General features: G+C 39.2%; 14 protein-coding genes across 16 annotated transcripts; 9 read left to right on the top strand and 5 right to left on the bottom strand.

Moving 5' to 3' along the window:
- Window positions 1-12380: 12380 nt before the first annotated feature.
- Window positions 12381-34727, bottom strand: LOC144657316 (brefeldin A-inhibited guanine nucleotide-exchange protein 3-like). Its single transcript, XM_078517652.1, has 22 exons — window positions 34479-34727; window positions 34342-34396; window positions 34150-34231; window positions 29977-30108; window positions 29411-29479; window positions 28726-28848; window positions 27921-27960; window positions 27334-27430; window positions 25363-25476; window positions 24573-24879; window positions 23962-24083; window positions 23331-23725; window positions 21485-22908; window positions 20593-20926; window positions 19565-19898; window positions 18589-19171; window positions 17972-18151; window positions 16686-17574; window positions 16211-16319; window positions 15833-16064; window positions 15162-15307; window positions 12381-15038 (listed from the first exon to the last, which is right to left on the bottom strand). The coding sequence occupies exons 1-22, from the start codon at window positions 34561-34563 to the stop codon at window positions 13952-13954; spliced, it is 6939 nt and encodes a 2312-aa protein (XP_078373778.1). The 5' UTR covers window positions 34564-34727; the 3' UTR covers window positions 12381-13951.
- Window positions 34728-35530: 803 nt separating this feature from the next.
- On the bottom strand, window positions 35531-40927 carry LOC144658920 (uncharacterized). Its single transcript, XM_078519421.1, has 5 exons — window positions 40662-40927; window positions 38881-38980; window positions 38384-38689; window positions 37962-38044; window positions 35531-37298 (listed from the first exon to the last, which is right to left on the bottom strand). Exons 3-5 carry the CDS (start codon window positions 38652-38654, stop codon window positions 37041-37043), a joined length of 612 nt encoding a protein of 203 aa, XP_078375547.1. The 5' UTR covers window positions 38655-38689; window positions 38881-38980; window positions 40662-40927; the 3' UTR covers window positions 35531-37040.
- A 1235-nt stretch (window positions 40928-42162) lies between these two features.
- LOC144657423 (2Fe-2S ferredoxin-like) lies at window positions 42163-46263 on the top strand. The gene is made up of 4 exons (XM_078517769.1): window positions 42163-42347; window positions 43282-43388; window positions 44767-44902; window positions 45300-46263. The coding sequence occupies exons 1-4, from the start codon at window positions 42184-42186 to the stop codon at window positions 45391-45393; spliced, it is 501 nt and encodes a 166-aa protein (XP_078373895.1). The 5' UTR covers window positions 42163-42183; the 3' UTR covers window positions 45394-46263.
- A 344-nt stretch (window positions 46264-46607) lies between these two features.
- Window positions 46608-48907, bottom strand: LOC144657311 (uncharacterized). Its single transcript, XM_078517645.1, has 4 exons — window positions 48654-48907; window positions 47907-48405; window positions 47367-47514; window positions 46608-46889 (listed from the first exon to the last, which is right to left on the bottom strand). Exons 1-4 carry the CDS (start codon window positions 48768-48770, stop codon window positions 46775-46777), a joined length of 879 nt encoding a protein of 292 aa, XP_078373771.1. The 5' UTR covers window positions 48771-48907; the 3' UTR covers window positions 46608-46774.
- Window positions 48908-52691: 3784 nt separating this feature from the next.
- On the top strand, window positions 52692-64810 carry LOC144657330 (protein C-mannosyl-transferase DPY19L3-like). 2 transcript variants are annotated; one of them, XM_078517669.1, is made up of 15 exons: window positions 52692-53260; window positions 54449-54539; window positions 54655-54776; window positions 56266-56411; window positions 56638-56761; window positions 57468-57602; window positions 57960-58091; window positions 58703-58807; window positions 59458-59531; window positions 59946-60104; window positions 60685-60910; window positions 61533-61589; window positions 61870-61952; window positions 62643-62775; window positions 64021-64810. In XM_078517669.1, the coding sequence occupies exons 1-15, from the start codon at window positions 53021-53023 to the stop codon at window positions 64324-64326; spliced, it is 2133 nt and encodes a 710-aa protein (XP_078373795.1). In that variant the 5' UTR covers window positions 52692-53020; the 3' UTR covers window positions 64327-64810. The 2 variants fall into 2 exon arrangements, with proteins under 2 accessions (XP_078373795.1, XP_078373794.1); XM_078517668.1 differs by having other exon boundaries at window positions 52695-53260; window positions 60682-60910.
- Window positions 64789-66055, bottom strand: LOC144657880 (G-protein coupled receptor 83-like). Its single transcript, XM_078518237.1, has 2 exons — window positions 65534-66055; window positions 64789-65502 (listed from the first exon to the last, which is right to left on the bottom strand). The coding sequence occupies exons 1-2, from the start codon at window positions 66053-66055 to the stop codon at window positions 65182-65184; spliced, it is 843 nt and encodes a 280-aa protein (XP_078374363.1). The 3' UTR covers window positions 64789-65181.
- Window positions 66056-68320: 2265 nt separating this feature from the next.
- On the bottom strand, window positions 68321-69940 carry LOC144657411 (histidine N-acetyltransferase-like). Its single transcript, XM_078517760.1, has one exon. It carries the CDS (start codon window positions 69926-69928, stop codon window positions 68852-68854), a length of 1077 nt encoding a protein of 358 aa, XP_078373886.1. The 5' UTR covers window positions 69929-69940; the 3' UTR covers window positions 68321-68851.
- Window positions 69941-76551: 6611 nt separating this feature from the next.
- On the top strand, window positions 76552-78868 carry LOC144658545 (histidine N-acetyltransferase-like). The gene has a single exon (XM_078518972.1). The coding sequence runs from the start codon at window positions 76715-76717 to the stop codon at window positions 77768-77770; it is 1056 nt and encodes a 351-aa protein (XP_078375098.1). The 5' UTR covers window positions 76552-76714; the 3' UTR covers window positions 77771-78868.
- A 9387-nt stretch (window positions 78869-88255) lies between these two features.
- LOC144657349 (coiled-coil domain-containing protein 174-like) lies at window positions 88256-97487 on the top strand. Of its 2 annotated transcripts, none has more exons than XM_078517692.1 (11): window positions 88256-88314; window positions 88402-88494; window positions 89052-89167; window positions 91050-91108; window positions 91573-91637; window positions 92819-92895; window positions 93922-94020; window positions 94711-94835; window positions 95339-95433; window positions 96039-96345; window positions 96744-97487. In XM_078517692.1, exons 1-11 carry the CDS (start codon window positions 88276-88278, stop codon window positions 97460-97462), a joined length of 1794 nt encoding a protein of 597 aa, XP_078373818.1. In that variant the 5' UTR covers window positions 88256-88275; the 3' UTR covers window positions 97463-97487. The 2 variants fall into 2 exon arrangements, with proteins under 2 accessions (XP_078373818.1, XP_078373817.1); XM_078517691.1 differs by having other exon boundaries at window positions 91570-91637.
- Window positions 97488-102656: 5169 nt separating this feature from the next.
- LOC144657388 (uncharacterized) lies at window positions 102657-105975 on the top strand. The gene is made up of 2 exons (XM_078517739.1): window positions 102657-102948; window positions 105286-105975. Exons 1-2 carry the CDS (start codon window positions 102710-102712, stop codon window positions 105605-105607), a joined length of 561 nt encoding a protein of 186 aa, XP_078373865.1. The 5' UTR covers window positions 102657-102709; the 3' UTR covers window positions 105608-105975.
- A 3739-nt stretch (window positions 105976-109714) lies between these two features.
- LOC144657763 (kappa-type opioid receptor-like) lies at window positions 109715-112352 on the top strand. The gene is made up of 2 exons (XM_078518113.1): window positions 109715-110634; window positions 111917-112352. Exons 1-2 carry the CDS (start codon window positions 109787-109789, stop codon window positions 112053-112055), a joined length of 987 nt encoding a protein of 328 aa, XP_078374239.1. The 5' UTR covers window positions 109715-109786; the 3' UTR covers window positions 112056-112352.
- A 17044-nt stretch (window positions 112353-129396) lies between these two features.
- LOC144658524 (adenosine receptor A2b-like) lies at window positions 129397-133119 on the top strand. The gene is made up of 2 exons (XM_078518950.1): window positions 129397-130342; window positions 132622-133119. The coding sequence occupies exons 1-2, from the start codon at window positions 129495-129497 to the stop codon at window positions 132737-132739; spliced, it is 966 nt and encodes a 321-aa protein (XP_078375076.1). The 5' UTR covers window positions 129397-129494; the 3' UTR covers window positions 132740-133119.
- A 2777-nt stretch (window positions 133120-135896) lies between these two features.
- On the top strand, window positions 135897-137012 carry LOC144657879 (QRFP-like peptide receptor). The gene has a single exon (XM_078518236.1). The coding sequence runs from the start codon at window positions 135897-135899 to the stop codon at window positions 137010-137012; it is 1116 nt and encodes a 371-aa protein (XP_078374362.1).
- Window positions 137013-139490: 2478 nt separating this feature from the next.
- On the top strand, window positions 139491-141079 carry LOC144657365 (QRFP-like peptide receptor). Its single transcript, XM_078517711.1, has one exon. The coding sequence runs from the start codon at window positions 139558-139560 to the stop codon at window positions 140632-140634; it is 1077 nt and encodes a 358-aa protein (XP_078373837.1). The 5' UTR covers window positions 139491-139557; the 3' UTR covers window positions 140635-141079.
- Window positions 141080-141700: the final 621 nt, after the last annotated feature.

Here is a 141700-nt window from a genome sequence, read left to right as displayed (position 1 = left end):
GCTTATCTTCACTCCAGATCCAGCAAAACCGTCCAGTTTGAGACTTGAAATGTACAATTTGGGTCTTTCTGATGATCCGCCATCACGTGGATTCATCGTAATTTTTACTCCAGGTCGAAAAGAATCAAATAAGAAAAGTGCTACATGAGTTATTGAAAATGACCATTTTGGGCCCTTGTGTTGAAAATACCACCAAATAGATTAAATGTTATATTCACTCCAGATCCAGCAAAACCGTCCAGTTTGAGACTTGAAATGTACAGTTTGGGTCTTTTTGAGAATCCGCCATCACGTGGATTCATGTTAATTTAGACTTCAGGTTCAAAGGAATCGAATAGAAAAGTGCTACATGAGTTGTTGAAAATGACGATTTTGGGCCATTGTGTTGAAATATCACCTCGCAGTTTAAAGCTTATGTTCACTCCATATCGAGGAAAACCGGCCAGTTTGAGACTTGAAATGTACATTTTGGGTCTTTTTGCGAATCTGCCATCACTTGGATTCATCTTATTTTTCATTCCAGGTTCAAAAGAATCGAATAGAAAAGTGCTATATGAGTTATTAGAAATGACGATTTTGGGCCCTTGTGTTGAAATACCACCACATAGATTAAATCTAATCTGCACTCTAGGTCCAGCAAAACCGGCAAGTTTGAGACTTGAAATGTACAGTTTGTAATGTAAAGTTTGGAGCTTTTTGAGAATCTGCCATCACGTGGATTCATCCTAATTTTCACTCCATGTCCAGAAGAGTCGAATAAGAAGGTGATGCATGAGCCTCTGAAAATGACAATTTTGGGCCCTTGTGTTGAAATACTACCACATAGATTAAATCTTATCTGCACTCCAGATCCAGCAAAACCGGCCAGGTTGAGACTTGAAATGTACAGTTTGGGGTTTTTTGAGAATCCGCAATCACGTGGATGCATCTTAATTTTCACTCCAGGTCCAAAAGAATCGAATTGTAAAGTGCTACGTGAGCCATTGAAAATGACGATTTTGGGCCCTTGTGTTGAAATACCACCTCCCAGTTTAAAGCTTATCTTCACTCCAGATACAGGAAAACCGGCCAGTTTGAGACTTGAAATGTACAGTTTGGGATTTTTGAGAATCCGCCATCACGTGGATTCATCGTAATGTTTACACCACGTCCAAAAGAATCGAATAGAAAAGTGCTACATGAGTTATTGAAAATGACGATTTTGGGCCCTTGTGTTGAAGATACCACCACATAGATTAAATTTTATCTTCACTCCAGATCCAGGAAAACCGGCATGTTTGAGACTTGAAATGTACAGTTTGGGTCTTTCTGATAATCCGCCATCACGTGGATTCATCGTAATTTTTAATTTACGTCCAAAAGAAGCGAATAAAAATTTCTACATGAGTTATTGAAAATGACGATTTTTGGCAATTGTGTTGAAGATACCACCACATAGATTAAATTTTATCTTCACTCCAGATCCAGGAAAACCGGCCAGTTTAAGACTTGAAATGTACAGTTTGTGTGTTATTTATAATCCGCCATCAAGTGGATTCATCGTAATTTTTACACCACGTCCAAAAGAATCGAATAGAAAAGTGCTACATGAGTTGTTGAAAATGACGATTTTGGGCTCTTGTGTTGAAACTACCACCCCATAGATTAAATTTTATATTCACTCCAGATCCAGCAAAACCGGCCAGTTAGAGACTTGAAATGTACAGTTTGGGTCTTTTTGAGAATCCGCCATTACGCGGATTCATCCTTATTTTTACTCCAGGTCCAAAAGAATGGAATTGGAAAGTGCTACATGAGCCATTGAAAATGACGATTTTGGAACCTTGTGTTGAAATACCACCATGGAGATTAAAGCTTATCTTCACTCCAGATACAGCAAAACCGTCCAGTTTGAGACTTGAAATGTACAATTTTTGTCTTTCTGATAATCCGCCAGCACGTGTATTCATCGTAATTTTTACTCCACGTCGAAAAGAATCAAATAGAAAAGTGCTACATGAGTTATTGAAAATGACGATTTTGGGCCCTTGTGTTGAAAATACCACCCCATAGATTAAATGTTATATTCACTCCAGATCCAGCAAAACCGTCCAGTTTGAGACTTGAAATGTACAGTTTGGGTCTTTGTGAGAATCCACCATCACGTGGATTCATCTTAATTTAGACTTCAGGTTCAACAGAATCGAATAGAAAAGTGCTACATGAGCCATTGAAAATGACAATTTTGGGCACTTGTGTTGAAATACCACCATGTAGATTAAAGCTTATCTTCACGCCATATCCAGCAAAACCGGCCAGGTTGAGACTTGAAATGTACAGTTTGGGTCTTTTTGAGAATCCGCCATCACGTTGATTTATCTTAATTTTAACTCCAGGTCCAAAAGAATCGAATTTGAAAGTGCTACATGAGCCATTGAAAATGACGGATTTGGGCCCTTGTGTTGAAATATCACCTCGCAGTTTAAAGCTTATCTTCACTCCAGATCCAGCAAAACCGTACAGTTCAAGTCTTGAAATGTACAATTTGGGTCTTTCTGATAATCCGCCGTCACGAGGATTCATCGTAATTGTTACTTCACGTCCAAAATAATCGAATAGAAAAGTGCTACATGAGTTATTGAAAATGACGATTTTGGGCCCTTGTGTTGAAAATACCACCCCATAGATTAAATTTTATCTTCACTCCAGATCCAGGAAAACCGGCCAGTTTGAGACTTGAAATGTATAGTTTGGGTGTTTTTATAATCCGCCATCACGTGGATTCATCGTAATTTTTACACCACGTCCAAAAGAATCGAATAGAAAAGTGCTACATGAGTTGTTAAAAATGACGATTTTAGGCCCTTGTGTTGAAACTATCACCCCATAGATTAAATGTTATATTCACTCCAGATCCAGCAAAACCGGCCAGTTTGAGACTTGAAATGTATAGTTTGGGGCTTTTTGACAATCCGCCATCGCATGGATTCATCCTAATTTTAACTCCATGTCCAGAAGAGCCAAATAAGAAGGTGATGCATGAGTCATTGAAAATGACGATTTTGAGCCCTTGTTTTGCAATACCACATCGCAGTTTAAAGCTTATATTCACTCCAGATACAGCAAACACGGCCAGTTTAAGACTTGAAATGTACAGTTTGGGGCTCTTTGCGAATCCGCCATCACATGTATTCATCTTAATTTTCACTCCATGTCCAGAAGAGTCGAATAAGAAGGTGATGCATGAGCCACTGAAAATGCCGATCTTAGGCCCTTGTGTTGAAATACCACCTCGCAGTTTAAAGCTTATCTTCACTCCAGATACAGCAAAACCGGCCAGTTTGAGACTTGAAATGTACAGTTTGGGGCTTTTTGAGAATCCGCCATCACGTGGATTCATCCTAATTTTCACTCCATCTCCTGAAGAGTCGAATAGGAAGGTGATGCATGAGCCACTGAAAATGACGATTTTGGGCCCTTGTGTTACAAAGGGCACCTCGCAGTTTAAAGCTTATCTTCACTCCAGATACAGCATAACCGGCCAGTTTGAGACTTGAAACGTATAGTTTAGGGCTTTTTGAGAATCCGCCATCACGTTGATTTATCTTAATTTTCATTCCAGGTCCAAAACAATCGAATTGGAAAGGGCTACATGAGGCATTGAAAATGACGATTTTGGGCCTTTGTGTTGAAATACCACCACGTAGATTAAAGCTTTTCTTCACTCCTTATCCAACAAAACCAGTCAGTTTGAGACTTGAAATGTACAGTTTGGGTCTTTTTGAGAATCTGCCATCACGTGAATTCATCTTAATTTTCACTCTACGTCCAAAAGAATCGAATAGAAAAGTGCTACATGAGTAATTGAAAATGACGATTTTGCGCCCTTGTGTTGAAATACCACCATGTAGATTAAAGCTTTTTTCACTCCTGATCCACCAAAACCGGCCAGGTTGATACTTGAAATGTACAGTTTGGGTCTTTGTGAGAATCCACCGTCACGTGGAGTCATCTTAATTTTCACTCCAGGTCCAAAAGAATCGAATAGAAAAGTGCTACATGAGTAACTAAAAATGACGATTTTGAGCCCTTGTGTTGAAATACAACCCCATACATTAAATTTTATCTTCACTCCAGATCCAGGAAAACCGGCCAGTTTGAGACTTGACATTTACAGTTTGGGTCGTTTTGAGAATCCACCATCACGAGGATTCATCCTAATTTTCACGCCACGTCCAAAACAATCGAATAGAAAAGTGCTACATGAGTTATTGAAAATGACGATTTTGGGCCCTTGTGTTGAAATACCACCACATAGATTAAATCTTATCTGCACTCCAGGTCCAGCAAAACCGGCAAGTTTGAGATTTGAAATGTACAGTTTGTAATGTAAAGTTTGGAGCTTTTTGAGAATCTGCCATTACGTGGATTCATCCTAATTTTCACTCCATTTCCAGAAGAGTCGAATAAGAAGGTGATGCATGAGCCACTGAAAATGACAATTTTCGGCATTTGTGTTGAAATACTACCACATAGATTAAATCTTATCTGCACTCCAGATCCAGCAAAACCGTCCAGGTTGAGACTTGAAATGTACCGTTTGGGGTTTTTTGAGAATCCGCCTTCACATGTATTCATCTTAATTTTCACTCCATGTCCAGAAGAGTCGAATAAGAAGGTGATGCATGAGCCACTGAAAATGACGATCTTGGGCCCTTGTGTTGAAATACCACCTCGCAGTTCAAAGCTTATCTTCACTCCAGATACAGCAAAACCGGCCAGTTTGAGACTTGAAATGTACAGTTTGGGGCTTTTTGAGAATATGCCATCACGTGGATTCATCCTAATTTTCACTCCATCTCCTGAAGAGTCGAATAGGAAGGTGATGCATGAGCCACTGAAAATGACGATTTTGGGCCCTTGTGTTACAAAGGGCACCTCGCAGTTTAAAGCTTATCTTCACTCCAGATACAGCATAACCGGCCAGTTTGAGACTTGAAACGTATAGTTTGGGGCTTTTTGAGAATCCACCATCACGTGGATTCATCTTAATTTTCATTCCAGGTCCAAAAGAATCGAATTGGAAAGGGCTACATGAGGCATTGAAAATGACGATTTTGGGCCTTTGTGTTGAAATACCACCATGTAGATTAAAGCTTATCTTCACTTCAGATCCAGCAAAACCGGCCAGTTTGAGACTTGAAATGTACAGTTTGGGTCTTTTAGAGAATCCGCCATCACGTGGATTCATCTTGATTTTATTTCCAGGTCCAAAAGAATCGAATAGAAAAGTGCTACTTGAGTCATTGAAAATGAGGATTTTGAGCGCTTGGTTTGAAATACCACCACTTAGAATAAAGCTTATCTTCACTCCAGATCCAGCAAAACCGGCCAGTGTGAGACTTGAAATGTACAGTTTGGGGCTTTTTGAGAATACGCCATCACGTGGATTCATCTTAATTTTCACTCCAGGTTCAAAAGAATAGAATAGAAAAGTGCTATATGAGTTATTGAAAATGACGATTTTGGGCCCTTGTGTTGAAATACCACCACATAGATTAAATCTTATCTGAACTCCAGGTCCAGCAAAACCGGCAAGTTTGAAACTTGAAATGTACAGTTTGGAGCTTTTTGAGAATCCGCCATCACGTGGATTCATCCTAAATTTCACTCCACGTCCAAAAGAATCGAATAGAAAACTGCTACGTGAGGTATTGAAAATGACGATTTTAGGCGCTCGTGTTGAAATACCACCTCGCAGTTTAAAGCTTATGTCCACTCCAGATCCAGCAAAACCGGCCAGTTTGAGAGTTGAAATGTACAGTTTGGGCCTTTTTGAGAATCCACCATCACGTGGAGTCATCTTAATTTTCACTTCAGGTCCAAAAGTATCGAATAGAAAAGTGCTACATGAGTAATTGAAAATGACGATTTTGGGCCCTTGTGTTGAAATACCACCACGTAGATTAAAGCTTTTCTTCACTCCTTATCCAGCAAAACCAGCCAGTTTGAGACTTGAAATGTACAGTTTGGGTCTTTTTGAGAATCCGCCATCACGTGAATTCATCTTAATTTTCACTCCAGGTCCAAAAGAATCGAATAGGAAAGTGCTACATGAGTCATTGAAAATGACGATTTTGGGCTCTTGTTTTGCAATACCACCTCGCAGTTTAAAGCTTATCTTCACTCCAGATACAGCAAAACCGGCCAGTTTGAGACTTGAAATGTACAGTTTGGGGCTTTTTGAAAATCCGCCTACGTGGATTCATCTTAATTTTCACTCTACGTCCAAAAGAATCGAATAGAAAAGTGCTACATGAGTAATTGAAAATGACGATTTTGGGCCTTTGTGTTGAAATACCACCATGTAGATTAAAGCTTTTTTCACTCCTGATCCACCAAAACCGGCCAGGTTGATACTTGAAATGTACAGTTTGGGTCTTTGAGAATCCACCGTCAAGTGGAGTCATCTTAATTTTCACTCCAGGTCCAAAAGAATCGAATAGAAAAGTGCTATATGAGTAACTAAAAATGACGATTTTGAGCCCTTGTGTTGAAATACAACCCCATAGATTAAATTTTATCTTTACTCCAGATCCAGGAAAACCGGCCAGTTTGAGACTTGACATTTACAGTTTGGGTCGTTTTGAGAATCCGCCCATCACGAGGATTCATCCTAATTTTCACGCCACGTCCAAAACAATCGAATAGAAAAGTGCTACATGAGTCATTGAAAATGACGATTTTGGGCCCTTGTGTTGAAATACCACCTCGCAGTTTAAAGCTTATCTTTACTCCAGATACAGCATAACCGGCCAGTTTGAGACTTGAAACGTATAGTTTGGGGCTTTTTGAGAATCCACCATCACGTGGATTCATCTTAATTTTCATTCCAGGTCCAAAAGAATCGAATTGGAAAGGGCTACATGAGGCATTGAAAATGACGATTTTGGGCCTTTGTGTTGAAATACCACCATGTAGATTAAAGCTTATCTTCACTTCAGATCCAGCAAAACCGGCCAGTTTGAGACTTGAAATGTACAGTTTGGGTCTTTTAGAGAATCCGCCATCACGTGGATTCATCTTGATTTTATTTCCAGGTCCAAAAGAATCGAATAGAAAAGTGCTACTTGAGTCATTGAAAATGAGGATTTTGAGCGCTTGTTTTGAAATACCACCACTTAGAATAAAGCTTATCTTCACTCCAGATCCAGCAAAACCGGCCAGTGTGAGACTTGAAATGTACAGTTTGGGGCTTTTTGAGAATACGCCATCACGTGGATTCATCTTCATTTTGACTCCAGGTTCAAAAGAATCGAATAGAAAAGTGCTATATGAGTAATTGAAAATGACGATTTTGGGCCCTTGTGTTGAAATACCACCACATAGATTAAATCTTATCTGAACTCCAGGTCCAGCAAAACCGGCAAGTTTGAAACTTGAAATGTACAGTTTGGAGCTTTTTGAGAATCCGCCATCACGTGGATTCATCCTAATTTTCACTCCACGTCCAAAAGAATCGAATAGAAAACTGCTACGTGAGGTATTGAAAATGACGATTTCAGGCGAACGTGTTGAAATACCACCTCGAAGGTTAAAGCTTATGTTCACTCCAGATCCAGCAAAACTGGCCAGTTTGAGACTTGAAATGTACAGTTTGGGTCTTTTTGAGAATCCACCATCACGTGGAGTCATCTTAATTTTTACTTCAGGTCCAAAAGTATCGAATAGAAAAGTGCTACATGAGTAATTGAAAATGACGATTTTGGGCCCTTGTGTTGAAATACCACCACGTAGATTAAAGCTTTTCTTCACTCCTTATCCAGCAAAACCAGCCAGTTTGAGACTTGAAATGTACAGTTTGGGTCTTTTTGAGAATCCGCCATCACGTGAATTAATCTTAATTTTCACTCCAGGTCCAAAAGAATCGAATAGGAAAGTGCTACATGAGTCATTGAAAATGACGATTTTGGGCTCTTGTTTTGCAATACCACCTCGCAGTTTAAATCTTATCTTCACGCCAGATACAGCAAAACCGGCCAGTTTGAGACTTGAAATGTACAGTTTGGGTGTTTTTGATAATCCGCCATCACGAGGATTTATCCTAATTTTCACGCCACGTCCAAAACAATCGAATAGAAAAGTGCGACATGAGTCATTGAAAATGACGATTTTGGGCCCTTGTGTTGAAACTACCACCCCATAGATTAAATTTTATATTCACTACAGATCCAGCAAAACCGGGAAGTTAGAGACTTGAAATGTACAGTTTGGGTCTTTTTGAGAATCCGCCATTACGCGGATTCATCCTTATTTTCACTCCAGGTCCAAAAGAAATGGAATTGGGAAGTGCTACATGAGCCATTGAAAATGACGATTTTGGGCCCTTGTGTTCAAATATCACCTCGCAGTTTTAAACTGATCTTCACTCCAGATCCAGCAAAACCGTACAGTTTGAGACTTGAAATGTACAGTTTGGGTCTTTTTGAGAATCCGCCATCACGTGGATTGATCTTAATTTTAACTCCAGGTCCAAAAGAAGCGAATAGAAATGTGCTACATGAGCCATTGAAAATGACGATTTTGGGCCATTGTGTTGAAATACCACCTCGCAGTTTAAAGCTTATGTTCACTCCATATCCAGGAAAACCGGCCAGTTTGAGACTTGAAATGTACAGTTTGGGTCTTTTTGAGCATCCGCCATCACGTGGATTCATCTTATTTTTCATTCCAGGTTCAAAAGAATCGAATAGAAAAGTGCTATTTGAGTTATTGAAAATGACGATTTTGGGCCCTTGTGTTGAAATACCACCACATAGGTTAAAGCTTATTTTCACTCCAGATCCAGTAGAACCGGGAAGTTAGAGACTTGAAATGTACAGTTTGGGGCGTTTTGAGAATCCGCCATTACGCGGATTCATCCTTATTTTCACTCCAGGTCCAAAAGAAATGGAATTGGGAAGTGCTACATGAGGCATTGAAAATGACGATTTTGGGCCCTTGTGTTCAAATATCACCTCGCAGTTTTAAACTGATCTTCACTCCAGATCCAGCAAAACCGTACAGTTTGAGACTTGAAATGTACAGTTTGGGTCTTTTTGAGAATCCGCCATCACGTGGATTGATCTTAATTTTAACTCCAGGTCCAAAAGAAGCGAATAGAAATGTGCTACATGAGCCATTGAAAATGACGATTTTGGGCCATTGTGTTGAAATACCACCTCGCAGTTTAAAGCTTATGTTCACTTCATATCCAGGAAAACCGGCCAGTTTAAGACTTGAAATGTACAGTTTGGGTCTTTTTGAGCATCCGCCATCACGTGGATTCATCTAATTTTTCATTCCAGGTTCAAAAGAATCGAATAGAAAAGTGCTATTTGAGTTATTGAAAATGACGATTTTGGGCCCTTGTGTTGAAATACCACCACATAGGTTAAAGGTTATTTTCACTCCAGATCCAGTAGAACCGGCCAGTTTGAGACTTGAAAGGTACAGTTTGGGGCGTTTTGAGAATCCGCCATGACGTGGATTCATCCTAATTTTCACTCCATGTCCAGAAGAGTCAAATGAAAAGGTGAAGCATGAGTCCCCCGGACCACCTCCCAGTTTAAAGCTTATCTTCACTCCAGATACAGGAAAACCGGCCAGTTTGAGACTTGAAATGTACAGTTTGTTTTTTAGAATCCGTATCACGTGGATTCATCTTAATTTTCACTCCATGTCCAAAAGAATCGAATAGAAAAGTGCTACTGGAGTCATTGAAAATGACGATTTTGGGCGCTTGAAATACCACCACGTAGAGGTTTAAAAGAAAGTGAAAGCTGAAAAATCCTTCTTCACACACCTCCCCCATGGTCCGTCCCTAACAAAAATCTAACTGATCCCCTGAAAATGAAGATTTTGGGTCCTGGTGTTGAAATACCTCAACGTAGGTTAAAGCTTATCTTCAGTCCAGATCCAGCAAAACCGGTCAGTTTGGGTCTATTTGAGAACCGGCCATCACGTGGATTCATCTTAATTTTTACTCGAGGTCCAAAAGAATCGAATAGAAATGTGCTACATGAGTCATTGAAAATAACGATTTGGGGCCCTTGTGTTGCAATACCACCACGTAGATTAAAGCGTATCTTCACTCCAGATCCAGCAAAAGCGGTCAGTTTAAGACTTGAAATGTAAAGTTTGGGTCTTTTTGCAAATCCGCTGTCACGTGGATTCATCTTAATTCAGGTCTAAAAGAATCGAATAAGAATGTGGTACATGAGCCATTGAAAATGACGATTTTTGGCCCTTGTGTTGAAATACTACTTTTTAGATTAAAGCTTATTTTTAATCTATATCCAGCAAAACGGGCAAGTTTGAGACTTGAAATGTACAGTTTGTTTTTTTTGAGAATCCACCATCACGTGGATTCATGCTTAATTTCATATAATGTCCACCAGAAACGAATAAGAAAGTGCTACATGAGCCACTGAAAATTTCGATTTTTGGCTCTTGTGTTGAAATAGCACCACGTAGATTTTTTTTTTTCCCAGAAAAACCGGCCAGTTTATGTACTGAAATGTATAGTTTGGGTCGTTTCGAGAACCGCCATCACGTGGATTCATTCTAATTTTAACTCCAAGAATCGAATTTTAAATAGGTCGTAGCTATTTTCATTTTTAGGGGAAATCATGACTGCGTATTCGTCTGTCCAAGTTGATGTACGTTGAGGTGAGTTTAGACAGTTTACTGTTTGCCGATAGTCAGTCAGACCCAGGGAGGACGGAACTCGCTCTCGAGAAGCGAATAACTTAAAGAAAGTCTACATTTCCTTGTATTAATTTCATGTTGTACGCATTTGCACTTACGCCCATACATTAGCGCTAGGACGTCAAATAGACCTTATTCGTATTCTCGGCATTGGACTGCGACTAGCTTGCAATGGAGGCTGATGCGGGGGAATATCATGAAAAACTGCTTCATGTCATTTGCATTTGAAAAGATTACCCACATTAGCCTCCATTTCAAGCTAGTTCCAGCCCAATACCGGGAATACGAATATTATCTATTAGAAGAAAAGGTTAACGTTGTTGCACTCCACCTTTATCTCGTAACTCGAACCCGTTTGTTGATTCGTCTGCAGAGCTATATCCTCAGTACAATACCATAGCAAGTACTTTACCGACTGAACGTAACTTGACTATGACTTCATTTGTCCTTTTCACAGTAGAGGCAGATGAATTAGTCGTTCAAAGTGAGCAAAGTGAGTGCTAGCCCTCTGACAAAGGGTTGATGCTCGAAACATTCGCCAGTGGGTCGGGTGGTGGGGGGGGGGGGGCAAATGCGCTACGGCGGTCTATTTACCTTCATCTCTAGTTGGTGAAGAGAACTACTGGGATCAAATAAGAATTAAAACATAAGGAAATACCTACTCTGGGACCCAACGTCGCCGTAACTTTGGGCGACTTAAGGCGATTTTAGGCGATTTTAGCTTATTTTGTCCAAAATTACGGGCGATTATGGGCAACTTTGGGCGATTTAAGGCGATTTTGGGCGACTTTAGGCGACTTTGGGCGATTTTGAGCGACTTTAGGCAATTTTAGGTGACCGACTCAAGTACAGTTTTAGTTTTACATAAAGGACTTTACAAGATACCTGGACGGCTGACCTCGAGGACGGCTGACCGAAAGTAATTTTTCGCGTGTTGCCTATATTGCGCATGCCCGCTCCACACACATTGCCGTCCAGCTCCGTCCAGCTGTTGTCGAGGACGTGAGAAGTAGAGTTTTGCCGTCCACCAGTGAACGGGAGTGCTTTTTGTACGGATTTCGTTTAAAAATCTTATTATTTTTTAATTCTGTTACTGTGTTAGGTGGTCCTTATTGGTAATCTTGGTTTGGTACTAATAAAAAATTAAGAAGTCAAGTTTCATTTGCGATTGCGAATATATTTGCTGTGCTTTGCATAAACGCTGATGGCGAAGCCACGTGCGTGAAATTATGAACTTTCTTGCCTGTGTTTCTCTTGGAATTTGTACCCTGTGAATGAAAATAGTGCTTTCTGGTCCCCGACTTTGGGCTAGAAGCGCCAAATGTTTTTCTTCGCATGTTTTGGGCTAAGGAATTATTGATCCACTAACGAAGCCGTCCTCCGTTCACACACGCCGGCTCTTAACGTTGGAAGTTCCCGCCAAGAACGTCGACATCGGCCCAGTCCTCCTCGCAAAATTCTACCTTCCTCGCACCGTCCTCGAGGTCAGCCGTCCAGGTATCTAAAAGTCCCTATAAACTATATACAACGGATTTAAAGCGACTTAGAGCGACTTTAGGCGATTTGGGGCGACTTTGGGCGATTTTGGGCCCCAGAATACTGTATGGCATTGAACGGATAAAGAGTCAAGAAGCTGACACGTTAAGGACCTAGAGCTAGATACTAAACTTTATTTTATGATAATCTTGTCGTTGACAACTGGTAAATCAAGTGCATCAAAAATACAAAACCACAGTTATAATGGCACTTTTTCTCTCTAGAACTCTTTCTACATTAAGCCCCGACAATTTGATTGCTTTACTCAATTCAGGAAGCAATTACAAGGTAAAACATGATAAAGTTTGCATTTACTAATAAACTCGGAAAAAATTCCGAGTTCCAGATGGGATTTGAACCCACGACCCTACGTAATCTAGTCGGATGCTCTAACAACTGAGCTACTGCAGAGTCCATGGCGAGCAAGGGTGAAATGTGTGTCTTGACTAAAACGGCATCACGCAGTCACATAGCCAAATCAGGACAGGCACATATGACTCATAACTGCATCGCGCAGTCACATTAAAGCATAACTGAGATGCAACCATCCAACCACCAAGTGGGTCTTTCTGAAGAAATATAGCATGATAAATTTTGCATTTGCTGAAAAACTCGGAAAAAAATTCCGAGTTCCAGATGGGATTTGAACGCACGACCCACATGGAACACGAAATTTTTTCCGAGTTTTTCAGTGACTGCAAAATTATCATGCTCTGTTTCTTATGAAAAACTCACTTGGTAATTATGGAGTTGTCGTCAATTTTATAATACTCTTTCTTTTTCAACCTAATTTATAATTATGATCAAATAATAAAAGGTATTTTTTTCATTGTATTCCCAAGTATCGCATCTTTCCAGCTTCCAGCTAGAAACGATATACAAAGTTTCTCAAAATTGTCCCACAGGACGCGTCAATAATCAATAACGATAATTTAAAATCCCTGAGAGGGCGCCAGTAGCTTTCATCGTCTTTCATCTCTCAGAATGATTCACGAGTATTTGCACTAGTTTCTAGTTTTATTTAGTGGTGGCACGTTGTATATTATTGCAAATCCGCGAATCTTACTGGTTCTCTGATCGCTGAATATTCGCTGATGATCTTACATGCGTTACCCTTGAAACTTAAATTGACGATTGATGGTTTAAAAATAGCCAAAACTCCTCGCCCTCGTTTTCTATGAGCGATACTCAACTCGATCGCGTCTCGTTGACTAGTCGTTCATAGAAACCGGAGGCGCTGCAGAGGTTCGTACATGTATCATGCATTTAGTTTTATGTACAAAAGTTTGCGTAAGCTTTTCTACAGCTAAAATAATTTGGTAGAATAATATATATTAGCACGCTCACAATTAAACTAGAAATCGCTTCCAGTTTTATTGCCATCTATGATAGCTTACAATTACAGCTAGAGCAAAGGAATATCATAAAAGGTTTCATGACATTTATAGTTGAGAACGATTCTCCCCCGGGGATTCTTCGCATGTAGCTACAAGTACAAGCTCGTTTTCAGTTCACCCTTGAAAAAAATAATCTGGCCAATTAATTCAATTAATTTTAAATTATCTACGTAAAATGCGTTTTAAGCGGATCATCTTGGGATCCATACTTGCACAGACCCAGATTTCCCCAGAAGGTTTCAACATCGCTAATGATACTTATTCTCAAATTCTAATTTGTCCACAGAGTGTTATAAGATACCATATATGGAGCCCACTCTTCGCACCACCTCGCACACCAATTGCTTCACCTTGGTGTCAGTGCCAGTAGATATCAGGCATGTCACAGCGGGGAAAACCGCTGGCAGGACAGCCTTGAATTGCAGTGTGGGCAAACTCAAAAGTAGTTCAAGCATGGTTATGACTAGATTTGTCCAAATGTTAACTTGAAGTAGCTCGTCTTCTTTTCGCTTCAAGAATTGTCTTTCGAGCTCTATCATGCGGATATCCTCCTCCAAGAGCTGTTGATAGTGTTTAGATTTTGGATCCCGCGGGAATTTCTCCGATTTCCGATTTCTTGCGAGCGGAGAATGCAAGGGTTCGTCTGGATAGCCGTTACTCCAGCTGGAAGCGTCTCGAGCTGGCGATGATGTTGACGACAAAGAGAAACTTCTTTCCAGCTCGACCTCGAAAGACATACTCCCTTGCGCTTCGCTTTTGTACTGATTATAAAGACGAACGTAAACGCTGCTTAGCTGATCACACGCCTCGTTAAGCCGCCGTACGATCCAGTCGACGTTGCGGTCGCCCTTCAGCAGGTCGTTGTGACTACGCGCGGGACTGTTGACCGCCTCCTCTTTGATGGCGTCGTCCTCTTTCTCTTGGCTGTTCGTTACACGGTCTCCGGTCAGAATGCGCTTGATGTGTGAGCTGGAGAAATGTTCGCCACTGTGTCTGCAAATCTGGAACAGGGTGTGAAGGTAGCAAGTGAACGCGGTCGTGGATTGCCGCAGGAGATTCGCGGGCGCATCCAGCTTTGCCAGCTTTTGTATCAAAGAGCGCAGACCGGGTCTAGCATTGAACTCGTACGCGACAGAGTGCGACTCCATCAGGCAATCAAACAGCACCGATAAGTTAGCCGGTGAGAGGTACGAAAGGAGACCTGGGAGATTCGCCTCAGACCCCTCATTGTTGAAACTCTCCACGGACGTAGCTGGGCTACCTGGGTTCGAGCTTTGCGCCATGACGCTGTCAGCGTTGTCTAGAAGAATGGAACCGAGTGTCTGTAGCAGGAGCTGATGGGATAGCAGACTTACCAACAAACCGCGAAGAGGAACCCTGGGAACGAATAATTAAGAAAGAGGCTATTACAAAATAAACGACAAAATACACAACATTTTACTATTATTTAAGATGATCAATCCTAATATCTTAGCAACACAAACTTGTTTATGAACTAACCGATCTGCATTCTCTGGCTTCTCTTTATTTTCCACCGAAGACAACACAAAAACGTAATACCGCTGGTCATCTTCCTCGTTTGCGGGCCCAGGCGTGTCTTGTGTGTGGCTGGAAGCCTTGTCAACTTGACTGTCCAGCAAGAACACCTAATAAAATGGAGAACAAAGAAGAAAAAGTAGTTTCAACTGCAATATGTTTTATAGTAATTTAAAGCGACAAAAGACGCCACAAAAGGCTTGAAACGCCAGCCGCTTCCACTTTCTGGTTTGGCAGGTTAAGTGGTGAAATTTTCGGGTAAATTTCAGGTAGGCAAATTGTCAGAGACTTTACGTTTCCACTGACGTGGATTGCATTGCGTAAACATATCAAACCAGTAGCTCATCAAAACGAATTTTAAAAGCGTTTAGTCCCCGAAGGTAAATAAACTATTCACCAAGAAGAGATTTCCTTTACAAATAATCAAATTTTCCCAACTAGTGCTGCAAAAAATATTCAAACTGACACTAAATAGTAACTGTTGCAGTTTTCATTTCAGTATATTTTAGGCAGATAATGCAAAACGACGGAATTTCTTCCGTGAGGTTTTTATTTTATTTCCGCGTCCCTGTTAAGTTCCAAGTTCACGTCCTTTTAGACAATAGCAAATTTTTTCATTTTTTCGATAAACCAACCTGTTCCGCCACTTGCTGTAGTCGTATCATATCAGCAGTTATGACGTCACGTCGTGCGACAACCCTAACCGTCATGCCTTCGTCGCCATTAACGCTGAATGATCCTGGCTGAAAGCACGCCACCATGTCCCTGAGGTTTGATAAAGTCGTGTGTACCGCCTCTCTGAGGCCCTCACTTACGATTAGCCATAGGTCCTCAGTGAAGACAGGCCCTCCTGACAGTAACAGGTGTCTGGAAAAATCACAAAAAGCAATAGCATTCAGGCAGTTGTTACGCCTTCGTAAATTTTGCAACAACTGAAAAGGAGCTTGTTTTCCAGTTGGAGAAGGAAAGGAACCTTTATACCATAGATTGACACAACGACAAAATATATTCACCTTAGACAAGAACATCCAAGCCTGGCTATTCCCTCCACAGGCTGAGAAACACACTCCAACAACAGGTCCAAGGTTTGTTTGATCATTCCAGGAACGCACTCTGCCGCGCCTGAAAAATTCAAGAAACAATTGAAGGGGCTTTTAATGGCTTTGGCTGCCTTGGTATCAATTTGCGCCAACATAAAACTGTAATTTCCGCATAATTGGTATCACTCAACTCGCACAACGTGCTAACAGAGCAAAGATATTGTTTTGTGAACAACCTCACTCCCAGGTCCTTTCCCTTTCCCATACCTCGCGCGCCACCGTTTTGCACTTACCACATTCTGACATTATCTTTGCATCTATAAATCTATAAGACTCAGGGCTAAATGGAATCGATTTATTAATGCAGAATCATTGCTAAGTCCATTCTTAGGATTGCTGCTGGCCATGGCATATCCTGAATAGTAAACAGTACTGAAACTCAACTGACCTTGAACACTTAAGAACTGACCCAGCTCTTCCACAACCAACTCAGTCACAAGTCCGCATGCGTGCTTGAAGTTGCCCGCTGTACTTTCCCAGTAACTGCCATCCCTGTTACCTCGCTCAACCCAGGACTCAAGCATTGGCAGCAGAAGATTGGTGACCACATAGATAGAGAAATGAGGGCCTGGGACGGTGGTTATTGAGCGCAGAATATCAAACAAGACCTCTAGAGTCTGGGGCTGAAATTTACAGGGGCATTGTGCGACCACCTTTGTGAGCCCCTCCAACAAAAGGAACCATACGCGCAATACTCCAGTGTCGTCGATTGACGCAATCGAAGCTGCTGACGTCATGGTCGGGCTTTGGGTTTTTGCTTTTCGATTGGTTAATTCACTTTGTTTGATGGGACTTGAAGTGGGACTCGGGGTGCCTGGAAATTCGGAGGAATGTTCCACCAAGCGAACAGCGTGCGATCCGTGAAAGACCAAACTCGAAGGCATGATGTATATGGAGGCCAACTTCTTTGACATGCTCAGCAGATACTCCAAAGCTGGAAGGCACATTTCGTTGACTGTTCCCACGTCGCTGTTGGTGTTGCTTTCGGAATCGCTTCGGCTGCCTTCGTAGTTTTCGTCGACTCCTGAGCCACGTACGAACATGAGAAGTGTTTGGATGCACTGCACAGCAGCGGATGCGAACACTGACGAGTTCTTGTTCGTGAGAAAAGCCGAGAGTATGTCGAGTATCTGATGAGGTCTGCGGTCGGGTTCCAACCCGTCCGTAATCTTGCAGGATATCACTGGCATGTTCCTCAAGGAAGAAAATATTGGCCGCCAACCAGACTTAATGCTACTTAAATGAGTCTCCACCAGTTGACAGAGAGTTGTTAAGATCTGTCGAGAAAATTTATTTATTAAATAACAAATGGGGCATGAATTGCTAAATTTAAACTGCGCTTCGTGAGATACGGTGGTCTAGGGATTAGCGCACTGAACTCTGAATCGATCGGTCTGGGGAGAAGTGTTGGCAGCGGTTATTTTGTTTTGTTATTAGGCAGGACTATACTCTCGCAGTGGCTTTCTCCATTCAGGAGCATAAATCGGTACTAGCGAACTTTTAGGGGAACTTGACGAAACAATGAGGAGATAAGGGATGAGGGGAGTGGAAGCAATACTCCTAGTGGCCTCATGCCACAAGATCTGAGTTTAGACTTGGCTCCGAAAAAGAACGACTTTACCGATACGTTTTTAACCGTAAAATTGCAGACTACTGGCGTTTCATATTATTTACCTGTTCTTGATCGTCTTCACTGCATGATGTTGATGACAAGATCCCGTCAAATGGTTTAAACAGCGCCTCGTGGAACCAAAAGTGAGGGAGCTCGCTGCGGTTGCTCAGCAGTTCCGTCGTGATGTCATGAAGGGACGTGATTGCTAACTTGGAGATGTGCCTGTCCTTGTGCGACGCAGCCTATGGAGGAAGAGATTAATGCTTCTTATTGCAAAGTAAACAAAAACGAAATTAAATTGCTCAAGCAGTTGGACGTGTATGATTTATTTTATGAAGTAAAAGTGATCTCCAACTCCTATTTTATTTACAGATCGACCTTTCTGGGCCCGGAGCCCTGGGGCCCAAACACATTTGGGACCCGTAATTTTAAAACTAGCAAAGCCGATAACTGAAATAGTTAAAATTAAAAATGTGGCAGCTACAACTAGTCATGATTAGGGTTAAAACAAGATCGAAAAAGTTATTGCTAGCTAAAATAAGTTGAAAACTAAGGTTTTTTCGGACTCCAAACTGCTTAAGTTTTTAATGTTCTTAGTTTGACTTGTGTCCAACCTTCAGTTTAAATTTTCTTTCACAAAAAAATACGTTACTCGTATTAATTCCTCTCTCAAACAAACCTCCACAAAATGCGGTGCTATCACTGCCCATGCTCTCATGAGATGCAACAGCGGTCTGCTAGTATTGCGGGCGCTCCTGAGTATGACATCTGCCAGTCGGTACAAATGAAGTGTTGTGCTGAAGGATGGAGTTTGGCCGTTTGAGTTGACAGGGACTCCTCCTCCAGGGGAATTTGAACTTTTGTCAACTATAGACCCAAACAGTTGTGTCTTGGAGGCGTACACCAAGGCTTCGAGGAAAGACAAAAGACCCTCGAGGTGAAGCGTGTTGGCGGCGTGCTCGAAAAGGCGATCTACAGCGGCGGAAAGAGCGTAAATTGCGCGGGAAGCATCGGCCGGGGTCAGCAGACCGCCACTGGATGGCGCGTGTTCCGAGCCATTCTCGGAATTTTGTCGGACGATGCCGGTTCCATTCGGGGAGAGTTCGCCAGAAAGGTAATCAGAGATGCTAGAAGATTCGGACATCGGCGAAGTTATGTCGGAGTTTATTCGGAGAGAGTTCGGGGGTGTTATGTGTGACGACAAGTCTCCGACACCGCTACTGAAATGCACACGCTCCAGCTGCGATATGTACGTACAGCATCTGCAGAAAGAAACCCTGTGATCAACATCCAAACTCATTTTACAAAACCGATAAAATGCTAAGCACAAAGGTAACAAGAATGTAGCGAATCATCGACGGGGAAATCGTCTTGTTGAACAACTGCATTCCCTGAATAAATCTAATGAGAATTAATTTTTTTAACTTGGGGTGGAAAGGGTTACAGTTATGAGAATAATAAACTTGAGAAAACTGCATTGATAGACTTCGTCGCTTAAATATTTATTTTCAAAACTACAATTTTAGGAACTGTTCGGAAATCATCGAGAAAAGTCAACAAATATGTATGGCAGGTTTATTTATCTTTTAAAGCTACTCGGTTTTTCGTCAGATAATTAATATCAGGCCGCTTGTTTATTAAAAGACTAGCTGTACCTGAACACGTGTTTCCAGCATTCGGGCGCGTGACTCCCCAACTCAACTCCGACGGCCAGCAGTCCGTCCATACTCAAGACATGCGCAGCGTGAAGCTTAATGAAGCTTGGTGATGAGTGCGACCTGGTTCTCTTCCCTTCCAGACCCTCTCCCCCACAGGAGGCATTTGCTAACTGGGCTAAAACCAGTTCACATCGGGTTTGAATTCCCAGCGTGCAGCACAGGCGGGCTGCGCGGCGCAGGCCATCCAAACTGAGGCAGATCGTGTCACGCTCGCGATTGTGATCTCTTTTGGATTCTCCGCCAAGCATTGCAGCAACACTGTTTGCAGTACCTGGATGTTAAGAAAATATAATTATTCTGAATTCATATTAGAGTTCTGTTAAGTCTGCGTTCGAGTCCAGTTTCCTATCAGGCCGGCGATCATCTTCAGTTTCCGTAGCAGTAAGGGACGGACCATTATTTTTTTGGAGGGGGGGGGGGATGAAAAATATTGAAAAAAATTGTTTGCAGGGCCTGGAAAGACAAAATAAATTGTTTGCAAAAGCGATATGTATAACAAAAAATAGTAAGAATTTTGAAAAAAATTGTTTGCAGAGGTGCATAAACTAAAAAAAAAAGTTTGCAGAGGAAACTTTTTCATCCTCCCCCCTCCAAGAAAATAATGGTCCGTCCCTAATCGCCAAGAAATGAATGAATGAATAAAATGAATGAATGAGTATTTCTACCCCCCTCCCCCCCCCCCAAAAAAAAAAAAAAAAAAAAAAAATCACGGATAGAATAAAACTTCATTTTAGGTTACCCCTACCCCTACCCCCTCAGCATCAATTTATGCACCTAGGTAGAGGCACTGTGATAGTGAAGTATCTTGCCCAAGAACCCAACACAGTAACCCCAGCCAGAGCTCGAACCCGGACTGCTCGATCCGGAGTCCAGTGCACTAACCCTTAGGCCACCGTGCCTCCACAAAAGTCGCCCGCTAGTAAAAACGGCAGCCCTTAGCTGTTCTACCTCATTAGCTAACCAACCTGAGGTTGAAGTCTCTAGAGGCGCTGACAGAATTTCCAGCACTGAATCCCAAGTCGCGAGCAACACTCTCCGTGCAAACTTCATTCCCTCTCTCTTGGCTGGCGGCAGTGTGCTGGGGTTCTTGTGGTAAAGAAAAGGACTATCTTCTTCCTCGGAGAGCATATTGTCGTTGAGTGTATTGATCAAGGCGCGGTTGGTTTCTATTGAATTAACATTGTACCCCGCCTTTCCTAAAATGTTGTAGGTAGTGACCAGTCGGTACAGCTCACCCAGCCAGACGGAGGATAAACCGATAGGCACGCCACTGTTCAGGATGTTGTTAATAAAGTCCTCCTTGAAAAAAAAGAGGAAATGGAAACGGAAAGGTCAGTTTCCTTATCATGCAGTTGCAATAGTTTGGGTTTTTTATCTTGCCATTTTAAAGCTAGTTAATTATTGTGAGGGCAAATATTTAAAGTCCATCCGACCAGTAATCACTAAAAAAATTTGTTTGAGGGTTTACAACTGCAAGATACGGTAATTCACAGAAACAGTTTCTCTTTTAACGTTTTTGAAAGTAAAGAAACAGTTTAGTTCATGTCGGCCACACCGGTGTTTTCAAAATTAGCATGTATTTGGATAAAAAATAGCGACTCAAGAGAAAAATTGGATTGGTTCATGTTGCACCTCTAATATAGGCACCTTTAAACCCCGTCATTTCCCTCCAAAATTTAAGTCCTACTTTCTCGCGCTCGGTGTTGCTTAGTTGGATTTTTAATTTTTACGCATAATGTTCACCGTTTCGTGTGTTCTCAGCGAGTGTTTCCCTTCATAACGCGGGACAACTAAGAGCATGCAACGCCACAATTTTACTTAAACAATAAAGCACGATAAGTTTGTTTTCTTTCATACCTGAGCTAGTGCCGGCGTTGCTGCTTTCTTCTGATAATACCCACTCTTCAGTAGCTTTAAATTGAACGTCATAGTAGCGTACACGGTCACATACACACCATCCGCATTGAGAATAGGGAAACTCGGATCCGAAGTCGCTCCTTCACCCGACTTTTCATCGACCAGATCCGACCGTCCCCGAAGTGTGCCGAAGTTTGGTACGTTCTTGCGTTTGAGTGCCATGCACGTGACAGCTTCGCAGACGTCCGAAGCGAACTGCTGCAGAGCCTCGTCGACGGCTACTGGATCAGAGAGACTCAACACTGATGGCAGAATGCCAAGTAAACAGCGAGCAAAGTTCCTAGCGCCTTCTTTCTCGTTTTCTTCGACGCTCTTTTTGACCTCTTTCACTTTCTTTTTGTCTGGCGATTTGGCTGGAGTGCTTTCTTTCCCTTTATTTACAAAAACACCGTTGATTTTCACTCCCTGCGACGAATTTTTCCTCGGCGCGGTTGGTGCACTTTTCGTATCAGGCTCGTCCAAACTCTGGCTTTTAAGCAAAATTCCTTTCGGTTTTTCGGCGTGGCCATTCTGTTGTTTACGATCGTATTCCGAAGCTGAACGAGTTCTCCGAAGAGTCCCTCGGGGGCCTTTAGTCGGCGATCGGTCTTTTTCTCTTTCCTCCCTTAACGCCTTTTCTCTAGCTTCGATTTTATTTGCTTTGGATTCGACGTATTTCCTGTGCGTTGGCGACGCTTGTTCCGCAGGTTTCCTGTTCGTAGGTTCGGCTATTTTCCCATCATTTGGCCACCGCTTTATGCCGGGTTTTGCATTGAACGACGAATCACTCGACGAATGTGCGCGAGGCCTGGGAATACCACCTCTTGTGCTGCGCTTCGGTTCACTACCTTTCTTCTTATTAGCAAAAGGAGCTTCCATGTTTTCAGAAATAAGCGAAGCCCAAGAATTTGATTTTCTTAAGGGAAAACGTTGCAGATTAGAAGCGGAACTCTTACTCGCTGAAATATCATTGTCAGAATAAGACCTTCGCAAACCAAACTTGTTCTCTGTCTTCGAGCTGCTTTGCGTTAGCGATGCTAAAAAGTTCGCTTTTCTTTCCGACAGTGCACTGCTATCTGAGCCCGCGCGTTCTCGCTGATGCGCATGCCCATTCATGGTACGTTTTTGTACAGTTGGTTTCTGTCGAGTTTTGCCATCAAGTGAAGAAGATCGTTTGACGGTCGTCCGTGCATTACCATGGGGACTGGTGCCAACTCTTCTCGGAAGGCTGCTCTTGCGCGGAATCCCGGACCGCGGTGCATTGTTGAGGCGGGAGTTTTTGATGTTCTCGTTTTCGTGTGCTTCAAACATGGCTATCTCGTCTTCTGAAGCGAAGTGTACGCTCTTCGGAATAAGAGGCTTGATTTCAGGTTCGTCATCTGAAACTTAAAGAAGAAAATGAAAAGAATTCCGTCAAGGTGTCACATTGGCTGACAATAACACACCTCGTTTAAGTAATGAGTTCCCTGAAAAATATGTCTTCAGTATATGGCTGAGAACACAATTGCGAATGCAAGTCATGTTATTTTTTTAGTGATGTAATTAAACATAATTTTCAAATAGCATACTAACAAATTGCCCAACACTGACCAACACTTGTCATTTAGTTCACTCGAGAATCTTCACCAATCATCGAGAAAAGTTCAACTGTTTTCACAGACGGGGATATCTTCGGTAAATTAGGGTTGTCTTCACAAATAATTGCATGAAAAACCTAATTTTTTGCAGAATCTATAGCTTGAGGATGTACAAAACGCATGAGAGCTAAGGAAAAAATCGTTCACTGACAACATGTAACATGGCTTACCATCATTCCTGATTTCTCCATCAGTAAGATCGTCCCAGGCTCCTCCATCCTTCTCAAATCGCTCGGTCAGAGATTCAATGTCCCCATCAGGAGATCCCTGGGAATTCAACTCCCACCGGTTACCCTTTCTATAGCTGCTTCCCTCTCCATTGACTCTTCCATTAACAGAGTTCCCCATTTCCCGAGCAGATGCGGCGTTGTCGTATTGTTCTTTCAGTGTCTCCCAGTTATCAGTTTCTTTCATTTTGCTCAGGAATTCAATATGCTCGTCGCTCAAGCCTCGTCCTTGACTCAGGTCTTCTAAGGATCCAAGCAACGCTACCACGCATGCTACACTACAGCTGGCCACTGTACTGTCGGCGCAGCGGGCAGATTCCACGACGCCGTCCATCAAGCTGCGTGTATAAAATAAGACAGGAGTAAGCGATTGTTTACAAAGAAGCTTAGACTGCTTGCAGCCTGTTTTCTCTCGAAATCAGTAAGGGAGTGCGAGTGTGCTGAAATTCTCGTTGAAGTACCAGCAAAATTTTGATTCTTATTGCCCCATGTATGGTATTTAGCACCATTCCTGTCAAAAAGTTCGCGTCTACTAACTACTCGGAGACGAAAATTTATATCACTCCATACTTACAGTCGCAGTAAATCCAGTTCAGATTTCTTCTGCTCGGTCGGGGAGTCTGGTGACGGAGGATTGTCCTTGTCGATAATCGTTGGACCTGCAGCATCCAGCAGTCGCTGAGGACTGGAGAGAAACTGGAGACGAATTGAAAATACGAATAACAACGTACAAAGGAGCCTTAAACAATGACTGCCTTAGGGACAATGTTGCATGGATGTTTTAGTGAGAACTAAACGACAAATTGAAACCGCTTTCTACTGATACAACCAAAGAGAAGGTGAAGCATTTGACATTTTCCAGGGTGATGGCGTACTAACAGCCTGGGTAACGACAAATTAAAAGAACCTAGTGTTATAGAAAAACAGCTGGCCTTTTGCATTTTTGCACATTTGCCTGTATAAAAACAATGATAAGAGAACTATTCCATCTGATCTCCCACTGGTGTTAAATGATTGTCGTTCAAATGTTAACAAAACATGACCTGTAACTGGAATATGTCAGTTGGTTTTCTTTCAGGGATCCTTGACCATTTTATAAATATATAAATTCTCTATACTATTTCGTTGCAAATCCATGAAGCAATGCAGGGATAATTTATGAGCTGATCAGCTAATCCACTGTACCTCTTTCAACGCTTTTAGTGCCTCTGCTCTCTGTTGCGCCGGAGGATACAAAATAATCCGATGAAACAGCGATTCCAACACGGGCCTCATAGCGGCCAAGGGGCCCACAAGGCGCAGTAGCTCCGTGGCTATGTTATAAATGGTCCTTGGTATGGGCCCTACAACCGACGATGACTTGGCAAAGCTCCCTGTTCCACGGCCCCCTCTGTTGATTTCCTCGGGAAATGGAGTCACGGATTTAGGCCTCTTGTTTAGGTCAGTCAGGGGGCTGCCAAGCAGCTGAATCAGTGCGGGACAAAGCAGTTGCCTGAAAGGGAAGGCAAGAGTTTTAAAACTCGTCCTGGATCGGTACTGTAGTATTTGTTTCCAGTTGTCGAGACTTGGGGGAAGTCACATGATGCATACATGAATTAGCTATTTGCTCTAGTCCTAAGGACTGGTATTCTAAGTCTCATTACTTGCTTTTTTCTCTAGGAATCTAGTGGTATAGTGATTCTCTTCATATCTGTCACGGTCTACTCAAGAAAGTGATACTGTACAAAGGGTTTTAATTGCGCATAACTTGCAAATGCCGGTTCGCTTTTTTTTAGTTTTGAAGTTTGGCTATCATTTTTTAAGGGATTTTAATCCATTTCCTCGCAATCGTCAGCCATTAATATTCTTACTTTCTAATGCATTCCTATCATATGCCAAGTCTGTTTAACAACATTCAAACCATCTGTTTCTTCAAACTGGAGGGGAAAATACTAATTGTTTAGCAGAGAAAACCTGGAAGTCTTCCTGAACTCACCAGATGACGTTTATAAACTCTTTTTCCTGTTGTAAGGCTGTCGACAGGCTGCTAAGCATTACCAAGATGGCTTCCAGGTACAATGGGATGGCCTGACCGCCTTGCACTGGCACACTAGAAACAATAATCAACAATAGTTATCCCTGTTCATGGAGGGAAACGTCAGGGAATATTTACCAAGCAGCAAAGCGGCGAAGTCAAGGTGTAGCATTTTAAAATTGAGTACAAAGGTAAAAATTGTGTTGAAGAATATTATCATTCAAGGTCTCGCGGAGATGACTTCGTTAAACCCGAAGACTTCCAAAAATCACCCAAAAACTTCGATCCGAAGGTTGCCGAGATCGCCCGAGGTTATTCTCTACTATAATTATTTCAAGGTTTCAAACGCTACTAAAAGTTATAGCCTGAGGAAATATTTCAATGATTTCTTAAGATTTTTCAAATGCTCCCAAAGATTCTATGAAGGTTTCTATCTAATTCTGTTTCTATATCATGAGTAAATTGAAAGAAATTGGCAGGTGTAATTTTTCTTTTTTGTAAAAAAGGCTTCATTCCAAATTTACAAGAAACAACGAAAGTTCGCGCGCTATTTGCTAACCGGTCAGTGAAGAGTTCAAGTTTCCAATTTATAACAGCCAACCAGAGCGTGCGAAAAACACAATAAAAAAGAATAGAAACGATAATTTTGTTTTGTTTTTCTTTACTTCGCATTGAACTTCTTGTCAGTTTCACTCAATAGGCATAGGAGGTATAACTACGAAGAAAATTAAAGTTATGCCTATTTTCCAAATGTTCATCTTCAGAAAGTCAGAAGCATATCTTTTCTCGTGCTGATGTTTAGAAAACAGAATTTCAAAGATGAATATTCAATATAATCCTTGAACATTGCGTGCTTGGGTATTGTTCTTGCCACTTTAATCTCATGCTGGGCGACATAAAGGTAAGTTATAACAGGAAGCCATGATACATGCACTGCTGATAATAACTATATCACACATCTTATCGCAATTGTTTAATTAAGAGTCACATAGGGCGACAAACTTTACACTCAAACATTGACTTGAAAATATTCAATATGAACTTTTTGTCATAATGTCACGCACGTATTTAGTTATTTTCTAAGTAAAAATTGATTATGACGAGATAAACCAGCCTTAATTTCAGAGTGACTAGAGGAAGACGTCTGAAATTCAAGCTAAGGATAAATGCCAAACATTACAAAAAATGACTTATTTTTGACCATTTTGTTGATTTATGATGCTATTATTATGTCGCTTCCCCTAAAACGGTATTTAAACGCAACTTTGGGTTCCTAATTTGTTTGTTTTCCGAAATTAAGTCATTTTTTGTGTCTTAGATAGGCATAAGTACTATTTACTCTCACGAAATAGCCGTGTATTCAATGAACAGGAAAATTCGTTATCTGAAGTACTCCAATTTAAATGTTCTCTACGGGGGAATTACATTGGTTCGTTGTAGGGTGCACGAGGAACCATGATTTCATTTGAAAATACAAAACACGCTGTACCATCTAAAGAAATAAACTGGGTATAGAAAATCGCAAAACGTAAAAATATTCAAATAATAATTTTGTCAGCTATAGATAACGAGGCCTACACAATGATTTCGCCACCCACCTTTTACAGGTTTTTTTTGGATTTTTTTAAAAAAACTTTAACGTAAAACGTCCATTATAGTTTGAAATAAAATTTGTTAAGTTAAACTTTCACTCCTAAAGACGCTAAAGCTCTAAATTGAAAAAAAAAATCACACAAAGTACTGCTCGGTAGCTTTGAAATCTGAATGGTCACACACTAGGGTTCGTGCATAACTCAAACGTTAGAGCCACATAATTGTCTTTGGAAGTGAAAAGGTTAAAAGCTCAATTATCACAAGACTATTTTTTTTAAATTTGTTTACTTCGGCCTTTTTTATCTATACGTCGAGTACTAAACAGGATAATATCCTTACCTTGGTCCTGCAGTGAGTCGGAAGCAGAAGTGCTTCAGTAATAACACCACGTCTTGACTTAACAACTTGGCATGGTCCGTAGAGAGCAGATTCGTGTCTGCATACACGAAGGGAAAATAGAAAATAAGTACGAAAGCAACGCGCATGGTAACATGCGCAAGTAAAGTCATCATGGGTTTGGCGGGAAATGGAGCGATTTGACAGTAAATAAAGCAATTTTTTAAGGCCGCCGTAAATTTACACTTTGAAAAGTACAGGGCCGATTATTACAGATGTAAATAGCTAATGCATGTTGTATGTGAAGATCTTCTTGAATCCGCGACAACTAAACTCTAAAAACGCAAAGCCGGAGCAAAGCTGAAGACTGAACTAAAATAACTCAGCTATTTATATGCTTGATTTCGTTGAAATGGCAAAAGAGTTTTTCTGTAGTTACCATTTGTTTCAAATGAAAGAAAAAACAGGTTGAATCGTTTCAATTTGTTTCTCCAGTCACACTTAAACGAGTTTAAAACCAGTTTAGGTCGAAACGATTGTCCAAATAGACCACAAGGCTTGGGAAAGGGAAACAAATTATCTCAACTTACGTTTAACGATCTTGGAGTCCGATGACGAGGTTTTTGAAGTCTGAAAAACATGTTGAATATGTTACTTCATAAGTGATACACTGATTACGGAAATAATCTTGTATGGGCTATCTACATCCACGCATCGAAGCAGTATCTTGTCCTTGATATAAATATTTATTTCGTATTGCCGGCTTTTTTTATGTGATTTCCTACTATTGAGAAGAATTAATTGATCTTTTATACCATTGTGAAGATTAGATTAATGTTAGTAGTCTATATGGGATATCATATGATGGACAAGCATCCCGCCCAGGGGTAGTAGCAATATTTCTAGTCACTTCATGTTTTAGAAATCTGGGCAAAGCGCTGACACTGTTGAACTATCTGTTTCCTTTAAAAATCGTTGGCACTGGAACGTGTTTGACCTCAGTTCTCCTTTTAGTAGTTTTTCTTGTTGAAATTCATGTACCGTTAGCTAAACGGAGGTCTCCCTTTGTGCACTCAATTCAATTCTTGGAAAAGAGACGTCTGAGCTTTGGGCCACAAAATTCCATAACTGACGACTTAGCTCTACATATGTCATTGTGGCGTCTGATTTGTTACTGCTCGCTTATGAATTTCCGTGCGTGAGTAACAACCAGTTAGAGACACTACACGGTTCTCTGCAGAGCTTCGTCATCAGCATAGAATTTTTTCTCTCGATCGAGCGGAGCCTGGGGAGAATTGATCACAGGAAGCGAGACCTCTAGCTGCACAGACTAGTTCGACCATCTGCTAAGAAAAGTTTCCCTTTTTCAGGTTATGGTGGTGGCGTTCGTCTTACCATGGGACTTGCCAGACTGTCCTGCAGGCGATGACACACTGAACTAAGCATCTGTGTTAAGGTGGCTCTGCATGCTGTCTTGGTAGCGACCTGATGAGCGCGCGTGTACGTCTCGATACATATCTGTAAACAAGAAAGGAAGTTATTGTTGATTGGCTGTGGGGAGCTAGGCTTTCCACGTCTTTCACAGGATTAGTTCAGGGCCATTAAATAAGATTCACTAATACAAATGATGGCTCGTAGCCTTTAGTTTTTATTCCCCTTGACCAGCCGTAGGGGACGCAAGCGACCCTGAAGAGTTCCTATTGGAGGTCCGAAAATATCCGACTTCCGATATTCGATGTACGAGACTAAAATGATGGCTCTTTGACAACTTTTGACATTAAGCCATTTTAAGGTTTATGAAAAGAAAATACCTCGTTCAATAAACAAGCATTCCTTTCATATTTTCTACTATTACTAAATGACACAGTCGCTACAAATAATCAAGTAAATATAAGTAAATTTCTTCAAGGAAAAGGAGATGCAAGAAAAGATCTCTCCATATAAGCAACGCGTATCCGCTCTTCTGATTGGCTGAATTCTTCGTTACCTGGGATTAAACTAAGGATGTACACATCGTCAAAAGATAAGATAGATGCAGTGGCTGTCTAGTTTCCAAACTATTTTGTTCTGTAACTCTTACCTCAGCAAGTTTAATGAGATATTCGCCGTGAACTTCACAAGACGCGGAACACGTAATGATGAGCAGGAGCTAGAGTGAAATAAAAACAAGAACTGGTGTTTTTTTATTTTTTATTTTTTTATTGATCACTTGCAAACACAAAAAAGAAACAAATAACGTATACAGTACAAACACTAAAGCACGTAAAAAATACAGCAAGAATAAAAATTAGGTAATCCTAATTACAATGGTTTAAATACATTAGAAAAATTACAATAAGTTAGTCAGTTAGGGGGCGGGGAGATAGTTTCTATATATATGTATACAAGAGCGTTTACAGCTTTGCTAAAAAGATAACAGTCCTTTAGTCAGGGGGGCAGGAGATAAACTCTTTATAAACATTCTGCAAAAGGAATCCATTTTTTTGTGTCACCCGCTTTTGTCTCTAATACATATCTTGATTTTACAAGACGTAGAAAAGGTGCGAAATTTGGTGTGGTTTCCTCTAACAAGAACTGGTGTTACGTCTAACGTACTTTGACAATAAACAGTATTGGACGGCGAATCTTACACTATGAGAATCTTACCTTCATAACTTCAACCTGTACTTCATCTGCCAGAGAGGGAGTGGACGCTACTGTGGCAAGAAACTGGACCGGAAGTTGACTTTCTGGGTCTTCTTCATTCTCCGAGCGAAATCGATCATCAGAAATTAACTTCTAAAATGACAAGTACATTAGAAAAGAAAACAGTTTAATCAGCAGTTTCGGGTTAAGTGACCACTTCTGCAGTTAAATTTTGCGTGTGGTTAAGAAAAAAGAAACACAAAAGATAAAGAGCTAGTCGAACTAATTAGCTTATTACCGAGAAAAAATTGAGCCTCCGACGACCCTAGAAGGAAGCGGGGAGGGGGGGGGAGGGGTGGGGATAAAGGGAGCTTTAAACTTCCCGGTTTTTGCTTCCTTCAATGGCCACTCCCGATTGGCACTCTCTTCTTTGCTAGTCCACCCTGTTTCAATTTTCCCAAGAAATGAAGATAAATTTTTTTAACAATGACACGAGCATAGGACAAAGAAAAATTCTGAGTCCCCGACTGGAATCAAACCCATGGCCTCCCAGATACCGGTTGGGCGCTCTAACCAACTGGGCCATTTACTAGGTTGATATGGACGCGTGTCACATATCAACCTAGTAAATGGCCCAGCTCACCACGAGTCTCTCGTAGCTCAGTTGGTTAGAGCTTAGGTTATCTGGGAGGCCATGGGTTCGATTCCCGTCGGAGACTCAGAATTGTTCTTTGTCCTATGCTCGCGTCATGAAAAATACATTTTTATTATAATAAAGATAAGATGTTCTACATGACACGAGCATGGGACAAAGAAAAATTCTGAGTCCCCAACGGGAATCGAACCCATGGCCTCCCAACCGGTGTCTGGGAGGCCATGGGCCGTCGGGGACTCAGAATTTTTCTTTGTCCCATGCTCGTGTCATGTAGAACATCTTATCTTTATTATTTATTACCGAGCTTAAAATTTACCATCTTTATAATTTACTACATTTTTATTAATTCCAAGCAAGTACCCACAATCCCGTGATTTGCGGTGCCGTAACGTCTGAAGCAATGTTTCAGTTTAAAAGACAGTTTAATAATTTTCGTTATCAGAAATTAAAGTTGATAATAAAGTGAGTGTTTCATTTGCCCTCCGTCACAGCATAACAGTTTCTTTTAGAAATTTGTCCTCTGCAATATTATGTTACCTTGGCAACCTTGTTGTTAAGTCGCATGTCCGAAATTTCTAGCCAACAAAATTCTCGTAGATAACGCTATTTGTTACCGAGGGTTACCTTCTAGCATTTTTATCAGGTTATCCCCGCATATTGGCTAGTAACCAACTATCTACCTCGACGGAGAAAAGACAACTGGAAAAATACTGATAGTCACTAGTAATTAATTTGCCTCATCACGTTTACGCTAAACAAAATCTCGTGTAAAAGGGTAAAGGTTCGAATTGTTTAACCAATGAGTATCTACATTCTCCTGCTTACTATTCACACGATATTTTCAGGTTTCCCAGGGAGAATATGTAGTTGATAAAACGTCAAAATATTGATTCATGCGGACCCCACGTAAATTTTAACAAACGCATCGCGTCTCTGCCATCAAACAAACTGACAACTCAAAACTGAAAACAACAGATCCATATGTAATATACCCCAAAATAGAACTCGTAGCAACCAACTTTGGCCTCATTTTCTCCGCTCCTGGCTCGAAAGAAGCCCTCGTCTCTTGCATGTGTTAATTAATATCTTTTAAACTTAATACCAGTACTATTTTATACCTTGAGAAGACTGTTTCCAATTTAACGTTATTTTAGATCACTTGGAGGTTATGTTTTTCTTTCTTTATGATAGCCTGAGTTAAAACTTAACTTTCTTCTCTTTGAATACTACTACCACAAAAAAGCGATAAAATCAGTACGAACAAGTGAAACTTAAGTTAGCCAAACTTGTGCTACATGGTGGAAATTTAAGTGATCATCGATCGGTCGGTACGCAAGCTTGGGTTAATGCTCAGGTTGCTTTTTACTTGCTTCAAGTATTTCAAAGATAAATCAGTTAAAGATTAGAGAAAGCCATACTCTAGGTGGATTTTCTCGGCTGTTTCATTTGGCGCAGTGAACCGCGGTTAGCGAATTTGGATACAAGGTTACTTATAACTGCGCATTATAACAGCGCTCGTGCCTTCTGTTGCAAGCTGCCATTTTTATATTTTTTCGCAAGTTTTCGGAATTTTTTCAAATAGCAAATAGGAAAACTCGACTTTCTCATTAAGACATAATACTCTGACTGGCTCCCGTCATGAATAAAATTACTAATGCGGCTTTAAGATAAGTGAATAAAGTTACATTTTAATTGTTTTCTTAACGACACATTTCGTTGGATACATTCATTCATCGCTATAGAAGTTTCACTTTCAATTATGTTTTACATCGTCATATTCAAAAAAATTGCTTTAGAGTTTTTTTTAATTAGATGTCTAAAAACGCTTAGCACGAGCAAAAACTACAGGTATTCACACTTAAACTACCGGTGTTAAAAGCCGTGTTATTCAAATCTCTCACAATTGACGAAATCCTTCTCGTTACCGTACTGATGTTCAGTCTTTTCATTTATGAATATTATTAGAGTATAACCTTGATTGAATTTTTCGAGACCAACGAAGATAGCAAGAGAACAGTTTTATACACACGAAAAAGGATTAGATAGCCTAGCGCCTATTTGAACAAAAGAAACCATCATCTTGTAAGTCGTCTACAAACAGCCCGAGCAGGTTACAAAACGGCGGGAAAGCTAGAAAGATTCTGGTTGAGTTCTGGTACTACACAAGCAGCACCCGCAGGGTTTACGTTAAGGATTTCAGTACGACCACATATTGTTTTCTTTTAGCTTCACTAAAACCACACGTAAAACAGTGAAAAAACTGGTATTTATCGAATTGAAGCCAAAAACCCCTTTGACAGTTCAAGCATTGTATTATCGCCGTTTTACAAGTGAATCTTCTCCATTCAACCTAATAAGCACTTGTCAAAATTTTTCTTTTCCGTCAATGTGAACCGACGTAAACTGTCAGTGGTTCAGAAACATTTGTCAACAGAGCGAACTGTTGATCAATTCCACGAGGATATAATAAATTATTTATTTTGGAGTCAAAGCGAGTGGATACTATATATTTTTTATAAATTTACTCAGAGAATGTGATGGTTGTTCGTCAGTGGTTTTAGAATATGTTTCGTCATTTTGCGTTAATTAAAGGAAATCTTCAAAACTTTGGCGCGAAACGGTTAATAGATAGTTTAAACAAAAGCCTTTTTGTGCCTTTATTTCACAAATAAATGATTTTCAGCTTTAAAAATCATTTTCCTCTGTTTAAAAGCTTTAAAGTAAACATGTCCTGAGCGGCGACAAAAACTAACAGCCGCTAACAAAAACTTATCTAAAAGTTTCATTTTAACTCATCCGTAAAAATGGTTTTTCCCTGAGCGATGACTTCGTTAATTTGCCTACCACATAGAAACGAAACTTTTTAAGGTGCGAACTGTTTTAAAGGGTGATTGTCAAAAACAATCATTTCTTTTCTTGCGAATTTGTAAGAAAAAACAAATTGCCCTCGAAATTAATGTACGTGTCTCAATATCTCTGAGATGAAAATAATTCTGTCCAACAGAACATATAAAGCATACGAAAAATTTACTGAAATTTAAATTTAAGCGATCAGCTGATTAAATAATCAAAAATCAGTGATTAACAATGATATTTGGTATACTGTCTGCTCTGAAGTTTGAAAAGTTCCATCTCAAATATCGATTAGTTTTTCATATTTCTGTATCCTATCTCCGTATCGAAGTGACGGCAATTTCGTTATGGCAATGTATTCTTTGCGATTAGAATGTTACTTAAGCAACCAAACATCGGGCATTCAAATTAAGGCGCAATTTTTAATACGTACGGTATCCCATTTTCATATTTCCATTTTGTGGGTGCAACGATTCGTTGTTATCGTAATTAATACACTATTTTTCGCTACACTGAGATTTGGTTTTAGGAAACTTTTGGCTTTATCATCCGTGGAATTGGTTTGATTTTCAACTCCTTTCATAAAATTCGCTCATTAATTAATCAGCTCTATCCATCCATTGACCGTGCAAAAAATAAATCTTTCTACAAAATCGGCAGCGAAAAAATACTGCACAGCCACTAACCTGTAATCCATTTACAGCATGAAGCGAGAGTTTGCTTGATCTAGACTCCAACGCCAGTTTAAGCGGCAGGAAGCACTTTTCCCTGTGAAAAGAACAGCCAATTATATTAACACGCAATTTGATCCTACATTGGTGTCCACTTTCCTACCCGTTGAAGCAGAGCCGAGCGGCAGAAGGACTTTTCGCGCTTACCTGAGCTCGTGGGGCTGGACTTTTCGCGTTCCATTTCGGCTAATAAACAATCCATCTAAAAAATGTCAAAACCAAATTCATGAGCAGTTTCTCCTAGCGAATCGCTCGCGGTTTTCTTCAAATTGTACGTAGCTTACCCGTGGCTGAAATACACGCGTCTCGCAGGGACTTCGCTTTACTTGACGTGGCATCGTGAGCTAGATTAGACAGCACTTCCTCCATAGCTCTCTAACCCATCAGACAAGCGGCGCACAAAAAATAATTCCAGAATTTCGGCGATTATTCCCTTTTCGACTGCGAGATCATCTTCTTAGAAGCTTTTTCAAGTCACAATATTTTGTTTTAGCAGGTCGTTAGCGCGTTCGAAGAACACAATTCAAACAATAGAGCAGAGAAGGGCATAAGCGATGCGCTGATCGCGTGCGCAGTGGTGTGTGCAGATGAATGGCTTCCTTCTTGGCACCTGTGCGATGTCCTATCAATCACATCCTTATAAGGGAGCCGCGCGAATACCTGCAACTAAACGAACATTGGCATGGCTGCGAAATTTTGGTCCGTAAAATTTAGATGGTTTAATCTTAAATAATCGTTTAGTTTGCCGCTTAACTGCGATGTTTTAAATTAGGGCTATCCTTGAATTAATTGATTTTCTACGCTTGTCCTCGTTCAACAGTCCAACAGCGCCAATACAGCAGTCAGCTGTTAAAACAAGCGAGCGCTTTGATTTTCAATTTTTCTCGCCATTTCGAATTTTCTTGAAAACGCAATTTTTTTCGCTAGCGCGGCGCCTCGATGTCGTATTACATTCACATGGCTACACGTGAAGCTTACGACCTTCATGTTTTGTTTCTGCAACAGCGGGGAGTGATTTCTCATGGCCATGATTGGCCAAGTGTGAAATGGGGCGGGACATTTATTTTGCTCTTCTGTGTTCTCAACTGTTCTGGCTTGGCCCCCTGTGTTCCATCCCACACAGTCCATCAGGGAATCCCCCACGGGGTTACGACCAGGGTAAAAAATTCAAAAGATAAATTTCAACCACAGGGAACATTGGTCCTAACATTGGATAAAATAGACCTCTTCATAGGCGGCTTCTGCCCCCTCCTGCCTCTCTCCCCCGGCTCCACGCGCCCGCCTTGGTCTATAGCTATAGTAAAAAAAGTAAAATAAAAATAAATAAAAAAATTCGTTTTCCAGGAATGCTATGCACGTTTATTTCAGAACAAGTGTTTACATCTTTATATACAAACGACAATAAAAGCCATTACTTATTTCCATTACAGACTTTGTGTAAAAGGCAACAGCGACTGGATAAACTACAGTGTATTCATGTCTTACACAAAACAATTAAAATTATTATGCTTGTCTAATTAAAAAAAAGAATAAAGAAATAATACAATGATAGGAAAATAGAATCCCATACGCACTACTTCACTATCTGTCGCTTTCATAAAATAGTAAGTTTAAAGTAAGCAGTCAATATCCAGCTTTGGCTGAATTAACATTGCTATGAAGTGCACCTTTTAAATAAAATACATTACAAATACTGTTCAACTTGTTGTTTGTCTGACACAGTAGGAAAAAAGATCAAATCACACACTTGGGGCACTTTTCGAAAAATCTTCAACGTTGTGTTCGCTAAGTAAAGCTGTATGATTGACGTGCAACATGCTTTAATGAATCAGACTAGAAGTATTTCCATATTCAGCCAATCACAAGCAAGACTCAAACCTACAGTGATTGGCTTACACCCGCTTTCAGTGCTACATGCATAGCGGCTCTCTATCGACATCAATCTTTCGACATGCTAAACAAACATGGATCGAAATCCGCCAATCACAGTCCACTAGCATGATCTTCTGACCTTGTGTGCTCATTTGCATGAAACCAACACCAGTATGTATCAGTTTTGATTGGCTCATTTCAAACAGCATGTCGAAAGATGATGTCGGAAGATGGATGTAGAAAGATACCTGTAGCTATGCAAGTAACACTAAAAGCCGGTGTAAGAAGATTTCCCACACTCACTACCGGTTGCAAATTTGTTTTCTTTGAATTCTGATTGGCTTACTGTTCTCTATCACTTTCAGACAAATGGTAGCCATGCAACTGTGTACCAAGAATGACTACAAATGGATTGCAATTGGTTCCTGAGTGAAAGGTTCAGAACCCATCCAAACACACTGGCCAACATACATACACCTGTAGCCAAAAGACACCATATCAAATACGTAGACATCAAGATGAACTAAGATAACCATCCACCCAAATGTCTGAATATATGGGTCAGATTTTATACATTAAAGCATCATACAATGGATCTGATTAGACCAGCATTTACAAGTAGCTTTGCTTCTGTAACACAAAATGACTGACCTCTAACACCCCACACCCTCCCCTCCCACACGCACTCACACAAACTGTGAGAGTAAAGTGTCTTTTCCAAGAACACAGCATAGTGACCCTGGCCAGATATTAATCTGGAACCCTTGATCCAGAATCAAAAGCACTAATCATCAATACATGTACATACAGTATACATACAGTAGATAACCAATCCCCAGTACAGCTACATACAGTACATCTACTTTGTACTCATGTCTTACTAAGTCAGACAAACAACTAGTGCAACTCATTATTAATTACAAAAAAGACAAACTCATCTAACTTTTAACAAGCAATTCTTGGATTAAGTATTTTCAAGCATCAATGACCAACTTCTGCTTCTCAATAGGAAGCTTCTGCTCCAGAGCTGGCGCTTCAAACTCGCCGTCATATTCAAACTTGTCCTCAAAGTCCTTCAGGTCAATCTTCTTGCCTGAGGCTGGCGGCTTGCAGCAGAACACCCACAAACAGCAGCTAAACGTGGCAATGCCGATCAGGGCCACGACGGCAAAAACTGCCATGCGAGCAGCAAATGGCAACTTGTAGAACTTTGAGCAGAATCCATGCTTGGACTACAAGAAAAACAAGCAGAACAGAAGGATGTGAGCTTTTTTCAGTCCTAAGTTCAAAAAAATATACCGGTACTGTAAAAACTCGTGTAAAAACTCCATGTTGTTTACCGATCACTGATCAAACGTGACGCGACCCAGACTTCTCTCTTAAAATGACTGTGTGGTTACTAAGCAATTGTTTTGCGTCGTTCTCAATTTGTTGTGCTTGTACTATTTCCATTCAAATTTCACCGTTTTCCACAATGGACTTAAGCAATAAAGCCAATACATGTATCTCATCAAAAGAACATCTTTTTTGAAAGATATTGGGGTTTCAATTGAAGAGAAGCTTGTAAAGGGTATTTTAGAGTTGATTAAATGCACTCCGCTTGTAGGAAATACACAGCATTAGCTTTCAATGGCCAAGCTTTAATATCTGTACCAACAAACAACTACTTCTTTACGTCAGTGCTTTTTTTAAAGTTTTTTCATTTTTCTCAAAATCAAGCTTCAAGGTTGGTGCAGCTTATATACGAGTGTGGCTCATACATGAGTCTTAACTGTATCTCAGATTAATAAAATGTTTTTTTTTTCTAGTGGTGGCCCTTCCTTGAACAAACAATAGATCTTCACAACTCGTACGATTTTGAAAACTTAATATTGAACAAAAGATTTTACAAATACCGTGTCAGCTTTGTAAGGATGGTCTGGCAGCTGTGCTGGCTTGCGTCCGGAATTGTCACTGTATGGTTTATCAGGCAGGTGACCTAAAAGCAAAAATTTTTATTTAGTAAACCACTGAATGATTCAAAAATCGCGAAATTTAAGTGACGCAAAATATGCCTGTTCCATTTTCGGGAAATTAAGTAACTCCTGCACTGGGGCAAATAACTGTGGCTAATTTGAAACCTTGTTTGTGTAAACACAGCACCGGGCTAAGAAAAAATTATTTTATCACTACAGTTGCATTGTATATGCTACAGACCTGTACACCTTTGGGGCACTCAATTTCTTGCAGTGGATCAAATTTTAAAAATAAACAACTACAGCTGTAGTACTTGAAAACGAACTTAAAACAATAAATAAGAAAAACAACTGCTTCCTACCATCTGGATATTTGTGAGTGTCTTTTTCATGGGGCATGTTGTGAATTTTGGAATCTTTCAGCTCAATGGCTGTAATTTCGCGCTTGGCAATCAGCTCGTTGTTGGCAGAATCCAGTTTCATCACCAATTGGGTCACTTTTATCTGCTTCACAACCTTGTGGTCCACCTCGATGATTTCCTCCTCTACGCGCAGCACTTTGAAAATTCCCTCATTTGTAGTCTGTTGCGACTCAGTCACCAACACCCTGATCACAATAGGGACCTTGGTCATGTGTTGCAGTACCTCTTTGTTCTTGCCAATTTCATCTGCAAAAGATACATTCAAATGATCAGGTTGAGGGGGAAGGTATATAAGGTACTATGCCTTAAAGTGGTTGGTGGGTTTGGGTGACTTGGTAGGGCTTTTCAAACATGTCCTACAGCCAGTGGTAGTTAATGATAACAACAAGAGAGTAAAGTTGGTTTCTAACTATTGTGACCAAAAAAGAGTGTCTCACCAATTTCTGCAAAGAAATGGAACGTTGTCACTGCCTGGTGTATGGCCTTGGAGTTGTTTACGTGCACCACACCATCAATAACACTGACTCTGATGTTTACCTGCAGGGAAAACAACCTTTTCAATTAGCATATCAGGTGTTTTTAAGTGAAGTTCTTTAAACATGGAGATTGAACACAAATCAGCAGAACATGCAGTTGATTTAAGTGAACAGAAAGTATTCAAAACTGACCAATGATCAAAATAATAGCAACATTTATATTTCTTTGCTGGAGTTGAAAATTGCAAGAAACTCCTTTGTTCAAGGATTGCTTTGAACAGAATTTGCAGGTGAAACCAATCTGAAGATCACTTGTTTTGCCGCCATGCAAATCCTTAACAGGTGTTTTCCATTTCTTCGTTATTACTTTCCTGTAGATTTTTCCTTTTCACAATGAACTCATTTTTTTTTTAGAAAAAAAAAAACTACTACCTGATCTGCTTGGTATACTACAGTACATGTACATAGAGAGTTATAATCCAGCTCTTTATAATTATACCAAGAACACTATGTTGTGTACAGTAGTTGCCATTTTGGACAAATTAAAAGAGCAATATACATGTACATGCAAGGCAAAGTTTAGTTTATACACAAAGGCTCTTTTATATTTGTTGGTTGTCCCCAAAACTGGAAAAGTGGGATTTTTTTCATCTTCAAATGCTGCCCTTAAAAAACTGAGATATTATTTCATGAATCATCACTGGTACACTGTAGATTCTAAGGAAGTTGTTCCTCACAACAGGAAGTGTCAGAGACGACACTTGGTATTAATTTAGTAACTATGATATACAAATAGTCCTGGAAGTAGAAAACAGTCTGTAAACCCCAATACATCATACACTACACGTACATGTACAAAAAAAAGCATTACATTGCATTAACGATTTGGTGTTAAAAAAAACAACACTTTGTAGTGAATTCTTGAGTAAATGCATTAAGCTACTCAAGGAGGAATCAAGCAAGTTAAAAAAGTATAGCAGCTGCTCCATAAAAGGACAAGCAAACTTGCGAGTCCCACGCAAGAAAGGATGCAGATAAAACATTGGAAAAAAATGTACATTTTGGTGAAAATGCGGGCAACAAGATTTTCGTAAGGCAAAACAGACTTAAATAAGGACAAACTGACTAAACATTTGGGGCAAACTACCTAGAGAATTCACCAGATGGTGGCAAGTGCCTTGAATGACACAAAACAATTTACTGTGAAAAACAAACTATAAAACTAGCGAGTACATGTATTTCCACAGCAATCCTTTGATCAAAATGGTCTTTCATTTGAATATAATATTTAAGGATTTTTAAATTTTGCTTTCTAACGTAGAATGAATGATCGGCATAAACAATATAGGCTTGAGTTCGAGACGTATGGCACGAAACACGGAACTCCAGTGCACTACTTTCGTAACATGAGCCTTTGTCGCCATCTTTGGTTACTCTAAAGCACAATCACGCGATTTCTGACGGTTTTACATTTTATATTATCTAGTGAAGGATACGATTGACTTTTGGGCAAAGTCCATTACTTGGTCAGAAGAATCTTAATTGCGAATGCTACGTCATGTTCAATATGCAGAAATGTGCGGAAATATCAAACTTTAAATTTTAAGCTTCAGCCACACGGGAACACTATAATTTAACCAATGTCTTCGTTATAGGCAATAGTGAACTCTTTCTTAAGCCAAAGATTTGTTTCAGCCACTGATTAATTGTGTGTAAAGTTAAATCGAGGAGTACATGCATACCTTTAGAATTCTAGCATCTTCAAAGCCGCCATTCTGATCACGGTCCACTTGAACGCGCTGTACGTCGATGGTAACCGTCTCTTTGTTCGCTCTCTCCGTTTCTGTTACATTTACTTGAGTACTTCCATCTTTAGTCGTGTCCTTAAGGCTTATTTAGGAGCCGTACACTACGGAAAGTAGAAGAAGACACAAGAAAATCGACTTCATGATCGAACGTTTCGAACTCTCTCGATGACACTATACCGACTGAAAACAACTCAACATTCCCGGATGTGTAGGCGTTCCACTGCTTGGTAGCCGCGCGAGCTAGCAGCTGGCCGGAAATAGAAACTGATACAAGAGGTTCAAGAGGATTGGAAAACGAAAGAGAAGAAGAGAAAAGAAAAGAAAGAAAAAAAGAAGATACCAAAATATACAGACCTTTAACCACACATTTGCAATGACAAGTTACACTCTGCCGTAGGGGCTAGGAATTAAAATGACGTGACGGTGTGCTCTTTCTCTTTTCTCGTAAATTCGTCCGGTTGAATCAATCAATCACGTCGAAGTATTATGTGATGTCATACATTTTAGGAATTCTGGTAGAAGTTTTGCACTATTTTAGATGCTCATCATACAACACTTAAAGGTAATTATTTTGAGGGTCCCACCTTCTCTTTGGCCTGAAGATAAAAAGATAAATGTTTGAGCACGGTGAATAAGCACTATTTATTATTCCTTTACTGGAAATGACTTATTCATTATTCCAAGCATTGAACCTTAAATATTCCTTATTCATTTTCTGTTTTAGCCCGTTATTCATTATTCATAATTCCCCTTCCACCCCTGCCTGAGTCAATAACCTGTTTTCATTACGCTTAAAAGTTCTTAAAACCCAACATATTTTTTTGTGTGCAAGGTAGGCCACTCGCCCTTCCAGAGAGTGATGATTATATTGACTTCCATTTCTTTTTTTTTAATGCTGCACAACTCCGAAACTGAGGTGGATTTAAACCCGTTCCGTAGGATTCCGAAGGAGAGTTTTTTGGGGCAAACGCTCTGTTTCCTCGGGAATTTGGCAATCGAATGCAGAAGTCTACCGGGGAATGCGGGGGTGAGGCGGGAAGCGGAGTTCATGCACTGTTCACAGCCTCTCTCCTACCTTGGAAATAACGAGTGAAGTACATGCAAGCACGGAGCTCAATATGGAGGGGGGGGGGGGGGGCAGGGGCGAACGAAAGAAAACGAAATTAGGGCTGTCAGAACAGTGTAACACTATATATAAGGAGTCCTTGGTTCATCACCTTTGTAGCCAGACATTTTTCTGGACATTTAATTTTGGTATTTTAACTTTAATTTTTTTACACTTCGTGATGTGTACAAATATAGTTCAACAATTATGATGCTGACTCATGCGACCTTGACTGCCGCGCCCGTTCCGTTCGCTCCGTTGGTCCGTGCCGAAAATGAGATTTATGGTCAGCGGCAAATATGCAAAACACTCATTCCCAGGTCTTTTCAGTCGCTGAAAATACAGTCCAAAATGGCCGCTCGTTTCTTACGCAAGTTTTGTTCACAAATAGCAATACCTTTAAAACACAATTCGTTGGCGTTAACACCAAGAACCACATCAGTATTTGTACCGAAGAATGTCTGTTTACGGATGACTGGGACATCTTCGTCAAAAGCGAAGGAGAAAAGGGAAATGTAAGTCTGAAACGCATTTTTGTTGCGTCCGCACAAATTTGTTTGTGTTGTGTAATAGCTAAATATATAATTTCCAAATATATTATACCAATGTTGTTTCAAGGATTTGAAATCTAGGGACCCTTTCACGGTAAAATTCGACAATGAATTCTTGACATTTGACATATAAGCTTCCACCAGCTTACTTGTTCGGCGAAAATTGTACCTGACCTCCTGACGCCGGGCTAGTGGTGAAATAAAAGTAAGCTTATGTATTAAGCTTTACACGGGACTGGTTTCAAACGGATCTAAATGGATCCGGGCCGAATACAGGCCATTTGTTTACAAGGAGCCAGTCCGGAATGGATCCAAAACTGGATCTGCTGTTTTGCAGGTCCAGTTTTTTAACCGTACCGGACTGGTTGCAAAAATAACAAATGAAGTTTCTGTTCAGCTGGAGATAGATGGGATGTTTACTATGGGCTGCAAGCATTGTAGGTCTGTTTATTTGCTTCTGAAATAATGTTGGTGTGGGTTTTTTTATTAGAGGTGGTGGTGGTAAAGTCTTGGGTATCTTGAGGATAGCAAAGGGTAAGGGGGGGGGGGGGCATGATTCCGTTTCACCCACAAATTTGAACCAAATTTACATGTCACCTACTACTTGAAACAGCAGTATTCCAGAATCACATGTCTTTTCCAGCTCATTTCACACATCACAGTAAACTTTGTGCCCTGTTTTCACTTTAGTATGAGCTGAATAAAATTATTATTATTATTATTATTATTATTATTATTATTATCAACTTGAAATCATGGTCTAATTTTTGCAATTTTCACGTATCACGGAAAAAAACCTTTTGCTACCCTGTATCTTCTGTGGACGTAAAGATGAGAAGGGTGAAATGAGATGACATGAGAGGGTATTCCAGAATTGTTTTGTCACTTCTCTTTTCAGGGTAACAATAAATTTTATTGATCGAGATGGAGACAAGATGACAGTGAATGCAAAAGTTGGAGATAGTTTACTGGATGTTGCAAAAGACAATGATGTAGATTTAGAAGGTAAGTACACAGCCCTAAACTTATGAGATACAAGTTTACAAGTACATGTACAGCTGTACCATAATTTTCACTGCATTAGGATCAGGTCTCGCTAAAAACTCACTCACCACACTAGAGGTACCGTCACTTGCATCTAAGCGTGAACACGTGCCACCGAAACATGATCTAATTGGGTATCAAACGTGGCATGTTTGGTCATCAAACATTTGAACCCACACCAAACATCCATTTATACCCAATTAGATCATGTTTCGGCGGCACGTGTTCACGCTTAGATGCAAGCGACGGTATATTGACACTCAAGTAAAGCCTCTTACTTGCTTACTCCCACCATAGTAAATATGCTCCCACTGATGTTTCTAGGAGCTGTCACTTGGCCTTACATCACAAACAAATATGCTTCTCTTAGTCCTAGCGATCTATTTCCCATTATTACACATGAGTCATATATGTGTACTGTACATGTAAGTCAAACACCTATTAAAAGTATTTGATAAGTAGCCAGGTATAGTTAAATATGGGGTTACAAATTGCACTGGCTTTAAAAAGCTATGATAGGATGTTTCAGTTACTGCTGTAAACTTATTCAGGTAGAAATGTAAAATGACTAAAACTGTGTACAATAAAATGGTGTACGATAAAGTAATAAAAACATTTATTTCATTTATGTGATAATAGTGGAATTTAAAGTGGGCTTTTGTGTTGTAAATGCTGTTTTGAGAAGTTTTAATCTAGTTTAGCTAGTAACTTAACATGAAATGTCAAAAATTCCTTTAAAATGTGTTTTCCCCAATTAAACCTCCAGGCAACAATGAGTAATAGAGGTTTGACTGTGCAGTCAAACTTCTTAAGACTGACACCATAGGGACAGGGAAGAGTGTCTGAATTATAGAGGGATCCATATGAAGGTGGCCTAATGGTTAGCACGCTCGACTCCAAGTCAAACGGCCCGGGTTTGAGGCCTGGCCAGGGCACTACGTTGTGTTTTTGGGCAAGACACTTTACTCTCACAGTGCCTCTCTCCACCCAGGTGTATAAATGGGTACCGGCGAATTTACTGCTGGGGGGTAATCCTGCGATGGACTAGCATCCCATCCAGGGGGGAGTAGCAATACTCCTAGTCGCTTAATGCTACGGAAATCGGGATAAGCCTCGGCTGTATGAGCCTCATGGCTCGGACACAGACTTTACCTTTTTACCATATGAAAAATGTATAGTTAGAATGCAGTTTTGCGTATTTCGGACCAAGTGAATTTTCCATATTAGTAGGGAAGTCTCCTTATTATGGGGTGTTCATGAGGTGAGGATAGACTGTAAAAACATTTGAAATCTGTTTTTTATTTTCTATAAACTGAGCAGTGTACTTTGTTCATTCTAGGTGCTTGTGAAGGTACCCTGTCTTGCTCCACCTGTCATCTTATATTTAAACCTGATGAAATGGAGACACTGAACTTGGATGAGCCATCAGATGAGGAACTTGACATGTTGGACTTGGCTTATGGACTGGAAGACACGTAAGTCAACCTACATAGCATTTTAGCTTAAAGTTTTTAAATCTGGAGGTCCCAGGGTTTAGTCCCATTTTGACCACTTCCTGGATTTGTTTTACAGTTAACCCAAGTTTAACTCCTCAGCCATGTTTGTAGATGGGCAACTGGTTCACCTCCTGTTTAATTTGTAATATTTTTTTCTATTTTTTGAATTCTCGGCCCCATTAGCTCTTGTGCTAAATCAGTTACCAAGGTAAACAAATGTCTTTTTTACGCTTCCAAGAGTGATTGACATTTTTTAATTGAATTTTCAATACTTTCAAGCAAACTATCATGAAATCTTGTATTTACATTGTACTATCATGAAAACACCTATGTTTCTTGTCTTCAAACAATTTGTTTTTTCTATTGTGGCCCACAGGTCTCGCCTTGGATGTCAAATCATTGTTGCTAAGAACTTTGAAGGGATAACCGTAAGGGTGCCAAAAGCCCATAGAGATATTCGAGATCTCTGACAGAATCCACAAGATACATTCAGAACTGCTTGTATTGTAGTATAATTTGTAATTCAAAGTCATTTTTTATTGAAGATCTATGCAATTCACAGCCATATTGATTTTATTACTATCTATCCACATTTTATGCCACTTTAATATAAGATTGACACTTTTTCTACACTGCACAGTTTCCTTTTTTTAAGTTCAGTCTAAAAGTTATTAAGACTGGTCATCATTCTGTGCTGTGCAATCTCCATGCTGTGCATGAAACTGTCAGAAAAGAATGTTTTTCCCTGAATGAACAACAGACTGATTGTGATCGGTAGATTGTAATATGCCTGGGTGATTTTCCAGGTAAATTGAAGTTTTAACAATGTGAACAGATTGATTCTTCGTATTTCGTCAACTCTTAGTTGTTCTTCTATTAGAAACTATTAGAAACAATTCGGACAAGAGATCTTAGATATTTTTGTGTGGGTTTACACGAAGTGTAACCCACACATAGCCATGAGCAATCTTGGTAGTTAGTTGTATCACTAAAGTTGTTAACTTCACACACAGTTTTTAATATTGTAACACTGAAAGCAGACTATTTTTCTCGACGTTTTCTTCCTAATTTAAAACCAGAGGCAGACTCGGAGACTACCCACCCTTTCAACAAAAACGTAATGCGAAATGTGTTGAAAAATTTTTCCAGTTTGGTAGAGGGCTGCCACCTTGTATGCAAGTTTGAATACGTTACTGAATGAAGGCTTGTAGTTCAGATGTTCTGTGTATTTGTTACTCTCGTCTTATCATCAGTGTTTTTGGAAAGTAGAAACAAATAGCCATGAAAACGAACAACACAGGTTATAATTATTAATAAAAATAAAGGCACAGGTTACCACAGTGATGTTTTGACAAATTCTCCTAATCGGTGCTATAAGAAATGAGTGTAGAACTAGTAAGGAGAAATGGTACATTGACTTGGGTTTGAAGTGTCATGATAATGCTTAAGAACTCGGTTTAATTTTTGTGCATTGTGAATCGCCTTGTGACGAGATGCAACGCTGCTGGAAGTATGGACACCCGTGTACTCCCTGCCCCCCCTCCCCGCCAAACACACACACCTCCCCCCCCCCGACCAACCGCGCCATCCTCACCCCCAAGAAAAATAAAGGAATCAAGGTAACGTAAGAAGTGAACATGGGTTAATAAGTTTGTATGCTAAACGACCAGACAACAGATAAAAATTCAACCATCTTTATTAACAGATTAACAACCAAATCAGTGAGTAACTCTGTTACAGTGTGTAACCTCCTTTTTCTTTAAAGAACTTTGAACATCATTGTTAACAGAGAAATTCAGAAAGCTTTATTTCCAGACCAAAAAAGTGAACAGTTCAAATGAATCGTGGCCACTACCATTTATTCTTGTTCTTATTCTTGTGTTTTTTCTTTGGCTTTGGTCGCCATATTGGTTTCTTTGTAGCAGGCGGTAAATTGGCAGCAGCTATCCTGTCTTTGCGAGCTTGCCTGCAACAACAACAAAAAACAGGAAATAAGTAAGTTTTAATAAAAGCAAAAAGATTCTGATCTGTTTACTGTTCTTAGAGCCCGATAGATTTGTGTTTAAGATTTTCACAAGCAAGAATAAACTCACAAAAGGAGCTGTGATTTAACCAACGTCCCTCTACACTCATGAGACCGGGGCTTCGCTCATAATGTTCCACAAAGTATCAAACGTCTGCAAGATCATTTCCAGAAATTGGAGAATTTTGGCGATTGTGGCTATTCCACACTTTTCTTCTGGTTAGCAGTAATTCAGAGAACCCGTGCTTTCTTCATGATCTTAAAGATTTCGAAAAGATGCCAGATGTTTCTTTTTACTCTGTAATTTTTGAGGTCTTTGGAGAACGACTTAGGAGAACTCGACGAAGCTCTGACGTCACCATACCGATTTTAAGACTAGAAACTGGTAACGAGACAATAAGGGACTATTACACAACTCACCATAATCGTCGAATGAAGTTCACTGTGCATTTAACCAACAGGTAAATGACAAGGAGAGCAACATTCACAACAACAACAGAGGACATCATGTAAAAGAAATCTTTCCAGGTCGAGGCAGCAATGAGAGCCTGAACATGTTTTACGTGCTCTGTTGGAATAAACAAACAAAATAATTGAAAGGAAAAGACAACAGTACAAAACAGAGGAAAATCAAAACGAGATGCACTCAATATAAAGGGGCGTGTTTTAAATGTTTTCCAGTTGTGAAAAACGCGCCATGTTGTTTCGAAATAACCATCATTTCAAAGAAAGCACACTTCATTGACAAGTTCTGTCGACATAAGAAGACAATCAGTCCTCCTATTTCTTTTTCATTCAAAGCAACAATTTACCCTGTTTGACTCTGTAGTGATATTTTACTGTAAGGTGATTTCTCAATGCCATTCCATTAATGTTAGTCAGGAGCGCGTGCTCCCGCGTTTAAATTTATCATCACGACGATCTGAATCTAAAGACTATACGAACAGGCTCTACACTTACTGTCCAGATATCCATAATAAAACTTGTTTAAAGCATCAGTCACGTAGTTGCCAGGGAGAAACAGTTTTCCAATCCATGCCAGTCCATTCCATATTTTCTCGGACATCCATATAAGGGCATGTGAAATCCAGTCTACCATCCACGAGACCCCTTTACAGATCCGCTCGACAATCCAGGTTAACCCGTTCCAGGCCTTATCAGCCATCCATGCAAATCCCTTGCAAACCTTACCAACCAACCATCTTACTCCATTCCATGCCTTATTGGCCATCCAGGTAACTTTCTGACAGGTCGACTCGGTCATCCATATAATTCCGTTCCAAATTCCATTAAACGTTGCCACTGTGATTTCGTAACATTTGGTCCATGTCTGTTTTGCGGTTGCCACTGTAAAGTCCCAGACTCTCGTCAGCAAGCTTGGAGATCCGAGTTGGAATGTTTCGTGAACGCGGCATGTGGTATTTTGGGGATATTCAGTGGATTCTTTGAACCTGTGGATCTGACAATAATAAAAGGAGAGATGAACGAGAAAATCCGCCCCCCCCCCCCACCCCCCCAAAACACAAAACGACTGGTACATTACAGGCAAAAAAAAGGAAATAAGGGTAGATAAAAGTTCTGCTCTCACGCATGAATCTTTAAATTAAAATAAACTGACTATATTATTTAAACTTGACGTCAAATGTATTACAGTTACACGGTGGAGAATATTAAATACCTTGCTACGATCACGTAAATGTTTAATACCTTGCCATGTTTGGATGTCCTGTTATCATTGGGTGTGCTATTGACATTTGCCGAGCCTCTGTCCTCAGTGAATTCAAAAACCAGCTTCATGTCTAGTTTAATAGATTCAATTTTCATCTTAACCACATATTCCTGGTCAACCCAGCTTCCACTAATTTTCGTACCATGGGTAAAATCCTTAAAGAAGAAGTCTGGCTTCTCAACAGGTTTGAGAGTTTCTGCAATAAAATGGTTACGTTATGCATTCTGATTTAAAAAATTACCTCTTTTTCTTGATGTAGACGTTTAAGAACCCAAAATGAAGACGAAAACAAAATGTAACATAATGTATAACAGTTACTTGTGCAATGTTTAGAAAGGCAAATAAAAAGGGCACCATTTCAAAGAAAAACTATAACTTCGGGAGAGAAGTTCACTCAATGGTAACCGTCCAAGTGCGCGCTTACAGCAAAAAAGAAAACGCTCGCGCGCGCTTAGCCCCAACAAGATATCCATGACAACCGCAGTTGTCTGGTTTTCCGAAATACTGGGAACAACTTTTGTTTGACAAATTTCCCATCAGTGAACACGATCTCTTTCTTAGACTGGTTTCAATTTCTTTTCTGCTTTTAGTGAATAGAAGTTGTATGACTTGTTTGTAACAGCAAATGTTCATAATGGAAATAATGCATTTTTCAGGTTTTCGGGTAAAATTTTTGAGCGCGAAAAAAAGAAAAATGAAAATAGTTTGAAAACACGAAAAAATCTCAGAAAAAAAAAAAAAAAAAAAAAAAAACACGCCCAAAAAAAAAAAAAAAAAAATTTTTCTTCTCACGATGAACGCACAACTTGTTCGTCCCGCGAAAAAGAGCAAAGTGAAAATTTGACGTCACAATAAGCGTTTATGACGCAGCGTGCGTGCGGGATCAGAGTCAAGTTAGGTTCGTTCCCAGGTTGCGCTATTTTTAATGAGTGAGTTTAGTGTTGTAGTCTTTCTGAAACGGTTTCACTTCAGACAAAACAAGTTGTTACATTAATTACTATTCCATTTGTTCGAAAGCCGAACTGTGAAGGGAAATATATGTCGCTGCTTCCTGCTTTCAGTTTTTTTTTTTAAATAAGAAAGCTCGTTAGCTGCGCAAATAATTTTTTCTTATTTTAGCCTTCTAGCATATGCATTGTTTCGCACTGCGCGGAGGGATTGGAAAGCGGATAAATTGAAACTGTTCATATGTTTGCTGTTCTAGCAGTTCCGCAATGCGAATACTCCGTATAACAATTTGATTTAACGCACGGAGCGCTTATTTTGCTTTGTGGGCCGGGGACGTAAGGGGGTACGCGCGCTAATTGGAGACATGGTTCCCATAAAGACCGAACCGCTCATTTTTCCCGGTCCATAAACCCTGAATGTGTAAAACGCAGGATATATCTTTCGTTTAAAGGAATTGTGCCCTCGCATACAAATAACAGTCGAGCCACTTAGAAGACCAGTTTTTTTTTTTGTAATGCAGTAATGTTGTGAGCAGTTCAAATTGTACTCTGATGTTGCTGTAATTGAAACAGAATAGGGGCGCTTACTGAATAGAATAGAGCTTGAGGCGCTTATTAGGAGGGGTGCTTATTAGAACAGGAACGCTTATTCAGTAGCAAATACACATTGAAAGGGAGGCTCTTATTTGAAGGAGGGCGCTAAATCTTTGTCTGGCTCACGGCAAGCGTTGTTGAAAAGCTTAGCACAAAACTCTTCAATGTGTGAGTTCGCTCTACCAATTGTATATTAGTTTTTATAATGTATGTCGTTCTATTTACTTACTGGTGCCAAAAGGCATTCACCTTATCTATTTGAACCAATGATTTTCAAGGGAATGCACAGGAACTTGCTCTTTTGTTAGCCACTTTTTATATGCGTCGATTCACTTACAAGATTTCTCCCCTTGACCCAAGTGTAGGTCAGTTGTTAGCAGTAACAAGAACAGAAGACGCGGTAAACCAAAACAAAAGATTGTGTCATGGAGGTCTTCAGGTGAGAAGGCGGATTACAGAACAATAAGAAAAATAACTATGTTATCATTTGATCTTATAAACTATAATCGATGTATTTAACGGGTACAAGTTGTAATTTCTTGTTAGACGCGCTCCAATTTTTCGAAATTTTAGTAATTGTATCACCGATTTGTTCATTGAAAAAGCGGTGCATAAAACGGCTTATTTAATATATAGTGTCTGAATACTTACAATTCGTCGTATCTACATAAACGTGGACACAATTTGATTCAAAACGTACAAACTACAGTTAGAAATTAACCGATATAACGTTTAACGGAGTTTGTTTAATGTTATGACTAAAATCCTAATCTTACAATTAACGATATGGCCGATTCATTAGACATTTTCAGTCGATTTTTTGTGTGAAATTATTCCTTTCTTTCCGATCTCTTTTGAGTGGAGTATTTCTCGGTCACTTCTCAATTTTCAACCGATATATTTTTCTCCCGCCTCTTCAGTTGCAATTGTTTAATTTTTCATTAAGGGCACCAAAGAAAATACAGTCTGGCCACGGTAAATGTCGCGTTTGGTTTTTCATATTTGGTTTTTGGTTTTTGACGCGTTTTTGTCGCGTTTTTGGTTTTTCATATTAAAATATGACTCAAATAGATCGCTTTTAAGTTTTTATTTCCCGTTTTCCACCGGTTTTCTGATATTTGGATTATCCGTCAAACTGATAAACAAATTTGTTTTCTGAAATAGCCTGCCATGAGCAATTGACAATTTATTTCGGTCGACAAGTTCTCAGTTATAGCACCTGTAAACAAGAACACACGCGGCCTTATTGAAATCTACTATAAAAACTATCCGATTGAGCTAACACAATGGCGAACAGTTTTGTGAAGAAAGCATTTTCTTGTGACTCACTTAGAAAACCACGCAATTAAGGCAATAATGTCTTGATCTACCATTAATTTCTGAAAACTATTTAACGTTACAAGAAATGTACGGAAACTCTTAAGAAGAGTTCAAAGTGTCTACACTTTGAACCTGGAAGAGGGCGTGATAACACTCCAGTGGCCGTTTGGGCGCGCAACTCACACAGTCCCATAAACAATTACTATGAATTATTTTCACTAATAAACACCACCTCTAAGTTTTTTCTAAACACCCCTGACTGCGGGCTGAAAGCGCCTAAAAATGGAACAATTCCAAAATTTGAGAGCGACCTGTATATTTGCATAGTATAGGTCATAAAAATAGACAGTCACTTTGATTCCGACAGTAATTAGAATTTTACAACACAAAAGTTGGACGTGATAATTAAATATAATCTGTACTTCCGGAGACATTTCCATTTTTGCAAGTGTCTAATTTACCCGCTTTTGAGTTAGGTACCAAAAACAAAGTTTTCCATTGTGTTGCCCATCAATCGAACGAATTGACAAAAATTTCACTATTCAGTTTTCACCAACAATAAATCAAGTCACTCCGCTTTATAGAATTTCGTTTGCCTAACAATACAATTTTTAATTCAAAGAAAGAAGGCAATCTTTTAAACTGGTGTCCTGACTGTTCCGTTTTGTGCTTAATCCCGGCCGACATAAAAAAATACCCTGGTTGCCCTACGCCTTTCCAACGGGTCAGCCGGATAGTTCTGTCGTCTGGAAGAAAGATCTTTTGTTTCAGCAATCTTGATTCTGCGGTACACCGTTTTTTTTTTCTAGTTAAAAGAAAGAAAGACCGTGCTTCATTCAAGAATACACGCGGAAAATTTGTATTGTTACACAAATTTCTCGAACTATTTTGTCTTGCACGGTATGGGGTCCCATTCCGGAGCTATAACACGAGGTCTTCGTGTGAGCTGATCCGATTTGGAATTAATTCGCGTGCAAGATTCTTTAGCTATCCTGGAAGATACAGTATTTTCTGGACGCTGCGATCATTATAGGACCTTCTACCCAGGATTAGTGTATGTATATAAAATTATTCAGCTGTGAATCTCATTATTAATCTTTTTATTGTATCTACGCGAGTTTAGCAGTTTATTCTCTCTAAACACTCTCACAGGTCGCGTGCTCAAATGTCCGGTTGTAATGTCTAAGCAATTGTTTATCGCGTTCCTTGTTTAGCAAAGTTGCTTAATCCGGGATTAGGTGATGGACGCATAGGTCTCTATCGACAACGCAGGAAGAGATCGGATGTTTTATTTTCAGCTGAAAAAAAAATCGCATAATGAGTATTTATTCCAACGTGGCGCGAAATTATAGAAGGAGTACACGCATGCGCCGATATCGAGTTGTTGTTTTCAAATACAAATATCTGGCATCGAGGGTTTCCAGCTCAATTTTGCGTCGAATCAACTTTGTTCATTGCTTCTTAATGTCTGTTTTAGCTTCACAATGTCCGAAGTGCGAAGAAGGCGAGCTGGTCCGGGAAAAGACAAGAATCGGCATGCGTCCCATGCGAATGGGAGTACGAAAGGCCACATCACGGAACTGCAGCGCAAGGAAGCCAGAGATCAATGGTTCAGCTATGCCAGTTTTCTTGTTGGAGTAGCAGTCGCCTTGATTGTGGGAGTGAAATACGCGTTATATGTACGGGAAATTCACGAGAATGATATGTGGTTTTCCAATATTGGTGTAAGTTCACTTTTCATTATTTTTCTTAGTACCTTAATTTATATTTTTAGTGCTCAAAGTGTGCGCCATTTTCAATTTCAACTCAGCTGTTGAAATTATATAAGTAAGGAAAACAGTTGCTTGTTTCTTTGATTAGACAAACGTTTTATTCCCCATTTTGTATTTTAAAAGTCAAATTAATTTCAACCAACGATTTGGGATGCCATTAAGTTTAAATCGCCGGACTTCCGCTTTAGGAATCGAATGAATAAAACTGTCTTCTCTGGTCGAGTTACTTCACTGGTTGAGTGAAAAAAATGCGTTTACGTCTCCACTTCGCATTGATTGAAATGAAAGCATTTCTTCTTTATATCTCGTGAATCATGCACTATTCTGTTTTTAAATGTAATATTGTACTTTTGTTAGCAGTTCAATATCATTGATATTAAATTCTGAATGATTTTATTTAAAATATTTTTTATTCAAATGACCTTTTTTAATTTTCTTGAATCGGGATCGAATGACAGAGAAAAAAATTATGAAAGAGCAACAAGAATCCAAAATGCCTTCTAACACCAGATGTCTTTGAAGATAAATTCACATTAAACTTCGGCTCATATGAATAGTAAATAATCTTTATAGATTTTTTTATATTGTTTAACAAAGGCTGCATTTTAAACCAATATTTTTGTAGCCTAGCAACAATGTTGGTAATTGTGAGAGGATTTTACTAATTTCAATTTATTTACATTGGCCCCTAAGGTGAACAGTTATTTCTCCAGGTTTTGACAGGGGTATTCTTCACAATTTCTAAAAACCCTATCTTATTTTAGAGTGTTAAATTATATCATTTTTTTAGGTTTTATCTTTTTCATACCTGAGCTCTAGAACAGTTTCTTCAGACCTAACAGGAAAATTTTTTTTTTTTATTATTATTATTATTATTATTATTATTATTATTTATTTGGTATAGAGTTAAAGGGAGGGGGAGTAGAGTGGAAATGCTGTTAAATATAATGTGTGTTGTTCAAACTTCACATACATGTAGAATTTGGGTCATCTGTCTCGGTCTATATTAAATGTGAAGCCACCCTTGTCAGTTACATGCCTTTGTTGCCCACATTGACAAGGTTTCACTTTTAAGATAAATAGCTGATACAGGGATAAAATTTCAAATCTGTTATTCTTTTGATTGTTTCCTTAAAACAGCAACTAGAGAGAGAAATATCCTTCAGGACAGAGTCTGGATTATATTTTTCATATTATAAGCAGATTGTATTAGCACCATCTTTTTTACAAGGTAAGCCAAAACCTGTTGTTGAGCAATTTTTAGAACTGGCTGAATTTTAATCCACCAAAGAGTAAGCCTAGGATAAATGTTTTTAAACTGTCGTTTCATGCAAATTATGTTGCAGGTATTTATGATGTTATGCATGACAACAAAACAGAGCATCTGAGGACTATTAACATATTAGAGAGATTTAATATTTATCAAGAAGTTATCCTGGCAGCACTTTACAGAATTTTACCAATACAGGTAAATTTTGAACTTCTTTTTCTTAACTTTTTATGGGGGAACCAGAGAACGCTATTTTACACTTTTAATATGTCTCATCCTTGGTTGCAGTTCAAAAATTAATTTGTTGGGTTATTATAATGTATAATATACCGGTATTTAAATTTGTAAGGAAAAAAGTATTTTTAGCGAGCCACAAATTATGTTAGCTGTTCACATATCCTTAGAATGGTCTAAAGCCCCTATAAAACTTTTGTTTCCTTCAGAAAAGTTAACAAAATAGCCAAATGAATGTTAAGCTGAAATACCAAGCCATCAAATTATCTAGTGGTTATTTTACACTTGATTTAGCCTGAGTAACAACTACTCCATCTCCCTTATGATATACCAGTATGCCTTGAGCAAATTTTCTTAGTATCCCTAGTGGTAACAATGGTAAACTAGTATTAATGTGAATGATGAAAAACCCATCACAAAAGGTTCCTGAGACTCAACGACATGCTGTAGGGACACGTCTGTGACATGATAAGGGGAATAGCCAGCGTACCTTGGCATTCTAGTCAGTTGGGGAGAGCGAGAAATCGCGCGCGCGAGCAAAGCGACGGCGGAAGGCAGAAGGAAAGAAAGAACGCCAGCCGCCAGATGCCTCTTAAACGGGAAAAATCTTTCGAATTAGCGGCCTCCAGAGAAGACTGGTAAACTCCTTGGTAATTACTTCCTCTTCTGAGCAGAGTATTTCTATAAACTGCATTCTCCTAATTCAGCTGAACTTAAAGAAGACAACACAGCAGCACGAATACCTCGCGACTAGCGCAAGTCGGCCAACTGGTCTTCAATAATACTTGTTAATGGAGTGACATGACAATCAATGTAGCAACGGTATTTTCACAGCTTTTCAGTAAAGAAAACGCTTGATAAATGCGGCTCTTGCCGAATCCAGTAGGCAGAACGGCAAGGACGTCTTTTCCCAGATACAGATTTCTCACCACTTGCTCTTGTTCGGTTTTTAAATGTAAATCCCGAAGTTTGCCTGCAATAGCATCCATGTGTAATTCACACTGCTTTGCTTCACTCGTCACTTGTCACATGCTAATTGAGCGGCCTGAATGTTGCGTGCATGCGAATGAGTCATTTGGAATAAATTAAAGCCAACGAACCAATCACAGTCCTGACAGATAAGCGATTTTAGCCAATGAGAATTAGCAGCCTCTGGAGGCCGCTAATTCAAAAGATTTCTCCCATTTAAGAGGCGTCTGGCGGCTGGTGTTCTTTCTTTCCTTCTGCCTTCTGCCATCGCTTTGTTCGCGCACGCGATTTCCCACTCTCCCCGACTGACTAGAATGCCAAGCTATGCTGGCTATAAGGGGAAATAACAGCATGTATGAAGGCAAGAAAATATAGCAGGGTTTTAGTTCTTGTGACACATTGTAGCAATGTGGAAAGCTATTAAGTGTCCCTGCAACTTGTTCCTTTATGTTAAAAGTTTTAATTTCTGTTTTCTTGTTTCAAGGGGTCAGTTGAATATGTCTATTTTTATATCGATACTATCTTTGGCTTACATGGAATGTACATGGTGTCTTTGTTTGCGTCATCCTGGATATTGAGTGGTTCTTGGGTAGCTGGACTGCTTTCAGCATGTTTTTACATTTTTAACAAGTAAGTAATTTCATCAAGAGAACAGACCTTTGTTAGAAAGTGTTTAAAAGTTTTCCTGCCTTTTATATTTGTTCCCTTATTGGAAACCATCTGGCAAACAAGTTCTTCGTGACCCTCCTCAGCCCACTCCTCCTTTCTGAGGCCAGACACCCGGCCATTGAAGAACTGCCTCTGTGGTCCACTGATATGTTAAAGCAAAACTAAGTATTTTTCCATTGTGTTCCAGGGATGATACTACAAGAATATCATTTACGATTCCCCTTCGTGAGAGTTTTGGATTTCCATTCCTGTTTGCACAGATTGCATTTATTACCTTCTTTTTCAAGAAAAATGTTTCTTCGCTTGCACAGGTATTATTTCTCTTTAAAAAATTATTCTGATTAGATACCGTAAAATTCTGGTTATAAGCCCTAGGCTTATACTACTTCGTAAGGGGTTTTGTGTGGGCTTATAAGTGGAGGGGTTTTTATCCGGAAAGGACTAATATAAGCAAAATTCAAAACTTTTTTCGAAATGAGCCACATGAGTGTTGATTGAAATGCATTTTTGAGTCAAAAATGCATAATAAAACAACATTTAGCCTGTTCAGCACTGTCTTCGGGCAGAGGGGGGCTTGTATCTAGGGGGGCTTACAATTGGATGCATTTTTTCTTGTTTACAGGTAAACGAGCCTATAAACTGGGGGTGGGGGGCTTATAAGCGGGGAGTGTCGGGAGGGGGGGGGGGTATAAACAACATTTACGGTATATTGTCTCAAATTCTGTACCTTAATTTTCTGCCACCTCCTCCAAAACACAATTTCCCACCAAATATAAGGCCTCTAAATCCTGGCATTGTGTACTTAAAGTGACATGTAGCACTTCCAAGAGTGACAAACTGAAAGATTTTCAGATCAATGTTCAACCTGGTAAAAATAAGTTTAGTACTGGGGGGGGGGGGGGGTTGGTAGTTGGTAGTTACACCCCACAGTAAGTGTTGCATCAGTGTCTGTCAGCAAAGTGTCAAAGTCGGATCTAATTTTTTCCTGTCAATTGTAATTTGTTTGTCTTTTTCCAGACAATATGCTTGGTGGGCATAGCAGTTTCAACATTTTTCTTCACATTAGTCTGGCAGTTTGCTCAGTTCATTCTCTTGCTGGAATCTATGGCATTCTTTGGAACTTATTCACTTGGCTTTATTCCCAAGTACAAGGTAAGGAGAAATTGGAAACAATATATTACTACAAACGTAAATTTTAATGGGAAGCAAAACAACCCAACCTCATCCCACCAGTCTTCATTCCCCTTGACCAGCAGTTGTTTTGTCAAGCTTGCGCAGAGAAAGAAGACTTGAGGTACAAGATTTTTAAAGCAACTTATCAACTGCACTGATGGCCAGGAAAAAAAATTGAGTTATAAGCCTTTCTGAAATTGCAACTGATTCACAGTTGCTTCAAGAAGACTTTCAATTTACTGTTTTTAGCTGCAGTTCAATGCAATTCAGTATTTTCTGATGTTGTCCATGCATTTGTTACAAAAATGTTATCCTGTATTTTAATTATTGTTTCAGGCTCGTAGTCTTTACTTGATAGTGATTGGCTCCCTGATCAGTGTGTGCATCCTGCAGTTTGTCAATGACATGATTCTTTGTTCCCTTGCGCTGAGTTTTGCTGTTGCTTCAGTGGTCCTCATGACTTTTCATGTGAGTTTTACTTCCGTTTGTGCAGTTATGTCCATTTATGTGATGCGGGGCTTGAAAAAATGCTGTTAGTTCCTTCCAGACAAGTAAATTTTCCAGCTGGCCAAGTGACTTTTTTCATACTTGCTTGATGGGCAAGGGCCCTGGAGGCGGTGTGGCCTCCTAGTGGTAGGGTTCTGGACTTGTAATCTGGAGACCCCGGATTCAAATCCACCTTCCTGTCAATAGATGGATTTGTCTTCACTCGTCCCGAATTCAACTCCTCTACACTTTGTGAATATAGCCAACTGGTTAGCCTCCTGCCAGTTGGCGTTTTTAACAAGTTTATGTTCGATTTGCAATATTCGTTTATTTATTTACAGTGTCCACAATTGTAAGACAGTGCTAAATACATAATTTGTTATTTTTATTTTATTTCTTTTAAAGTTATCTGCTGATTTTAAAATTGTAAAACAAGTAAACTGATACAAGCATGCAACTGCCCTGCCAAGCAAACTGTACATTAAGATAATGGCAATGTTTTAATATTGCAAAGACAAATTTAAAGTGTCAAGAAGTTACTTGTCTGTCAACCTGCTTTGTCTCGACACGTTTTTGCTGTGGTTGCGTTTCAGGGTGAAGGAAATTCAAATGAAAATTTCTTTGTTAGAGTATTTAAACTTGTCCTCAATATTATTGCTGTCTTGCTATTGGCTGGAGGAATTAGCTTTCTTATAAAGGTATGTTTTGGTATTACTGTACTAATTTTTGTAAATAGAGCAGTTTTCAATTGAGTGTCGTAAAACCAAAACCAAAGTAATTACTCTGGCCAATCACAAAGGACACAGACAATGCAGTGAACCAATCAAAACTCGAAGCAAATACATGTAGCCGGCACGAAGTGCGGGAAAACGTGCGCGAGCGAGTCACGATTGGTTTTGGTTTTAGTTCTGATTGGCTGAGAAAGTGGCGCGAGATTTTTAAGCCAATCACTAAGCATAGTAGTGCAAAACCAAAGCAAACGCAATTTACTTTCGACACTCAAGTGAAAACCGCTCTAACAGAGTTATTGAATCTGATTGGTCCAGGACTGGTTCTGTAGACAGTGCAGCGCAGAGCACTTTAGTAGGTTTCTTCTGTTGAAGCATGTATTTGCTTTAAAACAGATCGTGATTAAATAAAGGTTATTATTATGATGGGCAGCAAAACAGCTTTATGGCACTGTATACCACCTCTGAGGGAAAATGGTTGCCGTGTTGTGTTTGAGATTGGGCATTTCACTCTCACAGTGCCTCCTTCATTCAATTACTGAAGTACCTTACTTAAATATTAAAAAAGTTAAAAATTTATGATCTGGAAGTTAATTACTTGCAGTTGTCGTTTATTGCAGGTTGTTATGAGAATAGAGTCAGATGAACACATCTTTAAGTTTCTCAAGTCAAAGTTTGGCTACGGTATTGGAAGGTATGCCAGTTAGACAATACTATACGATATGATACCTTTTATTTATCCACGATATAAATTAAAGCTTTCGCTTGCGGGGTCGTGTTAATTAAAGGTGCTAAGTTATAAATCGCGATAAAAAAATTTTTTTCACTTTTTTAACCATTTTAAAAAAAACAAAAAAATTTTTTTATCATGTCAAAACTATCCCCTAATAACATTTACAAACACTAATTTAAAAATACTAAAATACTTAACTTTTTTCACCGCTTTGTCTTTAAAAAGCCAATCTGATGTGGTGACTCGGAAGTGTTCATGATGTAATCTGATTGGACTATAAGAATGGGATGAGAAAAAAAACTTTTGTGATAGATTTGTGGTGTCGAGAGAGACCATAACAAGTTTTCTAATCACTTTTGTCTGATTGTTCCCCAGGGATTTCGATTCGCTTTTGTATCTTTGTGAAGGAGCCTTCAAATTTCTTCCCACGGATATGTACTCCAGACTAACCACTGGCGTAGTGTTCCCGTGTTATGTCGTGTCCCTTGTGGCTGTTTTGTGTCTGTTGGCCTATACAGTGTTCGTTAACTGGAGGTAAGTTGCACTTTTCTTTGAGTCATTAAGAGAAAAAAAAAAGAAGTGCCACTGGGAAAATTCCCCTAATTTAACTGAACCCTATACAAGCCCGCTAGCACCCTATGACCAGTGTACTCTGGCAGATGAGCCTTGTAAGCCGGTAAGGTAGCTCATCTGGCAGACAGAAAACTCCGATTTCAGACCCGAGTAGATTGTAACTCGTTAGCCCAGCATCATCTAATGAAATTAATGCTCACCTAAATCAGTATTTGTTCCCTTCAGCTGAATGCCATGTTTGTTTTTAATTTTCTATTGAAGGTTCCTGTACTGGAGAGAGAAGAGAAGCGTTAAGGTGGATTTCCACCGACGCGTAATTTATACCCGCGAACAGACGATTTTTTTCCACATAAGGTCTATTTCATGTACGCACGTATAGCCAGTTACAATTCACGCCTGTACGCACGTCCAGCTAAGAACCCCTGCTGCCGCTGGTACAGCATTTTTTGTAAGAAAGGCAAATTAAGAGAAGCTTGTTCATCTTTTTTTGTTTTACTTTCATGACATTCTAAACATTTTCTTTCAACTGACTTTTCAGCAGAAAAAGCGAAGAAACTTCAGAAGAAGCAAGTCCTGTTTTCCTCAACTCTCATCCTGAAGTAGTGTACCAAGCCATCCAAAGTGTGTTCTTTGGTGCTCTGGCCATCTCTACTCTTCGCTTCAAGTTTCTTTGGACACCGCACATGTGCCTGTTTGCCGCAGGTGTTTTTTGTAACCAATCCTTCTGGAAAGCAGCGCTAAACAAGATAGGAATCAAACACATTTACGTGAGTGTCCGCAGTCCTCGGAAGATCTTCGTACTCGTAGAAATTCCGATTTTTACTATCCAATCAGAAATAGAACATACACTCCGACATCAACAGAATGTGTCATGTTACTTAGCAACAGCCTTGCCGAATAACGAGCTGCTTTTTCATTGGAATGACTGGCAGATGTTACATGATTACTTGAGGAATAACATCATGTTGACTGTGTAATCACCGAGTTGGAGGCGCAGTGGCCTAATGGTTAGCGCGCTTGACTCTGGATCGAGCGGTCCGGGTTCGCGCCCTAGCTGGGGTCATTGTGTTGTGTTCTTGGGCAAGACACCTAACTCTCACAGTGCCTCTCTTCACCCAGATGTATAAATGGGTACCGGTGAATTTACTACTGGGGGTAACCTTGCAATGGAGTAGCATCCCATCCAGGGGGATGTAGACATACTCCTAGTCGCTTCGTGCTACGGAAAGCGGGATAAGGTCTGGCCTAATGGGCCACTAGGCTCGTATGGATACTTTTTTATTATCTCCAAGTTACCAACATTGATTTCACTTGTATTTCTTGATCTCATAATATATATTTTTTACGGTCTCTTTGTCATGAAGGCTATTTTGATTTTTCACTTTGCAGGCAAAGGTCATGGGCCATATAGTTCCTGCGATGCTTCTTGCCCTTTTGCTGTCCAATGTAAGTTTCTTGTCGAACAAAAGTTGCTTTTCTTTTTTGTTTCAAACCGAAATAGCAACGTTTCAAGTAGAAGCCTTCCCATTAAAGTTTGTGTGAAATTATTGTTTGCAGTTAAACTTGCTTCTAATTACTTTTTGAGTTGTTTTTCGTCGCTTCCCGGTACCTTTAATCCGAGATAAATTAAGTTGAAAAAAGAGGGGGGCGGCTGTACACAGGCTAGTTGAAAGCCGCATTTGAGAGTATTAAGTGTTCTTTGAAATCTTTTCTTTTTCTTGTGTAGCGGCTCCCGAAAGCGTTGAAAGATCTTGAAGATCTGAGAGAATTCTACGATCCTGACACGGTGGAGCTGATGAAATGGATAAAGTAAGTTTAGCGACCGTTCAATCGCAGTTATATGACCAACCGTTATGGCAACAAGCAATCTCTTCCGGTTGATTTTTTTTGCTTTTCATAAAAATTGACGAAAATAACGGTGGCTTAGTGTGAAGTATATCAACACTTTCAAATCACGAATTTAATTTCATTCCGTCATACGCTTTTATAAGATGTGTTCATCATTTATCTGGGCGGTTCCTTTTATGAGGTTAAAAAGCACTCATGGCAATGTGCCGTGTAAAATCGTCCACTCTATCACCAAATTTGTCAACTACGTTTGAAAAAATGTAGTAAACTGTTCCAGCTTTTCACTTAAAGGAGTTACGTTATGGGGTTTTCGGTGAATTTTGTCTAAACTGTTCTCTTTGAACATTCAAAGGAGGATATAATCTTAATTTACAGATAGAAATCAAACCACGGCTATAAATGTCGATTGTTTTTAAAGATACACAGAAACAAAGTGAAACGTTTAGCCTTAACTGTAATCTATTTCCATCCTAGCCATCCTCAACGAGATGACGTCGCTTGTTAACAGTTTCAGTGCTGTAATATAGCAATTGTTAATAAAAATCGACCATTATGTTTAGGTTTCTTACGACACAGATATATATTTTGGCTGTTCAAATATCTATTAAAATCCATGACAAAACCCCTTTAAAGGATAATGTTTGTTTCTAGTGCGAATACGCCTCCAGACGCTTCATTCACGGGCAGCATGCAGCTACTGGCTGGCGTGAAGCTGTGTACAGACAGACATATCACGAATCACCCACATTATGAGAACAAGTTCCTTAGAGAACGAACGAAACAGGTAATCATGAAAAATAATAAAAGAATGAATAATGAAAGAAGAACCCATGGGAGCCACGCTTTTACGTTTGTAGTTCTTAGGGCAAAGAAAGATACCGCCCCCCCCCCAAAAAAAAACCCCCCCCATTTTAAAAAAATCCCTCAATTTTTCCCCACCCCCCCCCCCCCCCCCAACCCCCCAAAACCCCACAAGGAAACCCAGGGAAACCAATTCTACATTTTTTAAAAAGTTTTCTTTCTTCCGACAAACAATCAATGAATGGAACTCCCTTCCAGAGGATATTGTGAATACAATGTCCGTAGATATTTAAATCTTAGTTAGTTTTTAATATTTCATTGTATTAGCCAGTTTTATTTAGATATTTACATTTTTTAATATCCTACTGTATTAGTTTTTATTTAGGTTTTTACAGTTGGTGCGATATCTCGCGATTTTTACTGTCTTGCTGTAGGTGTAGATGATAAGTTGGATTGTGAGATGCTAAATTAGCTGAGAGGCCTGAACCTTAATGAATTACCGTTATATTGCAAGAAAAACCGCTTGAAATCATAATTACTAATAATGATAAATGATAGAGCAGTTTTCACTTGAGTGTCGAAAGTTAATTGCGTTTGCTTTGGTTTTGCATTGCTATGCTTAGTGATTGGTTTAAAAATCTCGCGCCACTTTCTCAGCCAGTCAGAAGTAAAACCAAAACCAATCGTGACCCGCGCACGCACGTTTTCCCGCGCTTCGTGCCGGCTACATCTATTTGCTTTGAGTTTTGATTGGTTCACTGAATTGTCTGTGTTCTTTGTGATTGGCTAGAGTAATTACTTTGCTTTTGATTTTGGTTTTGGTGTTATGACACTCAATTGAAAACTGCTCTAAGTGGAATGATGACTTGGATAAGGTCAAATAAATGAAGAAGCGTTCTCAAGTCAAACTATTAAAGGCTGGTTCTCATATGATCGCCCCGATCGTCTCTGTCGCTTCTGTCGTTTACAAAGTCTGAGGTGATTGGAGCAAGCAAACTTTTTGAAGCGACAGAAGCGACAGAGACGATCGGGACGATCGTATGAGAACCAGGCTTAAGAAAGTAAAATTCTGAGGCTCCTAGCAGTCGAACCCATGACTTTCCAGCCCTAACATAATGCGAGAATTTTACAATTTTTGCCTTTCGCTTGTTATAGTGATGACAATTTTTTATCGATATGGTGTTCAATGAAAATAAACTAACACTTGGTGCAACTTTCTCCGCTTTAGGTTTATCAAATTTACGCACGGCGAACTCCCAAGGAAGTTTTCGAAATTCTACGTCAACACGGCACAGACTACATCATATTAGAGAACAGTATCTGTCTCTCGCAGCAAGAGAAAGGTTGCAGGCTTAAAGACCTTCTCGACTTGGACAATGGTCACGTGATCGAGGGCGGCCAAATGGAAGAAGGATTACAGTTAACAAGTGTTCCTCGTTTCTGTAAAGCTATAAAAACAGACGTCAAGAGTTTTAGTCCGTATTTTAAGAAAGTTTTTGAAAATCGTACTTTTTACTTGTACAAATTGTTATAAATGTACCGTTCTTCCTCGGATAACGACCCCCTCCTCCCGATTGAATTTTGACCGCGCTCGAATAATGATCCACTTATTTGGAGGAAAATATATGAAGTATTAAAACATGTCAACTCAGCTCGAATTAAAATCATAATACCAACCTATTATTCGAGGAAATAACCTCACTTAACCAAAAATAAAGTTGACATAGGGAAAAAATATTCTCATTTAAGATGTCTTGACTCAGGTACCTTAACTGTTAGTGAGATAAGTTGGTTTTTAGGTTATTTATCTTGTTCTCTGTCCATTCTAAGTGCAGTGATTTTTTTTAATAATATGGCGGACGAGTTTACTCTGTGTAACCTCGCCTGGCTTTGACACCTGACGGATTTGATGAAGTGATACATGAATGGGGTTATAAATTGGTTTTATATACAAGGATAAATATTACTGGTGGTTTAAATTTAGTTAGGAATAATGAAATAAATATGTTTAAATTCAATCAAGCGTTGAGTCTATGGATTATTTACTTAAATGTTTTCTTTTCTCTTCTCCAACAAATTCACCAGTTCGCTTGTTCGCAGTTGTTCTCTTGTCGTGTATTATTCTTTCACAGTGTGTTTCTTCACCCAGGACCTGGTTGCTTGACGCTGAATTTAGGTAATCCAGGGTTATCAAATTCGAATTTGTCAGGTGTGAATAATGATTTCTCTTATTCAGTGGACTTTGTGAACCTTAACTCGCGGTAAGGCGTTCGTCGGCTTTCACACCCGGGGCCTGTTGTGAAAGACTTCTAGAGAGGGACCTGGGACGAAGTAGGTATGGCGCACGCGTAGTCAACACGCAGTCAGATTTGAGCTCTCTACCCATAGTTCAGTTCGGCAATGCAGCAGTACCCCTCACTGGCAATGACTCGGTATTAGTAGAAGCTGGAAAAATCTCAGCTTGTTTACAAGGGAGTGAGCAGTGAAATCTCTTCCATAACTCTTTGGCGCCTTGACGAAAACTTTCGCTAAAGGAGAAGTATATGCACGGGTTAAATGCGGAATTACTGAAGCCCAAGAACTTTGTGACAAAGTTAAGCTGGTAACCGTGGCAGACTGGGGTAGACTTAGTAGTATAGCAGTAAATGGTGCAGATCCAATACGGAAGCCAACAAAGTGCAAATGTCAAAACAATCATGATCAACATGACAGTTATCTTTCTGTTCATCTTCTCATCCCGCTGATGAGATTCTCATTTGGTTCACGACTGGTTTCTTTAACCAAAGTTTCACGCTCAAGGCAGTGTATAGAATACTCATTATAGCTAAGGGCGTTCCGACAAAAGCTACAAAGTTGACAATTAAGTATACGCTGTTCCCGTCAAATTCTGGATAACAGATTCTCGCGCCGTTTTCGAATTTGATTCGGTAGGCTACAAGTAGCGGCAGGGTGAAGAAAAACGCGGTCATCCATATTGAAGCAATGATAATATTCGCGGCGCGTCGAGTAATTATTTTCTTGTAAGGGTAAAACACAAGAAGGAAACGATCTATCGCAATGGCTGACAGGCTGCCTGTTGAAACATTCACTGCCTGGAACCAGCAAAAAGTGTAGCATTTGCAAAGCACGAGCCCCAGTGAACCAGAAACTAGCCATGTTGGTCCAACGAAGACAGCCTTCAATTCTACCGGCATGTTGAAAACGGTCACCAATAGATCCGCCACCGCCATATTCACCAAAAAGTAATTGCTTGAAGCCTTCATTCTGTTGTTAACGTTGTTGTTGTTTTTAAAAATCGCGTGGACTGCTATGACCAGAGTGTTTCCTACGAAGGAAGTTCCAAAGACAATAAAATACGCCGTCAATTTAAGTTGCCAAAAGGTCTTGAATTGAAAAGCAGAATTTTCACTGCTCGTATTGGCAGTGCTGCCTATATTGAAAGCCATACAGTATCCCGGTTTAAAGCCAAGAGAATCAAATGCTTTCTCAGCTTAGAAAAAGGCGGGAAAAGCAGCAAGTTTAGCGGGCTTCTGTAGATTTCCTTTTATAATGTGAGTGAGTGAGTTACTTATGAGTCAAATATCGGTAAATAATCTTTTTTTAAAGATCTGAAACATGTTGAATTTTGTTTATTGACTTTCTTGTGACAGGTTTTAATTATTATAGAAATTTTCATAATATTTTATAGGTCTTATCAACTAAATTTACTCTAGTTTAATTAAATACGATGCGGGGTTCAAGAGGTTCCAAGTTAGATAATGCGAATTTGTTTCAACAAGCATACACTTTTGTTATCAATTCTTCTTGCAGAGGCTAGAAGTTTACTTTGAAATAAAGAGTTTTTTGTTCAGCTTCTGAGGCAAGTATTCACAGCATTCCGAACTCTTAAGCAGCCAACTTTCTGGACGTCAGATTCGAAAGAAAGAGCAAGAAATGAGCCGAGAGTTTTGAGTGTTTGCTTTACTATACTTGAAACTATCGACACGTGACGTCATAGCTACATTCATGCACGAGTTAGTTGACCAATCACAAAGTTGCAGATTTCAGTTCAAAACATTTAGTTTATTAATTTTTTTTATTCCTTTTAAATTTAATTTTAGTGAAGAACATTTATTTGATGAAGCTTATCTCGGTATCCGGTTTCGTTTTCGTTTACAAATTAACTGAGGATAAGGAGAACATAAAAAAAATTGACAAGAAGCACATAGGAAAGCAAATCAAGGGATTGTCATTTTTCACCTCAGAAGTGTAGCGAAAACCGTAACACGCCTTGCTTCGAATGGGTAGTAAAAAGTACTTTTGATGCGTGCACCCTTTTACAAAGTCATTCAGCAGTCCGTCTTGCTTTCCAGGTGTATGCATCGATTTTTCTTATGAGATTTAGAATATTCTAAAGGCGTGCAAAGTACACATCACAACTGTTTGCCGCCTGCAAGGAGGAAATTAAAAGTACATATGGATCGGATTATATCTTAGCGATGTTGTTTGTTCCTATATCTCCGGATATTTACTTCTTGTATTCATCAGGAGTTCGAAAACACCACAAGGCAGTTAAATCAGTAAATTTAAATTAATTTTCTTTAGTTTAGTTCGGTTACTAATAAATAACTAACGATTTTACCTAAATTGTTACACTCGAGGTTGCTGACCCGAATAAAAGGAGGGCTACTCCATATAATGGCCTGTACTAGGAGGCTCCGCCCGAAAGGGGTACCTTTTTCACGGTTCAGGTATATAAAAGGGTAGGGATTTCAGAAGTTAAGGTATATGAAAGGGTATGTAAATCCATCATTTAGGTTTTTTAAAGGGCCTTGAATTAAAATATTTCGAACAGACGCACTTTATGGCTGGATTATTTTAATTAATAAAGCGCAACATGAAAATGACGTATCAAACCTAATGCTTCTTTGGACGCCATAAATAAAGTCAGATTGTGCTTTTTAACACAAAATTAGACAAATAGTCAGTCGAAATTCCAAAATAATGCTAGCAGTGCTTTTTGGGATAAAATGTTAAAAAAAATGCTCGCGAAGCCAAATAATGCCAAAAAAGTGCTAGCACTTTCGGTAAGAGCCTACTTAGACTACGTTTACACTAGTTTTCGGATTCATCTCGACTTTAAGGGGTATTTGGATCCTTAGACGTTTTCATAAACAGGGTTTTCGGCCGGTTCTCAACCGTTTACACACATATCGATAATCTGGGGACATTAATTCGGGAACGATCGCCAAGCAGTTTGTTGCTCGGTCCAAATGAACAAAATACCGCAAAAAAACGAGCTCCAGAACGGAGCACGATGCTGGCCTAGTTACTAGGCCTCTATTTTCGTCGCGGTCAACTCGTTTCGGGTCAAGTGGTTCGTCCCGGATACGTCACCGAAACGAGTAGTGACGTCAGTAATACCGTGAAGGCCTGGGGAAAAAGCCGTACAAGAACTATGTCTCCAACCAAAAATCAAAAAACAATTCCTATATAACAAGCAAGATGCCACAGAAAGCGTTAGTTGTACAGGTGATGAAGTGGAGCTACTGTTAGGAGTGGTGCGTTCGCACAGTTGCAAAAAGGATTATCAAGGGGTAGAGTAAGGAAGCGTTAAGAGCAAGTACGAGGGTATTACAAAAGCGTTGATTTGTATCGCCAAGAAGAAGAAGAATGGAACATGGAGAGAGGTCACTAAATATCCGGATTCACTGCAAGACTTGTTTATGGGACAAAACATTGCGGATTCCAAAGTATTCGGAAACAATGTATTCACTTTGGATTTCGGAATCAAAATCTCTGGAGACGCGACCAAACCGGGACGTTTTTTATTCGGATTCCCACACCTGTGTGCATACGGCAAAGCAAATCCGGTAACAAAACATCCGGATTCGTCACGAATCGGAAAAAAAAAAAACAGTATGTGGTCGTAACCTTTAGTTACGGGATCGTTTTGCTTAATGTGTAACCTGTCAAGTGTGACCAAGTGTATGCCTTTTCAAAAATACCAGAATACTCTTTGATGTCCCTCCAAAATTTTGCATAAGCATTGTTTTCGAGACAACCGAGTCGAACCGAGACTAGGGAAAGTTAATTCCATAAAGGTTCATCGTTTTCTTGCATCTTTCTTCATCTAATGCCAACTGTAGCTGTTCTGTTAACACTCTTCTCCCACAGTTTGTAAACCTTTTGTCTTGATAACAAGAGAAAACAAAACCATCTTTGACAACTTCACAGGATTTCTTGAATTGGTGCACAAGATGAGCTTTGTACAGATCTTCTTCACTAGTGTAAACTGTAGCACAATAAAATACACGTTTTGAAACTCTCGGCGACGGTACGCCAAAGCTGATCGATCTAGGAGATGTACCATTGGTACACCCCTCTACAGCGAAATACAAGTCATGTTCTTGCATTAAATATTCTATATTAGAACGAAGAGGCTCGATTGGAAACCAATCCAAGATGATTACATTGTCTGGGAACAACGTCTGCGCTACACGGCTAGCGAAAATTACATCGCATAGGTACTCCTTTGTGCAAGGGACAATTTCCATTGAACTTGTTCCGGTGATAATTTGATGTGATCGTAGAGTCGCCTTTTCAACGTAACAGCTTAAAATGTCTTGCTGTACAATCTTCCTTCCTAAGGGAAAATTCTCGTCCTGTTTTGTTAATCGTTTCCGCCTAACGTTTGGAAATGTTTTCCGTACGAACTCGTCCATCGCTTTTCCTTGCATTTTATGAACGCCTTGACCGCGAAACTCCGCTACAACACGCGCTGCGCGACTAACAAATGTTCTTCCTTCGTCCACAACAGAACACACAAGTAACCCCACAGGGTTCTCGCCTGAATAAGAAAGCAGTACAGCTAAATCTTGCATCTTCATCCATTTGTGGAATCTCACAGGAACATAGTCGTGTCCATTGTAGAGTCCTTCTGAAACTTTCAGAATTTTGTCGAAGTCGTTCGATCGAGCCAGACGAAAAGTGAGATCATGGTTCATGCGTGACTGATGCGAGGCCCGAGTCGTTCTAGAGATACCTTCCATCAACGAACTATTGATCATTCGCAGCGACTTTAGGAGGACCATAGAGAGAGAACGTGCAAAGCCCAGTGTTGCGTTCATTGCCTGAGATCGGACCATGTTCTTCATCACGTCTAACTAATAGTACGTCTTTTGTCTGATCGCATGAGCATTTAAACTAAGGGACTGGTCAATAAGTACCAGGGGGGGGGGGGGGGGGGGCGGTGGGCCGGAGCAATTGGAAAAGTGGTGGCTTGAAAATTTGTGACCCACCCCTTCCTTCTGGCTCAAAACTGACTGACCCACCCCTGTGAGGAGAGTGAAAATTCAATGTCCCACCCCCTTTGCTCAAAATATCAATTATTCTGTAAGCGGTTGGAGGTTTTTGATTTGATATCAGCTTTTAAAGTGTGATTCCCTACAGAAACCACCCTAATTTTCCCTGATGGACACTGCGGTTCCGTATACGTCTTTTTCCATTTCTTAGCACCAAAGAAGGAAAAATTTCTCACCTTTTATACAAGTCTTTTTTAAGTTTTCCACATATTTGTGTGTTAAAGATGAATTCCAGTCCGTACTGCGCAATCTCGGCTGCAATGTTTATGTGAGCCCACACGAATGAATGTTTACAAGCAAAACTAAAAATTCCGCGATAAACTTACCTTTTTCTTCATAATTAACGCCAGATATCCTTGCAGAACAAATAATAACGAGTAGAGGAACCTTGCCGCTATTTCAAACCGACGTTTCAGCTCATCGGAAATTCTTGAACGAAATGAACTGTAATGGCGGACTAAAAACTTCATGTATGCTGTCACCGAAGTGTAACGTTTCAACGAATTCAAAACAAAAACGAAAACAAACCCCGGGTCTGCGCAGTACGGACTGGAAATCAGTTTTAAGTCCATGGGAAAATTTAGACACAAACATATGCGAAAACGGAAACAGTACATAATATTAATTCATAAACAATTATTCAAGAAATATTGAAACTGATAACAGAAATTGTCTACAACCCACTGTCTATAATTCATATTTGCAAAGTGTTTGAGAAAAGAGTTTACTGGTGAAAGCCTAGACACAGAGTGAACCTACACAGGCTGAAGACAGACAGGCAAAACTGATGTTATGATCATTAGCCATCCAGGGGGGTCAGGGGCATGCTCCCCCGGGAAATTTTTATATTTGGGCCTCCTGAAATTGCTAGAAAATCATTTAAAATTGGTCACTTCGAAAAATTTATCAATTTATACTGATATAAGTAAGATGACCCACCCCCTACGTGTGGATCAAATCTACATAACCCACCCCTTTTTGAGGGCTCAAAAACTGATGACCCACCCCCTTTCTGCTCCGGCCCACTCCCCCTCTACTTATTGACCAGTCGCTAAATCAATCAAACAGCTTGTTTTTTACCGATCCAATATTTTCTCGGTATTGGACCGGAAGTTTCTATTGCTCTTTTACCTCCGCCCACGGTACGGTCTTTAAAGTACTCTCCTAGAATAAACTTTGTGTTGACATTATCTTTCGAGTTTTTTCACAAATGGGCTTTGAGCAGATCAGAAGTGCTTGATAGTAAGATCCACGAAACTAACAGGGGCGAACTTTCTGATAAGGTAGCGTATGACAATGAAGTTCTAAGATGGGAGGCAAAGTGTGCACATACTGTGGAGAAACCAAGTGGTCAATAATGGAGACCATCGAAACCTCGAATAAAGTCTTGTACCCAAACGTAACTACAGTTCTTACGATTCTTTTTACGTACAATGCCAGTGTCCACTACGACGCCAGAGTAGTTATTTAACATCATAAGAAGAATCAAGACCTACATGCGCTCAACTACTGATGAGAACTGAGCGGCTCTCCGCTCTGGCGCTTATGCATGCTTATAGAGGCACTCCGATCGACACTGAAATTGTAATATGGGAGTTTTTTTGGCTAAAATTGAATTGTTATTATCCAACTTCGTATCAGGTCTGCAGTTCTCGATTTCTTATACAGTGTAGTGCATATATTGCCTTTAATACGGAAAATATTCACCGAATGCGACTCCTAAAGGAAGAAATGAACGGACCTTTTCTGAAAACAAGTGTACATGTTCCAGTGTAATTTCTCGATCAAGTCGTTTTCCGGAAAGCAGGCAAACCAAAGAGTTTTCAACTGCTTGTTTGTGGCCATCTCTTCATAGGACTTAGAAATAAGATCTTTCTTGTGTTGTTGAAGTTTCTTTGAGTTCATAAGATCAACACGTAGTTGTTCCATGCGCATAAACACTTGAAAACATGCATCGGATATATGCACTAGGCCTCTCTCACGAAACTGCCTCGCCTCAGTTACTGCCAGCGTTTCTGGTTGGCTAGTGGAGCTTTCTAGTTGTGCATCGGGGTACCAGGAGGGTCCCCTCGATGAGATCGCAGATTGAGACACTTTCCTTCACTTTTTACAAGGTGCGCTTGTCTTTGGTGTGGATGTCTTCCGGCAACCTTCTGATTGCCCATCCACCGACGTGTCTGATTTTGGCGTTTCCAGGGTCAGACATTTCAGAGAGATCAAACCTGGTAGGCTGATCAGTTTCTGTTTCCTGATTGCTGGAGATGATGTGCACTAAATGGCCCAAGAACTTATCATACAACTTCATTGTTAAAGCAGTCGCAACTGCTGTCTGGGCAGGTCTTACTTTGTTGCAGTTTAACATGGCAGTTTTGTAAGTCATCGGACAAAAGGAAACTTGAGAGAATTCAGGAACGCGCATTAAGAGTTATATTCAGATCCCACGCCGAAACCTATAACGAACTCTTGGGACGGGCAGATTTGCCCACACTATATAATAGGCGTTTACAAGATACAGCAACGCTTATGTATAAGGTCAAGAACGGGCTTGCGCCAGACAACGTCTCTGCCCTTTTTGTCCGCAAAGACACTACACACTCGCTTAGAAACAGTGATTTTGTCTTACCGCGTTTTGATACTAAACGCTACGGGAAACATTGTATCAGATATCTTGGACCACTTCTATGGTCAAAATTAAGCAAAGAACTGAAAAACTCGCCGACTGTGGCTGCATTCAAAACTAAAATTAGAAAACTCAATCTATCGGACTACGTGGACAACAATAGTAACTGTTGCAAACTCTGTTGCGCTTAAGACATTGTAAATATTAGTTTTTATTTTTAGTTAAGTGTTTTAAATATTTTTAGCTTAGCATTACTAATAGTATTTTAGGTATTTTAATTGTGTCCCCAATTAGTCCATAAGGGCTAAACACACAGACACGGTAATAAAGTTTTTATTATTATTATTATTATTATTATTATTATTATTATTATTATTATTATTATTATTATTATTATTATTATTTCGATATATTAAAATTCTAACTTGGCTCCGAGGCTTGGGGGAATAAAACAAAAGATATTACGTCGAGGTTCAGGACTGAATAAAACATGTTTTTTGTTTTATTCCTCCAAGCCTCGGAGCCAAGTTAGAATATTAATATTTCGGAATTGACCTGTTAGAAAGACCTCTTAAATACTCAACAAATGTGGGAGAATTGAGGAATTTGTGAACCTTTGCTGTGCAACCAGTGAACCCTCCACGTGTCAGAAAGGTTAAAGATCAATTCTTCCGTGTTTTCAATGATATGATCTTTGAACAATTGATAAAAGAGGAGCCATACCAATTTGGTGAAAGCAGTTGTCTTGTCTTACACTTTCATCAACCAGCTGTTGGATACAAAGATTTTTTTCTTCTGCGCGCTCACTTAAGGGTTTGCCAATTTTCATTGAATTGAGACAACAACATTTGAGCTTTATTTGCATGACCATAAAACATTACAGTATTGCAAAGCATAAGGTAATATAGGTAAAACGTAAAGTCTGCTTCGAGCCTAGTGGCCCATACAGGCCGGAGCTTATCCCTGTTTCCGTAGCATTAAGCGACTGAGAGTATTGCTACTCCCCCCTGGATGGGATGCTAGTCCATCGCAGGGTTACCCCCCAGCAGTAAAATTCGCCGGTACCCATTTATACACCTGGGTGGAGAGAGGCACTATGAGAGTAAAGTGTCTTGCCCAAGAACACAACGCAGCGTCCCGGCCAGGCCTCGAACCCGGGCCGTGCGACTCGGAGGCGAGCGCGCTAACCATTAGGTCACCGTGCCTCCCACTAAGGTAATATATAATAGTAATAATTACAATGAAAAGTCATTAAAAAAAACTGATCAAATAATCAGTGATCAAGAATTTGATAATAATTAGTCTCTCAATTCCATACAGGACGATATAAACTGCACTAATTGCATATTAATATAATAGTCAGTGGAGTTCATTTATTGCACAATTAAGGTTGAAATTGATAACTGCTTGGGATTCGAAATTATATGATCTATTTTATTGAAAAAGATGTCTCTAATTGATGAATATCTTGGACAAAGTATTAAAAAATTCTAGTTTTTGCGAATTACAAAGGGAATGTTTCCAATAAGCGATATATTTCTTTTTCATTTGATCTACAAGGTACGTTATCTTAGTGTCATCTAAAGTGTCATGATTAAAGTTAAAGGAAATGTCATAATAATTGAGGATTGGAATAAAAACTATTTTTACCATTACAGTGAAGATCTATTGACATTATCAGTGATTGCACGGCGAGGGAGTTTTGATCTTTATTTTGAAGATAACTTATGTACTTAAGAATTCGTTTATTTATATCAAAGGTTAAAGGGAATCGACCCATTTCAGCCCGGCATGCAATATTAGATGCCTTCTTATTACTTGTAAGTAGCGTTTGCAAAATTGTAAGTGACTTTTTTCAATTGAGAATTGAGAATTGAGAATCTCTCTTACTTCTATTGAGGCTGGCGGTGACGAAAGTTCTGAATCAGGTTTCGACAGTTCAAATAATGCATCAGTCAATTCCAGCAGTGCCCATCCCCCCCCCCCCCCCGGCTAACCCCCGGGCATTAGCATTTCTTTAAAAAAAATTGGCAAATTCCCCGGGGTGGGGATGAAGGAACCGGGCAAATGCCCCGCTCCCGGGTTAATTGTTTTCAATCTCTCGATAGGTGATATAAGAATATAATACAAGTTGTTGCTTCTTAGCAATGAAGAAATATCTAAAATTGAGAAAATATACCTTTAAAAACATCCACGAACATCCACGAGCTTCTCTATCATTCGTGAACTAGCTAATCTGCAACGTAGTCAACGTCTTGGCTAATAAACGCCTCCATCACGAATACGCGACTCACTCCACGGTTTTGAAAGTACGTGTCAAATGCCCGGGGGTCAACCCGAGGTACGCAAATGCCCCACCCTCGGGACGGGCAACATTAGGAAATGCCCCGGGGTTGCCCGGGGGGATGGGTACTGCTGGAATTGACTGATGCATAACAATTTCTTCATCGCCTTGTTCGTAGTACGAAGCTACTGGATCATCGTAGACCTCAGACGGAAAGGTGAAAGTCTCTTAGCTGACAGTAAAAACCCGCGAGTAACATTTAAGAACCTGTTAGGCTAAAATTTGCAAATTAGATACCATTTTTATAAGAACCTATTTAGCCTAAAATTTGAAAACAGGTTCTTATTTTCTAAAATTGATTTAATATGTTTACTTTTGGGAAAAATATAATAAGTCAACATATGGATTAAAATCTCTATTAAACGACATTGAAATTTTTTCCTCAGAAATTAAGAACCTTTTAAGAACCTTATCCTCTCTTGTAAGAACTAATTAGCCTAAATTTGTGTTAATAACCATTTTTGTAAGAACCTGTTCAGGCTAATCTGAAAAACAATAGGTTTCCCAGATCGGTGGAACATTCTTTTAGTGCTCGCGGATTTAGAGGAAGCAAATACTGAGTGATAAAATTCAATACTTGCAGGTGGCTTGGATCCTTCATTCTGGATAAAGCTACGTAAGTTAGGTCGGGCACGAACTCGTTGGAGCAATGGACAACGGCGGCTGGGAGTGCAAGGCCTTGTGACTTGTGGCATGTAACAGCATATGCCAAAACTAGGAGAAACTGATATATACTGCAAACAATGTTTCCTTTTCTGTCCCTTTTGTACCATGCAGGGGACTGCCTCTCGATTTTCACTGAACCAACGGCCGGAAACCTCACTTTGAGCTTGTCACCGACGCACTCCATGAATACTCCTTTACTGCCATTTTTAAGCTTGTCGTTTAGATTCCAGACGTTTACATAAATCATTTATTCGATCGATTTCTCAAATCGTGAATTTAGGTCGCCTGTGATCTTGTGCACCAATTCAAGAGAGCAGGTGAAAGTTGTCAAAGATAGTTTTTTTTTCGTGTTTTGAAGACAAAAGGTTTACAAACTGTGGGAGAAGAATGTTAACAGAACAGCTACAGTTGGCATTAGATGAAGAGAGATGCAAGAAATTAATGCACCTTTACGAAATGAACTTTCCCTAGGACCGGCTCTAGAAAATAGAGTCGAGTTTTATTTACACACGTTTGGTCAAACCTGACAGGTTACACATCGAATCAAAAGGACCCCGTGACTGAAAGGTTAAAAGAAGCGTGGACATTCTATTAAGTGTAACACAAAAACCTTGTTGCACCTTTTTACACATTTGTTTTTACTTTAGTAAATCCTTTTTTTATTATGTTGTTTAATAGCTTTGAGTGATACTCTTTAAACTACTTTGCAGCTTCTTTTTTGTGTTACAGAAGAAAGCTATCAGAATTATTACTCTTTCTCGCTTCGTTGACCGCCTAAGTCCATTTTTCAGAGAATTGAATGTCGCGAATTTATGATTTAAAACGAGCTGTCAATTTCCACGCGGTCCAATGCTTAAAAATATTGGATCTAGAATAAGCATTCCCATTGGTTGATTTTAGTTACTGGTCCTCTCCTTCACTCCCCAGTGTCCACAAGTGACATAGAAAGATGGCCGCTATGCTTGTAACCCAGGGCTCGGTACGACGTTTCTCTATGGTGCTCCCGAAGTCACTGCGAATGATCAATAGTTCGTTGATGGAAGGTATCTCTAGAACGACTCGGGCCTCGCATCAGTCACGCATGAACCATGATCTCACTTTTCGTCTCGCTCGTTCGAACGACTTCGACGAAATTCTGAAAGTTTCAGAAGGACTCTACAATGGACACGACTATGTTCCTGTGAGATTCCACAAATGGATGAAGATGCAAGATTTAGCTGTACTGCTTTCTTATTCAGGCGAGAACCCTGTGGGACTACTTGTGTGTTCTGTTGTAGACGAGAGAAGAACATTTGTTAGTCGCGCGGCGCGTGTTGTAGCGGAGTTTCGCGGTCAAGGCGTTCATAAAATGCAAGGAAAAGCGATGGACGAGTTCGTACGGAAAACATTTCCAAACGTTAGGCGGAAACGATTAACAAAATATGACGAGAATTTTCCCTTTGGAAGGAAGCTTGTACAGCAAGACATTTTAAGCTGTAACGTTGAAAAGGCGACTCTACGATCACATCAAATTATCACCGAAATAAGTCCAGTGGAAATTCTTTCTTGCACAAAGGAGTACCTATGTGATGTTATATTCGCTCGCCGTGTAGCGCAAACGTTGTTCCCAGACAATGTAATCATCTTGGATTGGTTTCCTATCGAACCTCTTCGTTCTAATATTGAATATTTAATGCAAGAACATGACTTGTATTTCGCTGTAGAGAGGTGTACCAATGGTGCATCTCCTAGATCGGTCAGCTTTGGTGTACTGTCGCCGACAGTTTCCATTGTATATTGGTGTGCTACAGTTTTCAGCAGTGAAGAAGATCTGTACGAAGCTCATCTTGTACACCAATTCAAGAAAGCCTGTGAAGCTGTCAAAGACAGTTTTATTTTTTCGTGTTTTCAAGACAAAAGGTTTGCAGACTGTGGGAGAAGAGTGTTAAAAGAACAGCTACAGTTGTCATTGGACGAGGAGGAATCAAAGAGAACGATAAATCTCTACGAACTAAACTTTCCCTAGTACTTGACTAGTACAGTCGGAGGCCGATATTTGCATGTTTACTAGGCCGATATTTGCATGTTTTACATTTTATGCTCATAGGTCGCGCTTGACAGGTCACACGCAAAGAGAGCCGCTGGGTACTGTGCCAGTGTTTCTATTTTTTTTATAAAATTCGCGAGGGGCGGTGAACTTAAACTGTTCACAGCCTCTCTAAAGCGTAGAAAAACTTCTTGCGGAGGTTTTGCAGAGGCTAGAAGTTTACTTTGGAAATAAGAGTTTTTGCTCAGCTTCTGAGGCAAGTATTTACTTGGTTTCATTAAGGGTACGTAAACAGCATTCTGAACTCGTAAGCAGCCATCTTGTTGAGCGTCAGATTAGAAAGAAAGAGCAAGAAAGGAGCACAGAAGTTTGAGTGTTTGCTTTACTGACATAATCGACACGTGACTTGACATTATCGACACGTGACGTCATAGTTACTGTTTTCAAGCAGTTAGTGGTTTATTTTGTTCCCTCCCATCCCACCCTATAGCTCCCTAAAGAGTTATTTTTAAGTGCTGCCAGCAGTCCTGGATAGAGAAATTCTCAAACCTTTATCATAATTAATTGGATGTATAAGCTAGCTAGAAACTATCCCATTATTATTATTTATTTTTTACCAGATCACTACAATGTTAACAATGTAATAATAAATAGTTAAATATCACTTGCAATAATTGTAGCTAACAACATGGCATCTAGATGAACATTGTATCAGGCCAGTCCATGTTTGCTAGATTTAAAATGTACATTGTATATTTTTCTGATTGTAGCATAGGATATCATTTTCTTTATTTGTGACCATTTCAATAAAGTTGGGAATGGGGATAAAGTGCTCCTCTTGTCACACTTTTGCCCCCATAGACTCGATGTTTTTGGAGGCCAAACTCCCTTTATTCTGTACTCCCTGGATTTAGGTTAGTGGAGGCCCAACTCCCTCCAATCAGAGATGAGGCCCAACTCCCTCTTCTCTACCCAGGAATGCTCACTGTCGGCCCTGAGAGGTGGCCCCACTCCCTCCTCTCCATCCCCCTCTCCCTGGGCTGTAGGTTTTTGTTAGCTTGACACTCCAGGAGTACAAGGGGCTGACATATTTTTGGTGGAGCACTTTGTCACCCACTTCCCCATTTTCAGCCACACTTAGTTGTTGTTGTTGTTTTGTTATAGCTATGCAATAATCACCCCCTTTGGGCCCTGATATTGATAAGCAGATCTCTTTACCTCTAACCCTGGCGAACCGTGATCTGCCGGCCATTAAATAAAGTATGTGACCTCCTGGTAACTTCCCCCAGCCTTACCATAAGAGCTATGCGGTGATCAGCTAGGAGAATGTGCTTGTTGATATTCAGGGTTTAAAGGGTTGATATAAGAAAATTACCTCCAAGTGTAACTTCTCCCAACCATATTAAAAGAGAGGTATGGGACCAGTTAGGAGAATTTGTTTGTTGATATTTTGGCCTGATTTTATATTCATTCCAAAACATGAGGAAGTTGATTAATTTCTACAAAACATGGAACAGAGAGAAGACATATCGCAAATCCTGACCTCTGCGAACATACCAACTTGTTTTAAGTTCTGTTCTGTTAAGGCTGTGTTCAGTATAAATTCAGTATCAGTGTAAGATACGGGCTTTAAGATAGGTTTTGCTGACTCTTAGACTTTCCGTTTGTTAACACGGATTCTTTGGTAAACCTCGCGAAATTTAGTTCCTTTCAAACACAATGTTTCTGCCAAATCGCGAAATTTAAGCCTCGCGAAATGACTGCCTCTTCGGTCCATTTTCCTGCGCGAAATTAAGTTCGAATTCACGCGAAAATTAGTTCAAAAAAGGTACACTTTTTTGTTTGAAACTGTGAGCGTTGGGGGCAGTCACCTGAATCAAAACTTAAAAGTTCGGACAAAACTAATCTCTCGAAAGTGCACTTAAAATTTAAAATTTATGAAATTAACACCTAGCGTAACCTGGTTTGAATTAATCCACATTTGTCTTTTTTATTCATTATATATTTTTTTATTTGTACATAAAGTTTATAATCAATTTCCTTTGTTGTGTTGATGAGTTATTTTCTTCCTCAACTTTTGTCCTGGCCTTATATGGGCTTTTCTTCTCCAGCGTCATATACCGAAAAATTCCGGTTATAAGCCCTGGGCTTATACAACTTCATAAGGGCTTTTGGGTGGGCTTATAAGCGAAGGGGCTTATATCCGGGAGGGCTTATAAGTGAAAATAAAAAAAAAAAACGTTTCAAAACGGGCCACGGGAGTGTTGATCGAAATGCGTTTTTTAGTTAAAAACGCATAATAAAGCAAATTTAGCCCTTTTTAGTACTCTCTCCCGGCAGAGGGGAGCTTATATCCAGGGTGGCTTTTAATCGGATGTATTTTTTTATTTCCAGGTAGATGGGCCTATAACCGGGGGGGGGGGGGCTTATAAGCGGAATTTCACGGTATTCCAACAGAATCATATCACCTTGAATATGTGATATGCTTCTGATACCATTATAGTTAACAATTGTTCCACGAGCGCGCGTTGCGGATATGAGATGGTAGATAGCCAACGAGCCGCGTAGCGCTGAGTTGACTATAACGATCTCATATCCAACAAGCACGAGTGAAATAATTGTTTTATTATAAACGCCCAAAAGAATTGCAATATTTGAGCTCTCCAGATTTTTTTGTTGGCGCGGATCGGCTACCATTTCTGTGGTCAATGGTATATGAGCTCATATACCGGTACCACTGCCTGTTAACCTGCTGTTAACCAATCAAAACGCAGAAATTGCAATATACCTTTGCTAGCCTGTAATAACTTTTAATATAGCCATAATCAACTCATACATAACGACGAGCTTAGGGACAGCTTAGTCCTCAAAAAAAATTTATGCAAATTAGATCTTAATCCCCTTAGTGGAGAATATTTCTCCATTAAGGGGATTAAGATCGGTAACATAAGATCATAGTTCGCACGTTGAACTGCCGCAATGTACAGTGAGGTGTCAGTCATAATAGCCGAGGCTTCTCTGTGGAGAAAGAAAAAGCAGGCATTAGCCGGATTTGGGTTTTGATGTTCATGTCTTAAAACAGCTCAATAAAATTTCAATCGCGGATTGAAAAAAAAAATAACACAAGATAAATATTGAACTAACCAACGAAGCAAGAAAGAAAAATTTAGCGTGAGGTTAATATTCTGCCCACAGATAACAAGAGCTCAGTAAAGAACTCAGCTCACTACCCCAGTAGGACAGAATAATTTAGCGCGAGGTTAATATTCTGCCCACAGATAACAAGAGCTCAGTAAAGAACTCAGCTCACTACCCCAGTAGGACAGAATAATTTAGCGCGAGGTTATATTCTGACCACAGATAACAAGAGCTCAGTATAGAACTCAGCTCACTACCCCAGTAGGACAGAATAATTTAGCGCGAGGTTATATTCTGCCCACAGATAACAAGAGCTCAGTAAAGAACTCAGCTCACTACCCCAGTAAGACAGAATAATTTAGCGCGAGGTTATATTCTGCCCACAGATAACAAGAGCTCAGTAAAGAACTCAGCTCACTACCCAAGTAAGGCAGAATAATTTAGCGCGAGGTTAATATTCTGCCCACAGATAACAAGAGCTCAGTAAAGAACTCACCACCCAAGTAAGACAGAAAAAATTAGCGCGAGGTTAGTAGAGCGAAATAAGTCAGCGCGCGATTAGCCAGGTTTAAGCACCGCAAGCTGATTATTATCACATTGCTTGACATAAGCGACCGTAGTGAAACTGAAAACCCAAGCTCAAGTTTATATTCCACAAATAAAAAAATACAACTTACCATTGTGCTGCGGTATTTGTCTTGCTTCTATCTTGGATGAACGGCGGCGAGCCGCGCTGCTTGCGAATTGAGTTACCTCGTATTTCCCGCCAGAATAAATTAACCCGGCAACAGTAACCATTAGACGAAAATGCCGAATCTCTTTTCGACTTTTCGTTTATTGGACGAAACCCTTGCACAATCTTGCATGGCTATCCTGTTTCGCATTTACCCATACGAGTTTTGCAGTGTAGCGAGGAACATGTCACAAAAATGCGATAAAAAACTTTTAAAATTGGTAAAATGCTTCATTCATTCGTGAAGACTACAACAATCGACTCCTTGAAAGCCCCAATCTTCATACATTCAACTTGTTTCCGCGGTAGAAATTACTGTTGATCTCGCTACCGATATTATTTTCGTTGACTCGCTTTTACATTTAACTTACCACAGTCCACTTATACTTTCGGCTGTCCGTCGGATATCAATGTCGTATAGCTGTACAAAAAACCAAACGCTGACTCAAACTTGACCGTGTTGTCAAGAAAACTTATGAAACATTTATCATCGATTTAAGGTCGAAACGTGCCGATATCGAAATTTAGCAAATAATATTCTTAAAGAAGATTCACCGGCACGTTTCAAAACCGCGAAAGCAGAAAACGCGTGACACAAGAAACAGATCACGTACACATAACTAGGACCGGTTTCATTTCACATTTCCTGGCATGCGGTGACAAGTTATGTACAAGATTAAAAGACCTCCTGGACAGAGTTTTTTTTTGAGGGCTAAGCTCGTCGGTTAACCTATTTGTACGACTAACGATAACAATTTTTCAATTTTTACGCCTAACGACTAAATCATTGGCTGTTTTACGGCTAACGGCTAACCCCTTTGAGACCTTCTTTAAGGGGTCAAGAAAAGCTCGAGCCATGCTAAGATTGGTTTCCTTTTTAAAAGGAGTTTAACTCAAATTTTCTGGTGAGCATCCCCGTCCTTTTCATGTGGGAGTCCCCATGCCCGGCAAAGACTGCGTCTCTATTGCGTCTCCACTGCGTCTTTTGTTTTGGACAAGTCAGTCGGTCACAAAAGACGCCGCAACAGAAGGCGCTGACATTTCTTCATCACACTGGGCAACAACACATTCGTTTTCCAGATTCTGGCATCAACACATTCCTTAAAAGCCTTTTATTTCTCAGGGGGCCCCCCCCCACCTTAGTTCGATATCCCACAATCTCTTTTCTTAATATCCCGTATCCCTATAATTTTTCCCAGAAATATCCCGTATCCCTATATTTTTTTCCCTAAGTATCCCGTATCCCTAAAACCCCTAATGAGGCCTCATTTTGGTTCGTCGCAATAATAGTAATTTTCGCAGAGTATTGCTCATTCTTCCACAGATTCGCAGAATTTTTAATCTTCATTTAGCCTCTGTTGACGGTATTCATAACATTCTTTAGATTGTATAAACGTTTTTAAGAAACTGCTTTCATTGAATACATGTTGTTGCTTTGAAATAAACTCCATTTTACAGCAAGGCGCCCAAAAGTGTGACCACTTTTAATCTATTCACATTCTTTCGTGCAGATTTAATCCAATCAGAAGTCAACTGCAAGCAATCCACGGCTTTTGATTGGATTAAATCTGCACAAAAGAATGTGAATAAATTAAAAATGGGCGCCTTGCTGTAAAGTTTTTTTGAGTGCTAACTAATCACAAGAACGTACCGCTTGGCCTGGCAGATCATTCCTGGTCACTGGGCTCGCCTGGATCTGAGTTCCAGGCCGGACTGAGTTAGGTAGTTGAATTCAACGTTTGACCCTACAGACGAAATTGAATGATCAGTGGGATGTAACTCTTTTCCGGACTCTATGAAATGAGAAAAAAAAAAGAAAAAGAAAGGAAAGGAAAAAAGAAAAGAAACATTCTCGTACCTCGAGTCTTCGTCCCTTCTGCGCAGGCTTGAAGAAACGAGCGACTCTCGAAACTTCCGCAGGAGGGCCGATGTTGATTGGTTTTCAAAAGACAATGGAAATCACCGGAAGTAAACCAGATTTCCAATATGGCGGAAAGTACACAACCTTCCAACCTTACAACCTTCCATCTTGTCCGCATTCGTCCGCCATTTTGAACGGTGTCACGTGGTTGCGCGTCGACCAATCAGACATTTTTCGCCAGTGAATCCTAGCTCCCCTCCAGGAGGCCCCAGTATGTACCTGTTTTTCGGTGCCTGATGACTAGAACGCAAAATGTACTCTAGCCGGTTCCAGGTGTTCGGTTAATGGAAAATAGTGCGCAAAATGGCGAGTGAGAAAGACGCCTAAACTCGCCGTTCTTCGTGCTGCTTCCCAGCTAACCGAACGCCTGGAACAGGCGACCTCGATCCCAGGGAGAGAGAGACCCTGGTTGTGGAACAGACCAAGCTGAAAAATGAAATTCGAATTTGTGCACGTAAGTTCGGCCACAACCTTAATGCGGGGGTACACCCGGATGGCCGTTTATCCACCGCTTAACTTGGGTTTTATGCAAGTATCTTGTTCGCGTTTCAGGTAATCCAAAAAGTCTATCTTCAAAACACGAATCTATGTAGTAAATAATAAAGATGGTAAATTTCAAGCTCGGTAATAAATAATAAAGATGAGATGTTTAACATGACACGAGCATGGGACAAAGAAAAATTCTGAGTTCCCGATCGACGGGAATCGAACCCAAGGCCTCGCAGATACCGGTTGGGCGCTCTAACCAACTGAGCTACGAGAGACCCGTTGTGAGCTGGGCCATTTACTAGGTTCTGTATGTGACACGCGTCCTGCATACTGCTAGGATCAGCAATGTCGAAATCATCAAGTTTGTAGTAAATAATACCCGAGGTATCCAATGGAACAAAATCGAACCAAAAATCAATCGAACCCAATCGAACACCAATCGTTCGATTGGGTTCGGTAATTGAACAAAATCGAACATCTATTTTGCTGTGAGTTCGATTTTCGAACCAATCGAACCAATCGAACATAATCGAACTCAATCGAACTCAATCGGGTTCGATTTTGTTCGGAATCTTTTTCTTGATAAGTAAATCACGCAGGACTAATCAAAATCAACTTTTATTGAAAACGTTGTCTTTGTTATTTAAATGTACAACAATTTGAACAAAAGAACTCTTTGTTTCGCCAGCCAATAGTTTTCTGGTTGGCACATTAATAACAATCGGTGTCGTCAACACTATCTTTGCTATTGGGTGACACCCCTTGTTAGCTTTATGTGGGGGTATCATGTATACCGTATTTACTCGAATAAGCGCCACCCCCGAATAAGCGCCGCCCTCGAATAAGCGCCACATTTGGAACAAAAAACTTAATAAGCGCCGCCCCCGAATAAGCGCCGCAGTCCCGATGCGGCGCTTATTCGAAGTATTCCTTTTAACTTAAAACAGCAATACAAAGCAACTCTAAAAAAAAAAACTTGGACATTCTTTCTATCAAAAGCGATGTTTTGCAGCTTAAAGTGACTGTTTTACCGCTCGTTCATTAGTTTTCTATCCAACATTCTTACAATACGTAGTGCTGTAAATGTTGTAATGGCCGCGAACTTTTCCAAGACAGCTAGCGCCACATCTTTAATTATTCAGCAAAAGACGAATACTGACAATCAAAAGACGCTATTTTCAATTACTGTAAAAAGATGAGATTCGCTGTGATGTGGTGTCCAAATTTTAAATAAGCGCCGCCCTCAAATAAGCGCCGCCCTCGAATAAGCGCCGCACTTGAGGCGCGAAAAATTTAATAAGCGCCGTGGCGCTTATTCGAGTAAATACGGTACCCCTCCACTCTGGATCCCCATAGGAGAATGACTTTTTATTAACATTTCCAGTTTGGTTTCAGAGACCTGAGATACCATTCTTAAGATAGTTATGACTGAAGTCACATAATTTTAGTTTACTTCAAGTTCATGTTCGAAACTGCATGCATGCGCAGTGGTGAGAGTGCTTGTCTTCCACCAATGTTACCTGGGTTCAATTCCCACACCCAGCATAATATGTGGGTTTGTTGTTGCTTATGGTCCTTGCTCCAAGGTTTTTTCTCCCTGTTCTCCAGTTTTCTTCCCTCCACAGAAAAAGACAACACTACTAAATTTCAATTTGATCTGGAATCAGAGGGATTGGAAGAGCCACTATTCATTTTATTTATTTATTCCATTCCAATATAAAGCAAAACAAGTAGAAGAAGTGAAATGGAAAAGGGCAAAATACAACAAAAAAATTTGATGCTCTTGTTTAATTTTAAATAAACAATAATAATTTGGGATAAAAAAAGTTAACCATAGGAGAGGAAGAGGTATGAATTAATTAATACTGAGCAAAATAATACCGATAGAGTGCTATTTTGAAACGTGTTCTAGTTGGCAAGTACATATAGATAAAGGAGGGTCATTTCAATTTAATAACATCCAATAACAGTGGGGCAAAATTTCCTTATATTTATTCTGGAGAAACTGGGATTTCAATATTGTAAGGATGCACTTCAAGTAGCATACTGGGTAATTACGTTGCTCAGATACCAGAGATAAGGTGTAGAAGATTCCACTGTAAATTCCCATTTTACATGTATGTTGCCATTTGACTTTTTAAAAATGCCTCCACAAGTACAAGTATTTCTGCAGTGGACAACATTAAAACTTGATATTAACTTCTGGTTCAGGGACTGCAAAACCAAATGAAATATTTTTTTCTTTGATTGTAACTAACTCTTTATAATGGTGGTAGATCTTGGGAACGCCCCAGGTCTCTAGCCTTTCAGATAAAAAAGTCCCAAAGGGCCCAAAATTTCCACCCGTCTTCCATTTTGATTACCTGTAGATCAGTTGTATAAGGCAGATATTTCTATAACAAGGTTGCCACAGTTCAGGAGAGTTGTCAGGATATGATATTGCTGGAAAAAATAAATTTCTTAGAAAAGCTGGGGAATTTTGAACAGAATTAGAGAAAACTGATATTACAAAGAAAAGTCTGAGAAATTTATCCTTAGTTAAAACCACATAATAAAAATTTTTAAACTAGTGGCCGATCAGGCCAGAGCTTATCCCGGTTTCCGCAACACCAAGCAAATAAAAATATTTCTTCTACCCCCTGGATGGGATTCTTATCCATCACAGGGCTGACCCCCAGCAGTAAATTCACTGGTACCCATTTATATACCTGGGTAGAGAAAGCCACTTTAAGACTAAACTGCATTGCCCAAGAATACAATGCAGTACCCTGGCCAGTGCTTGAACCTAGACCGCTCGATTTGGAGTCCAGCTCCTTAATAATTCGGCCACCCTGCCACCCTAAATTTATCCTTAGTCAACTTCAATTTTGACAGTTTGACCTGTCAGCAACAAAAGAAACAAAAACAAAAAGGAAAAGAAAAGAAAAGAAACAGGCTATCTCTGTGACAGGTGGAAAGGATGGCTGTAGGGGATTGTCAGAGGCTGCTATTTTACCTGATTTCTAAATTTACTTGGTCAGGGAAAATTAAGTTTTACCAGGGAATTTGAAAACTATGTCTAAGGTCAAAAGCTAGAACTGGTCCCAAGGCTGTCCAACTTGTAACATTTTTTTTTAGAAATTTGGTTGAATGGATACATCATTGCTTAGTTTGACTTGGCAATGTAGGAGTTAATCAGTAAGAAGTGCAATTATTAATGATATCAAAATAATAAAAATATTATTTGAATTGTCTTTTACAGCAGTAAGCCTGTTAATGGTTGTACCTGTACATGTTTCAGTATGCTTGTGGATTTATTTCCCTATTTAATTCAAACACAAAGTAATAAGGCAATAATTTTTTACTGTTGGAGAACTGCAAATTAACCACCACTCGTCTGCACTGCTTTGTCAATATAAGTATTAGGTTTTCAAATAATCTTACAACTTATAGAAACAGATTTACTGGATTTCCCAAACAATACAGCTAATAAAAATTGTGATACACAGTATGATCATTAAAAACTATAGCTATCTGTAATATCGCCTGATAAAATAGCAATCCACATTTTACATACCATGCCAGTCAAAGCAATCTATATGTGTTTCGTCCACAACGTGCAACGTACAGTTAAACCCTCGTATGATTTAAAAACTTATTTTGCCGTTTCAGGAGCTCTATATAACCGATTTTGTTTCTGTACCAGGGTTTCGAGGTGAGCAAAGATGAGTTGAAAATTCTTTAGGTTCCCCAGTGGCTTTATGGCGGGTCGAGAGGCGATATTATAACACAGAATTGATGAGTTAAATTTTTTAGAAGTCTGCGAGTGACTGTGAGCACAATCCATAAATCCTCAAAAGATGCGGTCATTTGGTAAACAAGAACTTGCCGAGAACGGTTGGCAGGACAGGCAGAACATCTCTTTCCAACAGTAAGGATCGAAAGGATCTCTAGCTCTTTGCCGTTTGAAGTAGAATCTCTCCGAAAGTTTATCTTTGCTCCACTTGAGACGCCATCTTTGTTTTTAGCGGTCAGGCATGCGCAATTCAACCGGAAGTCCGATATTTTCGGTCCAATCGGAACATTCCAGGGTCGCTCGTTTCCTGACCGCGGGTCGAAGGGAACGAAGACCCTGGGTACGAGGATGGAAAAGAAAAGTAAGGATCCCGTCTCGAGCCAAGCGCGCCTATCCATTCGGACAGCGGACGCTCGTTGAAAAACAACATGGCGGCCAAGCGAGTTTTTGAAGTTAACGAAGCTTCGGTAAGAAAATTCTGGTTTGCTTTTTACTTGTACAGGAGGAAACTTCATTAGTGAAATCTAAAAAGATATCTTCTACTTTGCTGTCAGTTTGTAGACTTGAAAGCAGAGCTCATTCGGAAGGAAACGGAGTTCAAACGAGAGAAACTTGGAGCTGAACAGAAAACTAATCGAGAACCCAAGGTACAGAAGTACAGACATAATTAGGCTTAACGTTAAGACATTTGGCGCCCTGTACAGCAAATGTTTGTCCCTTTGTAAAATCTGAATAAGTAATGGGAAAGAATGGCCTGAATACTTGTTTTGGGTGGTTTTCTTCAAGGCACACAAATTAACAAAATTCGGTGCGCCAGACTCTGGATAGAGAGGACGTCAGTAGAGGAGTAGAAATGGGCCATTCCATTTAACCGCACCCCCTTCCTGGGGGGGGGGGGGTCTTGCAGTTATTTCTGAGGGGGTCTGTCGGGCCTTTGTCTTTTCTTTTCTGGGGGGTTGTGTCGGCACTGATCTGGGGTCTTCGTCGGGGGGGGCCCCTCATGGGGGGGGGGGTGGGTGTGGATTTGGTGGCCAATCTTCTGTCATTTCAATACTAGGAGTAAATACTCCTAGTCGTTTCACTGAAACTAGGATAAGCTTCGGCCTTATGGGCCACTAGGCTCAAATACAGACTTTACCTTTACTATAATTAAGTCAGTGCTTTCAGTGTACATACTAACCAGTACCATCAATGATTTTTTTAGAAACCTCCAGTTTGGGCAAAAGTTAAAAAAGAAAAGAAAATAGCAGACTCAGGTGCTGCACCCAGTAAACAAGATGAATTGTCATATGAAGAACAACAAGCATTACAAAAGTCTAGGTATGCAAACAATTCAGAAGATCCATAAACTGGTGTTGTTTTTTCTAATGTATTGCAAGGTAACTAGTCTGTAACAGAAACTTTGATCTTGTGCATAGCTAGAAGACACCAGCACTGACAGATCCAGATGTCTTCGAGGGGTGGTGAATGATTTAAATGCAGGCTGCAGACCTGCAGACTTGCATACTTTTTTTACTGTGCCTTTCATTAAGTAATGCAAAGTAACATGCCAACTCAGCTCAAGTATTTTTTACTGCCTTCACCCATCTAAGCGGACTTCTCAGGAAAAAAAGGCCACTTCAACAGGTTTAAAAGTTCACAGCTGTTGGTTGTAATTAGTGGATAATGATCCCCTACCTATCATTTTGTTTGTTTCCATTCTTCGAGGTTCACTGGCTGTCACCATAATTATGATTGACAGCAGCAAAACATGTAATTGTTAGTTGGTTTTAAGCTTCAGAGTGGTTGTTATTGGAAGGCACAGTAAGACTAACATCAATTAACATTGGTTCATGCTTTAGTGTGCACTATCAAGTTATTAAGTAAAGTAAGTAAAGTCTGCTTCGAGCCAAGTGGCCCATACAGGCCGGAGCTTATCCCGGTTTCCGTAGCATTAAGCGACTAGGAGTATTGCTACTCCCCCCTGGATGGGATGCTAGTCCATCGTAGGGTTACCCCCCAGCAGTAAATTCGCCGGTACCCATTTATACACCTGGGTGGAGAGAGGCACTGTGAGAGTTAAGTGTCTTGCCCAAGAACACAATGCAGCGCCCCGGCCAGGCCTCGAACCCGGGCCGTTCGACTCAGAGGCGAGCGCGCTAACCATTAGGCAACCGTGCCTCCCACTACTCTGGAAGTTTGGAGAGCACGAAAGAAGTGTAAGAATTGCTTAAGGGGATAGTTGAGACCGACCGTAGCTTCTTAAGTACTCTCCAAACTTCCCAGGTGCACCTTACCTTGATAGTGCACAGCTAAAAGCATGAACCAATTGTTTTATAACATTGCCGGTGGAAATGTAGATTTAAGTCATTTTAACCCTTGCCAAAAACTCGTGCATGAGAAAAAAATCTGCTGAAGCGATTTTCTCACGCCGTGCTCACGCTATCAGCGTGCCAGTGCACTATTGGATTTTGTGCAAGCTCACATATATATACTGAATTTGATTGCACGGCTCTGTTAGCTATGTTATAATTATATTTCACCATTACTATTTATAAAAGCTAACCACAAAATGGGCTAACCAGGCCATTATTCAGTAAAACCCGAGCACTATTCAGCTGGAGTGTAAGTCAGCAGGTCTTCAGTTTGTTTGTTTGTCTCACACTGCCAAAATGGAAGAGGGGGTCAGGGGGAATAGGAGGGGATTGAAAAAAGGTCTCTTTTTGCTTAAAAAGGGTTGGGGAAATTGTTGTGAATGTAGCCCTTTTCCTGCTCCAGTATTAAGGAGGGAGGGTAGAGGCAAAAATGTTTTTCTTAAAGAAACAGTTTCATAGCATTTACGGTATATCTGCAAGGAAAACAAAAGTATTTATCTTAATTTCCAGATTAAATTTAATTCAAAACTTAGTGGACAGGTTAGCCTACAACTGGGCTAGGGCTCATGTATGTATGCTTTATTGTAACTCAATTGGGCAATAACATACAGTAGTCCCGTCTTCTGCCCCTCCCCCCTCTCCTAGTCGTCCTCCCCCGGTCCCTCCCCCCCCCTTCCACATTCCCCTCTCTTCAGGTTCGGTTCACTTCTCTCTGCCATCCTCTTCTCACATCCACCCTATCTCCCCTCTGCGGTCGTCCCTGAGGTGGCGGGCACTGTATTATGGTCAGATGGCATCTTTCCTGTCAACAAAAATTATTCATGCCATCCTTCTTTCTTGGCTTCTAGGCAAGCTCTGGAAGCCAAGGCAGCATTGTATGAAAAGATGGCAAGAGGAGAAATTGAAGGTACTAGTAAGAATAAGTCAGTCTCTGAACAACAAGTACAGTACACAGGGTTGCCACGGTCAGGAAGAAGTCAGGGAAAAAAAAAATTTCAGGTCAGGGAAAAGGGAATTGGAAAAGTCAGGGAAAATCTTAGTTCTTGTCAAAGTCAGTAAAAAGTCAGGGAATTCAAATGCCATGCGTTCAAAATCCTGTGAAAAACCTAAAGAGATCTGAAAATTCATGAAGAGAAGAATATGAATGGTCTGCAGAAGAAGCTAAAGCAAATTTAAAAGGGGATTTGGCTTATTTCAATATTGATAATTCACCTAATACAACTGAGGTCATTGAAAATTGTTTTGACGGAGGTCAGTGAAAAGTCAGGGAATTTTTTGGGTTCTAATTGGTGGCATCCATGGCACTACATGTGTAAGCCATGTGCAGTGATGATGTTTTATTTGACTGAATTTGTTGTTTTCGTACAGTAGATGAAAATGAAGATGAAGAAGGAGGGAGATTCTTGGTGGACTTTCATAAGAAAATTTATGCCAAGGTAATGACACTGTCCAAGCCTTATGTACCACTTGGCATACAGAAGCCAGATGAATGACAATATTAAAATTATACTTTTGGAAAAATTTTAGTAGACAATAATAGTATAAAAAAAAAAAAAAAAAAAAAAAAAAAAAAAAATAAAAAATATAAATTTATAAAAAAAAAAAAAAAAAAAAAAAAAAAAAAAAAATATAAAAATATAAATAAAATTTATTTTTAACCTTTTATCAAGAAATGTATATAATAATAGTATAATTTTTATACCTTTAGTTAATTTTTAAATTGACTTAACAGCAACTTAAACTTTCTGGTGACATTAAACCATCGTCTTTTATTTTACCACTACATATAAGTTACTTTTTTCATTTCTAAAATTGGCAAAGTTAAAAATGAAAACAAAACAACAACAAAAAGACCAATATTTGCAAAAAACGGAATTAAACAATTAATACTACATGAAAAATACTGCTCAAAGGGTTTCTTTGGATGAACAGACTCTAGGGTTCCCACTTCCATCCACAAACTTTTAAAACAATGATCCAAAGGTAAATTACTTTCTGATTAAGTGCAGGTTTAGGGACAAAATAAGGGTTCAGTTTGGACTGCATATGATGGGCAGTACCGTACTTTTTTTGTTTAGATATTTTTAGGTTTTTAATGTTCTTTTCTCGTCGTCTTTTTCCTTGCTTTCGTTTTTTTCTTTTCCTTGCTCCTCGTTTTTTGCCATTTCCTTTTTTTCCTTTGTCTTTGTTTGTTGTCTTTTTCGCTTTCTTTTTCACATGTATTTTTCTCACCTCTTTGCCGTCGACGGTCAACGTCGTTCCAATTTTTGCGTTTTTCTAACAAGTCCGTACTTGCAGTAAATATTCTGAACATGCCATAAATATTCAAACTTCCTACGGTTGAATCCCGATAACTCGAACCTTCAAGCGAAATCGAAAAAAGGTTCGAAATAATCGGGGGTTCAAGTTAGCGAGGATAAAACTAGAAAGGAGATGACGTGGAGGGGAATTGAAAAAGGCTCGAGTTAGCGGAAGGTTCGAGTTATTGATGGGTTTATCGGGATTAAACTGTATTTAATTAGTAAATGTTGCAGAAATCAAGGGTTGTTTGTGCAATGAAAACATGAATGAACACCTTGATGACAATAACAATGACAATGATACATTTTGTTGACAGGGAGAAGAGAGTCACCAAGATTCAGAAGAACTGAAAGATGAAGACACACCACCTCCCTCAGGACCTGAGGAAGAATGGTAAGGAGAAATATTCCTCTTTTTTTAAAATCAATCAACTTGTAGCCATCCAATCAGCGATCGTGCTTTATTAATATACATGTCAACATAAATGGCATTCAGTCAAGTCCCAATTTCTCGAATCTCCAAGAGAAGCACCAGTAATTTCAACAAAGAGGGATATCCAAAAAATGGGGGTTGAGGGGGGGGGGGGGGGTTAAAATTGCAGTGTTCAACTTAGTGAAACAAAATCCAAGGAGACAACTTTTGGGTTCACTTCATTGGAAGATTTAATCTGGATTTCACAGTAAAACCTTAACATTTTACAGTTCCAAAGTGCTGGATAAATGTGTTTGCTATTATGGGGATTATCAAAACCAGAGTTGCACCGGTAATAACTTTGCTCAGGCTGAAGAGTACCATTCATTATAGTTGGGACTTTGTTTTAAAGGGGTTTGTTATATCTGGAATCATAAATTTGGGTTTCCTGTGGACACCATCTAGAGGTCGGTTCAAGTACAACTTTTGTCCATAATGTTAACCCAGATACCATCAATTACTGAAAATAAGCCTTAGACATAGACATAGACATAGCCTAATTGAAGAGCTCCGGAGAAGAATGGCCCCTGGACTTTCTGGCTAAATCGAACGTTATCAAAACAACTCCAAAAACGTGTTCGATTAAATAGCCAGAAAGTCCAGGGGCCGTTTGTTCTCCAGAGCTCTTCAATTGTCCAACCTAAACTTCATGGGCTTATCATCCAAGGAATTTAAGTAAGTGTTGCTCTTACCACCTTCTACTAAATATAGGAGTCACTTTTAACTGGAACTAAGTTATTTCAAAGCCAACGTCGTTGTCACGAATCGACTTCTGTTGAGTGGATTCATCAAGTGGAATAGTCGAATTGACCCAGTTCTGGTGGATTGGACAACCCTCCACAACATTGCATAGGGGTGGGGAGGGGCAAAATGTGTGTCAAATAATATATTTTTTTCAACCCTTGTGTCCATGGTTGTAGATGTTGATACTTCTAAATGTTTTTTTAGGGTTGACTATGTGGACTCACTGGGTAGAGAAAGGAGGTGTCTGCGTAAAGATCTAAAACATTTACAAGACATGGACAAGGATATGAGCACAAGAAAGAGGTGAGAATGTCACTCTTACAGTGATCACACATGATGGGGCTGTCCGGGCATGTTGGAGGGACATGCTGCAGCAACATGTAGTAGGGACATCTTCGTGGTATGTACACATACCAGAAAATGTAGAGCTGGGACATGTTGCAGCAATACATCCCATTGTGGCACAGTGGGACTTGCTACATGCCCTGCTACATGTACATTTTTCTTGTGTGTGCATGTTCTAAGTATGTCCCTCCTATTTAGGGCTGCAACAATTACATGTCCCTTCGTGTGTCAGCATCTGAAGCCATTGAAATAGCATTTTGTATCACTTGTTGCCTTTTATTGCAAAGCTATCAAAAGTATACACATTGTAGGTCTAATTGGTTTTAAGCTTAAATTTGTTTCCAACCTGCGTTTATCTGTTACTTCCTGAATAAGATAACAATGACATAAAACAATTTGAATTCATTAAAAACTGAAAAATCCCAATATATAGATTCAAATTGTTTAAATTGATTAAAAGGTAGTAATCTTCAGGTTGCTGCAACAGGTTTACTTTGGTGGGAAACAAATTTTACCTGAAAACAAATTTTGACCTACATGTACAACATACAAGTGTGCATTTTGCACCGAATTTGATTCTCAGTTATGGTACTGCAGAAAACTAAAGTAAGGACCTCTCCCATTCCTAACATTTGCCTGTGCTTGTAGTCCACCAACACTTTTATCTGAAGACATGAGGAGAGAACTGATGAGGCAAAAGTGGGAAAAAGAAGAGGAAGAAGCCATGAACAAACCAGTTGGACCTGTTCACTATCAAGACATACGCTTTGATGGTAAATATTGTTTCTTGTAAATCTTGTGTGGCTGTTGGTTAATCTGCGTAAAAAATGAAACCTAAGCCTTTGTAAATGATGAGTTGGAATAAATAAATTATATTGCCTCAATGGTACTTACTTTCCTTCCCCGGGGGGGGGGGGGGGGACTCCCATATGAAAGAGAGGGGGATGCTCGTCGTCTTGCTTGCTTAGGGCTGTAAATTTCGGATTTTGGTCTCTCGTAGGGGTGTTCCGGGCAAAACGTCGGTATTTTTTACCGTCAAGGTCGCGTTTGGGGTTGCTCGCAAAAAATGATAATTATACAAAAAAATTGTATCTTTCAGGGGTCAAAAAAGCGTGAGTAACGCCCAGAATGGTCTCCTTTAGGGGTTTGATTCAAAAATTCCGACGAGCATCCCTGTCTGTTTGATATGGGAGCTCCCCCCCGGCCTTCCTTTTTGAGTTGAACATAGAAATTCTGTCTAATATGTAAACGCTTTTGATATCACTTTTTTCAATAGAAATTCGCCATCTTGGCGTGGGTTATTATCAGTTTTCAACCAGCGAAGAAGAAAGACAAGAACAGATGAAGACGTTAGATAAACTGAGAGAACAGGTACTTGTCGAGAAGTGATATAAAAATTACTATTCAACACACGTTTGTTTTAAAGGCAAATAATTATCCGTCAGTATTTTTTTCATCTCGCGAATGATTTTCCTAAATACGTTGTATAACATAATATAAACGGAGGTGTATCCAAGGATATCTTCTAAGGGATACCCCCAGTTTTCAAAATTGGTCTTTTGCGTTCGCACGCGTGTTTAGTTTTTGTCCAACATAAATTGTTTAACTGAAAAGAAATGAGTGTTTTGAATACCTGAAGACTTCTGAACACCAAAATAATAACTTCGACGTTTGACAACATTGTTGAAATCTCCCAAAGGATAATAATCACAATGGCCTCCATTTGGCTACAAGAATTAACGAGGTTATTCGTCGTTGTATATTATCTTACTAATTTCGATTTTTTTGTAACATATAATGCCCGTGGACACATTTTCGTGCCAAATGGAGGTTATTGGGTATTTTTTTGCATTTATATGTGTTTTTTTTTTACTTTATCGATCGCCCGTCATTTACAAGTGGTGGCGGTTCCTCGGAGCAAATGAACAGTATTAAGAAACTAATCCCCTGATCATTAACATTCTGTGTGTTATCAGACGATGGAACAGCGAGTTCGGACTCAGAAATTAAAAGACAAAAGGAAAGCTGCTTTGGACGCTCGACTTGCCAAAGTGCGAGAAAGGAAACTTAAAAAGCTTAAAGCATCAGGCGAGCTAGGCGAGGAATCTATTGAAGGTAGTGTGCAATCTGAAGAGAAAGAACAGAAGGTGCTAGATGATGTTGGAGAAACAACAACAGAGCAAGGTATTGAGAAAAAGTTGCTTGGTAGAGACGAGGAGGAGGTCTCGTCTCGAAGGCCGGTGAGCAAAACTGAATTACCTGAATGGGCGCAAGACAAAATAAGTAAGTCAACTGTCACAATTTCAATTTTACTTACCATTCCTTTGTTAATTCATCTGATTTGTATCCAGTTATGTTACCTTGCCTCCCCTTCAGTGTACTTCAGTGTGCGGAGAACGTCCAGTGACTCATTTAGGGAAGTAGGCCAGTAGGCGGGCGGGGTCTTACATTTTCCGACAAAGAGGGGGAGGGCAAACATTATTTCGGTTCCCCTTCTTGAGTAAAGAAAGGCCCATCTGTACTCTGATCCCCCTCCCATTTTTTTAAGCAAAACCAGCGCAAATGAAAGTTATATATTGATAATTGTGCAATACAAGTCAAAATACCATTATTAAATTATTGTCACTCTCGCACATTTTAGAATCTCTCCGGATTCATCATATAACTGTTTCTTTCAACAGAACAACCTGACAAACCTCGGCCATCGCGCGCTGATCCACGATCAGAAAGAGATCAGCAGTTTGCGCCTCCGTCTTTCTACTACGAGGAGAAAAATACAACAAATAACACCAAAAACAATTGGAAGGAATCACCAAAACTGTTTAATAAAAAGAACGAAATAAGTAATAAAGGGCAAGACCTACAAAGTGAAAGTCGAGATATAACTCATCAGGAATTACAAAATGAACACAAGCCACAAGAACGACGCCAATCACAACAACCGCTACACTCTCCAGCAGTTCCACTTCCCCCCGGGTTTCCACACCTTCCACCTCCCCCACAGGAATTTGTTCAGCAGCCGTGGACTGGATATCAGTGGCGTCCACCACCGAACATGCCACCACCGCCACCTCACCAATTGCCATGGCAAACAAATTTTCCGTTCAACCTTCCACCACCTCCATCACTATGGCAACCGAACATACCTCCATGGCAATCTTATCAGGGCCCACCCTCTATGATGACAGGTCCTGTTTCCAGTGCTCACGCGGCCTGGAGTGGGACAACTTCAAATGCTAGCACCTCCCTCCCCGGGAAAGACGCGTTATCTGACGGTAGTACAGCGAAGTCTGCGGATAATTCAGATGCAAATAAAGAACTCGATCAGAGTAAAGACAGAACAGCGCTCACAACGCAAGACCTAGCTAGCTTTGTAGCGCAGTGTCGTTCGAGCACTTGAAATAAAGAGATTGTCCTATCGCTATTACTAGAAATATAATAATACACTGATTGAATTTTTGTTTCTGATCACCAGCTTATGGGAGCATCGTCCCTCTCACAACTTCCCATGGTTACCATGACAAAAAAATAAGAATAAAATTTAAGTAACGAATAAAATGTTCAAGAATGGTCTGAAACAATTTTTAATATAAAATTTCATCGTTTCTTCAATTTTTCTATTCCTTTCCAGCCAAATAACGAAACAAAACACAGGGCTTCAAAGTCAGCCGTGTCTGTTGTTTGTTTCCTTTCCAGAATTCTCGGTGACGTGACATAACCCAATCTGTTTGACGAGCAACTTCTGCAGTTTCCTCGAAAATCGAACTGCTTCTTACTTGCACGATTTCTAGAGTTCTCTTTGAAATCAAGACCAATACAAATAGGATATCTAAAACTTTTAGAGCGATTTTTCTCGATAGTATCATATCACTTTTACCACAATGAGTGTTTCCGGAAGGTGTTGACAAGTACTCTCAACTTCATTAGTGATCGATCGATCGACTCAAGAACGATTTAATTCTCTCACGCACGTTTTCCGACGAAAACACCTTCAGGTTTCGATCTGCAGTTAATTACACAGATCTTTCAAAGAATAAGCAATTAAAACGTACACAGTGGTTTGTTTTTCCGTTTGATTTTTGTTTCGGGAAAGCTACGAGGGCGGCGCGGGATCACCTTATTGACCACAATAACTATAAACAAAACACAGATCACGCGATAGTTTAAGATACAAAGTTTCCTTGTTTTGATGATCTTTTAAGACTTTTATTGATCAAGAAGAGTATCGAGGTTTCGAAGTGAAACTACTGTTTCAATTTATTCTTTTTTCGCAACCAATTTGTTTCTGAAATGTCCGATTTCTCTAAGTTCTCCAACATGGATAGCATTAATATCACGCGATATTGATAGGATCACGGAGTATTGATACGGAATTTATCAGCCCACCACCCCAGGCTATATCTACTTTGGGAATTTTTTTTTGTCTTGCGCAGAGATTCCACAGCGTTGAAACGTGTTACCGGTGAAATGCTTTGCATTCCACTTAACCTAATTTGAAACCCCGGGTTTGAAACATTCGATTTTTGAACTCCATGTTATTATAAGCTGGTTGGAAGAACATGTGTGATCTAGATCCTATATATTCACCCGTGCAATACCTTGTTAGTAAGATACTAGTGATGAATGAAATGCCTTCATCAACAATAATGCAGGAATGAGACATATTCACCCTTTTCAACCTTTCAGCCCATTGTCTCGAAGTATTGGTTGCCATAATTGATTAAAATAAACTTCTTGTGAAGTTATAAATTCCGAGGCTTTTTTGGTGGTGCACAAAGAGTATATTGTAGTCAGTTGTTCATGTTCGTATGTTTACTTGTCAATGTATCTATCTTGTAAAGAGAAATTGGTGTTTGGTCACTCTGGAGTATTTTAGGGTCAAGACTTCAGTCTGCGTTGTTCTGAGGCGATGAGAAGAGCCCTCCTCATGTGTCAACATTGAATCTGGTGATGAATGAAAAGTGTTTTTTGTCAATGATGAGAGTTAAAGTTCAAATCTAGGTAGTACTTGATATGAAAACTCTTCAGCTTTATGGCTGTTGCTTAAATATTGTAGTTCCTAAGTGCACTTTACTGTTTTAAAAGTCTGAGTCGGTTACTTCAGCTCATATTTTTAATGTCAACCGGCTTTGCTTCAGACGTCACTAAGGCGGTACTCAGGAAAAGTTAAGATTTTTGTGTTTCGATGTCAAGTTGCAAGTTGGGTTGGAGTTGTGATCAAAATATGGGGACCCACGATGTGATACGATCGATAAGAAATCATTAAATGAGAAGTATTCAGTCTTACGTCACAAAACACGGGCGAAAATACCATAGTACATGCTTATCAGTCTCTTTTCTAAACCTTGAGAGTACTTCCTTACTAAATGAATTGTTTAAACATTCCTGGGTGTTGTTCCAGACGTAAACAGAGGACTGGATAGGTATCATGTTTCGAACTTCGTCAGCTTGACCCGCGGCGACTTGACGTCAGCCACTGTCTTTTATTCGCTTTTTTTAAGGGTTTACCCTGTGTTGAATTTCACAGGCTTGTAAAATATCTTTCTAAGCGTTACATGGCGTGAAACAGCAGCCAACACCGATACGGTCTTCCTCTTGTTGCCTTGGCGCGAATTTGTCCAAAGGAAAACTTCGTAGCTGTGATTTTACTGAACGCCGTAAGACAGATATAATAATAATCATAGACTTTACGACTTTACTGCTCCCCAAATCTTCGGTTGTCTGTCGTTTGTTTGTGTATAATACACACTAATTCAGTATAAGATTTCTATTCTTTGCACTGGCCATATTTAGATGATACGGTTCCTCCAGATCAGTACCTGAATTTTCTTTGCTGTTTTTCTAAATTAAGTCTTTTTATAACAAGTAATTTTCTGAATTTTCACTTTGCTCAGTCCATTTCTCTTTTTCCAAATTCGTCAAAAGGCAGCTGCACAGACAACCAGACAATTCTCATACAAGGAAAAACACCGTTAACCAAACTGACCCTGAACTAGAACGGCGTAACCCATCCTAAAAGTACACCCTATTGAAAATGAACATACGCAAACGGGACGATATTTTGGCCAGACAAATTTTCCTAGTTGCGATGTTATCGTCACTTTAAAAACACCTAAGCGGTAAAAGAAAATATTTCTCAACGCTTCTTTCTCTGATAAAGTTGCCAAGGAAAATACTTTATTCAATTTCGAACTTCCTCGTGACATCATACTTTTGATAGGTTGATGCTGGGCTCGATATGGTATTTATCGACTGATCAGTGACGTTCGTAAAGAAACTTTAGGAAGTAGTAGAAGTTTAGACGAACACAACATATGTTTTGGAAATTGACTCGTCACCCTTTAAAACGTTTTCATTCCGTCCTGGCCACGAGACAAAGTTTGAGATTTAATATCGAGAGGGCAGTTGATCCCGGGCAATATATACGTTGGTGACAATGGGTTTAGCCAAGAGAAAATTGTCAAACATGTCACACACGAAATGAATAACTAACTGGAATGAATGATCAAAGGTTATCAGAAACACTGTCATGACTATAAACGTAATCGGAAAAGATAAACATGTTGCCACAAACATTGAAAACTTCCTTGTTGTTAGTGCTTTTTCCTTAGAGGTTGTATTACAACTGAGAGAAAATACTGGTACCCCAAGATCTGAAAAGTACTTCTTTTCACAGGCTTTTATGACATAAAAGTAGTAGACATAGTAAAAATGCTACACGAAGCAAATGTACGTCTAATCGAAAAAAATATATGGGAATTTGTAAGGACGTCAAGAGAGGTATAATTATGCTAGCGGTCCCAAATTGGCATTTTTTGAGGATAATGGTTAAATTTTATCCCTTTAACCCTTGACGACCTTACATATAACTTACCCTATTAAGATACTCGTTGGACTGCTGATAGTAATAAAAACAAGATACTATTACTTGCATGTCGGTTAGGTTTTTTGTTTTCGTCCATTGAACCCGGCCGGGCGACTAGCCCATCTACATCAGTAGTGCAAGTGCAAGTTTTCCTTATTTGTCAGTTGACGGTTATACATTTACGCCCATTGACGCTGAAACGTTAAAACCCTCATCGAGACTATCCGATGCAGCAAAACCAACAAGAAAAACAAGCAATGTGCATTACTGTTGGACAGAAGTACTTCTGTGTTGGATAAGGAATGAAAATAGCAAGTACCGTTCTTCTGTAGCGTTGGAAATGACCACAAAAAGAAAGCAACCTTAGAGCTCGGTTCTTCCCGCCTCAATTTCCCTTATACGACTTTTCCTAACCAGCTGCGAGAGCCCAATTTCTCGGTTCGTTACGGTCAAGTGTTACCCTCTCAAACTAGTTTGTAAATAGGGGCTTTGTTGGTCGCGCTTGCGGTGTTGCTGTCTTTATCGGGTTTCCTTGTCAGTACCTTGCAGTTCATAGTTTGGGTTGCGACAATTGAAAAAGCGTCCGAGTGCTGGTATCTGAATGTCCGTTTTCCTACGTTTGTCACGGACATTTGTCTAGATAAATCAGCGAGAGAAGGTTAAGTGTTTAAGTCTGAGCAAAGCTCAAGGGTAATGAAGGTGATGTTTATTTTTTTAAAAACAAATTGTCAGCTGCCGGACTTTGGGCTTCACTGAACTGGCGCGAGCTCGCCTTTTATGGGACATTTTTCTTTTCTGAATCATTTCCTATACCCCATCAGTTAGTTAAACCGCATATTAGCAATTTGTGGCGTCATAAAATGCTGATATGCGAATTAACTAACGGAATTACCGGGATCGTGAGCCGGAATTGCAGGGAAGCCATCATGAGACCACAAAAAAGCCACGAGTTATGGCGACAGTTCTATTTTTCCGTCATATATATATACTTATTCCATTTAGCATGACATTTTTTTTCTAGTTTAGAGTCGCTTTTGAATCTTGGTACCCTACTTTTATGGTCGCAACAGGTTGAAAAAAAAAAAAAAAAAAAAACTGATCCATCTCGAGTCATTGTCAAGGTCACTCCTGCCTGTCTCACTTGCGTGTAGGAAGGAAAGGATTTTTTCTTAATGTAAGCAAACACCAGTACTCAGTATGTACTCGAAAAAGGGAGACGTTTCACTGTTTACACATTGAAAGAGACTTAGCAGATAAAACCTGTTTTTTAATAAAGTGTACTTAGACCCTACTCAACACAAGACCTCGGAAAATTGATTTATTCAGTTGAGTGCAAAGTTTGTCGGCGAGTGACCGTGACTTCCTATTCTATTGTTAATTATTGTCAATTTTTCTACTTGTGCTTTGAATAAATTTAGCCTTCATTACTAAAAAAGAATGTCCTATTCAACATCGATACGTGTTGTTTGCCTTTCATTATTTTTCATTATTTGTGGTTTCGCTTCTACCTTTCATTTAATTTGATTAACGTGTGTCGACTTTGATCCCTTCCTGTCGTATTTACGTGATCTCGCTCTCACGTTCGCGGTGACCTCGGACTTCGAACGGGTCGGCCGTTAGCCAATCAGAATGCGTTAAGACATGGACGGATTTAGCACTTATGCCGATTTACGTGGGCACATGAAAACAAAGGCGAGGCGCCCGACTGTATAAATATGTTGAACTCTGTGAAATTTATTCATTCACACACAACTTGTACGCTTGAGTAACGACTTCTACGCGATGGGAAATTTGGTAGATTCGATTGAGGCAGAGGATCCGATGACCGATTCTGACTCAGAGCCCGGTGCAGTTGATATCATCATCGATTTAGACGCACCAGAGTACCACGAGTACCTTAAAGAGAAAAGAAAGAGTTTGAGCGAAGGAGCTCTGCTAGACGACATTTCTTACCTCGAATGGAGAAAGAACAACAATGGGACATGTTCTCAAACTAACCTCGTTCTTGACGAAAATCACAGGTAAGAGAGTAGAGCTGAGCTCAAAAACTTTTATCTTTATAATCTAACGTTTTATAAGCATCCTTCAAACGAAGATGAACATATTGGACCATTAAACTGCATTGCTAAATACGGATTAAAAGCCTAGAAATCGGCATGCTTCTTTAGTGTTTATACAAGGAGTATTTTCGATGGAAAAGCGCATTTTGCTATATCGCTTTCAATTATTGGTTTAAAAGTTCAAGCGATATCGAGATTTAGTTCATTCGTTCATACTTCTCTCAAAGTAATTTTTGGACTATTAAATTTAGCGCCCACCGAAACAGGTAATGTTTATTATCAATAATCAAATGCAAAACTGCGATAAAGGTAATTAAATAGCGATATATAAGCGCGGGTATATTGACTTTTCACAAAGAATTTATCACAAGAAAATTCAAACTAGTTCTTCACTGTTGGCCGTGCGAAAAATTTGTATATAAATGTACCATAACATAATAATCTTGCAGAATCTTGATCGAACAAATATTAATTGGATAAAAAATGTAAACTAACGAAGCAGCTGTTTTTAATAGGGTTTTATCCGTTACTCGATCGCGCAAACTTGTCATCATTGACTCGACTTTTGAGTTAAGTTCCGCCAAAACAAATTATTTCTCTCAGTTGGTTTTTATAGCAGAACATTCCAGAATTCAACAGTGAGCATGGGAAACAAGCCTAAAACAGGCAACAGAAATGTCAAATTCCGTGAAACAACAAAACGTGTTGGCTTGTAAGAAATGTTCTTAGACACAGCATTTAGATAAATATGACAAAGATTACATGTAGATTTTGTGGCTCTGCACTTGTCAGATGATGTCGATGTAGTTGACAATCAGCGATGTGGAAATGTCAAAATATTCTTCCTTTGTACAAATTATTCTTTGATTGAAATTGCTCGTTTTGTTTCATTTTTAATTTGTCACATTTCGCCGCGTTCGTGTTCAAACAACACTCAAACCTCAGTCAACGATCGTCTGCTTTTTGTTGAGTTAAGTTCCTGCCAAACGTTTTATTAACAAATAAGTTCTTATCACGTCTGAGGCCAGAGGCCAAAATCCAACAAAGCGCAAAAGCATTGGCAACAGAAATCGAATGTAACCAATCAGAGCAGCTTTTTTCTTCACTGTTTAAGGCAGTTTGTCGAAACTTTTTTTAAAAAATCAGCTAAATTCGTATTGCATGCACTCAGAAAACTCGGCTTGTGCAAAGCAACCTAACATCAGGATGTGAGATCTCGACTGAAGTAGCTGACACCCATCCGAGTGGAAAGGCTCATTGTCTTACACTTTTATTTAGAACTGCTATAAGTTAAAAGTGTCCTTCTTCGATGGAAAGAATATTGTCAAAAATTTACTCTCCGACTAATATAAAGTCTGCATCTCCCGTAAAATAAATAACTCAGTGTTTCTTGTAACTCAGTGTTTTCTTCGATTTTAGTTCTAGAAATTTCCTAACAACTACATAGCTGGTCACTCTTTTTATTTCTCACTTTCTTATGCAAATTTTAATTGTAAAATTAAAAACCCTGTGGTTTTGCTTTATTGAATAACCCTTCACGCAGAAGAGATATCGACTCGATCATTCTTTCTAAAAACAGTAACAAACTATAAATATGCCCAAGGCAAACATCAAGGTTTTCCACAAAGGCTAAATATCGATATCAAACCTGACCTTAAAAAGGCAAAACCATATTACTCAAGTAATCGTGCAACGCGCTAAAACACAGTCGAGCAGAAAGTAATATTGCAATTTCTTTTGTTTTATATTTCGCAATGAACTGACCTTTATTCTCCTTGAAAGCAATGCTTTGTTTTGTTTTGTTTTTGCTTCAAACTGCTCCCACACCGTTTCAGCACAATATCATTACACAATTCTGCAGCTGATATTTTTATAGTAATTCAGTGCTGTAACATTGAGCTTACTAACTAGGAGCTTTTGAAAAGTGTTTCTAAAGACAATTACTATGTGTGATACGAATTGAAGAAGGGATATTGCACTACATAAAAAAGCGAGGGCAAAGTCTTTAAAGACCATTTGTTACGTCATTTGTTTGTTTTGTTTTGCGTTGGCTTATAAACCTAAATCTTTAACTCCTCTGCACTTCAAATTGACCTATTACTTCCAATTTTGGTAAAAGTTAACATTACCGTATATAAGTACTGTTTATTTTTTGTGTTGATTATTAACTATAAAGGCGGTACGTTGTGAATATTCGAGGACTTTTTTTGCTGATTTAATGAATGTTATTATCAATGTATCAATACTGTAATTTTGAAAGTTCTTTTTAATTCATATTTCATTCAATTTATTTTTCAGAACTCCAGCAAAGGTCACCGTCGTAAAAAGGCGATCAACATCAACGCCAGTAACTGGTAATGAAATTCTTGCTGTAAAGAAGAACAGCGAAGAATGCGAGAAACGAGCTTCAGACAGCAAACAGCGCATTGAGGATGTCAGGAAGAAATACAATTTTAAAGACAGAGATTACAATGCAAGGACATACGTCTGGAACGAGCAGGATGAACAGCAAGCCAAGAAAGAACGCGAACAAAGAAAACTTTTACGCCAACAAATTCGCTTAAAATACAATTTACCAACTCCGAAATACCAGAGGACATCCGCGGTTGCCACAAGATGAACTACTGAAAGTGCCACTTGAAAATGCGGCGGAATTTGTGATAGACGGAAAAGTTATCAACGCTTTGATAAGGGCTGTTGTACTGGCGAGTTAGATCAGCCTGTCTTAGAACATTGTCAGTGCTGTTTTGAAGTCCAGCAAACAGAAAAAACTGGCTCTAACGTAGGACCGGTGAAGGGCGATATTTTTTGCGGCGTAAACATATCTTAGATTTGTTTCCGCGAAATGTTGAATATAGTTTAAGAGACAGAAAAAGGACAGCTTCTGCTCTCGTTTAATTTATTTCTTGTCTCTCAGAGATATTTATTTTTGCCTATGAAGGGAAGTTGTTAGGAGGTGTGTAAATAAAAGAAATTGATTTCAAACCCGATAGTAGTATTATATAATTGTTCGTATTAAACTCTTAATCAGAACCACCGATTTTTAATAATGCCCTTTTGCTTTATGTTACCAAAAGATTTGGGGCGACTTTGAGCGACTTTTTGTGATAAACAGATTTATTTTTATTTCAACCCCTCCAATACCTCACTCAAACAGAAATGTTAATTACTACACCGTTATAAATCGTACAATATTTACCCCTCCCTTCACACTCCCTTTTCGAAATCGTGACTAAAAGCCTTGGAATTCAACTGGTTTCGGACGTGGGACTTTGCAAGATCATAATTACATTAAACTTCCTTGAATACATTGAAAGTTTCTCTCCAATAAACAAATAAAAAGCAATTGTTACACCGACGGAATTGTTTACTGGCAAGCTCTCGTACGTGCACGATGGTTTCCTTTGTCTCGCAAGCCGTAAAACCACTCAGGAAATTGAATGCCAGACAGCCTGCACGCGAACTACAGAGAGTCAGAGCATTCGACGTCATCAAAATTTTAAAATTAATCACATCTAAAACCTTTTCTTTACGAGTTGGAGACACAAGTAACATTAATCATCATACAAATATTCATGGCGATAGGATAACTTGCACTGGATATAAAACGTATTGAGACTGAATCTGCCAGGACTTCGAGTGTTAATTGGACAAAATTATGTACCAAAATTATTTACATCTTATTGCAAACTTCTGTGTTACTGTTTCAAATATCTTATCAAAAGAAATTATTTCTAACAACACCAAACATTGAAAACAAATTTTGAAGTTCCACTGAATCGCTTAAAAGACGATTTTATCAGGCTCATATAAGAAACTGTTGTTAGTGTTATCACAAATAATTACTTACATCTTTAGCTTTAAAAAAGGGTAGAAAATAATGCAATAGTATTTAAATTATTCTGGTACTCGATGTTTGTCCAACTATAATTAATATTACTCGATTTCCTGATGGCCGGATTCTGTCTTGAAATTTGGGAGCATCCTGGTGGGTTGGACATGTCACACAGAGAAGTTGCCAAAACCAATATTTCGCACTATTTTAAGAAAAGGGTAAAGGTATATTTTAAAAGAGTTTCAATACAAAAGTTGATAATAGTAATAGTAATTACAAGAATGCTTGTGTCACTCAATGAAATATTATATCTTTTTCTTCATTTTCAACACTGGGCTGGACATTTACTATTAATTTCTGTATCGTTTGGTGCAATCAGCAAAACTTATTCTAACAGTTCGCGGGTAATTTGTCACGTGTAAACAAAGTTTATGGGCCAAGCTCCCACGAGTTTCCTTTAGAAAAAAAAACGAAAATGTCCTGCGCAGCGTTAATTTAAATGAACACATTGAATTAAATGTAAAGTTTAACGCTGGAAAGTTCAATGTAAAATACTAAGCGTTTCGGCAGTGCTGCCTTCATCAGTAGTAGTAGCAAAAAAATGTCCAAAACACATTTTTAATCCAATGTGTTCTCCTTTAGAACATCCGAACCGATTTATGGATGGTCATATAATCGACATCTTCTGGGCTGGTGGACACGGAATATTTTTCAGAGTTTTGTTTTGTGTAATTTTTCCTGATCTACCACCTAGGGAAGGGAGGGAGCTTAATAGAAACGGGAGGGGGGGGGGGGAGGGAGAGGAGCGGGACTTATAAAAAATTAAACTTCCCAGAGAGGGAGATGGCAGTGTTAAATTTATCCGTTTCTTTCTTTTTCAAAAAGAATCGCGCATGCTTTTCGTTTCTAATATTGTTTCCTTAAATAAAACTGGCCAAATTTGGAGATTTTGATACTAAACAAAAGTGGCCACTTTTGGAATTATTTATCCATCATCTCAAAGTAAACTAAGAACTTGAGATAATGTCCATTCAATTTTGTTCTGTCTCGTTATTTTCTCCGTTTTTGTGTCGTGGAAAGTTCATTGCAACTTTCAATTTTCTGCCGTTAATTAATTTTGGCATTTGACTCGTTTTAGGAAATGACCGCATCTCAAGCCTAATGTCCTTTGTGCATATTGTAATATACCTTTACAATTGTTTTGGTCTTTTTAAGAAAAAAAGAAGAAGTGATTTTGGAATACCTCGAGACTCGAAATACTGGAATAACGCACAGGAAGGCGTTAAACAAGCTTACTAATACCACACAAACATCATCATCATCAGCAGTCCTCAAAAGTATTTTTTAAGTCGAAATAGAATTTCCTTTTGAACGAGTAAATATTAAAATCAATGTTATTTTAGTGCGCGGGGCATTCTAAACACGACAAAGACGCGACCGCAGCGGGAAAAGTAAATTATATCATGTTAAGCTACAACTGGAGTTTATATAAAGAAAGGGCAAACTACATTAACTTCGCTGCATTTGCTGTGTAGTTAACAATAGCTCTATCTGGAGCGTTTTAAGAAGAGCAACCAGTTAAATTCTTCATCACCATGTGTTGAATCCTCTATTTCCGAATTGCTTCTTCAGATTTTGAAAGGCACTTGAGTTCAAGTTCTTAATTGCAGATATACCTAGCTTATACAGTAGTGTGAATACAGCTAGCTTAAGTGTTCTGGAACATTGGCGGTACATGAAGCAAACACCAAATAAGGTATGAGAGATTATCGGTTCGGGGTGCTTGCCAAGTTGTACAGTCAAATTGATAGATAACTGAGTAAGGGATCTATCTATTAACATTTTTTGTTCTATTGTGCATAGCCCTGGAAAAACGTACTTGACACACCTGCTAATATTAGCCATATTTCAAATAAAATATCGGAAACGGCAGGTATAATTAATGTTCAGGATATTGCATTTCTTAAGAAAAATATAAACGGTCTCTAGGCAACAACCAGGACAACGATATGACTGTATTCATTGTTATACAATTGAACGCCTTTGTAGAACTGAGCGTGGCTCACGATAACAGTTAACCAACTTTTGATGCCATTCTAAAGGTAACAAGATGTCTTGAAGTCCTGGTAATGGTTGCTCAAACCAAACTAACTCCTGGATGGAGTTTGCTTAAGGAACGGCGTATTCTATCCGCTGGAACTTGTTTAATAAATATTGTTTTAACTGTTGGACAGGGTTTATTAGACCTAAAGTAATATTTGTGGCTCGAGTTCATCGTCTAATGTAATGATAGGAATAACGGTGACCCTCTTACTGGTAACGAGCGACTTTTTTTAAATGTTGCTCACTTTACGAGCCATATTTTTACTCTAACTATTGCTCATTCCTGGAGATATTGAAAGCTTTTATAAGCATCTCAGTTATAATATGAAGATTAACTGATGATATTGAATTTCTTATGCGAAACATGCAGTGGCGAATATCACAAATACTCTTCTTATTAAAAAAAATAAAATAAAAATAAACTACTTTATTTATTCGAAATACGAGTTGTTTCAGTTCCCATGTTTATTCCTTGTTCGCAAGAGACGATATACTAAAAACAGATTTAATCAGAAGAAAAAAACAGGATTAATCAGAAGTTTATAACTTATACTGCAATTTTAAGTTAAGCATTCCGCCTTCATAGTTGAATAGTCAGCTCCAACTAATTGATCCCCCACGTACGGGTTGAGACATATATCAATTTGTTAATGAATGTATTTAAACAGCGGTCTTAATTGTAAAAGGCGTGGTATTGTGATGTCTGTATTGTTCGCGATATTGCATTTGCTGTATAAGCTGCAGCCTAAGCACGTAGGAAGTCTGGACCTTCGATTCGTCGATCTCATCTCCCCGGCGTCTATCGGGCACAAAGCTCAGATGAAGACTTACTGTTGATATCGATGAGTAGCAAACAGAACGATGAACGAGACCATTCAGATGAGTTCTTGTCATGATGCAGAAGGAGTCTCGCATACCATAATGATCGCCGTGGTTATGATCGGATCAATCATTGGAAACAGTATAATTTGCCTATTACTCATCCGGTTCAAGACACTGCGAACAGTTCCCAATATTTTGATAGCGAACTTAGCTGTTATAGACATCATCAATGCACTGACCAACATGCCTCTTATGATCATGTGGTACATCTGCAAAGTGCCTTACCTAAAGGGTCGCCCCATCTCCTGGTTTATCGTGTCTTGGTATGTGCTGTTCATGTACTTAACCGTGATCAATTTGACCGTGCTCACAATGGATCGCTATGGAGCCATCGTGCACGGCATTCGCTACCATTCGTGGAAAACGAACAACAAGGCTAAGGTAGCAGTAGTATTTGTTTGGCTCCTGGCAGCAGGCTACACGTATGGTATGTTCACCCTAGGGCTCGACATTGATCTTGGTGACGCTCCAGTGCTGGTGTATAGGATAGACTATCTGAAGAAATTTGGAAAGCATTTTATCATTCCTGGTTATTTGGTTTCGTTCGCTGTCATGCTCATTATGGGAGCTTATATTTGGCGCACGGTTCGCCGCCATACCAGGCGTTTGTCGACTTTCTGTTCTGTCGCAAAACAAGTTAGAAGCGACGTGAAGACAGCGAAGACGATCGGTTTAACCGTGGTTGCATTTTTCTGCATGGGTGTTGTGCCGATGTTTTTACACAGCATTTCCACAATTCACGGTACATGGCCTCATTTCCTTGCGTTTTTTCTCATACACTTGAACAGTATGGCGAATCCCATTATCTACTCACTCAAGACCCGCAGGTAAGTCAACTGTGCTTAGGAATCTGTAATAAAAAATGAAACTGAACCAGATGCTCCGAAACACATGCAACTTTTTTCTCATCTCCCTTACATTCAGTTACAACTCACCCCAGTTTTTCGCAGTCTTTGGTTTAGCGCTTTGATGATGTTACCTTACCTAGCAAGAAAGGAGCTGTAAAAAAGCCACAGGAGTATTCCACGGAATTTTTGTGGGGTTGTGCCTAGATCTCCAATATCTAACCCATATTTTTAGACTTGACCTGTAAAATACATTCCTTTTTCAGACCAAAAAAGAAATCCCTGATGAAAAGACTGAGAATTAAATAGTTTCTACACTTGTGGTTTTTCTAAAAACAGTATGTAATTTCAGACCACAAGACAAAACCCGCACCTAACTTCACACCGAAATGGCAAAATCTCTCAACCCATTTTCAGACCAAATATAGGTCAAAAGCCCTACCCTACCCGTGGATCCAGGTATTTTAAAGGGGAGGTAACGGATACCGAGGAGCTACCAAATTATAAGTTACGTTTCAATTCTCCTTGGGCATTCCCCCTAAATGTTAACACTTGAGAAGGCTGAATTGGATTTAGAGGTGGCTAGCCACCCAATCCTCCCTTTTCTGTTGAATTCCTCGCTTAATAGGTGTTTTTGCCAAGTTGATAGTAATCGGCTTATCAAAAGTGCGAACTAGAATCAATACACATTTAGAGGTACGAAATAATGTAATGTGGAAATATGGTTCACCGGTAGGAGGACCGCGGGTTCAGACCGGGGTTCGATTCCTCGCTGGTGAACCATGTTTTCACATTGTATGTTATATAGTGCTTAGCGTTGCCGTCATAGTAGTCAGTATTTGTAGCAAAAGATATGGCCTTTCATCTGCTGTTAAAATACTTAAGGAGTATTCTGACAAGGTATTTTGTGTGTCTCATCCACCCCCACTCTCCTAATGTTTTTTTTACAGTGAAATTAATTCCAGGCAAATGATATAATCTTTTTTTATTAATTTTTATTGGTGGGGGGGGCCCACAAACAATATAAAATAATATATAAAAAAAAAAAAAAAAAAAAAAAAAAAAAAAAAATATAAAACTACCACAATATAATATTTTTTATTTTTTTTTTTTTATTTTTTTTCAAAAATATTATTTTTTTTTTTTTTTTTTTTTTTTAAATAAAAAAAAAAAAAACCGCCGCCGAGGGGTAACCGCCTCGGCCGCCCGAAACGCCCAAAATCTCCCGCTCATATTTTATCTACTACTTATATTTCCACTGCAGGTTTCGCAAAGCTTTCGTGCTGTTCCTTATGGATCCTTTTGGAAAGTCACAGCCAAATATGGCGTCCAGCAATCAGATATCAACAAAAAATTCGATCAACAAGAAAGAAGAAAGTAACATTCAGATCACCCATTTTTAAATGACAAATATGGATGTCCTTTGACAAACGCAGCTTATATTTATAATAATAAATTTTGCCCATAAAGTACTATTTGAGGTTGCATGTTTGAAGATCTTCTACCAGCTTGCAAAATAAATGGCACGCAGAAGCAATGACGTTTCACAAGAGGTGTTACATAATTTTGAGGAACTTTGTCAATAACTTTTCGTACATAAAAGTAGCTGACACCTTGTGCGTGAAAAAGACTGTTGTCCAACTGCAGCTTACATTTTTCAAACATAAGAAGCAATGTTAGTGATTGTATAAATAACATAGTTAGGATCTGATTGAATTTTAATAAATACAGTACTTATAAATTCACAGACAAAGGATGCAATCAACACATTTCCTTTGTAGATTTGCTTAATTGAACAACAGTTATATTTTATTTTATATATTTATTTTTTTTAGATTTCCCTATGTTGTCTCAACAGAGATTGCGTTATATTATAGTGTGACATCTTACGAACGACATACGATAATAATAATAATAATAACAACTTTATTTAATGAGGGTTACACATTACAGTTAAAAACTGAAAAACCTGTGGCCCTCCCCTAGAATAAAAGTTAATACTACTACAAATATATTATCAATAAAAAATGAAAACAGATAAGATAGATAAAAACTAGATAAAAATACAAACAGTAATTTGGGTGTGACAGTATAAAAATTTAAAAATTATGACATGGGAAAGCTATCTAAGTCGGCATAACCTTCCTTAATAAAATTACTATAATTATGTTTAAAGGCCTTAATGCTAGTGCTAGTTCTAATATATATAGGCAAAGAGTTCCAACATTTAGTGGCTGAAACAAGAAAAGTTCTTCCACCTTCCGTTTCACGGTTATACCGAGGACAGCGTAAAGTAATATCACCATAGCGCGAGGTTCTGGTGGACATGTCATTGACACTTACAAGTCTGTTCCTTAAATACTCTGGGCATTGTCCATTTAGGCATTTGTAAATTAAGCATAGCTTATTAACAGTGATTTCATCATAAAAGGGCAACCAGTCTAGTCTCTTAAATAAACTTACAGTACGTTCATCTCTTGTTTTAACGCCTAGGATAACACGGGCAGCCCTTTTCTGGAGACGAAAAATTCTTCTTATGTTACTTTTAGATGTTGAACTCCAGACTGCTCCGCCGTACAGAAATATAGGCTTTATAGTTGCATTGTAGAAGAGTATGCGCTCGTTTAGAGGAAGATAATGTCTGATTGACCTAAGAACACCTAAACGCTTTGCTAGTTTCTTACATAAGTGTTCGACATGTTCATTGAAACTTAGGTCTTGATCAACATGGACTCCAAGAAGCTTGTGGCTTGTGGTATTGTCTAAGGCTTCCCCGCTGCTAGTACAGATTTTCATCTCGTCGACACCGGTACTACCGATCTTAGTGCGTAGCCTACTCCCAGTTACAAACATAGACTTCGTCTTCTCGATATTTAGTTTGAAACGGTTATTTCTAGTCCAGTCCTCAAGCTCACGGGTGCTCTCACAGAGCCTGGAGCATAGACCAGAAGTATCAGTGTATGGCGAGGATGAGCTCATAGTTGTATCATCCGCAAAGATGTCGACTGTGGTTGGTTGTGACACTCCCTCGGAAAGATCGTTTATGAATACCAGGAAGAGTAGTGGAGAGAGTACGGATCCCTGTGGTACACCATGTGTGAGAGCCTGGGACGAAGACTGTGCACTACCGCGGATGACCGTGCGCTGCCTGCGATTTTGAAGGAACGAGCGCATAAGGGCCAGGCTGCATTCATCCAGACCATAGATACGCAGCTTTTCAAACAAGATGTCGTGGTTAACAAGATCGAAAGCCTTTTGAAAGTCAGCCAGAACCAAGCCGTTAATGCGGTTGTCATCGAGATTGAACAGCATACGGTCGATGATGTTGATTAGAGCTGTCTCCGTTGAGTGGTGTTTCCTGAAGGCGGATTGCAGTTGATATAGAAGGTTGTTTTCCCTGAGAAAGGCATACAGAGAGTTGTGCAAGTGCCTTTCAAAGATTTTTGAGAGGACGGGAAGAACCGAAATCGGTCGGTTTGCACGAGCAAGCTTTTAAAGAAAGGTCAAACGGTCTCTTGCTCACAGCGGCCCTTTATAATTATTATAAGAATTATAAATTTCTGTCTACTAAATCAAATAGATCCCATCATTTTTAATTAATCTCGATCTCTTTCGTTTATACATTGTAGTGTTCCATTCTAACTGCAGGGGAGTATTTTGCTTTTGTGTTCTACACGGCGATTTCTTGTTAAGTTTAACTTGATTTCTGTTCGATTTCCCTAACAGAGTAAAAGAGCCCATCGTGCGATGGCAATAAGCGATTTCTGACGTCATCGCTTAAAAAGGAAAGGTTTTAATTCCCGTTCAGTTTTCCAGTAAGATCTCCAACTCCATGCAAATGTCTTTACAGCACATTGTACTTATAGAAATATGAGCATATTTTGCAACATAACGAACAACAAATATTTTTATTGACCTAAGCCGGTCTGAATTCTAGGGCAAGCGGATGTTTATTTCTGGATTAGTAAAGTGGTTTTCTCTGAAACTATTGTTAACTGTTGGACGAAAAAGGAAGGTGGGCGAATGCCCCTTTTTGAGGTGTTTGGGCAATTTGGAAAAAGGGTTTCACTCTGGGGTGCTTTCAGTGGCGGTTCATTTCACGGACTTCACGCCTCGGAAACATTTTAATTTAACATCTTTCTGTCTGCGATACTTTTGCCATGAAATCCATGCTTTGAGGTCCCTAACATTCTGGTTTACTAAGATTTGAAAGTTTAAGGTATCATTGTTTGTCTTTTTTTCATATTTTGTATTTTTTTCAGTAGCTACACAGTTTTAGTTCATTTTAGCATCCTTGTAGTGTGTGTGTTTAGAAATTCGGCGGATTGCATGACGTCATAATCAATATGTAAAATTGTGGTTTATGCATTGTGTGTGTGGTATAGGTTGCTTATTTCGGAGAGGAATTTAACAAGGCTTTCAATAATAAAACTAAACCCAAAGTCATAAAAAGGATGTTGCTTTAAATATCAATACGTTAAGAAAATTGCCATAACGGCCATATGAATTATGACTCAAAACTACGTCACTACAGGCCACCAAACACAATTTATTTGATAGCAAATTTAATAAATGTAAAAAAGGGTTTCATGTCAGAAGTATTTTGGCAGAGAAAAATTGCATTTTTGGCAGCGGATATTAATCGACAGGATGGTTTTAGACTTTGCAAACAGATAACGTTTTGAACTCATAAGTAATTTGCGGAGATTAGCTTTTACCAGGAAGAATATTTAAGGAGGCAAAGTGTATCGTTCTTACAATGGATATCGACAGCTAAAGTTAATTGCATGTTTCAACCCAGCGACCGAGTCACCTGTCTTTAAATTGTTTTCCCTACAGGACATGTACAAATGCTTTTTCCAATGCAAGTGAAGCTTTCAATTTTTTTCAAACGTTAAAACGTTTTAAGCAGTAGTATGCCCACTCAAACAAAAAAGCCTCACAGGATAATTTTCATTGGGGCGTCTATTTAAATCAAATTGCTGCCAAAATTAGTTTCGTCGACCTTTTAAGGTCTGGACTAAATAAAACACACAGTGTTTTAAATCTTAAGGGAGGTTTCACAGCTTTTGTCATTCCCGATTTGCAAATAGCCTTACAAAAATATAAAGTAAAAGCAAAGATACAAAATAATTCAGATTCAGAACGGCCTGATTGCATTCGAATATAAATAAAATCCTATCAAATTCAAATATTCTACGTGAAACAATAGAAGTGAAAGCCATTAGACATCATTCAGGTAACACAGCGAACTGTTCCAAAGTGGTTTCCAATTTTGCAACGGAAATAACTCGTCAGCTGTGTAAAATTGGAGAAAACTTTTCTATGAAAGAAAAAAGTACTAAATATGATAAAGTTAACCCCTTTTTTTAACTTAACGAGATGGCCTTAATTAAATGTCACATAACCTTAAGACACGCAGATGTGTACTTAGTAGGTAGGTAGCAGAAGCTAATTTAAGTCGGCTCAAATTTAGCAAATTCTATTCAATTTTCAGTTTTACTTACTCAAGAACAGACCACTCTGACGGTAGATAACTTTGAAAGGAAGCCAAAAAAAATCCTGTTGAATTTCATCTATGCAAATGGGAATGCTTTTTCTGTTAAACACGACGTTTCATTTTTTTGGCTCCCTTGGAAATTTCAGCAACGCCACATCAAGCATGCACAACAGAGAATGTGATGCTTTAGACTACATAGCCTGCGAGCAGGCTCTCTATTCGGGGGCAACGTGAATATTGAACTGCTCGAGCGCCGAAGGCGCGATCCCGCGAGTGCCGCTGGCTCGCTTCGCTCGCCGACTCGCGCCTTCGGCACTCCCGGGATCGAGCCTTCGGCGCTCGAAGAGTTCAATATTCACGTTGCCCCCAAATATAGAGAGCCTGCTCGCAGGCTATAGACTACACGTACTCCTTTTCCGTCAAAATTGGTTTAATTCTTCTCCTCTCCATAATTCTTTTGTCAAGTTTGGTTGGAAACGCTCTCATAATCGTTATTGTATACAAGCATAAAGAGCCGAGGAAGACGACAAACTACTTTATTGTCAATATGGCCGTTTCTGACTTTGTATTTCCATCAACAGTAATTCCAGTAAAGCTGTTACAGATATCTTCCAGTTCTATGCAGTGGCCTATTGGAGGTTTAGCAGGATTAATCTTCTGTAAAATGGAACGACTTCTAGAAAACACTTCGTATACTGTTTCTATAACAAGCCTCGTGTGCATCGCTTTAGATCGGTTTGTAGCGGTGGTCTTTCCACTTAAAGTCCATCTGATCTGGCGAAATTTTCGTACCTTCGTTGTGTTTGCTACTTGGACCTTTGCAGTGATAATACATTCTCTCAATCTGAATGACTTTGAATTGGCGGAAGAAAATGGTGAAACTATCTGCACATTTTTGAAGACAAACTCCTTTTTTTATAGATGGGGTATCATCCTTTTTGTAGTTGGAACACTGAGTGTCATAACACCGTTATATTGCTTTATAGCCGTGGCTCTACGACGACAAGACAAAACCCTTCGTGGTTCATCAGTGCATCAAGAAGATCGAAGGAAACAGCAAGCAATTAAGATGACTCCGTCATTGCTGCATTTTACATCTGTAATCTTCCTTTACTGTTTACTTTTATCTTGTATGAACATCAAATTGCAGTGTCGTGTACGTTTTCTAAAGTGCTATGGGCTGTAACCCGTGTTATGATATACCTATCCTTAGACAATTAACCCAATCATTTGTCTGGCATTTGTAAAAAGTTACCGCCAAGGTTTTAAGGAGATTTTAATAATGTGTTGGAAAAACGTCTAACTGCACGAAACAACATGGAAACTGGCGAACCAAGAGAGATAACTCTTCAACATTTCAGAAGAAGAGAATCTAACATTTAGCGAGACCTGACGTGAAGTGGAGTTACTGTTTGTTGACAGAGTCTATGTCACGATATTTTACGCGATTCAGTCATGCCATTCTTCGCGATTGTTTGAAGCTTGGTCGCGCTATTTTTAGCTGTTCTTGCAATATTTCTCGTGCTTCATTGTTCAACTAATTTGTTTGTTAAAGTAAAATAGGAGAATATTGATGGGGCTAAGATCACTCCTTCAATTAACATTTTGTTGTTAACTCTCAAGGGAATACTTTTCGCTGTGGGTGATGAATACGTCACTCAAAGGGATACGAATGCGTCAACACTGACTTCCCTGGACACTTGCGGTTTGATGGCGGGTGTTTACAATAAAAAGCTGCCAACACTTACACAACTTTACAAAACAACATCTGTGACTAGCCAGGATTGGAACACTATCAATACTAAATCCCTATAAAGAGTTGTTTTCTTCAAGAGTTATTTACTTCAAGTTATTTACGAGCCGGAGCGAAATGGTCAAATCGATTTAATTATTTCGATTACAGTGATCCAGTGTTTGATAACGTCAAACTAAAATACAAACAAAGTGGCTTCGGTCCCGTTAACGGCACTGAGAAAATGCCCTAGTAGACATATAACGTGAATGACACTGATAAGGCATGGTTTTTTTTTTTCTGTGGGTGATGATTTCGTCGCCACTGAGACATTGTTTCAAATTCTTTAGTAGACACATTGCGTGAATGATGAAGGCACGTCTTTTTTTTATCAATAAATACTAATTTTTGCTCTGTAAATTAAAGTGAATAGTTGAGTTCGTTTTTAGTTCTCGTCCTTGTTTCAAGGGTTTTTCTCCGGGTTCTCCGGTTTTCCTCCCTTCACTAAAACCAACATTGCTAAATTCCAGTTTGATGGGTAATCCGAGGGCCACGGGTTTGTTACTTGCAAACCTTGTGAAAAAAGTCGATTTACTGGAAGTAATTTCATAACAGGCGAGCAAATGTAACTTCACACCAAGGCCAGCAATAGACTTAGCAGAAAATAATGACAACATACGCACTGCATGTTGAACATGATGTAAAGTTCTGTGAATAAAATAAACTTGTTTGTTCTTATAATATTTTGCATTTTGTTTTTTCAGTAGCTGCACAGTTTTAGTTCATTTCAGCATCCTTGTAGTGTGTGTGTTTAGAAATTCCAGATGGCGGATTGCATGACGTCATTACCAATATGTAAAATTGTGGTATTTGCAAAGGAGCACTGAGCTTGGTATAGGATGATTATTTCGGAGAGGAATTTAACAAGGATTTCAATAATAAAAACTAAAACCAAAGTCAGATAAAGGACGTTACCTTACATTTCAATACTTTTAGGAAATTGCTATAAAGCCATTTGGATTTTGACTCAAAACTACGCCACTGCAGCCATAAAACACAAGTTATTTGATAGCAAATTGAAATAAGGGGTGAAAATGATTTCATGTCAGAATTTTTTTTGGCAGAGAAAAAATACGTTTTTGGCAGCATTTTTGACAAGATGGTTTCAAACAGATCATTGAAGTTTTTGAACTCAGAGATTTTTAAGCTTCTATCACTGAGAACATTTGAGGAGGCGGCAAAGTACATTGCTCTAACAATGGATATATATCGACAGCTAAAGTTGAATTGCATTTTCCAACCTGCGAGGATGGATTATTTAGCAGGCAAGTCACCTGTATTTAACTTGCATTTATACAAGACATGTACAAATGATTTTTCCAAGTGAAGCTTTCAATTAACGTTTGTAGCAGCAGTACGGCCACACAAACAAAAAAACGCTAAACTATGTTAACACTGGGGGCCTCTTTTTAAATCAAATTGCTGCCAAAATTCGTTCTGTCGACCTAAGTTGGTCTGAACTCAAGGAACACCTACAGTATTTTTTTAAACATTAAGGAAGGTTTCACGGGTTTTCTCTTAAGATGTCGTAAATTAAAAGTGACTTTCTGAAAAGGATGATTATTTCAGATTTGCAAATATCCCTATACAAGCATAAAGAACTGAGGAAGACGACAAACTACTTTATTGTCAATATGGCCGTTTCCGACTTTGTATTTCCAGTAACAGTAATTCCACAAACGATGTCACAGATAGCATCGAGTTCTATCCAATGGTCTATCGAAGGTTCAGCAGGATTAATCTTCTGTAAGATGGACCGATTTCTGGAAAGCATTTCTTACAGTGTTTCTATAGGAAGACTCGTGTGTATCGCGTTAGATCGGTTTGTGGCGGTGGTCTTTCCACTTAAAGTCCATCTGATCTCGCCAAATCTTCGTATCTTCATTGTGTTTGCAACTTGGACCTTTGCAGTGATAATGCATTCTCTCTATCTGGATGCCTTTGACCTGGCGGAAGAAAATGGTGAAACTATCTGCACACTTTTAAAGACAACCGCCTTTTTTATAGATTCAGTGTCATCCTTTTAGTAGTTGGAACACTGATTGTCATAACAGTGTTATGTTCTACGACGACAAGACAAAACTCTTCGTGGTACATCAGTGCACCAAGAAGATCGAAGGAAACAGCAAGCAATTAAGATGACTCTCTGCGTCATTGCTGCATTTTACATCTGTAATCTTCCTATACTGTTTACTTTTATCTTGAATGAACAGCAACTTGCAGTGTCGTGTTCGTTTTCTAAAGTGCTATGGGCTGTAACCCGTGTTATGATATACCTATCCTTAGACAATTAACCCAATTATTTGTCTGGCATTTGTAAAGAGTTACCGCCAAGGTTTTAAGGAGATTTATATTATGTGTTGGAAAAAACGTCTAACTACACGAAGCAACATGGAAACGGGCGAACCAAGAGAGATAACTCTTCAAAATTTCAGGAGAAGAGAATCTCAAAATTCGCAAGGTCTGATGTAAAGTAGAGTAACTATTTGCTGCCTTTGCTTCGTGGTATACAACGACCAAAACGGAGACAAGATAGAACAAGAACATTGAGAAGCTTGAGAAGCTTAAAATCGGGCGCTTTGCCTTGAAAGGCAGGGTTCAGTACAGCAGAAACCACGAAGCAGTTACTTAAGTAGCACTCAGTCCGACTGTGTTTGTGTAAGTCACAGGGCTTGCATGAGCTGTATTAGTGTGCATAATATAATATCTAGAACGTTGTCGAGATTGCATTATTACTTAATGACATGATGGTTTCAATTTATAAATGTATCTCACAAAATACAAATAAACGATTGAAGTAGACGACTAGACAATGTAAAGTTTTAAGACTTAGCAAAGTGCAGTGTATTGGTAATACTGTAAGGTGCGGTTTCACCTGAAGGTCGTGTGCTTTTCGGTATTTTCCAGGCATTGCACTTTGATGGGACAGTACTACAACTGTTTACCGGGGAACTACTATTGTCAAGAAAATGATCACATCTTGTTGATGAATGATTGAACATTTGTTTCATACCATTACTGTAATAGCAATTGATGAAGGCTTTTAGTCCTGAACCAAAGTATAAGGACTGGGAAATACTGAAACCCATTATCAGCCACCTTAAACGGAAATATCTTGTTGGTGTTTCAAGGAATCCAAGGAAACTTCACTCATCCCATGTATCTATGTATTTCGGTATTTTGTAATTTTTTGAGTGATTTTTGGGGATGTTTGGCAGGTGATAGTTTTATTTAAAAGAATTAGTAAAATTTAGACAACTAAGAAATATTGAAAATTTAATGTGAATTTAACATTGGAATTTGAAGTTAGAAATTGGCAGACGGACACCAAACAGTCCCGTGACATCCTGGAGTGTTTTTGCATGGGGGTCAACTGTGTGATGATGTTTCCATTTTTTTCTTCAATCCCCACTGATAAAGAACTGTTGTTGGTGTTATGTTGGTGTTATCACATGTCAAGCCTTTAACAAGGTATGAAAGAACACAAGGATTTAAATTATTCTGGTGCTCAATTTTTGCGTAACTAAAATTAATGTTACTCAAATTCCTGATGGATTCTGTCTTAAACTGTTACGAGCTTAGTATTTCCAAATTATTGCATGTCAATGTAAGGCAAGACAAGACATGCCTTGGTTCTTATGTAATTCTCTTAAAAACACATAAGATATTGACTATAATTTTGTCTGTGCTATGGCAATTCACAGTGGGGTGGTCTTGATGTGTCTTTAACTTGTAGACTGGACTGGACTAGTAAAACGCGGACTAGTAAAACGCGGACTTGTAAAACGCCTCTAGACACTTCGAATTCCTTGGCCACAATCATCTTACGGCTCTCTTCAATACATAATGTCTCAAAAAAACAGTAACCTCAGAAAGAAGTCAGAAGCAAATAAGGTCGAAAGACCGAATTTGAACATATAACGGCAAATGTTCTAATGTCACGAACGTAGGAGTCGTGTAGGCCCGTCACCTTTATTTACCACATACTGCCCCCAAATTAAAACAGTACCCTCAGAAAGAAGTCAGAAGCAAATAAGGTCGAAAGACCGAATTTAAACATTTAACGGCAAATATTCTAATGTCACGAACGTAGGAGTCGTGTAGGCCCGTCACCTTTATTTACGATTGACTGTTGATTTCTGGACGGGCCCCGTTCTACCTCGTGCGAGCAATACAAACGACTGCACTCAACAGACGTCAAGTAGTGGAAAGAAAGAAACATATGCACACAACTCATAGCATCAATCCCGTTGTTTTAGTAGGGGTTTGCAGAACGAACATGTGCTATACTGCAAAAACATCTCCACGCTAAAACAGACCATAGAGTGCTCAAAAAAGCTAGAAATATGCCGTCGAAGAAACACACAAGAGCTTCAAACACAAATTGTTTCGCTCGCTAAACCGTTTAGTTTTATCCGATTTACAAGCGCTTGTTTTACAAGTCCGCGTTCTACAAGTCCGTGCTTAACAAGCCCTCGTTTTACAAGTCCGCGTTTTACAAGTCCGCGTTTTACTAGTCCTCGTTTTACAAGTCCGCGTTTTACTAGTCCGCGTTTTACTAGTCCGCCTTTTACAAGTCCGCGTTTTACCTGAGTCCGCGTTTTACTAGTCCGCGTTTTACAAGTCCGCGTTTTACTAGTCCGCGTTATACTAGTCCGCGTTTTACAAGTCCGCGTTTTACTAGTCCGCGTTTTACTAGTCCAGTCCAGTCCTCGAAATACAGTATGCCAAAACTCCCCGCCCTCTAAAGATAAGTCCTTGACGGTTCTTGTCGTTTTTCGGTGCCTATTCATCTTCGGCATCTTTCTCATCCACCTCTCGTTCTGTCCTGTGTCTTTCATCACACGAAAGAAAAGCTGATTCTCAAAAAATCTGCCACAAAAGGAAATTGACAAAACCAATATGAAAACCATATATCGAAAGTTTCTTATTCTAAAATTTTATCATACGTCTTAATTCAGAGCTACAAAGAAGTTCCTCCTTTTGAGTTATTGATACTGTTCTTACAGTACCCTCTTTCCACTAGCGAAATTTTACAAAATTCCTTCGCGGCGAAAAGGTAGCGCGAATCCAGAACAGACTCCAATCGAGAGTGGGTTAATTCTAGATTACTATTAATTAACTATTACAACATTCATTTTTAAAATAGTTTCCCAAGCCGACTAAGCTAACTAAACGTCGAGTGTATCTTTCAGTAAACAAAACATGCCGTTATGACGCCGGAAATCCAGCTCACGCATACTATACCCCGTGACTCACGCAAACCTCCGACTTACGTGCTACTACAGTCATTCCTTTCTAAACATTTTTTTTTTACCACCACCGTACCTTTCTACCCAAAAAACTCATGAAACCGCCCGGTTTTAACCTGTTTTAACCTTTCAAAAATTAGAGCGTTCGAAACTAAATAAGATCCGTAATCACAAACAACATACAGCCGTTTACCAGCACTCTTTAAAACTCCTGAAACCCTTCAAAATCAGGCAAAATAAATCTTTGAAATAACCTTCATCAATGTTTCTTATTTTTTATTCAGTTCTATAAAATGCCTTTCATACACTACTGTCAAACAAAAATTTCAATTTCCTCAAAGTTTCAAGACAAAAGAATAACAAATATTTCGTGCACAATGTAATTTGATTAAGCCAATATTATCACGTCTAAAAATACTTCAAGCAATTCAGTGAAAACCCGTTTTTTTTCGTATCAACGAAAACCACTTTCGAATAATCAATACATGAAAATAAAAATAAGATCAAAAGGAAGAAAGGAACCTTTCTAATTATTTGAAGACTTTCAAAGCCGTGATATTATGCATCCAATCCGCGATAAAATTTAATTACAACAAAATCCAAGCCTCATTTTGAATTCCATTTTTTTCAGTTGATACCTTTATCCAACTTGTGAAAAATTCCATTCAAGTTCCTATTAATACTGTACATTCCCAATGTTTTGCTCAGGTCTTCAGAAGCGTCTTACTAACCGAATCTAAAATAATTCCAAAACATGCTGTACAAACATTCTACTCTTTGTGACAAACGACTTGACGACCAATTGTTCAGAAATGAAAATCGACACAGTTCTTGCTAAATAAAAAAAAAGTTTTACGGCGGAGTCAGGCTCAAAAAATATACCGCAAGATCACACCCCCATTCATAGTCAGAAACCAGCAAACCATCTAGTTTGCTAAAAAAAACACTGCGTGACATCAATGACGTTACCTTTTTCATTTACAAAAATAACTTTTACTTGTCAAAGTAAGTGCAATTTCACAATGGTGAATATCAGTACAGTATGGGGCCCAGTTCTCGGCCGGGTCCAGTTCTCGACCACTTTGTGTTTAACGCGTTTTTCATACTCCAGTTGAATCAAAAGAAAAAGGTATTTCCTTCAAACGATAGACTGATTCATGAGCTTTAAGTATCTTCAGTTTGATCGTTCAATTCGATATAGAAAGCTCACACGTCGAGTTTACGCGGAGGTAGGTGAATTTGCATTCCCGAAAAAGTTGTTTGTTTACGGCTCCAAATTCATGGATGTAGTTAAATTCGTATTTTATCCAAAAGCCCCCACCATACGAGCTAATTTTTGGCATGTGAAACGTAGAATAATTCAGCTTTCTGCTTTAGTTAACTTTTCGTTGAACCGTTGTATTTTTTGGTCTTAATTTACTTCGAAATTTTTTCTTGCGACGTTTGCGTATTTGCCAGTTCTCGGCCACCCTGCTCGCTATCACAGCTTAGCGCTTGGTTTTTAATATAATTTCATCTGCTGCTGCCAGAATGAAAGAAATAAATGTTTTAAAAATAAAGTTCAATCTTATCTCTAAGTTTTGAGCTGACTCTTGTCTTGTCTATTATTTCTACAACACCTAAATCTTTCAAGACCTTTTCACTGCAAAATAAACCATCTAAATGCACGGGTCACACAATGCGGTTTTGCCAGAACCTGCACATAGGCAACTAGGCGCGTTAAAATCCTTCTTTTCTAAAGTAAAACAAAGCATCATAAAAATAATTTGGGATCGATATAGTATAAATAGGTTTACAGAGTGATTTTATGACTGTGAAAATTAATTGAGCATTTTTTTACAGATAATTACGCACAAGCTTTTTAGTGGCCGAGAACTGGGCCAAGGTGGCCGAGAACTGGGCCCACAAATGGAGCTTTTATTTTTATTATTGCTCGGGCAAATTAATTTTTGACCGGTCGATAGCTTTACACCAAAAAGCTGAATAATGTAGCTAGCTCTGGGAGAAATTTCAAGTTCCTGCGGTTCTTCTGAGGTAAGAAATACAAGTTTACGTCAAAAGTGGCCGAGAACTGGGCCAAGGTGGCCGAGAACTGGGCCCACAAATGGAGCTTTTATTTTTATTATTGCTCGGGCAAATTAATTTTTGACCGGTCGATAGCTTTACACCAAAAAGCTGAATAATGTAGCTAGCTCTGGGAGAAATTTCAAGTTCCTGCGGTTCTTCTGAGGTAAGAAATACAAGTTTACGTCAAAAGTGGACGAGAACTGGGCCAAGGTGGCCGAGAACTGGGCCCACAAATGGAGCTTTTATTTTTATTATTGCTCGGGCAAATTAATTTTTGACCGGTCGATAGCTTTACACCAAAAAGCTGAATAATGTAGCTAGCTCTGGAAGAAATTTCAAGTTCCTGCGGTTCTTCTGAGGTAAGAAATACAAGTTTACGTCAAAAGTGGCCGAGAACTGGGCCCCATACTGTACTTTGCCCCGTAAGCTTTTTTCTCTGTCCTTCCGCCGAAGCAAAAAAACACAACCTGATTACACATTAACCCAAAAGTCGACCAAGTGTGCCTGCAACGATTTCCTGTCAAAACTAAAATGAAAACCATTGCGGTATGCGTCACCCGTAGCGGTTTTGTAGCAACCCGAGCTATCCCCGTCTTTTTGGCCGCGCCAGGAGACTACGCTCTAGGACGACCAAAGGGTAAACCTTAAATCGGCCACGCCCGATTAAAAATAGTCGTCTCGCCACATTGCTACGTCAGCATCACTTATTCGAGTAAAGTAGAGGTCCAAACATAAATATCCTGAGAATCGAAACTGAGAGCAAGCTAGAAAAGATTCCTTGAACTTATGACCGCGATTTTGGCTAAGCAATACCGTAAAATTCCAGTTATAAGCCCCCCCCCGCTTATAAGCCCCCCCGGTTATAAGCCCCCCCGGTTATAGGCCCATCAACCCTGAAACAAAAAATACATCCGATTATAAGCCCCCCCGGATATAAGCCCCCCTCTACCGGATGACAGTACTAAACAGGGCTAAATGTTGCTTTTTGTGCGTTTTTAACTTAAAAACGTATTTCGATCAACACTCCCGAGGCTCGCTTCGAAACGTTTTTTTCATTCCGCTTATAAGCCCTCCCGGATATAAGCCCCTCCGATTATAAGCCCACCCAAAAACCCTTACGAAGTTGTATAAGCCCAGGGCTTATAACCGGAATTCTACGGTATTTTTATTATGTTGGTATGTCAATAAAGATAAAAAAGAACAAAAAGAATAGAACGAACATCGTGTTCTTTCGATTATTCCAACACCTACATGTAAGCAATGTATTAGAAAGACTGATAGAGGTGGAAAAGTCTCAGGGAGGATTTACGAAGGATGTAAACTCAGTTCATAACACGCAGCACACAACCACGTACACTTCGTATTCAGAATTCAAATCGGAATAGTGAGACTGGAAACTGAACAGTTTCTAGAACATCACCGAAAGGCCAAGCGCTTTTGCCCAAAATGTTTACTTGCGTGTCCCAAAGGTTTCGCGTTACTCAGGTTTTTTTTTTTCACCTGTAAAAAGTGATAAAGATAGCGTCTTAGATCTTTCTGCTCTAAGTTTGTAATATTCTAATGCACTACTGATTGCCATATATGCTACTATTGAAATTTTGGTGGCGTATGAAACCAATATCACTTAGCTGGCGATGTTTTATGTTCGCGGATATTTTCGGCTCATGTCTCCTTCTTAATGAGTTGAATTTATGTGTTGACGTAATACATCAAACACGAAAGACAGTATTTAATCAGAAGAGAGTTGAAAATAGGTCGCGCAGCGGAGTATTTTTGACGAAATTTAAGGTGTTGGGATAGTTGTTAAAACACTGTCTCGAGTGTTTGATATATTTTCTCATTCGAAATAAAAACTAAGGAGTAAAGGGACTCATAAAATCGTTAAAATTCTATGCTAATAAAGACCGGGTCTCCAAACGTACTTCGCGGTTATCGCTTTCTTTGCTGAATTTGATGAAATATTTGAGAACACCCTTGCAAACACGTATTCTTCCACTAGTATACGTGCTTGCAAGGGTTTTGCAAAGAATACTTACTTCCCATTCCACAACACGAATTCAACCCTAAAAATGGTGTTGACCCAAAAAGAGGCAAAATGATAGAACAAGTTTTTAAGATCGTTTTTTTATTTGGTGTAATCACATTTCGAAAAGCGATATGTTCTTACAGTGTCATGCACGAAGTACTCTCTCTATGTACCGGCCACAACTGCAATTACACTGATTACAAAGTACGTTTAATTTTATTTATCTGGCCTTACCCTTGTATTGCCATAAACATAATGTTTTTGAAGTGCATTGAAACTTCAATGTTACATTTGAAGTCTGGAAATCGTTTTTAGGATGTTTACTTAATTCGCTTTACCGGTATGTTTATTGTTGATCAAAAACAGAAACACGTCGGCAAAGCAACCATGGAACAGCTATCTTTTAAATTGTCTTTCAGTTAACAGTTCATCTATCTATAGTGTCGGTTGCTATTGATCTCTGTTAAGATCACTTATAACTTTCCATGGAATAAACCGCGAATCTAAGTCTAACAATATTCCGATTTCGTTTCGATGCTTTTTGTTGTTCTTTTTCAAGCTAAGAATTCCAGAGCAACAAGAATGGAATTGTGTTCACCGATTTTTTAGTTAAGTCTGTTCTTTTTCCATGCAAAGTCATTCGTGACTATTATTTTTTTGCCATGAAGTAAATTTAACATTTGAATTATTTTAAGAAATGACTGCATTTCGAGCCTGAGGGCGGAGTGCCGACGCACGTGTCTCGATTAGCAAGCCACTTGTGACCAGCTAAAGGCCTTTTGACACTTGACAATTAATAAAGTTGACGATGATGACGTGTTCTAAAATACGTCACATTGTGATTATAATGTTTCTGCCTTCTTTTTCTCGAATGTTCAGCTACTTAAAAGGTATTAAGTAAGTTGAAAACTACACACGACAGGAGAGAAATTGTTTGATGGTGTTCTAAAAGCTCTTGTTGTTAGAAGTAATTATCGGCTGTCGCTTGCCAAGCCGGCTGAACAATGAAAATACTTGGCTCGTACATAACTGTGTGGGGGAGGGGATGTATTTTTTCTTACTACATTGATTGATCTTTCGAAAAAATCGGAACCGCTAGATTAAGTAATGTTCACGATATTGTATTTTGTTAGGTATATTTGTAATTGTTTGTCTAGGTAACAACAATGACTATACTAATTTCGATGCTAGTTAACGCTATTTATAGAACTGAGTGGCTCACGATAACAATTTCGTCACCAGGTGCAGTTTTCTTGTAAAGTTGTTTTAACCCCTTTCCGGGTTATTCAAACAGCGGATATCACTTTATGGTAGAACATGTACAATGATAGATATTTTTAGCTGCTGAAAAGAGATTTAACTACCCACCGGACAAAGTTACCATCTTTGAAACAACAGTACGATATGACGACATCCGGTGACTCATCATCTTTACATGTCAGTGACAATAACGGTACTGCTCTTGCTATGAGTTTTCCAAAGTAATTTGAATGACTGACTAACAATTACCTTAAAATTTGACAATTTTATCTTTTTGTGTTTTTATACAATAACTATTCGACACTCGGATATTGGAAGTTGTAATAAGTAGGTCTTCTAACACATAGACGTAAATATTACTAATTTTCATGATAACGACTTATGAAAGCCGGTGTCTAAGTAACACGCATGGGTGAATGTCCAATCAATATCACAAATGTGTAATACTGTAGACATAAAATAAACAAAAACAAATTACTTTATTATACTAAACGAAGTATTTAGACTTGTTTCAAGGACAGCTCCACGTTCGCCAGAGAACAGATTGAAACTGGAAGAAATACATAGATTAGATTAAATTCAACTGCAATTTTTAGTTATTTATAAGCGTATTGTCATTAGCCATATTTGACTTATTCCACAGCCGTGCTCATACGGCTCCTATAAACGGGTTCTAAAGTTATTCTGATACAAACGCTCATAAATATTATTACAGCAAGCATTAGCTTTAAGTGCTGTTCATTCAGACAGTGGAAGTTGCCGTAAGTGTTGTCTTAGTGGAAATTAAGAACTGATATTGTTCGCGATATTGTGCCATAAACAGCCGGTGTCTGAGCAGTCTAAAACAGATAGTGTCGTGTCTCAATTTTTTTGCCAGTTAACAGGCACGAAATTGAAAGGATGACTTGTCAGTAGAAGTCGTGCTCCTTTGAGCTAAGATGAGCGATGAACGGCACAAGCCAAATATGCCCTTGTCATGATGCAGAACGAGTCTCGCACATGTTAATGATTACTGTTGTTATGATCGGATCTATCATTGGAAACAGTATAATTTGCCTTTTACTCATCCGGTTCAAGACATTGCGAACAGTTCCCAATATTCTGATAGCGAACTTAGCTGTCATAGACATTCTTAATGCACTGACCAACATGCCTCTTTTGATCATGTGGTACATCTGCAAAGTGCCCTACCTAAAAGGTCGTCCCATCTCCTGGTTCATCGTCACTTGGTACGTGCTGTTCATGCACTTAAGTGTGTTCAGTCTGACCGTGCTCACAATGGATCGCTATGGAGCCATCGTGTACGGCATCCGCTACCATTCGTGGAAAACGAACAACAAGGCTAAGGTAGCAGTGCTATTTGTTTGGCTCCTAGCAGCAGCCTATACGTATGGCATGTTCACCTTAGGGCTCGACATTGATCATGGTGACGCTCCAGTGCGGGTGTACAGGATGGAGTATTTGGAGACATTCGGAAGGTATTTTGTCATTCCTGGTTATCTGATTCCATTCGCGATCATTTTCATCATGGGGGTTGTCATATGGCGCACAGTGCGCGTCCAAAACAGGCGCCTCTCGAAATTCTGTTCGGTGGAAAAACAAGTTAAAAACGATGTAAGGACTGCCAAGACGATTGGCTTGAGTGTGGCGGCCTTTGTTTGTCTCGGCGTGTTGCCGATGTTGTTACACTGCATCGCCGAAATGCATGGTACATGGTCTAATTTCCTTGCGTTTTTTCTCATGCATTTGAATAGCATGGCGAATCCTATCATCTATTCACTGAAGACTCGAAGGTAAGTCTTCTATCTTATGATCTCTCTTATTTCCAGATAGAAATTTAATCACACCATAACATTTAAGGGTCCCGACAGTAAGTATTCAGTGTCAAGCAAAATTTTAAATAGTCGGTTATCGAAAATAACACAATGTTTTCCTTTTCAACAACAAACGTGGCAGTTTCCATGATAAGCAAATCTTTTATTCATGCCTGTGAGACAGTCGTTAGGAAACTGCGGCCTCCTTTTAATACATGCAAACATACCGCCGTTGTGATCAATGAACGCTAGTTACCAGCTTCTCAAAACCTGTTTTCTGAAGAAAAACGCGCGTTTTGAAGTTTCATTTAGTCCAAGAAATGATCGATCCTATTTATCTGTTATGTGAGCAGCTAGAAGCAGTTTCGATGTTTTGAACATTTGTAAAGATGTCGAGTCACACTTGCTCTCCCAATAACCTGCATCGGACACTTAACAATTATTGGATGAGACTTAGGAGGATAACACCCTCCGAGATCTGCATAATTCTTCATATCATACGAAAGCCGAGTTCAATAATTGTTCTATTATTGATTCAAAATATTTCCAGAGCTCCAAATGGACAAAACGAATTTTATAGGGTTTTGACAGTAGGCAAAGTACACAAATACACAACAACGTTCGCTTCTAAATTTGATTTAAACTTCAAAAACTCGGTTACCTTCATTAAATTTCTTGTCCTTTATAATGTCGATATTTAGCACTTGCTTGAAGTGTCTATTGAAGCTAAATCTGATGACACAAAGCGATGTTTTCGAGTACAGGTTTCCATCGTGCTTGCTTACTTTGACGTAGAATTTTCGTAAAACCGCTTCAAGTCCTTCGCTGTGGCTGGATCAGGGATCTTTTCCTCTTGAAGATACGCTTCCAAAATCGATCGACTCCCCTTCGTTGCTCTTTCCGTGTTTTGACTATCCTTGTCTTCTAATAACCTTAAATTTTACCTCTTCGTAATGCTCAAATCTAGCGGCCATTTTCGCTCTTCAACCTGCTCGGCAGCAAAGCCGTTCAGTCGCGTGACGTCAGCGGTTCTTGGGAACGAGGTTGCGATCGGATAATCATCCTTAAGAACGAGGTTGCGATCCAATAATAAACAGTTATTGGATGAGGTTTTTGTGATGTCCGGAATAATCAAGGTCGAGGTAAGTGTTATCAGCCGAAGCCGAAGGCTGAGGCTGATAACACTTACCGAGATCTTGATTATTCCGGATATCACAAAAAACGAATTTAATAATTGTTTTATTATACATTGTTTTTCTGAAAAAAAAAAAAAGGCTAAAACGATTACAACCGTTCTAGACCTACTAATTCCTACTTGTCGTCCTGCTTCTGAATGCTTTTTTCTCAAGGTATTCGTGGAATAGTTCCACGAATTAACTGTAGGCTCTTAGCCAATAAGAAGACAGATAGTGACTACAATGTATAATAATTTTTGATATTGGACGGTTGCGATCCAATAATTGGAATTTCTTCGAAATTTGGTCGGCGCTAGCCGAATAGCTGGAATTAGCCGGGGATCGAAAGCCAATCAGAAACACAGAAATATTTTGAATGAATAATAATAATAATACTTATTGACGCTTATTAGTTCCGGCCCTCATAGAAAGTTGTTAATAACTAATTGTCTCGTCTTTGGAGGCCGTAATTCGTTTAATTTTGATAAAGGCTTTTAAAGAGTAAGACAATCTTTTTTACCTTACTCTAACTGAGTTTATTTCCAAAAGTTGTAAAAAATTGCCAAATTAAACGTCTGTCCAGGTACGTATAACGTCATAGTGGTATTGGCTGCATAAGGTATCCAAGAAAATGCTCAACAGCTTTTTAACAAAACATATCAAAGAAGAACTGGAATAAATCATTTTTGATGTAATATATCAAACACGAGCGACACTGTTTCATCGGGATATCCAAACTCCGAGAAGAGAGTTGAAAATACGACGCGCAGTGGAGTATTTTTTAAGTGTTTTGATATCCGATGAAACACTGTCTCGAGTGTTTAATACATCTTCTCAATCGAAACAAAAACTAAGGAGTAAATGATAAATAAATTCGTAAAAATCTATGCTAATTAAGACCGGATATTCAAACCTCCTTCACGGTTATGTTTTTTTATGTTTCAACTTGATGAATTATTAATGAGTTTGAGAACTGTTGTTTAAAGTTAATTTCTCAAGAAGAATAAGGTAGCCTTCTTTTGTTTTTATAATACTTCTGACAGTTAACTTACAAAAAATAAATATATCTTTATTTTTTAACAGGTTTCGCAAGGCTTTCTTGCTGTTCTCAAAGGAACCTTGTGGCAAGTCACAGCCCAATATGACGTCCAAGAATCGGAGAGCAACAAGAAATTCGAACTTGCAAGTCGGAAGAACATAACATTCAGATCACTTCTCTTTAAATGATCAATCTACATGTCCTTGTGGCAAAAGCATCTAATAATAACAAGCTTTTGTCTTGTTTCCAAGAACAATGCTACAGTAAAACCCCGCAATACGGACACCCCCTTATTACGGACAGATTCGTTTGTCCCGACTAAAAGCTTATACATTTTCACTTCAATTAACCCGCTTAATACGGACACCCGTTAATACGGACAACGGACACTTTTCTGTGACCCAAGAGAAACTTTCTCATACAAAGTTAACTTCGCTTTACGGACACTTTTCTGTCGCTGATTATCTCTGCACCGTACATTTTCATTTGTAACGACTGGGTGCTAAATGCACCCTGCTAGAAAATGAAAATTTTGTACAGATTATCGCGTTTTTATTAGTAAGGAGAAGCCACGAGCCAAGCGGCCCACACTGCCGGAGCTTATCCCGGTTTCCGTAGCATTAAGCGGCTAGGAATATTTCTACCCCCCCCCCCCTGAATGGGATGCTAGTCCATTGCAGAGTTCCCCCTCCCCAGCATTATGTCGCCGGTACCCATTTATACACCTGGGTGGAGAGAGGCACCATGAGAGTAAAGTGTCTTGCCCAAGAACACAACACAAGTGACCCCGGCCGGGGCTCGAACTCGGACCGCTCGATCCGGAGTCCGGCGCTCTCAAATCATTAGGCTACCGTGCCTCCCATAGTAAACAGTGGCATAATTGCGTGTCATGCTTGACAACTGTTTTTTTTCCGGTGTTTGACCGGCGTGGACATTTGACTCATTGAATGAGCACAACGTTTCTTCAGTTTGAACTGAAGTTACAATTAAGGCATAAACATCATTCTGTTGCTTTAAATTTGTATGCTGAAGTCTTTGTATTAAATTTTAATATTTTGTAATTCATTTATTTTATATTAATTAGGTTTTACTTAGGTGTCCACGATTAGTAGAGGGGACTTTTCCCCTCAGCTACTGCAATGTTGACACAGACTCCCGCATAATACGGACACTTTTGGGTGTCGTTGGGTGTCCGTATTAACGGGGTTCCACTGTACTACAGGGGAACCTTAATATAAGGATGGGTCAAGAAACTGGCAAAATATGTACGCTATAGCGCGGCTTCGTTATGTCGAGATTCTTTTCCATATATTTTGAATTACTTGCGCAAAAAATATCGTTTGTTATACTGAGGACGTCTTATATAGAGGTTCGTTAAATCGAGGTTTCACCGTAGATTTTAATATACCTGATTGAAGAAACGTTGGCCCGTGAAAAGCATAAGCCATAAGCGATGCGACCGGAATTTTACTGGGGAGTCGTAAAAAGTAATCCTCATAGGTGGCAGAAAAAACATTATGATAAGCTAGGTTGCATAAATCCCCAGGGGGGTACTCCGGCTTGTAAATGACGGGGATGATCGAAGGATTTTTGGTTTTTTTCGTTCTGGGACTTTTTTGGGTAAGAAGATTTGGCAAGTATTTTTTTTGGGTGACTTGATTTAAATAGGGGATCTTTTTGGGTATTAAAAACAAACTAAAGTAATTTGGCACGGCCTTGGCGTATTTATGGTATGACGGAATAAACAAACACGAGCGTTATTGCCCCTCCTAGCAATTTAGGGGTAATTTGACAAGGTTTTTTTTAGGGGTCATTTTTGTTCCAGGGATTTTTTGGGGTAATGTCGGAAGAGTAAGGGATTTTTTTGGGTCCTGAGTTTTGCCTTCATTCGATCATCCCCGTCATTTACAAGTCGGAGTACCCCCCCCCCCCCTCCTGGGCATAAATCATGCTCGTAAGGCACCAAAAGAAGAAAATATCTTGATTATCAATACAGGAATATTACTAGGCTTACAAAGGCTGTCTACCCAGAATGCCATTCGGTCTTATTGTTCATGGTTTATGCTTTTCACAGGGTCAATGTTTCTTCAATTAAGTGTATACCTGCCTAACAGTCACAGGTTACAACATAATACTAACCCTCCCCTCTCCCTCTGACCTCGGCCTTCACCGCTTTTCTTACTTTTTCTGAAGTTTTCCTATGCAAGTGATACGAATAAATTAAACTGGCTATGCTTTCCGGAATTTCTAGGAATAAAAGTACTGCCAATATACTGTTATTGATCTGATTGGAGCTGCCTGTTGTTTAGCACAAAGCCACTTTAACGGTTCCTCTAAAACGATTGTGCTTAAAGTCAACGAAATATGCAGCCATCGAACACAAACAGTTCCTAGCAATCTAAAATAAACTGATCAGAAGCCAGCACAATAGAAAAAAAGGCATCATTTAATTTATTTCGATCATATTATGAACAGATAGATGTGACATTTTTGGCAGCGGATGTTAATTCCCAAAAAAGTTAAAGATATGTTTTTCATTGTTTTTAAAATAGAGAAAAAATTCCCATAACGAAGGTTTAAAGGAAACTACTATTTTTTACCATCGATAAGCCAAACAGAGATGGTTTATACAGCTACCACACAGGCTGTCTTTTAATTGCTTTCTCCAAAGGCCGCACTCTTATTTGAGCTAGCCCAAACTTTTAATTGAAGTTTTTTAGCAGCCACACGTAAGATAAAACTGGATTTAATTGTAACTGCGTCGCTATTGCTTTATAATTAAACTTCAGCCCAAAATAAATTTTTACCTTAATTGTTCTAAATTCAAGAAGCGCACAATTGTTTAACCTTAATATAGATAAAAACATGGTTTTACTTTAAGGCTACCCTCTGCAGTATAAACATGATAATATTCCAAAAACATTTTTGCGAAGTGATATAGTTTATTCATACTTGAGTGTAAAATTAAAGAAAACCTTACTTATCATAATAGACAAACGTTTGACAACGCCAAATATATTTTATGGCAGTCGAGTCTCCGTAGTAAACATATGCATGTTTGTTTTTTAACCTAAAATGATGGCCTTCATTAAATATCTCATAACTGTGACTTTATATTGATTTCTGTAAAGCTGTACAGCAGTCTGTTTGTAATAAGGCTTTTGCAATTATATTTGTTCAGTAAGCACACCACATGCGAGAAAAAACTAATTAAATCGGCTCTTACTTAGAAAATCTCATTAACTGTCTCACGTTACTTACTTCGTGAATACCTTTCGCAGGATAACAGAAAAATTATGTCTGAGATATGCCAACTAAAATGTCTGTTTGGTTGAACGCGACTTTCCATTCGTTTAGCCCTCCTGAAAATTTCAGCAACACCACATTTAGCCTGCGCAATGGAGCATGTGACGTTTTAGACAATTCTTTTTCCGTCAGAATCGGTTTGATTCTTGTCTTCTCCATGATTTTGATGTTCAGTTTGTTTGGGAACGCACTAATTATTGTCATTGTATACAAGCGTAAAGAACTGAAGAAGACGACAAACTACTTTATTGTCAATATGGCCGTTTCAGACTTCGTCTATCCTTTAACAATTATTCCTATAAGATTGGCACAGATTGTGTCCAGTTCGATGCAATGGCCTATCGGCGGTCTGATAGGATTAATCCTTTGTAAGGTGATAAACTTTCTGAGACATACTTCATTTGCTGTTTCTACAGGAAGCCTGGTCTGTATCGCTTTAGATCGCTTTCTGGCGGTGGTCTTCCCGATGAAAGTCCAGCTGATCTCGTCAAGATTTCGTACCTTTGCTATTGCCGCTATTTGGATCTTGGCGGTGACAGTAAACTCACTTAATTTTTATGCGTATAAGTTGGTGGAAAAAAATGAGGAAACAATCTGTACATATTTGGAGAACACTGCCTTTTCATATAGAAGGTATCATTTTGTTCGTACAATCCTTTTTATCGTGGCACCATTGGTTGCCACAACGACGTTATATTGTGTTATTGCCGTGACTCTTCGTAAGAAACACAAAACCCTTCGTGGTTCATCAGTGCATCAAAAAGATCAAAGAAAACAGCAAGCAATTAAGATGACTCTCTGCGTCATTGCTGCATTTTACATCTGTAATATTCCGACGCTGATCTCGTTACTCTTCGACGAGTCTCAAATTACGATATCGTGTTCATTCTCTAAAGTGCTATGGGCTCTTGTTCGTGTTACGTTTTACTTATCTACGACAGTTAACCCAATAATCTGTATGACTTTTGTTAAAAGCTATCGTCAAGGCTTCAAAGAAGTTACTATGTGTTGGAAGAACTGTTTAACTACGGGAAAAAACATGGAAAATGACGAACCAGAGGAAATAAATCTACAAGATATCAGAATAATTCCGGGAATTGGCGAGAATCTCGCGTTTAGCGAGACCTGATGAAAGACAAAATAAACCTTTTGTTTAAATGAATTTGACACGTAAGGGCACTATTGTTTAAGAATTCTTGCCGTGAACTTTCGAATGGCGTTCTGTTTTATTTTTTTCGAAATTCAGAAGAACAAGAGGGTTTTGGTGGAAGCACTTTTATCATATCGGTGATTTGTCCAGGAATCCGTATCAGCCTTTTTAACATTTTACTTTTGCGCTGTATTTAAGTGTTGTTGTCAATTTCATCATACTAAGTAAAAACTTCTTTTCAAAAGTGAGCGATACGATTTTCTCTTTCGGACCGGGAACAGCAATCCTGTAGTACAAAGGATAAAAGCAATCAAATCCATAGGAGGATTCAAATCTGTTAAGGAAATTAAAAGACTTAGCACTATTCCTGAGGAAAAAAATGCCGTTGGAACTATTTCTACTAAGTCCTTAACTGACCTATCATTGCTGGGTCTACTTAGGACCAATACCTACTACTAAGTCCACGACGTGACCAGGCAATGTAATATCCTGAAGTTTGATTGTAATTATGTTGTTCTTCCAAATATATACAAGCTAGACCACGTTCTTAAACTAAAGAGTTAGTAGAGATGAAAAAATCGATGTACTGGATACAACATGCTTCGTCTTTCAAAAATATCAAATTTAGGTACAGTGACAGAAGTTGGGCGGAAAAAGTCTATTCGTCGAGAAAAAGAACATATTGACGAAACATCAGACCCGAGGAACATTCCAACACCACTAGTCCAACATTCTCCGCGGTTGGGGAACACCTCAAAGAGACAGGACACAAATTAAACACTTAAACACAGAAAATGCAGTCATCATCACAAGGGAAGACGGCCATTTCAGAAAAGAATACGGGAAGTTATCGAAATTCACTGCCAGGCCCCGAAGCTCAACCCGGCCCTCTACGGAAAATTTTAACACGTGGTTCAGACAACTGACCAAAGTTCAGATGACAAAACAACTCCTTTAATCGATTATTACTTGAGAAAGGCGCCGAGATGCTCCGAAAGTTTGTCAAAGCTAACAAACTTGATTGTTATGGGTATCTCATATTTAGCATGCTTTTAACAGTGTCGCGAAACAATATCTTTGCAAGTTTATTCATGTTTCAGTCTGTCAAAATAAATTCACATCAAACGAGGTTTAGTTTTTTAGGTTTTTAAAAAGGACATAGCTGGAGAAGAACAAATAATAATCTTATTGCAAATGAAAATAGGAGTCCTGCAGAAAACTAAAGAACAACATATTGTGTCATTTTCTGAATTTCTGAGCATGTAGTAACGGTTTTATCGATTATTGCAAGATATTTTTTTTTCACTCAGCACTTAACATTTAAGAAAGAAATGTTTAACCCTTGGTAACGTTTGAACAGGCATACTGCGTTGATCTAATTTCCGTTCAGCCAAAGTAAATTACTTTTTACAAAATGCAAAGGTGCTTTAATTGGCTACTGCAAAAGCTGTTTCTATATTGCTTTCTGCCGGTTGTGTTTACTAAAAACTATCCCACAGGTGAGAGATAGATTGGATAATTGAAACAAGTAACTGATGTTAAAAATGATGCAGTTATTCCGAGTTCTGACCAAGAAAGTTTTGTTGAGATAGCTAGTTCTTACTTCAAAAAAAGCTTAGCTGTTTAACCCAAAGAGCTACCTTATACTACTTTAAAGTTCTTCCCTAAAGATTTTATCCATTTAAATTTCAGCAAAGCATGATTATCCCAAGGAATTGTACAAAGTCTTTTAATTACAAGCAAAAACTGAAATTCAAGGACGTGGGAAACCACACATATTTTTGAAATATCGATACAAAGCTTAAGAGAACAGACGATAATTCAGTCGGAAATTATGGTCCACATGTTATGAGCAGATATTTTTGAGGTCTGATCACAACATAGGAGAAAACCTTCTTCCCTTTTCATTCATGAAGGGAATCATTCTGTCTAATCTGCGAACATGGCTTATTAGTCAGCTGGCAGGATACCTGCCAATAAATTGCTTCCTTGAGACCCCCGGGATTTTTGTTGTGACAAACTGAACCCACTCGTGAGAAAAAGACAGCTTGTAATTAGAATTGTGCTGCCAAAAATAGTTTTGTTGAGCTGTCTAGGACTGGAGTCTGAAGTACACTGTTGCTTAACTCTAAGCTAGGTTTAAAGCTGTTGATAACTTTAAATAATTTGCAGTATACCATGATTATAAAGAAAATGAGCACTAGTTTATAGAAAAGTTATTATTCGAGTTCAACTTCTTAAAACATGCCATAAAAATCAAACCGGTGCTACTGCATTCAAACACGGTTAATTCAAAACATATTGCAGTATCCTGGGCAGCACCTGCACAAATGAGACACATAATACATCCGGCAACTTTTTACATACAAAAGCGGATATGCTAATAGCCATTAAATTTTTTGCAGGGTATCTTCCAATTTCGCCAGTACATATTGTTTATTCACACACTCCTGATACTCAAATCGTTAATAACCTTGGATGAAACACAGAAAAACCCTGTTTGATTTCACCTTTACCAAGAAAAATGTCTTTTTGGTTGAATGGGACATTCCATTCTGGACATTTTAGCAACGCCAGTGAAGCATGTGATGTTTTTGGCTACTCCTTCTCCGTCAAAATTTGTGTCCTTCTTATCTTCTCCATCATTCTGCTGTCCAGTTTAGTTGGCAACGCTCTCCTTATCGTCATTGTGTACAAGCGTAAAGAGTTAAGGAAGACGACGAACTACTTTATTGTCAATATGGCATTTTCCGACTTCGTATATCCATTAACAGTTATTCCCATAAGATTAGCACAGATAGCGTCCAGTTCTATGCAGTGGCCCATCGGCGGTGTCACAGGATTATTTTCCTGCAAGGCAATCAGTTTCCTCCGACGCGCTTCATTTACGGTTTCTACAGGAAGCCTGCTCTGTATCGCTTTAGATCGATTTGTTGCGGTGGTTTTTCCGATGAAAGTCCCGCTGATCTCGTCAAGATCTCGTACCTTTGTTATTGGTCTCACTTGGATCTTGGCGGTGATAATGAGCTCTGTCGATGCGTATGCGCATGAATTGGTGAAAAAGAATGGAGAAATCATCTGCACATATTTAAAGAGTACTTCCTTTTCGTTCAAGCTGTATGATATACTGCGTTCTGCCCTTTTTGTCATCGGACCAGTGATTGCTGTAACAGTGTTATATTGCGTTATAGCCATGACTCTACGTAAACAAGACAAAACCCTCCGTGGTTCATCAGTGCATCAGAAAGATAAAAGGAAACAGCAAGCAATTAAGATGACTCTCTGCGTCATTGCTGCATTTTACATCTGTAATATTCCGTTTATGGTTATGTATGTTTTAGACGAAAGTCAATGTTCATTTTCAAAAGAACTTTGGGCTCTTTCACGTGTTTTGTTTAACTTATCTTCGACAGTTAACCCAGTTATCTGTATTACGTTTGTTCAAAGCTATCGTCAAGGCTTCAAGGAAACAACAATGGGTTGGAAGAAATGTTTAACTACGAGAAGAAATATGGAAAAAGGCAAACCAAAGGAAATAGCTCTACAAGATATCAGAATAATTCCGGAAATTGGAGAAAATCTGGCGTTCAGCGACAGCTGAAGAAAGATAAAATGATCCTGTGACGTAAGGGCACTCTCTTTTTAGCGAACTTCCATGGGATGTTTTCCGAAATTTATTACAACGGGGGTAGGAAATGAAGAAGACAAGGTCGAGAGATGATATCGTTTCGGCTCTATTTTAGACATGTGATGATAACTTAACAAGGGAGCATAACTTATATATGGTAGGTAATTAGGCGAGATTCTAACAAGAATTACTTACAAATGGGAATTGGAACAAAAGGGGGTTCGTGGAAGCACCATAATCACATCTTCTGTCATCTTATCCACGTTGATCTCATTTTCGTTCAGTCAAAGTAAGTGCTTTTTCTAACATAGAAAGGCGCTTTAATTAGTCTCCGTAAAGGCTGTTTCTTATTGCTTTCCCCAAAAATGCCCACTTGTTTTGTACAAATAAAGAGTTAAATGAAGATTTTACAAATCGTCAGCCCACAGCTGGCAGAGAGATAGGCTAATTGAAACTAGAAACTGTATGTTAAAAATGATGCGGTCATTTAAAGTTTTGATCAATAAAATTTTGTTGAACTAACTTAGTCTGAATTCAAGAATGGGGAGTTGTTTAACCCAAATCTAAGTTTAAGTTTTTCCCTTAAGATTTTTTTTCATTTAAAGTCAATGTCCTGAATTGCAATAAGAAAGACTGTTCCAGAGAAGGTCACAAAGTCCTTCACCTAAAATCAAGAAATGCAAGGAAAAAGAGTAGGAAGATATGTGGAAAATTGCTATAGATAATACTCTTTTGGGAGAAAGGTAAAATTGTCGGAATGCCATATGTTATAAGCAGATAACTTACTGTTCTCATCAAAACATTTCAGAAAACCTTGTCCCATTTACTGTACATATCTTATTTACAAAAGGTAAAATAATCACTGGGGATTAGTAAAAGTAAATTGTCTTTTACAACCTGCAAAGGTGTTCAGTTGCCACAAGACCTGTCTTTAAATTGCTGAGGACACCCGCTAGTTTGTAGTACAGAACAGCCCACACTTTAAAAAAGGTTTATTAGAACTGGTCGGTTTTGTAAAATTACAATGCTGCCAAAAATA

This window comes from Oculina patagonica, chromosome 6 (genome assembly GCF_052425735.1).
Source record: "Oculina patagonica isolate OP01 chromosome 6, crgOcupat, whole genome shotgun sequence".
Classification (NCBI taxonomy): Eukaryota; Metazoa; Cnidaria; class Anthozoa; order Scleractinia; family Oculinidae; genus Oculina; species Oculina patagonica.
Note: the sequence above shows the minus strand (reverse complement) of the source record. Positions and strands in the feature narration are given on the sequence as shown.

Coding starts and splice junctions, on each gene's coding strand:
- LOC144657411 (XM_078517760.1), bottom strand. CDS start 69,928: ATGAAGAACATGGTCCGATCTCAGGCAATGAACGCAACACTGGGCTTT.
- LOC144657311 (XM_078517645.1), bottom strand. CDS start 48,770: ATGAAAATTGAATCTATTAAACTAGACATGAAGCTGGTTTTTGAATTC. Junction 48,406..48,653: donor GGACATCCAAACATGGCAAG/GTATTAAACATT, acceptor TATTATTGTCAG/ATCCACAGGTTCAAAGAATC. Junction 46,890..47,366: donor AACTTCATTCGACGATTATG/GTGAGTTGTGTA, acceptor TTGTTGTTGCAG/GCAAGCTCGCAAAGACAGGA.
- LOC144657330 (XM_078517668.1), top strand. CDS start 53,021: ATGTCCGAAGTGCGAAGAAGGCGAGCTGGTCCGGGAAAAGACAAGAAT. Junction 54,540..54,654: donor AGCACCATCTTTTTTACAAG/GTAAGCCAAAAC, acceptor ATTATGTTGCAG/GTATTTATGATGTTATGCAT. Junction 56,412..56,637: donor TGTTTTTACATTTTTAACAA/GTAAGTAATTTC, acceptor ATTGTGTTCCAG/GGATGATACTACAAGAATAT.
- LOC144657388 (XM_078517739.1), top strand. CDS start 102,710: ATGGGAAATTTGGTAGATTCGATTGAGGCAGAGGATCCGATGACCGAT. Junction 102,949..105,285: donor GTTCTTGACGAAAATCACAG/GTAAGAGAGTAG, acceptor TTTATTTTTCAG/AACTCCAGCAAAGGTCACCG.
- LOC144657879 (XM_078518236.1), top strand. CDS start 135,897: ATGTCTGTTTGGTTGAACGCGACTTTCCATTCGTTTAGCCCTCCTGAA.
- LOC144657423 (XM_078517769.1), top strand. CDS start 42,184: ATGGCCGCTCGTTTCTTACGCAAGTTTTGTTCACAAATAGCAATACCT. Junction 42,348..43,281: donor GCGAAGGAGAAAAGGGAAAT/GTAAGTCTGAAA, acceptor TTCTCTTTTCAG/GGTAACAATAAATTTTATTG. Junction 44,903..45,299: donor GCTTATGGACTGGAAGACAC/GTAAGTCAACCT, acceptor TGTGGCCCACAG/GTCTCGCCTTGGATGTCAAA.
- LOC144657763 (XM_078518113.1), top strand. CDS start 109,787: ATGAACGAGACCATTCAGATGAGTTCTTGTCATGATGCAGAAGGAGTC. Junction 110,635..111,916: donor TACTCACTCAAGACCCGCAG/GTAAGTCAACTG, acceptor TTTCCACTGCAG/GTTTCGCAAAGCTTTCGTGC.
- LOC144657349 (XM_078517691.1), top strand. CDS start 88,276: ATGGCGGCCAAGCGAGTTTTTGAAGTTAACGAAGCTTCG. Junction 88,315..88,401: donor TTGAAGTTAACGAAGCTTCG/GTAAGAAAATTC, acceptor CTTTGCTGTCAG/TTTGTAGACTTGAAAGCAGA. Junction 95,434..96,038: donor TAGATAAACTGAGAGAACAG/GTACTTGTCGAG, acceptor GTGTGTTATCAG/ACGATGGAACAGCGAGTTCG.
- LOC144657316 (XM_078517652.1), bottom strand. CDS start 34,563: ATGGAGGAAGTGCTGTCTAATCTAGCTCACGATGCCACGTCAAGTAAA. Junction 19,172..19,564: donor TGCTGGAAACACGTGTTCAG/GTACAGCTAGTC, acceptor TTCTTTCTGCAG/ATGCTGTACGTACATATCGC. Junction 17,575..17,971: donor GTGAAGACGATCAAGAACAG/GTAAATAATATG, acceptor TTTTCTCGACAG/ATCTTAACAACTCTCTGTCA.
- LOC144657880 (XM_078518237.1), bottom strand. CDS start 66,055: ATGAAGGCTTCAAGCAATTACTTTTTGGTGAATATGGCGGTGGCGGAT. Junction 65,503..65,533: donor ACCAAATGAGAATCTCATCA/GCGGGATGAGAA, acceptor AGAAAGATAACT/GTCATGTTGATCATGATTGT.
- LOC144658524 (XM_078518950.1), top strand. CDS start 129,495: ATGAACGGCACAAGCCAAATATGCCCTTGTCATGATGCAGAACGAGTC. Junction 130,343..132,621: donor TATTCACTGAAGACTCGAAG/GTAAGTCTTCTA, acceptor ATTTTTTAACAG/GTTTCGCAAGGCTTTCTTGC.
- LOC144658920 (XM_078519421.1), bottom strand. CDS start 38,654: ATGACCAAGGTCCCTATTGTGATCAGGGTGTTGGTGACTGAGTCGCAA. Junction 38,045..38,383: donor CACTCACAAATATCCAGATG/GTAGGAAGCAGT, acceptor TTTTGCTTTTAG/GTCACCTGCCTGATAAACCA. Junction 37,299..37,961: donor ATCCTTACAAAGCTGACACG/GTATTTGTAAAA, acceptor TTTTTCTTGTAG/TCCAAGCATGGATTCTGCTC.
- LOC144658545 (XM_078518972.1), top strand. CDS start 76,715: ATGGCCGCTATGCTTGTAACCCAGGGCTCGGTACGACGTTTCTCTATG.
- LOC144657365 (XM_078517711.1), top strand. CDS start 139,558: ATGTCTTTTTGGTTGAATGGGACATTCCATTCTGGACATTTTAGCAAC.